Source organism: Cibotium barometz, chromosome 23 (assembly GCF_041138505.1).
Source record: "Cibotium barometz isolate CiBa-2024 chromosome 23, ASM4113850v1, whole genome shotgun sequence".
Classification (NCBI taxonomy): Eukaryota; Viridiplantae; Streptophyta; class Polypodiopsida; order Cyatheales; family Cibotiaceae; genus Cibotium; species Cibotium barometz.
The window spans coordinates 47,298,583-47,442,761 of record NC_141068.1 but is presented as its reverse complement, the minus strand read 5'-3'; the positions used below and the strand labels follow the sequence as shown (position 1 = coordinate 47,442,761).

The following is a 144,179-nucleotide window of genomic DNA, read 5'->3' as shown; positions in this document are numbered from 1 at the left end:
ATGTGCTCAGACGGTACATAAGAGAGGATGAGAATCTCATTCAGGAATAGCAGGCAGGCATTGTGCTGGAGAAATTACAGCTCGGAAAGTACTCCAAGCTGGACTCTGGTGGCCTACGTTATTCGACGAAGATGCGAGGAATGCCAACGTTTCACTGTTCCTCAACAAAAAGACAAAATGCCACTAACCCCCATCAACGTAAGGCAACCATTTGAAAAATGGGGGATAGATTTTGTGGGGCCGATTAGTCCAGCGGTGCATCCATCCCAAGCCCGCTACATAATCGTAGCCACAGACTATTTCACGAAGTGGGCGGAAGCCATAGCTTCAAAGAAAGCGGACGCACAAACAATTACAAAATTTGTATATGAGCAAATCATATCAAGATTCGGCTGCCCCTTAGAATTGGTGAGTGATCGCTCGGGGCTCACATTTCATCAATGAGGTGATTAATCATTTGCTTACAGGATTCCTGGTATTCCATCGAAAATCATCACGTTACTGCCCACAAGACAATGGTCAAGCAGAAAGTACCAATAAGATTTTGTGTACCATCCTGACAAAAACATTGGAAGCAAATCAAACACATTGGGAGCATAAGCTAACAGCAGCTCTTTGGGCCTACCGCACATCATATAAGGTAGCAATAGGATATACTCCTTTCATCTAGCTTATGGTGTTGAAGCGATTATGCCCATGGAATACCTAGTCTCAAGCTTAAGGATTGCTGTACAAGAGCATCTGACTGAAGAATGCATTAGCTGAAAGGCTAATAGACTTGGAAAAATTGGATGACCTGGTTGATAGCATCACATGGGCTCATGGTCATCGAAAAGTTACGCAGGAAACACTGGTTTGATAGAAACCTCAAGCAAAAAGAATTAAAAACGGGGGACCTTGTCCTAATGTATGGTGTGGGAAACGCCAGGAGAAAGAAACTTAAATACCGAGGTCTGGGACCATTCTGAGTATCGAAAATCACCCCTAAAGGGTCTGTCCGAATAGAGACAATTGATGGCATCCAAATGAAAGGCTATGTCAATGGAAGTAAACTCAAAAATTATTTTGGACCATTAACCTAGGAGATGCTCTTGCAAGAGCACCTCTTAAAAACAACAGAAACAATTAGCAAAAGAAAAGATCCAGCAAGCGCAAGACGAGGCTAAGGCTCGGCAAGCAAAAGCTAAAATGCAGAAAGGCCTGATTCATGTCAACATGGCGTCCGTAACCCTTAAGGACGAAGGGGACCTAAACATTGAGCTAGCACACGACTCAAGTTAGGACTCACAACAGCTAAGGCATTGCAACAAGTGTTGCCATTAATAGATACAGGATCCAGCCCACAACCTAATCTCATATAATACTTGGGTAGCTATAGGAAGACCACATATTGAACCCACGAATGCGCAAGTTTGTAGTGTGCACCTAACAACCACAAAGGCCGAAGGGTACTTAAATGTTAATATTTCCATCAATAATTATCCTTTGGTCGGAAAGGTGTTTGTGATGCCTGGTACAATGGAAGAGGAGATGATCTTAGGACGATCCTAGATCTGTGCCAACAAGTGCAATATTTAATGGGAAGAAAGAACAGCATCACTGGAGCATCGGTGAGAAGGTCATGTCCATACCATTATGGACCTCAGAAAATCAAGGAAAACAAATCATCACTACAGAAGCACCACCTCAGAAAACAGAATCTTCACTTACTGTGTTGAATGTGCCTACACAATACCCAACATACAAGGACACATATAAATGGGTGCCCAAGAATCAATTCAAGGATCAACCAAAGAGGAAGGAGACAATGAGTAATAAACGTATTCAGGGGGAAGGCCCAGTTCAAAAGTCGGACATTGCCAGCACCTACTAAGTGGCAGAACTTCATGCACTTACAGAGGCCTCATGATTGTCGTTAGCAATGGGTCCGAAAAGACCTATTGCGAGCACAAGGCTACTATCAAGGCAATACAGCAATATGGGTACCCAAACCAAAGTCCATGGTCAAAACAACAACAAGTTCGAATCAATATACAAAGGAGGGTAAGCGTTTGCAGCATTAACTCCCCAAAAGAGCAAACCCCACACCTGCACTTGTGTGGAAAATAAAGAAAATTCAGCAAACTGAGTTGAAAATGACCCAGGCAACAACAATACCTACACTGAATATGGAATGGAACAAGACATGTGAAGGTAAAGGTAAGGGTATCCCAAATATAAGCAATACACAACCAAACACTGCAACAAAAATATTTAGTTAGGTGGAAGAAACACTAAGAACCTCCCAAATAGAATTAAAATGATTACATCAAAAAATGCCAAAAAGTGCCAAGAAGAACCTTTGGTTTCCATGGTAAAATTAACGGGAAAAGAAAAACAATGCATCATCATGTGCATGTGTGAGTGTTTGAGCACAAAAGATAAAAATTCGATCTTATAGACTCCACGTGAAACTGCATAAAAATGGTTCACGTCGTGAACCACCCTACAGTCTTTCACGATATGAACCATTTTTTACTGTTTCACGCCGTGAAAGAGTGCGAAGAAGTTCACGCCGTGAAATGGTAAGAACTCAACAGCCAATTACAACATGACACGTGGCTTTTTCATTTAACGTAGCCGCCATGTCCGATGGCTATGCTATAAAATTGAATCTCTGTCTTGTCTCATCACTTTGCTTTCACAACAGTGATTTCGTGTTTTTTCTTCTTTGATTGCTTGCGCACCATCGCTTCCTTGCTCCCGACATCAACTATCCGAACTAATCAAGGTGGGAGCATTTCCTTTTGCTTTTTTCTTTTCTTTACTTTCCTTTTTTTGAATATCTTTAATTCATGATAGTATAAATTTGTGTCAAGACGAGAATCCCTTGTTCTATATTGAATGTTCATAGAAAGATCAATGCTTGCCATGCATTATCCATTGAATGTATATCGCATGTTTTCATTTTTACAAGAAAAAAGACTACATCCCTACATAGGCATGAAATGCATAAAAGACAAGACTGTAGATTCACGTCTGTAGTCTCACAACTATGGATTCACGTCTGCTACTTCACGTGAAGTCTTTCACATCCCTAACTTCACGCCTTCACTTCATGCCTTCACTTCACGTCAAGACTTTCACGTCTTGATGTGAAAGTCTTTCACGTCCCTAACTTCACGTCAAGACTTTCACGTCTTTCACATCCCTAACTTCACGCCTTCACTTCATGCCTTCACTTCACGTCAAGACTTTCACGTCTTCAACTTTCATGTGAAGACCTTCACATCCTGAACTTCACATCTGCTAACTCACGTGAAGTCTTTCACGTCCTAAATTTCACATCTTCACTTTCACGGCCCTAACTTCACGACTTCACTTCACGTCAAGACTTTCACGTCTTCGACTTTCATGTGAACCTTCACGTCAAGACTTTCATCACTTTGACTTTCATGTGAAGACCTTCACGTCATGAACTTCACGTCTTCTCTTTCACGTCATGAACTTCACGTCTGCTAACTCACGTGAAGTCTTTCATGTCCTGAATTTCACGCCTTCACTTTCATGTCCCTAACTTTATGCCTTTACTTTCACGGCCCTAACTTCATGTGAAGACTTTCACGTCCCTAACTTCACGCCTTCACTTTCATGGCCCTCACTTCACGTCTTCGACTTACGTGAAGACCTTCGTGCCATGAACTTCACGCCTTCTCTTTCACGTCATGAACTTAAGGTCTGCTAACTCACATGAAGTCTTTCACCTCTTGAACTTCACGCCTTCACTTTCACGGCCCTAACTTCACATCTTCGACTTTCACGTCCCTAACTTCACGTCTTCACTTTCACGGCCCTAACTTCACGTCTTCAAGTTTCACGTGAAGACCTTCGCGTCATGAACTTCATGCCTTCTCTTTCACGTCTGCTAACTCATGTGAAGTCTTTCACATCCCTAACTTCACGCCTTCACTTCACGTCAAGACTTTCACGTCTTCAACTTTCACGTGAAGACTTTCACATCCTGAACTTCACGTCTACTTCACGTCTACTAATTCATGCCTTCATCATTCATGATTACTCTTGCACGTCCTGTGTCACATACTAACACTAATTAACCCCCCAACAAAAAAAGACTTGAAGACTTTCACGTCCTGAACTTCACGTCTACTAATTCATGCCTTCATCATTCACGATTACTCTTGCAAGAAAAAGAAAAAGAAAAAGAAAAAGGTAGCTTCCACCAGTCATTCGACTGATCATATATGTTGCCACAGATGTCTGTTTTAGAATCCGAATAACGAGAGAAACCCTCTACAACACAAGCCAATAGTGCTACAGGGTCCCAAAGTGCCAGCAAACTTCTTGGGCCCCTACGCCTAGTCCTTCCAAGGCGCATTCATCAAGAAGGAGGTCACCACACCACATGGCAAGGTCACTCTTCAATGCCACAGCAAGGAGTGCCTCCACCTATTAGAGGATGCCGAAGTGAAAGCTAAGCTAGACAAAGTCGGGGCCTAGGAGGAAGAATGGCTGAAGTGCTACCCCAAGTAATCAACACCGATCTCTGTGTTGAATACCTCAGAACATACGACAAGTAGACAAAAAGAGGCAAGATTACAAAGGCGGATGGCGCCACCGAAGAGCTTCTTATTACAGAAGACCTCATTAAAGAAGCTTTATAGCTCCCCGCTCAGTGAAAGCTCACAGGCACACCCTAGATACAATGCCAAATAAGGAGATGCTAAAGGGAGATTCCTATAACTCCAATGGCATGGAATACAAAAACATCAGAGATGAAGCCACCGAAAAAGCCTGCAGAGCAATGTCATTAATGATGCAGATAAAGCGGGTGGATAGGTACAATAGGGTAGGCCTGAACAGGATAGCAAAAGCTTATGAAGAGAAGGAGGAGGGCTAGGCATTTAACATGCATAAGGAGATGGAGAATTACCTAAAGCCCATCAATCAAAGCTCAGCAACCCGTACCTCTTAACTCAAATACTTACCATGTGGCATAGAGGTCGTTAAAAAAGCCAGAACCAGAGGAAGGCCTGCAGCTAGCTACAACCTATAGAAGCTACTCGAAGGATGGAAGAGGGGCAAGCAGTGTTAATGGAAACAAAGGAGCTCATAAAGAAAATCAAGAAGGACCGAAAGAAGAAGACAAACAAGAGAATGAGAGGGCTACTAGTAGACGTCGCAAGAATCTCAACAATTGGAAGCAGTAGTGGCATCTGAGATTAAAACATACCAACAGGCCCTCAAGGAAAAACTATAAATCTCCACTGTGCAGGAACAACAACAACAGCTCTCCCCTCCAACGAGCCCTGCACAACTTATCTTCAAAGACCTCTCTCAACTCAAAGATTCACGAGACTAGCGCGGATACACCAATAGAGGGAGCTGAAGAACAAACACCAAAGGACCATGCCTTGGAAGAAGCACCAGTGGTGGCAACACCAGAATTGGAGGATCCAACAGAATCTAGTAAGTGCCCACACTCCCCAGATACTTCCAGTCCAAGCAAACAAAGAAGGTTGGATGATAATAAGCCACTGCCGCACAACTTGGATCTTTCAAGGATGTGGATTCTCAGCAATTCATCTAGGATACATTGGAAGGCTTGGACACACTACTCCATGATCCCCTTACAGAAATAAGAGCTGCCACTAGTACCACTGGGAATAGGAACAAAAGGTGTGGTGTTGCCATTCATTGACAACACACATGCTACATGACAGGAACGCCAACCAATGGAAGCAGCTGGAAGAGGCCAATGCACAAATATAAAGCGTAAAAGAAAACCTTTTACAAGGGAGAGGCTTCTATTTATAGGAAAAAATGAGCCTCTAACCAAGCAAACTAATTCTAGAATTTTTCAGATCAATTTGGTCAATTTTTGACCATTTTTGGGTCAGTTTCGCTTACTTTTTGGATCTAGTTGAAATAGGAGAGAGGAGAGATGAAAATATCTCATTATTTATGAGTTTAAAACTCCTCCACACATGTGAAATAGGCACCTCCTTCATGAGGGGAGATCCCCACACTGAGGTGTGTCAAAAATGCATCATTTCCTCTAAATATCTCTTCTTTTTTAACTAATAAACCTTGTCCTTAGTCAACTCTTCATCTTATGTGAGCATTTACTCATTTTTGGGGGATTTTCTTTTATTCTTCAATTTATCTCTTCCCTACATTTGGATTAATCTTATTGGTCCATAGGAACCTTAATTGGAGCATAATTCAAATTTTTTTGAAAATCTGGACCCTTAGGCTAAGGTCCTTTATACCTATTTTTAATTAATTCCAATTGCACATTGGAAAGTTCTTTTTGAATTTCTATTTCAAGGGAAACCATTTTAGACACTAGGAGGATTTTTATATCCAAAAATATCTCAATTTTGAATTACCTCCCTCTAGACATTTTCTCTCTCTAGGCCAGAACAGGGTAAAACAGGATCTTTCTTTTATTTCAGAGAGGGGAATAATTATAAGATCAAAAGGGGAGGTTCTTATGCCTGCACACCTCAAAAGCCAGAGGGAGGAATCTTACATGCACATCAATTCGAAAGGTCACCGGGGCATTTGTGAGAGCGAATGGCATGACCTTGTAATAAGCAAATGTCCCCCACATTGTGTTGAAGGTTGTCTTGTGTTAGTCTTCTAGTGCTATGGACACCTGATTGTACCCAGAAAACCTATCTAAGAAGCTGTACGCTTCCCTCCCCCAACCACTCTTTCCAAGACATGTTCGGTATACGATAAGGGTAATGGTCCTTCCAAGTGGCCGCATTTACTTTTTTAAGATCGACACATACTCTCAATTTTCCATTCTTTTTAGGTACTATCACAATAGGTGACAACCAATCCGTATGTTTGATCTCATAGATAAAGTCAGCAGCAGCAAATGAGCATATCAATTTCCTCCTTTACAATTGTTGCATACTTTGGATTCATCTGGTATGATTTCTGCCTGGCAAGCTGCTGTGAGCCTTCCATAATTGGAATCGTATGTTGTACCACCTCTGGCGGTACCCCTTTCATTTCCTTGTAATTCTAGGCAAAACAATCCTTGTATTCCTTGAGGAGAGCAATGAGCTCTTCTTCCTCTGCAGAAGTCAAATCTTTAGCAATGTATACGGGCCTTACTTCTTCCCCTGGTCCCGCAATATTAACCTCCTTGAATTTTGTCAGGCGATCGTATGATGTTGATAGCCCTTCCTCTTTTACCCTAGTGGCTGTTGACCAGGCCACTCTCTGAATTTTGTCAGGCGATCGTATGATGTTGATAGCCCTTCCTCTTTTACCCTAGTGGCTGTTAGCCAGGCCACTCTCTGATCATCTACTGTATAGTTCTTGAAATGGTCGGGCACTGAAAGCCCATATGTTTTATCCTCATTGTCCTTTTTGGTCTTTGCCATGATTTTCTTGGCCTCACGCTCTGCCTCTGCCACAAGGCTTTGTTGTGTTTTTGGCGTCCCGCTTTTGTAAGTTTGGGTGTATCAGTTTCTTGAAGGGTGATTTTCTCTTGGTGCCTCCCTTTCTATGATATTTTGCTCAACTCTTCGCCCCAATCCTTTGAGAATTCATTCCACTACTCGATGCGGCCCACCACAGCCATAGCATTGTAAAGGTCCTCTTCTCAGATTTGAGTTTATTTCCTTGCCCTTCCATTGTATCATGGTTTGAAACATAGGTACTGGCGTGTTGTTCTATAGGACATAGTAATCTGGTGTGACCTCACCCATGTCCTCATAGTATTCCCCACTGAATTCTAATTCCCATACCAGCTCAACATCTTATGTTGGCTCTTCAATCATTACTTAATTGATCTTAGCTTGTGGTGGTTGTGTGTGGTAGAACTGGTGGTGGTAAGGGCAAAGCGTCTTGTACCCGAAACATCCCCCTAGGTAAGTAAGAAGAGTTGGGTTGTCCAGCAACAGTGGTACTAGTGGTTTGCACAGGTGGTGCCGGCAAGGCCAATGGGGCTCTAGTTGTGCCACATTCTAAAACCTTAGAAATCTACACATCAACGTGTCATGATTACCCAATTTAAGATAATGCGCACAATATAGTAATGGTCTTGCCCTTAACTGTGGACATTCGATGGTGGTATGATTTAGTCTTGCCCTTAACTATGGACATTCGATGGTGGTATGATTTAGTCTACACATGGATCACCACACCAATTTCCTGCGGGGGTAAAGGTGACGTCTCCTTCCTTCCCTGACCTTTAATTTTTCCAATATGGCATTGTTGAGCTCATCCACAGTCATATGTCCGACTTGCTTGCTTTGAGTTCCAATTTCTTGGTGACTCAAGACACGCGAAGTCGTGGTTGCTGTGCAGACGTTCTAACATCCTCGGGTTGCGGCAATTCTAACATGTTGTCTTCATATTCGATTGCCAATTTGCAGCATGCATCAAGAGTAGTTGGCTGAACTAGTACCAGGTAATCATGCATTTTATGGTCTCTAACCCCTCTCCTGAAATAAGGTAACATTTGAACATTTGTCAATCTTTCTCGAAGTTTGCATCTTGAATTTCAGGCGAGAGACATAGTCTCTCATTGACTCATCTTCCTTTTGTTTGATGTTATGTAGTTGTGCCACAAGGCTCCATCTATCACCACTGCATGCAAAGCTAGACACAAAGACATTCTTTAACCTGGTGTAGTTAACCTTGTCCTCAGGCTTAAGTGTTCTAAACCATTGATGAGCTTTTCCCTCTAAGGTTAGCGAGAAAGCATGTATCATGGTCACATCTCACTGACCGGCCTGCATGTTTCACATGTAGATTAAAAAATCTCTACATTTTGGATAGGATCCCGATCCCCAGAAAATTTTTGGAAAAGTTTGAAAATGATATGGGGTTTCATCTGGGAAGGTCGGGGTTCTAGAGTAGAACCTAATTCCCTGACCATCCCCCTAGCCATCTCTGCTACCATATCTAACAAGTCTGCCCTTTGTGGCCACATTAAGATCCATGGCTGGATTGTTTCAGGGCCTTTGGGGAGCTGCTCTCCCCCCTTCCTAGACCTCGCCATTGGAGTTCAAGAGAACTTTCTTGATTTTTAAGAAATTATTCATCCTCTGGAAATTCAAATAAGAAAGCCTTCACTTAGATATAGGTAGAGGTAGAGAGAGATCATCATAAAGGTGGAGGCCATTTTAGAAATAGAAATCATAGGCACTAATAACAACAAGATTTAAATGTACACACATGTGGAAGAGACCACTCTAGATGTATGGGGAGCCAAAAGGGGCCGAGATGCTTGGGAAAGAAATCAAAGTGCAAATCGCATAGGGTGTTATTACTATGGCAAACTAGGGCACATGACAAAGGATTGCTATAAAAAAGCAAAATTATATCAAAAGTGGAAAGTTATAGCAAGGCAACTATGCATCATTAGGTAACAGGGTGGTGGTGTAACAGAAGTGAGCAGCATATGCTCAGCTTTGTTGGAGATGGCTATAAAGGGCTCCTTGGATATTGAGATCATTTGGAAGCAACAAGTAATGTTTTTAAATAAGAAAGAGGTTTGTTTAAGAAGGAGACCATTTATTTGAAGTAAACCATGAACAGTGTGTGGAGAAGTTATTTAGCAACAACAAGGAAACGATTTTAGGTCTTGGAAAACAAAGGGATGAATTAAGACTTTAGCAGACCTTATTAGGTCTCTGTATATAAGGAAAAAAAACTTAGGGATATTGAACAAATGAAGCTAGGAGGTGGTAGCATCAAAAAGAGAATACATGCAATCAAATATCTATTACTCAGTTGATTATTATTATTGCAATACTTAACATCATATTATGTTTTTCACCTATTGCGTATGTTCATATATATCAATTTGTGCAATTCAATTTGATATCAGATTATTATTGCACCCTGATAAAGAATCAAAATCAATGAGACAGAAGCTTCTAGCACACATTTCACCTATTGCATATGTTCATATATATCAATTTGTGCAATTCAATTTGATATCAGATTATTATTGCACCCTGATAAAGAATCAAAATCAATGAGACAGAAGCTTCTAGCACACATTTTAGTCTTCTTTTAAATCACTAATATGTAGAAGCAATGATGAAGGACAAGAAATATAAGGAGATTACAGAAAAGTAGATAGAGGAATTTATCAAAGAGAATCAACTCAGTCCACAAGACATCCAGGCAATACTTTGATAAGGTGAGTATATCACACAAAGGATACTCAACCACCATTTTATAAGACTTTGCAAGCAAAGATGAAGGGATCTATATAAATAAGTAAATGAAGAGGTACTGCAAGCATTGGTGGTAACCCCATTTCACATTGAAGACACATATGCTGCACCAATAGGATATGTAGTCTATAATAGATACAATAATATTTTTTACGACTTGGAGGCCTTGCAATCAGATGGCATTCGATTGATTAAAGTTGCTCCTAAAGAAAGTGATGGTGTCCTCAAATTTGTGCTAAAGCTTGATGAATGTCAAATTGTGAAGAAAAGAAAGTTAGAAAGGGTTACCACCATCACACTAATGAATAGGGCACTTGATCCATCTATAAAAAAAGCTGAATAGATGGTTTGGTGTTCAATCCGTAAACAATATATTCTCTGATCCTTTGTGAGGTTTTTTTTAATATTTGTTTGTGCAAAACTATTAGCTATAAGCAAGCAAATGAGTGATGGATTCTTATGTCCTTTATGTGTTGGAGGTTAACTTAGAGAATTTTAAAATTTTGCATTGGGTTTTTCATAGAACATCTATACCCAAGATCAACTTTAGCGCAGGGAGTAGAGAAATGGCAAAATCTTGGATGTGAAAGACATGGGGCAGTATAAGGTGGAGTGGCATATGGAAGGTGATCTTAAAACTCTAAAATGTATGTACAATGTTTCAAAGGGTGCCAATTCAAAAAGGCCTTTCTTATATTGCATGTACAGTGCAAAGGTGCTTGATAAGAGGTATTGGAAGAAGACACCGAATAGGCACATGAAAGACCCAAACTTCAAGCCAATTCTTGATATTTCATTGTCGAGATTCCACATTTGTACAATGCATGCTCTCTGCATAATAATTAAAAAACTTTTTTTCTTATACATATGTTTTGCATACTCTACGGCTTAATACAACAAAGATCAAATCCATCAAAGCACTAGAGAAAGTTCTATCAGAAGTTAGTTTGCATGGTGGACATATGAAGATTGAACAAGATGAAAAAAAGGTCAAAGATAGAAGGGATGTGGGGGTGTTAAAGCAAGACTGTTTCTATGTTCACCACCAACACCAAAGGATAACCCTCTTCATCAAAGAAGATGATTGCAATCGATGGAAGTGCGCTCATAACGTAGTTGTAGACCATGCTGGCAATGGTCAAGCAAGATCACGTAAGGCCAACGTGTGTGGAAATCTTTAGACATTATGTTTAAGTTATGTGATTTGAAAGTGTGGACTAAAAAGAACCATGAAATCTTTCAAACAATGCTAGATGAGTTCAAGAGATCAATGATTGCTCCATGGACAAATCAACACATCACCCACTATATGGTATTTGATTCATTATGCATTGAACTAGTTCTAAAACTGTATGTTGAGTAATTAAGTAATTAAAGTGTTGTTTTATTTTTTATACCATACTCCTTGGTTTGTAAAGGATTACGATAGCTTATCAATATGGTATGCCCAAAAGGCATGGAAAAAACACATTATCAAGCATGCTCCGTGTATTTCAATCACACGAGACATGGTGGAGGAGTAGAGAAAGCTAACAATTTAGAGGAATTGCATCAGTGGACATATAGGAAGCTTGTACACAAAGCCAAAAAGGAGGAGTAGTTCAAAGCATCCGAAATTAATCAAGCAGTGAAACTTTTAAGTATAGAAAAAAAGCAACATATATGGAGAATATATAATGTAAGTATTAAGCACACTGAATGGAGATAAAGCAAACAAAGACATGGAAAGATTTGGATACCCATAGATCCATGATTAATAGTTTTATTTCAGAAAGAAAATAGCTTGAAATGTCATTGTATTACATCAGAAAACTAATTTTTTACAAGAGATGGGAGTCTACTACTACTCGTGATCCTATTGACTAGCATTCTCTAATGCGTGAATCCTTGCTTTCTTTGAAGATTGTTAGCAATCCAAAAATGGGATTGATCATGGTGAAGGACATAAATTAAGAAACATAATTAAGGTGGATTAAACCACACTAAGAACTCCATAAGAGAGAGAGAGAGAGAAAGAGAGAGAGAGATTGCACACTCAACACCCAATTCTATTGCCTTATTGCATTCACAATGAACCATACAATGATATAGGCTTTCTAGCCTTATCCCACTTTACATGTCATCATCCATGTGGCACCTCCTTTTGGTCAACACTCCCACACCATTCAATATTAGATGTGGCATTCTTATCTTGCCACAATATCTTGTACCTCTAGGGTTCTTTCCCACATACACATAAACAACGCGATTATATCTCTCAACACCCCCTCTTAATCGAGGTGTTCCACAACTCACCCATCACCCATCTCACCCATATCAATGTAGCATTGCACAACCACAATCGCTACCTCTCAACACTCCCCCTCAATGATACATTGGAGTGTTCATCAACCAAACATGTGTGCGTGTGTTTACCATCTTAGACACCAAGTCCATTTTGAGCCGACTCGCTCACAACGGAACCACTGAGTCCGATTTGAACATGGAAGTTTGAGTAGGAACCAACCCATGCGCATGCACCTCACGCTCATGCACACATCATGAGACAACCATTTTGAGCTTTTTGGTGAGCTCGGGCAAGGCAACCCTCATACCAATGGGTGAATATAAAAAATTCTCGTTTTGAGCACGCAGACTCAAGTACGGTTACCCATTATCATACATGGGTGATAATCCAATTACATTTTGGCTGAAGCCAAGCATTGAAGCCATGTAAGAGATTCATCCACGACTTTATTTTTGTAAAGCCGATATTCCTTGATATTTCAAGTCAATTAAAATTTTTGTGCGTGTCCCATCTGTGTGAATTAAAGTGCATGTTCCATACGAACATGGTCTTGAGGTCCCAAAAAGAGTGTGTGTGTGAATCACCCTTATATGAAGTGATTGCCAAAGGTCTTTTAAAAAGTTTATGAAAATATTATTTATTTATTTACTTTTTAAAAAAAACTACGATGTAGTCTATGTGCTGATAGTGTGCCGACTCCAACAACGCGGCTACTCTCTGCACCACTGCTGGGGCCGCACCTATCTCAGAATCACTGGGGCCTATGAGCTGCTTGTCTTTTTACATTGGCCAGCCTTCACACACCCACCATAGCTAGCTTTTTTTCTTTTGGAAATGGTGATGGCGAATGGTGGCCACCTGCTGCTGCTACCTGAGTGGGTTGCTTCTCTTGTTGCAAATCCAGATGTTGCCATGCTACGCTACCGCTTGCTACTATTGCCTGTTGTTATACTGTTGTTGTTTGCTATTCGCTTTCTCTACAGTTCCCACCATTCTTACTGCCCTACTACTCTTTCTCTCTTCGTTGCTCATTGAATTTACTACCAGCACTTTCTTGCTAAGCACTACACCTTCTAATTCTCATCATTAACAAGTAAATCATTTGTTCATATGTTGATTGTTGAGTTGGTGTCCTATATGGATGAAGACTCCCCTTCCCTTCCCATTTACGAAATATCGAGTCTTTGCTGAATAGTTTAAAATTCCTCTTTAGTGGGAAGGTTGGCTTCATAATGAATTACATCCTTGTACATCATTCTAATATCTCAACATGAGTATAGAACTCACTGTCCTTGACATTTAAATCCAGTAAAAGATATTTATCCACATCTGAATCATGAGATGAAATCATCATCTTCTTCAAGAATCTGTGCAATGATGGCAAGATAGTAGTCCTCCCCCTAGTGTCAAATAAAGCTTGAATATTTGTTAATCGGACATTCTGATTATCACCTATTGGATACGCAGGGAGGATTAAGATCAAAATTGCTCTATTCCCTCTATCATAGGGGGGTCCTCATCAGTTGTAGCCACTTGGGTGTCGTCTCTTTTATGGGTGTCAATATCGAGCTGCTCATTGAGGACCCTCTCTATAGCCATGTTTATCTCGTCCGCAATCTTCTAAACCTCATCTTCTTCTCTTAAAGGTTCCTCTACTCTCTCCTCACCTCATTCTGTTGAAACTTACTCATCCTCAAGCAACACATTGCGAATAGAAAATAAAGCCATGGATGGTAGTTAACAAGATAGCATTTGTGCTTATGTATTGGGTACTTACTGTGTTTCTTCGTCTTATCCTCTGGCACATTTTACCTTGTGTCTTAAGGTTATCGAAGAAACAAGATCATCAACATGCACGTATTAAACGTTGTCTAGGATGACTTCATCGTTTGAAGTGATCTCCTGATATTGCTTCTCTTTCTCTTGGAGACACGATCATATCCTCAATGGAGACATTTCAAGCAAACATACGTGTTTTCTCGAAATGGCGATGGTGCTTGGCTGATTTTGTGAAGGACGTCGAACAATTTCTCCTCAGGAGTTTCTTGAATCCCAATATCAGATTCAACCTCCATTTCAATCGGATGCATCTACAAGAAGAAAAAGATGTCACAACAACAATTATTAACTACACAACAGGAATAAAAGAATAATGATGATTTGCAATTATAGTGCAAAATTCAGTATAATGTGTTTTACGATGACGATATGCTAGCAAGTGGAGCCTTATATCGCATTGTATTGAATTGCAATATACAAGGTCTATGTTGCACAAATATGTAACAACCACTAACAACTGGCTTTAAAAGGTCTATGTTGCACAAATATGCAACAACCAACTAACAACCAAGTTTAAAAGGTCTATGTTACACAAATATGCAACAACCAGTTTTAAAAGCTCATGATACTACAATTTTTCATTACAATATGCGATTATGGATTGGTGATCAGCCATAGGGTTTCATATTCATGCAATACTGATTTGCATAATTTAAAATTAAAGGGAAACAATATAATGCGATTCAAAGCCAAAGTCGAGATACTACATTTTATACAAGGTCTTGGGTGATTTGCTTAGGTGTAGGACTTACACTCACAAATCATTTTTCAAGTATGAAAAAGGACATTATATGATCATTAAGATTTGAAAACACACCTTAAAATTTACAAAAAGAGTAGGGACTATCACGAATAATTATCGGGAAGACTATCGATATCATTCTATCATATCACTAGTTGTAGGATAGAAAGCCAACATAGGTCATAGAAGAGCAAGAGTATAAGAAAATAGTTGTGCAAAAAAAAAAGCCAAGAAATTCTAGAAGTCACGCATATAAGCTATATTTAAGATTTTTGATTGGGTTGCAGTATAAAGTGCATAATGCAATGTGGTCAGAAGGTCAACATTTTTGCACTCAACGTGTGAACTCCAAGAGAATCACATTAAATATTGTGGAACAATTCAAGATATCTTGGAGATTGGATTTAGAGCTTTCAAAGTGTTCATCTTTGATGTTAAGTGGTTCAAAGTGGTATATAGAGGTACTTAAGCAACTGTTAAGAAGCATCCAAGCAGATTTTTTATAATTAACTCAACTAAATTATGGTAAGATTCAAGAGACATATATGTTCGACCACAACATTGTGAACATGTTTACACTTGATTTTCAATTTTGATGAATTTATAGATAAAAGGAAGACATTGTATATATTTTCTCGTATATTTCAAGATCAAAGATGTTGAAGAAGAAATGCATGGTGGACAATCAATGGAAGATGCAACTAACAATCAATATGACTACCATGAGGACCATGATGATAATACCTCTACATCTTCTTCAAGTAGTGGAATAGGACTTTGTATTGATATAGGAGCCATCGAAATGATGGATTTAGAGATAGACCAATTTGCATGCATGGATTTATTGCAAGATGGATTTGACGATGGTACTAATTAAAAAAATATATCATCATAACATGTGTACACATTGTTCAGTTTGTAACGATTTGGTGATTTTGTTGTTTATTTAGTTTAAGTTTTTATTTCCACTCCAATTGTACATTCTATTTTTTTTACAATGGTGCTAATAGTGGCATTTTTACAGCATTGTTCTTATAGCGATGTTTATCTAGCATGGCTTAGTGACGCTAATAACAACGCTTATAGTGGCATAATGTAAACATCGCAAATAAATGATGCTAATGATCCCTTCTCTTGTAGTGGTCTAGAACTACGTAAGGCCAATGTTGAAGCTTTGAGGTATTTGGGTCCCTCCTTTGTTGACGCTTCCAGTGCGAAACACTCCTCAATACTTCCCTTTCGACATGGAGGAGATGGGCATTCTATCCAGAGTACATAAGGAGATCAACGACAGAGTTATGCAGGTTGTTTTGAGGTTTGATATGTCCATGTGATTGACTTTAATTTAAAGTGTTATGTTTTCTCAAAGTAATATGATGTAAATTATCCGTGCAGCCTAGTTTTATCAAATCTCCCATGGGAAGCTCAGCACAAAGTATATGTTTTGGATTCCCTTATATATGCAATTCTGGTTTCGGAGGACACTTTTTACGTGGATGTATATCCATGGTTTAGCTATGTAATTATGGATTAAGCCTAGATCTTTGTAATGGCCTACCATGAAGCGTAAGTGTCATTTGACCTAAACTATACTTTTGGTATTCTAACATAAATACATCTTATACTTTTGACCTAAATTATACTTTTAGTATTCTAACGTAGATATTAGATGTTAGATCTTATAATATTTATTGACTTCTGTAGTGTACACTAGAGTTTGATTGCTATAGATACTGAGTTGAATGTTGGAAAGCATGGTGGTTGAGTGCAGAAATGGAAGAGAGAGAGAGAGAGAGAGAGAGAGAGAGAGAGAGAGAGAGAGAGATGGAGAAGTAGTGGAACTCAAGAGAGCAAGAGATTGTGCCACTCAAATGATACTTTCATGTTATGAGAAGAACCACCCAAGGACATGATTTTATAGGCACCTAAGCCTTGCCTTTGACCCTTAGATAGAGGTGGTTCACACCTAATATGTTTACACCAAAGACCTTTCACACCATTGAGACTTAGATAATTCCAACACTCCCAATCACAGCAAAGGTGGTGAGATCCGAACGTAAAAGAAACAACCAACCTCCACCTCCATCACATCACTACAAAGAGGTGACCTAACCATGTGCACATCTCGTGCCAAAACTATTCCCTTAATTAGCTTATGACCAAAGTTGATATTATTACTTAGTCACCCCTTCATTGAGATAAGAATACATCTTTGCCTTTTATAGCATCAAGGCTTTACAACAACTCCAACAACAAACATCCAAAATATTTAGATTTTGGGGATAACTTGGGCAAAGAACCCTTGACTCATACAAAAAAAAACTAGAAAAAGAAGAGCTTAGAAAGCCAAGCTATCATCAACCTCCTCTTGGAGAGTGAGGTCATTGACCTTAATTGTTATAGCATTAAGTGATTCTTCATCAGCATCTTTTTCTTTAGAAGAGCCTGGAACATCATCTTCAACAAGATTGGCATGGTGTTTTTCTTATTTTTGCTTTTTCTTTTTTAAGTTATATGCTTCTTTGTGTCCTAGCCACTTATAGAATCTGCATACAATGTTCTTTCTAGACTTCCATTTAAGTTGTATGCTTCTTTGTGTCCTAGCCGCTTATAGAATCTGCATACAATGTTCTTTCTAGACTTCCATTTGTTCCATGTGCTGATAAAGGCTTGATCAGGTTTGATGCTTGTTGGCTCAACTTTATTCCTCACATGTCTTTCTCGATCAAAAGACATATCAGATCATCATATGTTGTCGCGCACTACAAGACATAAAACCTCTAAAGCTTATTGAAATTCAATGATTCCCTACATGCTTTTAAAAGCACGGCTGTTGGAATTAGGGTTGCAGGAAAGCACACAAAGCTTGGAGAAGAAGAAGCAAGAATGCACACAACACACAGTGTATTAGATTGTGTCAATGTACAAAGATAAGTTAGTCCTAGAAGGATGGGCGTATATACAAGCCGGGGAAAAAAACCTCCTAAAGAGGGAAAAAGTGGCCCGACAGTCCTAAGTGTGTTCACACACATCACTGCCTATATATATGGCAACAAATCCCCCCTAGGAGTGATGGTGTGAACGAGAGCTAGCACTCATGTATAGGGAAGTGCCATGCCCAAAATAGATCAGTCCACAAAGGGGAGCAAGCCCAAAGCTTTGCGAAAAGCTTCGAACTTCTCATGAGAAAACGCCTTTGTGAAAAGATCGACGAGGTTGTCCTGTGTTGGCACATAGGCCAAACTGATCTCTCCTGCTGAGAGTCTCTCCCTGACATAGTGATAATGCACCTCAATGTGCTTTGTGCGAGCATGACAAAACTGGGTTTCTCGCAACTGCCAATGCGCTCAGTGAAGATAGAGGCGGCAGACTCCTGTCCAACACCCAAGTCAGCCACACCATAAGCCATCTGAGCCACACACACTCAACCGTAGCTGTGAAAGCTGCCCTGTACTCAACTGCCAATGCGCTCTGACTACCTGTCTGTGATTGAAGATAGAGGTGGTAGTCCTGTCCAACACCCAAACACCCAAGTCAGCCACCATAAGCCGTCTAAGCCACACACACTCAACCGTAGCTATGAAAGCTGCCCTCTTGTACTCAGCTTCACATCTAGAAGTGGCCATAGTAGGTTGCTTCTTGCTCAACCAAGATATGCATAAGCTACCGAGCATGAAACAAAAACCACTTGTGGACACTCTTGTGTCATAGCAACCAGCCCAATCTGAGTCCGAAAAAGTATGTAAATCTGGCGGCAACGATCCCTCCTTGGGATAAAACAACCCAAGATGTATGGTGCCACTCAAGTAGCGAAAGATGCATTTAACGGCCTTCCAATGCTGAGACCCTGGCCTATGCATAAACCTGCTCACCTGTGAGACTGCAAACTGAATGTCCGGCCTCGTAATGCATACATAAATGAGGCAACCAACATCTGTCTAATAGAGTGTGACATCAAAGTGATCTCCAGCATCATGAAGACTCAACTTCAAACCTGTCTCCATTGGAGTAGCAATAGGCTTGCAGTCTTCAAGGCCAAATCTCCGTAACAATGTCTCAATATACTTTGTCTGACACAAAGCAATACCTCCATCACACTGCTTAAATTGTATCCCCAAATAATGATGCAAATGCCCCAAATCTGACATCTGAAAAGAGGCATTCAAATCAGCCTTAAAATCAGCAATATGACTCTCATTTGGTCCTGTGAGCAGCATGTCATCGACATAGAGAGCAATGATTAGATGTACATCATCCACACGTTTAACATACAAAGTGCTTTCTATTGGACTATTCTGAAAACCATGTGCAGTCAAATATGCATGTATCTTTTCATACCAAGCTCGTGGAGCTTGCTTTAAACCATACAAAGCCTTTTTCAACCTGCACACTTTGTTTTCCTGCTCTCTTTGAACGAAACCACGAGGCTGCTATACATACACCTTGTCATGTAAATCTCCATTCAAGAACGCAGTCTTTATGTCCAATTGATGTACATTCCAACCATTATGAGCTGCCAATGCACAAATGCTACGAATGGTAGTCATACGACAAGTGGGAGCAAAGGTCTCATCAAAATCAATGTCCTTTTCTTGAGCATAACCCTTTGCAACAACAAGTCTAGCCTTATAGCGATCAACACTGCCATCTGGCTTTCATTTCAACTTAAAAACCCACTTACATCCAATGACCTTTTTAATAATAGGCAAATCACACAAAGACCATGTACCATTCTTCATTATAGCATCATATTCACTTTGCATTGCAGCCAACCAATTTTTTGATTTTTGTGCCTCATCAAATGAAAGAGGTTCTTCCTCTTCACACATACTAGACACAGCCAAAGCATAACAATCTGATGCATAAGAGGCATGCTGAAAACTTGAACGAGTACGACTAGACATAGGTGCATCAATTTTACTATCACGCCATCTGAAACTGCCTTTTCATCAAAAACTGTATTTGCTGAATCTTCCACAAACTTGTCATGAGAATTGAGCCTATACAACCCACGAAACAAGGTGCCAGATGCAATAATCATATCACCAGAAGTCAAATCATGAACAGTACATCTGTCATCCACAAATTTGACTACAAGTCCAAGTCTAGCAAGCGCAGAGACAGACAATAGATTCTTCTTTATCCCTGGCACATACAAAGCATCTAAAAGTGTGAAAGCGCTGCCATTTGTAGTAGTAAGCATAATTTTACCAATGCCCTTCATTGGGTAAGAAGCATTATTGGCACATGTGACAGTATTCCCATTAGAGACAGCCTCAAGACAAGTGAACATATCACGATGCAAGGTAATGTGCTTTGTAGCACCACCGTCAAAATACCACATCAGAATTAACAAAAACTGCCAAACATGCATCATGTACAAATGGGTCATACTAGCGATACACACTAAACGCCCATTTTGTATCCTGCACAACATTTGCAGAATCTGCATTTGTAGAAGCATCCGCTATTATGGCTGCATTTGACTCTTTCTTCTTTGCCTCTTTAGCCTTTAGCTTAGCGCAATTCTTAATGACATGATCAGTTGCCTTACAATAGTTGCACCTGATCTTTTTCTTGCCTTTATCAAGAGCCTTCTCAGACCTATTGTTGCTACCTGGGGAAGGAGAAGAAGTTGCAGACCTACTAATAGGAGAAGAAATAGTGGAAGGGGCTGCCTTACCGGGCTACAACAAATGCCTGATCAACTGCACACTGTCTAGCCCTGTTTTGCCTGGACTACGCTTCTTGCAAAAGCTTGTTGACTAAAGTATCATACTTGACAACATCAGGTCTGTCCTCAGTACGTGGAAGCAAAAGTCTGATATAACTCAGGTAAAGCATCAAGAACAATCTGCACAAGAGAATGATAAGGAATAATCTCACCTGCAGAAATCAACTATTCCTTGAGATCTTTAATCTCAACAAGAAAAATATTCATGTCATCATCTTCCTGCATAATCTTCGATTCTAGCTCTTTATGCAGGTAAGAGATTTTTGCCTCGTTACGACCTGCATACAAACCAGCTAGAATATCCCAAGCCTGTTTTGTTGTTTTAGCTAAACGAATATGTGGAGTGATGTTACGTTTGACAGAAAGTGCAATCAAGGCATGAGCATGCGCATCTTTACCATCCCAACGAGCTTGTTCAGCAGTGGGTAAAACAGCAGCAATAGTAGAGTTGCTAGAACCTGCAACATCCTCAATAGATCATACATCCACAGAACCTGAACGTACATCCATACCCTACACAATGTTCCACACTCCTTTTGCAACCAAAACATGCTGCATCATGTATGCCCAAAGTGGGTAGTTGCTGTCTCCATCCAGTTTGTCATCAGCAGCAGACAACATGCGAAATACATCATTGCTGTTATCAGCCATGGCTACTGACTAAAACTGATGCAAAAGCTATCTGTAATGAAGCAAAGACTGAACAGAAAACAACTCGTGCTATGTAGCATGGTCCATAATAGAATACGTATGCCTGTTTTGCAGAAAACTACACTGTCAAAATTTCTGCACAAAATGACAAAAACACCTGTGCAGAACTTGAAATGCAAAAACGGAGCCCGAAACGACCTCAGATGCAATTTCTGAGAATGCGAAAACCCTACGGGCTGATCTACAGAGTATAGAGACCTGCAAGCGCTCGTGAAAGCTCACCTCAATTGGAGAACGTGAGTCAGAGGGTGCTAGCGACGTAGGAGCCGATGCCTGCTCTGATACCAATTGTTGGAATTAGGGTTGCAGGAAAGCACACAAAGCTTGGAGAAGAAGAAGCAAGAATGCACACAACACACAGTGTATTAGATTGTGTCAATGCACAAAGATAAGTTAGCCCTAGAAGGATGGGCGTATATACAAGCCGGGGAAAAAAACCTCCCAAAGAGTAAAAAAGTGCCTTGGCGGTCCTAAGTGTATTCACACACATCACTGCCTATATATATGGCAACAACGACCATTTTATCCTCGTTGCTCACATTTCAAACCAGTGAGTTTTTGTATTAATAATCCTCCAAACTTGGCCAAATGATTACTTAGCTCTTCATTGTCATGCATCTTTAGATCATAGAATTTGAGCTTGAGGAAAACTCTTGATTTAGTGATACGGTTACTAAATATAGCTTCTAGCTTGTCCCAGATTTTCTTAGATGTTGATTGGAAGTCGATGTGGTATACAAGGGAATCTGCAAGGCTAAGTCCAACAAGAGCGATAGCCTTTTCATTTTGTTATATAACCCTTAGCTTTGCATGATTTAGATCTCCGATTTTCTGGATCTATATCATTATTGGACACTATTTCCCATACTCCTTCCCGCACATGAGAAGTAGTTGAACCTTGGTTTGCCGTGTTGGAAAATCAGTTCTGAAGAATTATCCTAGCTCTGATACCATGTTGGAAAGCATGGTGGATAAGTGCATATGAATGGAAGGGTCAAGGGGAGAGAGAGAGAGAGAGAGAGAGAGAGAGAGAGAGAGAGAGAGAGAGAGAGAGAGAGAGAGAGAGAGAGAGAGAGAGAGAGCTCTTAGTATTGACAAATAAAAAATGGTGTATAGATCTATTCAAAAGTTAATAGCTAGTATCAAAGTCCTCACCCCTAGGAGGAGATTTTAGAGGCAATCGAGATCTTTAGATATAGAGTCCCGCAACAAACAAGATGGCTATAGTTATGGTTGGAGAGTATGCTACAATACCATGTTCCTGCTTCATGAACTCAATGTTGAGATTGCCCTTAGAAAATGTAGGCATGCACTTCTTCTTTTAATGATATCTCAGTTTCCTTATAAGTCACACTACTAATAACACATGTAATTTTTTGTTCATGTAGAATCCTTGATTAGCGAAATATACAGTTTCAGATATACAACTATTAGGGCCACAACAGTTGAAAATCTAATGTGCCATATGCATTTATGTCCCCTCCGCAACAACAACCATGACCAAAGGCACCACCATGGTAGTATCTACAAATGCCAATCGACAACAAAAGGAGTGGATCCACGTTGGAGATTCACCATCCCTTGAGTAGGAGCAAGCATCATTTCTTGCTCACCATGAGAATAGCAAGAGCATGCTCGTGAACAACAAGAGGAACAACGAGCTTCCTCTCCCCAACAACAAGAGCAAGCTTCCCCTCCCCAAAAACATTATGCATCATCAGCATAGTTAACTAGAATTCACATGTTTAGAACAAATCTCTAATGAAATAAGTAAATTTAATATATTGGACAATGTAAGAAGACATTAATCTTTGTATTATAACTACTCTCGGCAGCATGTAAATTTTTTATCATGATTGATGTTAACAAGGCTTTATGTATCTCCATGTTGTAATGATGATCTTTATAATATAGTCAATAGCACCAAGAAAACTTGCTTCATAGTAATGTCTTTACATGAAATGGTCCTTTCATTTCTCCGTGATACCTCTACGTAGAATTCAAAGTAATGTATGTAAGTAATAGTGGTTATAGCTTAATGTTGAAATCTAGACATTTTCAAGGTTAGAGAGATTAGCATACCTTATTATCATTGCACTCAAACACACAATCATCAGGAACATGTAGGTCATCCTCGTTTGCTAGGTCTATTCTCTCACTTGACACAGGGAGATGTTTGACCTTATAGTGAGTACTGTCACTCAAGCTACAAGATTACCATTTACATAATGCAATCTCATATAATGAAATTAGGCTAAAAGGAAGTTCTGAGAGCCAATCATGTATTTACAAATAATAGACTTTTGTTAGATTTTGCAACAAGTAACTCCATTTAAGTCTTTTACATCCTAGTTTTGATCTAAGAGATCTAGAATTTTTTTTGATTTGTAGATAAACATTGCCAATGTTTTTCTGACCTTCTCATCATAAAACAAGTCAACAAAAGCATGCAATGGCATAAAGACAATGATTTTCACACCTAGCGACTTGCTACATTTGGTCTCATACATCTTTGTAAGTCTTAGTATATCTTTAATCTAAAGCAGTCACTTATTTCTACAATGGGCATTGGCCATTCTAGACTGTTAAATGAAGGTAATGGAAATGGCTTTAAAGATCCATAACCTGTAACACTAGGAGGTGCCGTGGAAAATTTGTCACAAAAGAAAACTCCTCTCTCAGCCAAATACCTGCTTGATCTTACTTTTTATAGGTGCTCACCCATAAAAGCATGAAATGCATCAGAGATTCCCACTATACTGTCAATAGAAAGCCAGTCTACCACGTTTGAAGGATATATATATGTACAGAGAAATATAAGACAAGTGTAAGTATAAAAATGAAGCACAATGCATATGTAAAACTCTTTTAAAACACATTGACATACAGTTTAGTCTATGGAGTGGAATGTCAATAGGCCAATGTTGCAAACGCATCTAAGTGCATATGTAAAACTCTTTTAAAACACATTGACATATAGTGGGATGTCAATAGGCCAATGTTGCAAACGCATCTAAGTGCATATAGGCATGTTGTATGAGGACTTTCTTAATGCTCGTTCTTGTGTGTCAGAGAGCCTGAAATCTTTAACTTTGCTTTTGTAAGCGTTAATGAATTCATTCATAGCCTTTTTTTAATCTTCCTTGTCTATAATATAATCCAACTACTAATATAGATGGTGGTAGTAATTCATCTACGATTATCCATATTAAAGTTGTTGTATACTGTAATAGCTCTAGTAGAGGCGCATGGATGCCTAGGAGGTGTGGTTACCATTGAAGTAATAGAAAGGAAAAGCAGATGCAAGAAGAGAGCTAACTCAAAATGCAAAAAGAAGAAAGAAGAAGAGATAACCTCCAAAATGTGTGAAAATTTCAGAGGAAAGACGATTCATTAAATGAGCTTGGAACCTTGAAGAGAGCATTTCAAAATTCTAGAGCGAAGAACTACATATATTAAACGAGCTAACAATGCTCTAGTTTTCATATTTATTAAAGAAAGTGTGCGCTAAGTATTTTGAAAATGCAATTCGCATTTCTTTTTTAATAATATATGAAAAACATTGGTGGTCGAGGGGGAGTGTTGAGATATCAAGCTCAACTAGTGCTATGAACATTGATGATCTGTATGGGTGATAGCTTCCACACTTATGCCACTGGCATGGTGATGAGATTATGGTTGATGTGTCGCCAGTGGGTGGACAACACGTTGTCTGACATCCACCTTGGAGTAGTAGAGTTATGGCATAGTTATAGTACCAGCTCATGTAGTTGGGTTCGCACTATGGATCGACGACCAATATATCTTATAGTAAGAGAGTACTTTTGTAAGATTTCTCCCCAGCCTCTCAAAATGTCCAGCATCTTCCCCTGTAATCAATCCCTCTTCAGAAATATAAAAGACTTGTTTCTAACTATTTTAACCTAGAGAGAGAAAATATTCTAGAGAGAGAATATTCAGATTTTTAATATTTTTGGATAGAAAATTATCTCATCTTATTAAAATAAGTTTCCCTGAAACAGAAATTCAAAAAGAACTTTCCAATGTGCAAATGGAATTAATTGGAAATGGGTATAAAGGACCTTAGCCTAATAAGTTGAAATGGGTATAAAGGACCTTAGCCTAATTAGTTGAAATATAATAACCTGAGCAAAACCACAATGCGGATGAATGGGACGAGTCCCTGTGATAATAAATGATGATAATGATTTCAGTAAATCACTATGAGATTAGTGGATTGTGCTGTCAAATTGCTACTGTTAATACTTGACACGGATGATCATATTAAGGGATGTCAAATTGAGAACTTACTTAACTGAAATTCCCGTGGAGGAATGTTCAGAAGAAAATTTTTCGATCTAATGGACCATTATCGTGTTAAAGATATGAATGATATGATCTGAATGAATTGTTATTGAGTTCTATATAAGGGATATTTATCCATGTATTCTGTTGGGTTGACCTGAATATACCTGAATATAAGGAACCCCAGAATAAATTGGATCTTAAGAAAAAGAGTTGTCCTCTACTTTGCGAGATAAGGACATCTCGCACTTTTTAAGTGGGGTAGAATGTAAGATTTCTCCCCCAGCCTTCGAGGTATATAGGAGTAAGAATCTTATAGTTATTCCCTCTCTAAATAAAAGAAAGATTCTGTTTAAAAAGGGAAGACACTTTACCAAAATACCTTCTCAGGAGCCCACCTGTTTTAAAGATTCAGAACGATGAATTCAGAAGTGAGAACTGGTGTTTTGGATGCCAAGGTTTTGACCATCAGTTAAAAGACTGCCCGACTCCTACCATGAAAAGGGCACAGGGAAGTCTAGAACCCAAATTCAGAGACCAATTCCTTCAATAATCAGGGTCCGTCTCGGACAAGATTGCTTAACTCCATTAACTAGGTCCGCCGACCCATTGATTAGGGTCGAGATGACCAGTCAAATGCTTGGCGACTTAAAGCAACAGATGCAGGCAATTTATAAAGATATAAACGCTGCCCAAGAATCGACAGAGACAATATACAGATAAGAAGAGGACAATCAGAGAATTCAAAGAAGCAGTTATAGTCTTCATTTAAATACGGACCAAAAGAATTTCTTTATCTCTAGGGAGTATAAGTAGTTATCTCCCAGATATTGTGGACCAAAGAAAGTAGGTGACTTAGCCTACGAACTTCTTTTATTTCTTCATCTCAAAGTTCTTAATGCCTTCTATAGAAAAATGTGCCAAACCCAAATCATGGAAAGACGGTAAAACTTCAGTGGCAAGATACCGTTGACTTCTAAGTTACGCTAGCTCTTTCCTTTATATAAGTCGTAACTTTTACTTGTCGCTCACAGTAATCTTACTTCCATCGATCTCCCTTCTTCTTAATCTCCTTCATGGCTTGGCAACAGGAATTAGTTTTATCCATGATGATTTCTCACCTTCAAGACGCAAGTGAGTCTGTGAAGAAAGATTTTATAGAACAGTATGAGCGCTCACTTTTTCCTCACTTGGGAACGTCTGTAGCTCAGACCAAATGGCGGACCTATCAAGACATGACTAGGGTAACACCCTGGGGTCAGCAGCACTTTCGTAACAATGTCCGCTTGGCCATGGTTATTGAAGCCTTGGGTTTGGGTCCCCGATACTACTGCGTCATGAGATCAAGACATCTTGGGTTTTCTGAGCGGGTCTTCTTATTACTAGCGTGTTTTCTTCCTCATCAGAAGATATGCCTTTACCCCGTTTTTGGCTTGCCTCTCAGAGGTCCTTTTGTTAGATCACCTCATACCACTGAGATAGGTGCGGCAATAACCAACAGAATTATTCCCATAGATGAGTTACTTATACGTGCGCAGCTTGTGAGTGCTGCTTTTGTGATCATATGATGGACGAGCTTATGGAAGTGTAAAGAGTTCTTCTATCTTTACTGTATATGTTCCATGAATGAATAAAGTTTAAATCTTGTTCTTATCTTGACCCTTACTCTCTTTGAGACTTTTTTAATTGGTGATTAATCTTAATTAAAAATTTTCTCTCAGTCTAATACTTGTGCATCTTGTGAAATTACCCCCAGTTTGCGAGATGAGGGCATCTCGAGTTTTTCAAGTGGGAGAGAATGTAAGATTCCTCCCCAGCCTCTCAAAATGTCCAGCATCTTCCCCTGTAATCAATCCCTCTTCAGAAATATAAAAGACTTGTTTCTAACTGTTTTAACCTAGAGAGAGAATATTCAGATTTTTAATATTTTTGGATAGAAAATTATCTCATCTTATTAAAAATAAGTTTCCCTGAAACAGAAATTCAAAAAGAACTTTCCAATGTGCAATTGGAATTAATTGGAAATGGGTATAAAGGACCTTAGCCTAAGGGTCTAGATTTTCAGAAATTTTTGGATTATGATCCAATTAAGGTTCCTATGGGCCAATAGTATCAATCCATGTGTAGGGAGGAGATAAATCCAATTTTGAAAAAGAAGATACCCAAAAATGAGTAAATGCTCACATAAGATGAAGAGTTGAAAATGTACAAGGTTTATTAGTAAAAAAACTATGAGAAATATTAAAAATATGAGATATTTTGGGTATCCAAAAATGAGTAAATACTCACATAAGATGAAGAGTTGAAAATGTACAAGGTTTATTAGTAAAAAACTATGAGCAATATTAAAAATATGAGATATTTTGGGTATAATGATTCCATTTTGACACATATGTAAGGAAGGGGAGTTCTTTAAAGGAGGTGCATATTTCACATAAGATGAAGAGTTGAAAATGTACAAGGTTTATTAGTAAAAGCCTATGAGCAATATTAAAAATATGAGATATTTTGGTATAATGATTCCATTTTGACACATATGTAAGGAAGGGGAGTTCTTTAAAGGAGGTGCATATTTCACATGCTTGAATGAGTTTTAAACTCATAAAAATTGAGATATTTCATCTCTCCTCTCTCCTCATTCAAGTCTAGTTCCAAAAAGTTAGCTTAACTGACCTAAAAATGGTCAAATATTGACCAAACTGATTTAGAAAATTCTAGAATCAGTTTGTTTGGTTAGGAGCTCAATTTTTCCTATAAATAGAAGCCTCCCCCTTGTTGAAAAATATATAGTGTTTATGCATCGTTACTCTACTCCACCTAAGCCAAGAACTGTGAATTCATTAATAATTCACTAGTTTTTGGAGCTTCCCTCTTTCTTCAATCCCCATTGGTGGCTCCATCAACATACTTAACCAATTGATTGGTGGGGACCTCTACCGTGAATAAAGAATCAAGAAATTTGTAAGGTAATTAGTGAATTTTGATCATTTTCTATAATTTCTCAATGTTTCTCTCTTCTCAACCCCTCTCAAGCTTGAGAAGCTTAATTGGAATGGTTTTTAAATACTATTGCAGTTAATTGATGAAGAGTTACATAATTTGATGAATGCTATTGAAGTTAATTGATTAATGATAGTTAAGAATTACATAGAAGCTTTTCATAAAGCTTTTTCTTAATCCAAGATTAATCTATGCTTGAGGTGCTTTTTTCTATGCTTTTAGTTTATGTATTTCATGAATATTGATGATTCAATCCATTATGGATTAATGATCCAATTAGGGATCATTCTATTTATTTTCTTAATGATAAGCTTTATCCCTTAGAAAATTTGAGATTTATCAGTCATAGTAGCGGAGCTATGGTAAAATTTTTATAAAAATTACGCATAAAATAATTTCATTCAAAGCATGAAAAGAGGACTTCCTACCATATTCTAGGAATTATCATCCTAGATTAATTGAAAGATATTCATTGTAATCATAGAGAAATTGATTTTTATATTATACATAATTGATTTTCATGCATAAAGGTATGCATAAAAGATTATTATTTTAACATAAAAGTGTTACTTTTATCATAATTAGATTTCATGCATAGAGGTATGCATAAAAGATTATTATTTTAATGTAAAAGTGTTACTTTTATCATATTGAATTTCATGCATAGAGGTATGCATAAAAGATTATTATTTTAATGTAAAAGTGTTACTTTTATCATATTTTAATTTCATGCATAGAGGTATGCATAAAAGATGATTATTTTATTACAAAAGTGTTACTTTTATCATATTTGGATTTCATGCATAGATGTATGCATAAAAGATGATTATTTTATTATAAAAGTGTTACTTTTATCATATTTGGATTTCATGCATAGAGGTATGCATAAAAGATGATTATTTTATTATAAAAGTGTTACTTTTATCATATTTGGATTTCATGCATAGAGGTATGCATAAAAGTTGATTATTTTATTATAAAAGTGTTACTTTTATCATATTTGAATTTCATGCATAGAGGTATGCATAAAAGATTATTATTTTAATGTAAAAGTGTTACTTTTATCATATTTCAATTTCATGCATAGAGGTATGCATAAAAGATGATTATTTTATTATAAAAGTGTTAGTTTTAGCATAATTGAATTTCATGCATAGAGGTATGCATAAAAGATGATTATTTTATTACAAAAGTGTTAGTTTTAGCATAATTGAATTTCATGCATAGAGGTATGCATAAAAGATGATTATTTTATTACAAAAGTGTTACTTTTAGCATAATTGAATTTCATGCATAGAGGTATGCATAAAAGATGATTATTTTATTACAAAAGTGTTACTTTTAGCATAATTGAATTTCATGCATAGAGGTATGCATAAAAGATGATTATTTTATTACAAAAGTGTTACTTTTAACATAATTGAATTTCATGCATAGATGTATGCATAAAAGATGATTATTTTATTATAAAAGTGTTACTTTTATCATATTTGGATTTCATGCATAGAGGTATGCATAAAAGTTGATTATTTTATTATAAAAGTGTTACTTTTATCATATTTGGATTTCATGCAGAGGTATGCATAAAAGTTGATTATTTTATTATAAAAGTGTTAATTTTATTATATTGGATTTCATGCATAAAGGTATGCATAAAAGATATTCTTTTTATACTAAAAGTGTGATTTTCATTATAAATGGATTTTATGCATAACTTAGATGCATAAGAGAAATTCTTTTATTCTAAAAGTGTAATTCCTACCAAATTGAATTTATGCATAAGAAGATGCATAAAAGATTGTATTTCGAAAGTGTTAGTCTCCTTAAATGGAATTTATGCATAAATAAATGTGTAGAGAAATCTTATATCAAATATAAGAATTCTCTTAAAAAAGATATGAAATGTGATAAGATGTGATAAGAGGTGTATGAGATGTGATAAGATTTGATAAGATGCGTATGGGAAGTGATAGGATGTGATAAGAGGTGTATGAGATGTGTATGAGATGTGATAGAATGTGTTAAGATGAGTTAGGATGTGTTAAGATGTATATGGGATGTGTTAGGACGAGAATGGATGTAATATGGCAGTATGAATGTGATGTGGGATGTATACATGTAGATGTATATGTATGAATGTGAATGTGGATGTGGATGTGGATGTATGGATGTAGATACGGATGTGGATGTATGTATGTAAATGTGGATGTATGAATATGGATGTAAATGTGGATGTATGAAGAGGTGGATGTGGATGTATGGATGTAGATACGGATGTGGATGTATGTATGTAAATATGGATGTATGAATGAGGATGTGAAAATGGATGTATGCATGTGAATGTGGATGTATGAATATGAATGTGGATGTGTGGATGTGGAAATGGAGGTATGGATGTATGGATGTGGATGTGGATGTATGCATGTAGATGCGTATGTATGAATGTGAAATTGGATGTATGATGTGGACGTATGAACATGGATATGTATGTAGAATAATGAATATGAAGGTGTATGTGAGATAATGTGTAGTCTATATGAGTGAATGGATGAGAACGAGTACACATTGAATGGAATGTGGAATAAGTAATGTGGTCCGAGAGTGGATAATATGGAAAGACAAGAGTTCGTTATAGAAACTGTATTTTGTGACTGTTTGTAAATGACTGTTTTATGTCAAGAATGCTGGAGAAGCATTTTGACCGTCTTGAGGATTAAGGTCATGAAGACCGAACTGATAAAGTTGCAACTGCTGACGGAGAGTCAATGGAGGACGTCTCGCGTAGCAAGGTCGATCGAGGTACTAGAGCCTGGAAGGCAAGGCGGCCACCAGTTCTATCCCAGTGGGGCCAAGTGCGAAAGAACATGCCAGGCACACCAGACTGTTTAGTAGCACACAAGGGCAGTCATTCTGGTGGCTTTGAGTAGTTTTTTCGATTCTCCATCGATGAGTTGGGGGAAGTACTGCAGACTCTACCTCAGGGGAAGTATCCAAGCGAGTACGACCTTCTAGCTTCCCTCTTACTGTGGCACTGGTATCTCATGAAGGCTAGCTTGCGAAGTGCCTTCAATCAGATCATGGCAGTTTGAGCCATGCCTGAGCGGCTTTCGGCAGAGGGGCTGATCCATCTCATCCCTTGAGAGTGTAAACCCGTGGACTACACCACCAAACACGTCAATCACGCCTTCTCCTGCAAATCAACACACACAGGATCCCCACACACAACCATAGCCAGATACATTACCAGTATCATCCATTTTTGAATTCCCAACCAACACTTCATACAAGCTTCTTCCGACACACAGAAGCTTTTCCTCACACAACCATCTTACATATACGACACCTTCACATCAACACACAAGATGTATACTCACAAGGCTGTCCCCCATTCATCTTGGCTAGTACCTCTCTCACCTCTTCTCAGAACATCATCACCTCACTCTTTGAGCTGCGTGAGACACCAGGAGGCAGTAACCCAACAAAACCACACGCACACACTCTCTCTCTCTCTCACCAGCAAACAGCAGTAGGTCCTTGATGCCGCATCACACTTGGCATCCACACTCCACTGAGAGCAGCGCCCTGCAGCACTTCTCCCTCTCTCCTTAGCCACCAGTCACACCGCCAAAGCGTCAAAGCAAACCCAAACAACACCTCTGAAAAACTCTCTTCATACCAGAGGCGGCAACCTCCACACAGTACTCTCTCTAACATCGTCACAGCCAACCTTCACTTCACATTCAACGCCTCTTTGCTTCCATGTGCATGCATGTCATCCAGATCCGAATTCAAATGATCTTCAATAGAGCATTCCAAATCACTGTCATGTACAGCCATGACGTCCCAATCCAAAGAAGAATCCATTGGCAACTCCTCATCTGCAAAAGTCTCAAGCTTTGACCCAGATTCCTCATCCTGCTTTTCATCCACCTTCACATGCTTTAAAGGCTTTGGAAAAAAATCAGAAGGCACATAGAACATCCCCCTTTGCACCTGCATAGGCCTTTGAGGCTCCTGTCTAATCAAACTTTGCATAGGACTCTTATCCACCTCAACCAAATTTACATGCATATCCCTTGCAAACACAACACCTTCATGCGGATGAATACCCATCTCCATCTGCTTCAAAATCTTGCCTTCCTTTTCCCTAGCAACCCTAACTGCATCATCAAATGACTTGGGATTCTTCAACTCAACCCTAACCTTCAAATGGGGTAACAAACCATCAATAAACAAGCTCTTCTTCAGAAACATAGGAGGAACTTCCTGCTTCAATGTCGTACACCACTTACTCCATAGACATGTAAATACCTTCACAAAATCATCCAGTGATTGCCCATGGACCTGCTTCAAGATGCTCAACTCTTGCCAAAGCACACTAGGCTCCTTCGCTTTGCTGAAAATGCTCCAAAAGGCCTTCTTTCAACCTGTCTAAGGTCAAAACACCATGTAGCTCATATGCCGCATCCTGTGCTTCAAAATCTTTAAGCCAGCTTCGGGCATCTTCCTTCAAGAAAATCTTTATTACTAGCCTCAAAACCTGCTCTTCATCTGTAACATGATTGCTAATGCATGCCAACCCCAATTGCTCCAAAAAGTCAAACACATCTTCACCCTTCCTGCCATGAAATTCTGGATAAGACCACATCATGAAAATCTGCAACAATCCCTGCCAAAAAAATGGTACGAGTCTCTCTCCTATGGGACATACACCCTTATAGGCAAAGAAAAATACTGAGCTCTCCTCAGTGGGGGCACCAAAAAGCTGTCGGAAATTCCAGACACGGAATCACCCGCCTCTATAGCTGTCCATCCAACAGCCTTGGAAATACCACGAGCCTGGGGCACCACCAACACACTAGCTGGAACACTTCTCACACGGCTCACCACACCACCCACACCAGAAGGACAGCACAAAACAGGGGCACCACATCACCCAGCAAACACATACACTTCCACTGTGTGCATGACGAGGTTAATCGAAGGCTGGCACAAGGTGCGCTGTAAACCCGTGGACTACACCACCAAACACGTCAATCACGCCTTCTCTTGCAAATCAACACACACAGGATTCCCACACACAACCATAGCCAGATACATTACCAGTATCATCCATTTTTGAATTCCCAACCAACACTTCATACAAGCTTCTTCCGACACAAAGAAGCTTTTCCTCACACAACCATCTTACATATACGACGACACCTTCACATCAACACACAAGATGTATACTCACAAGGTTGTCCCCCATTCATCTTGGCTAGTCCCTCTCTCACCTCTTCTCAGAACATCATCACCTCACTCTTTGAGCTGCGTGAGACACCAGGAGGTAGTAACCCAACAAAACCACACGGACACACTCTCTCTCTCTCTCACCAGTAGCAGCAGCAATAGGTCCTTGATGCCGCATCACACTTGGCATCCACACTCCACTGAGAGCAGCGCCCTACAGCACTTCTCCCTCTCTCCTTAGCCACCAGCCACACCGCTAGCGTCAAAGCAAACCCAAACAACACCTCTGAAAAACTCTCTGCATACCAGAGGCGGCAACCTCCACATAGCACTCTCTCTGACGTCATCACCAGCCGACCTTCACTTCACATTCGACGCCTTCTCTCTCCACTGCTTACAGTCGACGACGTCTTCTTCTCTGACGTCTTCTTCTCTGACGTCATTGTACTCTCCCTTGGCTTCATTGCAGTCGACACCAGCCTCCTTCTCTTCTACTGCCCACATTGCAATTGATGACCTCTTCTCCTCTACTATCCTCATGGCTGCAGTTGGTGCCCTTCTTTAGCTTTTTTCAGCTTCGCTGCAGACGACACCCGTTACCAGAGGTGGCCCACTCACCAGTCGGCACCACCAACTCCTTCTCTACAGACGACGAGCTCTTCTCTTCTATTGTCCATGCTCTGTTCATCACCTCACCCTCCCTTCTCACTTCTCTGCGGCCAACCCCACCATTACCCCAGGCGGCCCACTCAGCTACAAACTCCTTTCCTTCGTTGCCACCAGCCGACCTTCCTTGTCTTTGCAGCTTGAGCGGCGTTTTCTTTTCACCTCTCCTTCTACCTCCGTGCTACCAGCCGCCACCACTCCCTTTACTGCGGTGACCTCGTACTTCCGCTGCGATGGCCACCATCGCCTCCTTTTTGTAGAGCCGCCACACCCTCCTTCACGACGACTCTTTTTCTGTGTTCCCCAGCTCACAACATTTTTTCACTTTGGAGAGACAGGCGTCCTTCATTCCAGCCCACGGTCGCTCACCTTTCCTTCCTGGAGCGGCTCCTCTTCTGCAGATGACCCCGTTGTTCTGGAAAAATCCGCCACCCTGGCCCGAATTGGCATCTTCCTTCCGTTGAATACTCTTGCGCCACCTCCTTCACCGCCATGCACACACGTAGCCACCTTCCTTTAATGCTTCCCCTTCCAGAACCATCTCATGCACACACTAAATTGGCATCCCAACAATTAACTGCCCACATGTTCATACACACTTTCGAATACAACCTACAAGTGCCCACTTATTTTTTTGGGACACGCACACATACAGAGCGACCGAATGACTGATACCATCTCCAACCAACATATCTGCATCAAACACATCATCACATGCTAAAAAGGCTTCATTGCCACTTCAGTGGGTGGAGTATTGGGCATCCCAGTGCCACATAAACATGCATCTATATGTACATATGCCACGCACACATACAAAGCGACCGAATGACTAATACCATCTCCAACCAACATATCTGCATCAAACACATCATCACATGCTAAAAAGGCTTCATTGCCACTTCAGTGAGTGGAGTATTGGGCATCCTAGTGCCACATAAACATGCATCTATATGTACATATGCCAGAAACACTTTTGCAAAATTTTGCCTAACACTTGGCAATCAACCTAGTACTACTAAAACCAACTATACCTCCCATGCATGCAAACCCACTAAAAGTAGTATCTTGCTAGAACCACGATTCGATGAATATGAGTGATAAACACTATTAAAGACCTTGACTCACACTGCTATCATCCCGCAAACTACATTAGAAGAAGGTAATCATTCCAGTAACTCCTTGTTGAAAAATTACACAACATCTTCACTGGCCATATTTTGCCATCGTCATGCTGGGAATTGATGAAGTAGGATTGCCAAGTGTTCATGGCAAAAACTTCCATTAACGAACTAAGAGAAAAAGATTGATTGACATTGAAAACTTCATTCATTCATTGATTGTTTCACGATTACATGAGATGTCCATTACAAAGATGAAAGTGGTTGTTGCATGACGAATGAAGATCAATACAAGGATGCAACAAAAAAGACACTTAGGGCTCTTGAAAAGAGTTCCAAGTTGTAGATGAATGTGGGAGAGGGCTTGACAATAATCCCACATGGGAACTTTTGGGAGTTCTAGAGTTTTTGTATAAAAGGTGGCCCATTTGAGAGCTAGAGGGACTCTCTGAAAATATGGTTGAGAGGCTCATAGAGAGAGCTTGCTTCATAGCTCCTTCTCATGTGCTCTCCCAAGGCTCTCCATCTCCATTCATGCTTCAATCTTGTACTCTCTATTCTCTACATTTTCAATGATATGAGGTTATGGTCTACACACTTGCTAATCTAGATTTCTTAATGACGTTTTGATGCTAAAATCTGATTTGTAGAGTGCATGTGATGAAGCTTGTGCATGAAATGATGTGTAGTTGAGGCTTGTGTGATAGCTCTTTACATGTTAGGTTCTTTGCATAAGTTGCATTTTTGTGCTTAAGTGTAGCCTAATCTTGATGCTTTGATTATGTTGGATTGATTGCTTGAGTGTTGAAGAAGGATTGAGTAGGACTAGAAGTCATTAGTGTGTGGTTAACTAATCTTCTCCCATTCGGGATAGCCTCTATGCGCTAACCGGGTTGCATTCACGGAATGACAAAGTGTGTGGGTTGGAGTGTAGCCTCCGCTATGCTATGATGTCCCAAACAATGGCGCCGCTGCTGCTGCCGGGGAACGCACACCTAAGTTAGTGAAGGGTGTTAACTAAGTGCTCCATTGATTGCAAAATCGTAGATTAGGGTAGATTAGAGTAGAGTTTGCAAGGGCATTGAGTGTGTGATCTCAAGGGCGCCTTGTGTGTTTTCGGTTTTTTGATTAGAAGCAAAAAAAACAAAATTAATTAAAACCTCATTGCGGTAGAGAAATCCCGCCACTAATCAGATTTAAGTACTTTCTATTGTTGCATCTTTGACGGGGTTGGCGAGTGGTAGATAGGAAGTGTTGGAGGCGGTCTTTTTTTATTGTTTTGTTGTTTTGTTGCTTGGTGGGGAGGCGTCTGCAGCAAAGATAAATAGATATATATATATGTGTGTGTGTGTGTGTGTGTGTGTGCTGATTCCAACCGCTTCTTGCTGCTACTGAATAGATGGACGATGCAGATCTGTCGCATGAGCCTCCAAGAAAAGTTGGGTGAACGAGATGTTCGTGCAACTGCTAGTGAGCTAATATATATATGTGCAGCTGTGGGCGGCCCAGTAAGGCGGATTTTAAAGAAATATATATATATAAATATATATATTTCTTATATTGACGTGAGCAGCAAGCGTTGTCTGCACGGAGCGCTGCATCGACAGTGTGAAGGCGGCCAAACACCAGATATATATATAAACATTTATATATATATATATATACGATTGAAGCGCAACAAGCTTTGTCTGCACGAAGCGCTGCATCGAAGGGGGCTGAGCGCTGCAGGAGAAGCAGAAGTCGACGAGAGACCTGCGCGGCGGGCAGTAGCTGTAGAAGGCACAGTGGACGGCGTGGCTGGTTTGAGAAGCAAAGGCGTGTGGGCGGCCGGCTGAAAGCTAGGGTGCCTGAAAGCGAAGGAGTAGACGGCAGCACTGAGGCAATTGGAGTGGAAGTGAGAGGAAGCTGCGTGGAGGCGACCGGCACTGGTTGTAGCAAGAGAGAAGCGAACGTAGCAGGAGAAGGCGTTGGCTGCATCGAGCGGTGGAAGACTGGAAGCGAAGAAGAAGCATTGAACGCGAGCGCGTGGGGGCAGCGCAGAATCCGGAAGTCGGCGAGGCAGCGGATAAGGTAGATGCATTTTTAATTTTTTTAATTTTTATTAATTTTTCATGTTTTTTGTATTTTTAAATAAAAAATAATAATAATAAATATAAAAAATAACAAAAAATATATATTTTTTTTATAAAAAAAAGAGAAAAAGAGATAGAAAAAAAATAAAGAAAAAAGAAGAAGAAAAAAAAAGAAAAATAATTAAATTTATTTTTAAAAAAAGAGAAAAAGAGATAGAAAAAAAAAGAAAGAAAAAAGAAGAAGAAAAAAAAAAGAAAAACCATAAAACAGTAAATTTATTTATTTATTTATTTTTAAAAAGGAGAAAAAAAGAAAAAAACAATTTTTATTTTTGTATTTTGAATCCATTGTTCATTTTTTAAATTTTTGTAAAGTCTTGCATAATTAAAGTAGCTTGCATTTTATATTTGTATTTTTTTAGAATTTTATAATTGCGTGCATAATTAGTAGATTTATAATTTTTATAATTGGCATGAAATTTATTTGTTTAAAAAAAAACAAACAAACAAACAAACAAACAAACCAAAAAAAAACAACAAAAGGAGAAAAAAACAAAAGAAAACAAAAGAAAATAAAAAATAAAAAAAATCTATAAATTAAGTGTTTTTTAGGAGTCTACTTTTTTGCATATTTTGTAATTCTTCATTTTTTTAAATTTTTTGCGTAATTAGTGTAACTTGCATTTTTTTTAGTTTTTTGTAACTTTGTGCATAATTAGTATTTTTTTTTAGTGTGATTCATAATTTTTGTAATTTTAAAAAAAAGTAAAAACATAAAATCATAAAATCATAAAATCATTAAAAAAATCATTTGAAAAATAATGAAAAAAAATAGGATAGATAGTTACACCCCACATACTCATTTTAGTTGCATTTAGTGATTAGGTAGGTTAAAATATATATATATATATATATACATATATATATATATATATACATACATATATATATATATATATATATATATATATATATATATATATTTTTATTAAAAAAAACACAAACAAAAACAAAAACAAAAACAAAACAAAACAAAACAAAAACACACAAAAAACCAAAAAAATTTGACCTTATGCACTTGCGGTCGAGACGTCTTATAGATTCTGCCCATAGGGCCTAGGGCACCTTCTAGAGTACCTACGCAGGAAAGTGGGACCCAATCGGTAGGAAATTTGGCAGATATTGCTGAAACCCTTTCTGAATCCCAATCCGATACCCTTTCCTCCAGAACAACTAGTTCATTGTCCATGGACAATCTAGGGCCAACAAATAGTCATCCCGTAGCCCCAAATAGAACACCCACAAGATCCTTTAATCCATTTGAAGCCGACACCATGGGGTTAACACTCAATGTGAGACTCCAATATGTCTACACAAATGCTCAAGGAGCTGAGATCTTTAGGGATCCACAACAACGGTATCTTGTTAAGATCGCAGACATTTTCTCAGAACTTGATAGAGCACCTCTAGTCAATGACCAGGGTAACATGTACATGGGTGGAGATGGTGTTCGCTACGAAGTCACCTACCATCCAGAAAATGTAGACAAATTAGGGGAGCTCTCTAAAACCGAGTTCTTAAACTTATCAAAACTTTCCAGAGTAAGGGAGTCTAGAGATGACTGGCTCATTGAGCCGGACATGCTTGGACCCTCCAATGCGCAGTCCTCAAAGCCATCCATAGATGATTTACTTCTTGTAGATCTCAATTTGGAAAGGGATAGGAAAGGCAAGTGTAAAATGGATCAGGGGGCTGAGAACCAATGGGAGTTTGTACGACAAATTCCAGTGACAAAGGTCTTACAGGATGACCCACTTCAAGTGGTCTATAAGGACTCGTTAGAGGGATATTATGCCACAACTAAATTGCCGGAGCTAGATCTTCCTCTAGCACTGGTGGTGGTAGTTGAGAAGCTTGCAGGACACATGAACAGAATAATTGATAAATGGGCCAATGAATACCGAACCTTAGATTGGAAAGAGATTCGGGAACTCACGTGGAAAGGACAACCATTATTCATGGAAGTGTTCTCAACAAATACAGCCAAACCAGGAGAGACAGCCTTTCTTGGAGAAACTATTGCTCCTCCCCTACGAGAGTTCACTAGAGAGGGACCTTCAACATCTAATTGGACCACTACTAGTAGCCCAACTCTAGCACCAAGATATCGTCCTACACCAAATGTGCGACCACCGGTCACACCACAACAACATCTTTCTCACTATAACAATCGGAGGGTAGGGGAGCCAACTCGACCTCCCATTAATGCACCTCCTGAAATGCGGGTGATAAGATCTTTGGAGGGGTTTGGTGAGGTTGGTAATAGGGTACCCACACCAATTTTGGATACATGTGGACCATCTTTCCAAAGAGAGGAACAATTCCCACTGAGAGTGAGAGGCCGTAGGCCCTATGATGAGTATTCAAGACAAGTAAGGCCATCAACTCTTCAGAAACTGGTAAAGAAGTATGAAGGGTCGGGAGATCTCTACGACCATGTAGCAGCATTTAGGCAAGCAGTTCGAGCTGAGCAAGTGGCTGATAAGCATACTCAAATTGAAGGATTTGGACTAACTCTTGAGGGAAAAGCCCTAGCTTGGTTTCAGGCATTAGAGGCTTCAGACAAATCTTCTTTACGAGTTTTGGAAGAGAGATTCATTGCTGCTTTTTCCTTGATGGGAATTCAACATGACACGGTAGCACACATCTACTCTTTCAAGCAAGGCGAGAATGAGAGTGTTAGAGACTGTGTAAATAGAATAAAGCAGTACATTAATCGTTGCCCAGAAGATGAGAAGCCTGCCCAAAGTCGACTGCCCAAAGTCGATTAATTTCTCTCTTCTTAAAAGGACTCAAAAATTCAACACTGCATACACATCTCTATGCGAAGAAGCATACAAATTTCAATGAGTGTTGCCATGATGCTATGAATTTCACTGATAACTTCAAATTCCAAGATGGGTCTGGCCCAGAGGTGAAACCTAGAGATCAGTGGGGTGATGACCAAAGTTCAGGGTCTAGCGCGCTAGTAAATCCAAACCAGATAGCTAACCTAGTACTACGGAGATTGGGACAAACCTATCATCCACCCATGCAGCCACAACAACAGCAGCAGAGAATGAGGAGTGTACTTCCTACAGGTCCTCATCTTTGTGGAGCATGTGGCGGTAACCATAAAACAGAGGAATGTAATACCTTTTCTCCTCTAGTCACAAACCAACCCACAAAAAAGTGGTGCCAAGCCTGTGCTTGGAACTTTACCCACACCACACAGGAATGTACTCGCATTGCGAGAATGAGACAGGAACGTGAGCAGCCAAGGGGTGGAGTGGCTCCACAAATGTATCAACAGTATACTAATTTTGAACGTAAGCCACCGATGGCACAAGAGCAAGCACGACCTATTCTTGGTGCTCAACCTCCTGCTCCTGGGACTGCTCCTGTGAGGGTTGTGGACTACGACAATTCAAATATGTGTAGAGAATTGGTAAACCCAGGCTATGTGGAGGAGGAATATGTATCATATTCATCCAAAGAAAATATCTTTGAAAGCCCCGCATACCCAAACCCAGCACTGGAGAACCCAGGGGAACAAAACTCTTTAATGTTGCTAGGCGGCTACCAACCTAGGACTCCAGGCCCCTCAGGTCAATGGCAGCCAAGGAAAGTAGAGGCCAAACCAATGGGCCCCTGTTATGAGTGCGGAGAACCCCATTGGGCTCGTGATTGTCCACATCGCTCAAGGCAAGCATCTCAATCCAATACAACAGTACAACAGTTTCCACCAATTGAAAGATATTGTCTAGGGTGTTGTGTAGAACACTTCCCAAAAGATTGTATGCTGAAACCACATGAGGAAGGCACCTCTCAACCAAAGGTTTCACTCAACCTTGTAGGGGCAGTTCCATCACCACCTTCATCTGAGAATGAGGATGTCGTGCCACTTAGAGTCATGACTCGATCATAGACACGAAATGCCGAAATACAGACTGATGAGACACCTCGAACTAGGGATGCAAAGACAAATCTAGTGGACAAGACCCTACAATCCAATAGAAAAAAGACCACTAGGAGGAAGAAGAACCGAAACAAGCAAACTAAAAGTGTATCCACTAGTTCTCAAGAACCCTCTAAACAAAACATGAGGGATAAAACTTTTACATCCCAAGAAGTGCATGAGGAGCATCAACCTCAACCTGGGCCTAGTACTAAACAAAATGAGGCTAGTACGACTGAGGATAGTTCTGGGGGTTCTGTTTTTGTGGACAAAGTGAATGAGACTTTAGAGGCCCTTATTTGATGCTCATAGAAGTCGCATTGCAGCTTTATCTGAGCTACCCAAGAAGCTTCAAGAATACCCCAACCCTCGTGAGGAGAAGATCAATCTAGCTGTACATCAGCAACTCATTAGGAAAGCTCAGTCAATATTTGAGGGACCACCACCACCTATTCCTCGGGGCCCGACCTCTCTTAAGCCAACATTAGAAACCATACCAGAAGTGCCATCAAGTCGGGAAATGAAAAGTGAGCTCATTTCACAAGCTCATAGCGAAAGGTCTGCACCAATTGATACCCAATTGAAAGGGGGTAATCTGCCACCACCTAGCCTTGTCTTCCCATGCAATGATGAAGTTATTGATGCTAATGAGGACATGGCAAATGAGATGTGGGCCGCAGTTCATGAGAAAGTTAATGAGAACATGTCTTCTATTAGTTCGCCTCCATTCTCTGAGGTGGATTTTACCAGGGGCACGGAAAACAACTTTTGACGCCCAAGCATCCAGGAGGAAGTTCAAACAATTGTTTCTCCTAGAAGTAAGCATACAATGAAAACCTTGCCATCATATCTGGGAGAATATGAGAACTGTTCTCAAACCTTGAGGATACCCTCCATGCATAAAAGGTTGACAAAGGAGAAGGATATGAGTATGGTGTAAGCTATTTTGTCAGCACCAGTGGCTTGTACCTTACCTTTGCTTGATTTGATAAAAATTCGACCTGAGTTGTGGAATGATATTGCCACATGTTTGTCAGAGCAAGTATTGCTACAAAAGGGTCACCATGAGTGTACTATACACCCCGAGACAAAGCATGTTATGCCAGTCCCTATCAACAAAGTAGGAAAATTTTGTGAGGACGATCAGGGAAATGCTACCCTCCCATTAGAAGTGCGAAAAGTAGCTTCAACTGCAATACTTGATAGTGGTGCAGGAGTGGGCATTGTGACAAGGTCCATTTGGGAAAAATGGGGCAAATCAGCTATTAGGAGTACCAAGATGCGCTTGCACCTAGTAGATGGAAGTTTAGAACATCCCCTTGGGCTACTTGAGAACATATTGGTCACCACATGTGGGATTGAATATGAGCACACCTTTGCAGTAGTGGATTTTGGAAAACATCCAAACTATGAAGTGATATTGGGTAGACCATTCATGCGACAATTTCAAATGATTCAAGATTGGGGATACAATTATTTGTACCTCCGACATGATTCTGTCATCACAAGGGTCAACCTAAGGAATCACTCATATCGTGATGTAACAAGGTCTCCAATAGATGAGTTTGATTCTGCTTCATCTGAGGGCTCAAGAGTTACATTGTCAGACGGACGAGAAGATCTGTGGATGTGTGGAGCCTCATGTAGGGATTTCAACACTGAGAGACTTAAGGGTAATCGAAGTGTATCAGACGAGGCATACATTCCACAACCCTTCCCTGAGCATTTAATTGATCCATTAGAATGGAGTCCTGTCCTTGCAACATTATCGACATGTGCTTTACCAAAGCCAATTCAATTTTGTGACTCAGATGGATATGATATTATTCCTATATGAATGGTACAACCACGTGCCCTTCTAGATGATTTGTACTATAGAGATATATCCACAACAGCTATGCATGTCGAGGAAGTCTCAGTAGAGGACTTAACACTCGAATCTGCTAATGATGCTGATAAGGAAGATGGCTGGGACTCTGATTTTGATAATAATGTGATAATCCCTGAGGAAGAGTTAGGAAAGGCACGCCTACTCTCTTGAGAGGAAGGGAGGTTCAAGTAAAGATCCCTCGAAGCCGACCTAAACGTAAATGTTGTAAGAGCCATAAGAGAATCAGTAGACAAGATGAGCGGGAACAACGTGAGAGACTACAAAAAGAAAAGGAGGAGTCTAAGAGTGAAAACTCTCGACCACCACCTCACTTCTCAGGAAAGAATGGATATCTATACTATGTCCAAGCACAAGATAGTATCAAAGACCAAGTAAAACGATCAGATGGATTCCAAGCAGGGGAAAAGCTAACAACTGTTAGCAAAAATCGTAAAAAAACAAAGAGACAAAAACCAAAACTCAAGTCTAAAACCGATTCAAAAGAGAGTGTCGGAAGTGCAAAGACAACGGTTGAACAAAAAAATCCGATGCAAGATGGCAAAGGAGAGCTCAAAACCGCATGGTCTTCAATGAGTGAAGACTCAAGTGGACAAGAACAAGGTCTAAATGTTCCGCCCAATTTCACACAGTACACTCTTCAAGATCGGAAGATTGTTCTTCAACAGCCCATGCGACAAAAACCAAGCGTGCCAGGGGTTTCATACGATGGCCCAGAAGATGCAAAAAAGATTGATATTGCTAAGCCAGGAGAAGAGCCTCGCTATGTGTGGATTGCCACACAGACTTGTCCTTAGATGAGGAGAAGTTATTAATACAAACAATAAAGGAGTATCGCGATGTTTTTGCTTGGAGTTATAAAGACCTCAAAGGAGTTGATCCAAGCATATGTCAGCATACAATTCCATTGCGAGAGGATGCAAAACCCTCCAAGCAACGTCCTTATACTTACAATGAAAATTTTGCACGGAAGATAAAGGAAGAAATAGACAAGCTCTTAGAGGCAGAATTTATCTATGAGATTGAACACACTGAATGGGTCTCCCCTATTGTAGTGGTGCCCAAGAAAAATGGAAAACTTCGAGTATGTGTAAACCTCAAGAAGGTAAATGCAGCTACTGTGCGTGATCATTACCCACTTCCAATCACGGATCATGTTCTGGAACGAGTTTGCAGGGAAAAAGGCATATAGTTTCTTGGATGGATTCTCCGGGTACAATCAAGTGTCAATTGATCCAAAGGATCAACACAAGACAGCCTTTGCTACTGAAGATGGCATCTTTGCCTATCGTGTTATGCCATTTGGTCTAACAAATGCACCAGCAACCTTTCAGCGGTTAATGAGTCATGTATTCAAGGAGTACCTTAGGCAATTTCTTGAGATCTTCATGGATGATTTATGTGTTCACTCACAAGAGCGTGATGATCATATAGAACACTTGAGACTTGTGTTTCAAAAGTGTCAACTTTATCGTATATGCTTGAATCCTGACAAGTGCAAATTCATGGTAAGACAAGGGAAAATTTTGGGCCATATTGTTTCTCGCAATGGGATTTCAACAGATATGGATAAAATTGATGTCATTGTCTCATTACCTCGGCCTATCAACCCTAAAGGGGTACAAACATTCATGGGACATTGTGGCTATTACCGTAGATTCATCTACATGTACGCTGTCCTAGCCAGACCATTATATGCTCTTCTTGTAAAGTTTAATTGGACTAATGAGTGTGAGGAATCCTTTGAAAAGTTGAAGCAAGCATTAGTGACTGCACCCATCTTACGGGCACCAGATTGAAACCAAATCTTTCATGTCCATATTGATGCTTCAAACTTTGCAATTGGATGTATTTTGGCTCAATCGGGAGAACATAATAAGGATTTCCCAATCTCATATGCTAGTTGACAGTTGAACAATGCTGAGAAGAATTACACCACAACAGAAAGAGAAGGATTGTCCATGATATATGCAGTGAAAAAGTTTCGCCATTACCTTTTGGCAAACAAATTCATATTTTTTGTGGACCATCAAGCATTGCTATATTTGGTGAATAAACCTTATGCAACTGGAAGGATTGTGAGGTGGTTTATCATCCTTCTTGAGTTTGATTTTGAAGTGGCAGTTCGAAAAGGAACAACTCATCTAAGGGCAGATCATTTGTCTCGAATCACCTCTGGCGAAGCTCTTGTGGGTGTGGATGATGATATGTTAGATTCAACACTTTTCCTTGTAGAGACAGCTCCTAGATGGTCTGAATCCATTTTAGAAATTTTGACAAGTGGGCAGATACAACTAGCGGGTCCTACTGTGGACCTATGGCGACCATTCACGTTAATCTCAGGGAGATTATATCGTCAAGGTAATGATGGAGTGTTGCGGCTTATACCTAACCCCGACCAATATGAGGAGATCTTGAAATGGGCACATGCAGGTATCGATGGAATCCATGCATCAGCTACTACTTGTGTGCGACGTATATCTCAGGATGGACAATGGTGGCCTACCATGCATGCAGATGCTGAAACATTTGTTCGTAACTGTGCTTCATGTAAAATTCAGAATCCAATTCATAATGTCACATTATTCCAAATTTCAACTACACCAAGTTGGAGTAAGTATATTGTGGACTATCTTCAGCATGGTCATACGGATCAAAAAGTTCCTAAACATCGAAAGCATGCTATTAAAATTGAAGCGGCAAACTATATGCTGATAGAGGGCCAACTCTACAAGAGGGGCAAGGATGGCAACTTACGCATGTGTGTATGTGAAGCTGACTATCTGAAAATCTTAACTCATGCACATGCAGGTGTTGGGGGTGGACACTTTTCTGGCAATACCACAGCTAAGTTGATTAGGTGGTCTGGGCTTTGGTGGCCAACCTTACAAATGGATGCCGAAGAATATGTGAAACGTTGTGACGATTGTCAAAGGACCAAACCTCCCATCACAAAAGACAATATGCCATTGCGGCCTATGTTAAGCACACGTGCTTTTGCAAAATGGGGTATTGATTTTGTCGGTCCCATTAAACCTCCAGCTCGTCACACGCATGCAGAATTTATTATAGTCGCAACCGACTATTTGACCAAATGGGTAGAGGCAAAGGCAACAGTCAAAAATGATGCCAGAACAACAGCCAAGTTCTTGTATGAGTACGTGTTTACACGCTATGGCTTACCTATTGAGATCGTTAGTGATCAAGGTGTACACTTTGTAAATGAAGTCATAGAATTTTTGCTTCAAGAATTTATGGTAATTCACAAGCGTTCTGCACCCTATCATCCCCAGACCAATGGACAAGCCGAGAGTACTAACAAGATTCTCTGCACAGCACTCACAAAGATTGTTGAGGGACATAGGACTGATTGGGAGCAAAAGTTGCACTCAGTTCTTTGGGCATATAGGACAGCCTATAAAACATCTGTGGGCACAACCCCATTTGAGCTTGCTTTTGGGTTAGATGCAATTCTTCCCATTGAATTTCTTGTACCTACTCTACGAGTAGCTAAACAATTGGATTGGACTGGTCATGAGCTTTCACAACGCGTTGACGAATTGGAAAAGCTTGATGAGACCCGCTTATTGGCGGTAATGGGGATGTATGCCGAGAAGAGGAGACAGAAGCAATGGTATGATAGAAATGTAACAACTGGCCGATTTAAAAAAGGAGACCTTGTGCTCTTGTACACACTTAAGAAGCATAAGAGAAAGCTCAAGAAACGTGGCCTAGGACCGTTTGTGATTAATGAGCTTACTCCAAGTGGTGCAGTGCGTTTAGAGACACTAGAAGGTGAGCAAATGCCTAACTTCATTAATGGAAGTCGTCTCAAGAAATACAATGAACCATTAACTGAAGCCATGCTTCAACAAATGCATGCTGCACAAACACGGAAAGAAGCACTTGACCTACTTCAACGTCAGGCTCAAGAGGAGGCTAAAGCTAGAGTTGCAAAAGCCAAGGAGCGTCGCAAAGCTTCTATGTTGGCCATACAGTTGGCTACTGATGAACCATATGTCGATCCATTCAATATTCAAGTGTGCCTCCATCTTCATGAGACTACCTACTTTGTCTCTACCTTAATTGACTCTGGTGCAGATTATAATGTTCTCTCGTTTGACACCTGGATAGCCTTGGGTCAACCACCACTTGTGCAAATTCCTGTGGACCTACGAAGCTTCTCCGGAGAAGATAACCCTATAGAGGGAAAATGTGTCATTATGATGACCATTCAGGATCACCAGATGTCAGTGCCCTTTTATGTGGCACGTAAGTCCAAGGCAGTAGTAGAGGTTGTTCTCGGTAGATCGTGGTTAAGTGCTACCAATTGCTCATTAGATTGGAAAAATAGACAATACAAGTTGCAAATTGATTCTGATTGCATCTTGGGATCTGCTACTCCACGAGCTTTATCTTGTCAAAGGGGTAATGTTTCTACCTTACACAACCCACTCTCAAAATCTGCTCTTGAAGCTCCAAAACAAATGATGTGGATAGTACTCAAGTGAGGGCCATAGTGGCTGGCATGTTCCAACTACTCTAGTTGCCGCTCAAAGAAGGCCGGGCAAGAAGGAATTATCAATGTGGCTACCCAAAGATGCGTACAAACTTGTACCATCTAGTCCAGTTGCTAAGCCTCTTAAGAAGCACATCATTTCCAAGCCTAAACCTCGGATTGTTACTCGATGGGTCCCAAAACATGTTCTTAAAGCACAAGGCTATTATGAGGGTGCAACAGCAATTTGGCTTCCAAAATGCCATGCTTTGCTAGGGGTAAAAGAGTGTTTCAAAAAGATTCCAAAAGCCACCCTTGATTTTCCATATCAGTGGGTGCAACAGAAATCAACACAAACTCTTCAAGAAAGGAAAGGTGGCTGTGATAGCACCTACAAATCTACTTGTGTTGATCTTCCTAAAACATGTATTGAAACACCGGTTGTCCCGATTTCTCCTTGTTACACAATTCAACCATCAACTTGTGTACCTACGACAAGTCCAAATGAGTCTCATTTGAGCATAGATTCTAGCATTTCAATGCCTAAATCCTCTTATCTTGCTCAAATTCCAAGACAATTGCTAAAGTTTCCACCTCTTAAAAAGGATATACCAAAAACTAAAGATAAGGCATTAACACTACAATTAAAGCTCTTTGGTAAATCAATGTTTGAATAATGTAGTTCCTTATGCCTTCAGAAGATGTGTTCTTTTTGAGATAATCTTGTTTTTGATTGGAATTGTAATGATGGATATGAGTGTTCTAAATTTCATTGTTCTACGTCCAGATAACTCCTGATGGATATTTGGCGAGATACATGTCCACCATGCATTGACCCTGATAGTACTCGACAAGATCATCGCGGGGGTTATAGTGCTCCTCCGTTTCAAACTCATTCTAGGTACTTCTATGCTCCCTTAGGTGAAAATTGCTGTGGGCATCACTTTGTCACATTATTCTATCAACAGCATCACCCATTTCCACATTGTCAAGAGTGTGCACGGCTCGTATTAGGAGAAGCTTCACATATTTGTTGGATATGCCGCTCTTACTTTAGACGATATGGCACGGGCTTAATGAAGCAAATTGTGGGAATTACACCCCAACGCCATAATCTTCTTAATGTGAGAATACCAGAGAGAGGACCAAATCAACGTAGATTACCTGAGGAGGTTCAAGCACAACAATGGAGGGATACAAGCTTAAATGACTTGCAACCCCCAATCTTGCAAGCCCTCCTTCCCCAAGCCTCAACATGTCAATATTGGATAAATATAAGTACCTATATTGCGCAGTTCCAAAATCGAAACTGTCTGATTAACCTTCCCATAGAACCAATGCCATATTTTAGTGAGGAAGCACTCCTTCCTCTACCACCTTCTCCAGAGGCCGGTTTTTGTGAGGGGTTGTCCCTGCATCCTGAGGAAATTGATACCATCTTTCTAGCAGATGAGGACACGGATCCACCACCAGCGCAAAGGGTAAGCTCAGTGACTCCATAATAAGATCGACAAGCCAGGGCACTTTTCTCCCATTGGGTTTTTCCCCTCAGCTATATTCGGTGATTGGCACCAATAGCAAATTTTATTCTTTTCTTTTCTTTTCTTGTTTGTTAATAAAAAATTTACAGAGATCTCCGCTAAAAAAAAGAGCATCAAACACGTCCCAATAGTCCACCTACCGTGCACACAAATTAGGAAGGGGGGAGACATGCTACGCCTACAAAGATATGGTGAGTGAATTCTAGACTCTTAGAAGACTTAGTAAAAGATATTTCTATCTAAAGACAGTGTAGGATATATACCAATGGAATGTGCCAAGTTCTTATGCTTTCAAGGTATATTAGTTATCCTTAGTGGTAGCTACCTCTTAGATATGAGCTAGGTGCTAGGAGTAATAAAAATTTATAAAAATTATACCCAAAAAATATATATACAAAGTAAATTGAGCCATGACGTGTCTACAGCCATGTGGAATGCTTGGTAGGACGACCTGGGGTTGTCTTAGCACCTTGGGGCCGATGCCTTGGTTTCCATGGGCTGAACACTGGTGTCTAAAAGCTTCAGAAAAAGACCTTCAAGGAATCTATCGCCTTGATAGATGTTGGTAGGACTCTAGGGTACACTATGGGCCCTCGAGACCGATGCCCTCATCTTCATGGGGTACTCCTTAGGTCATAAAAGAAAGAAAAAGGGTCTGTCGCCCTTGAGATACTTAGCGGTCTTTAGATTCTCTTGGCGGAGGTCTCTTGGCCATTGCTTGGGTCTCTTTGGGATGGAACCTTAATCTTTATCACCTTCTACACACACATCAAAAAAAAAAAGAGAGAGAAAAAAAAGGAGAGAGTTCCAATCACCTTTTCTCATATTTAGGAGTAGGTTTACCACTTAGGAATAACTTAAATACTTGTAGGACATTGAGACTGAGGTCATAACCAGCGGTGTACAAAGCACACTTGCCTTTGCATAGCACTATCTACCACTTAAGTCTCACTTTGACTAGTCTTTACTCACCTATTTTAGTACTCATTAAAACTTTAATCAGCCTTGCACTTGTATGCTCACGTGTGAAATTATCATTGCTGGTTTTTCTTTTCTTTTCTTTTCTTTTCTTTTTTTCAATAAAAGACTGTACTTGTATCCATTGTTTTTTTGTTGCAGCTCTTGCTACTACCGCGCTCGAGGACGTGCGCAAAATAGGAAGGGGGGAGTGTTGCATGACGAATGAAGATCAATACAAGGATGCAACAAAAAAGACACTTAGGGCTCTTGAAAAGAGTTCCAAGTTGTAGATGAATGTGGGAGAGGGCTTGACAATAATCCCACATGGGAACTTTTGGGAGTTCTAGAGTTTTTGTATAAAAGGTGGCCCATTTGAGAGCTAGAGGGACTCTTTGGTCATTTGGTTGAGAGGCTCATAGAGAGAGCTTGCTCCATAGCTCCTTCTCATGTGCTCTCCCAAGGCTCTCCATCTCCATTCATGCTTCAATCTTGTACTCTCTATTCTCTACATTTTCAATGATATGAGGTTATGGTCTACACACTTGCTAATCTAGATTTCTTAATGACGTTTTGATGCTAAAATCTGATTTGTAGAGTGCATGTGATGAAGCTTGTGCATGAAATGATGTGTAGTTGAGGCTTGTGTGATAGCTCTTTGCATGTTAGGTTCTTTACATAAGTTGCATTTTTGTGCTTAAGTGTAGCCTAATCTTGATGCTTACTTTGATTATGTTAGATTGATTGCTTGAGTGTTGAAGAAGGATTGAGTAGGACTAGAAGTCATTAGTGTGTAGTTAACTAATCTTCTCCCATTCGGGATAGCCTCTATGCGCTAACCGGGTTGCATTCACGGATTGACAAAGTGTGTGGGTTGGAGTGTAGCCTCCGCTATGCTATGATGTCCCAAACAGTGGTTATAACTCCTCTATGCCCATGCATGCAACTATCTGCTCATTGCTTTGTATCCCTTGGCATCTAGCATTTGGCTCCTAAGGTTAATACAAATACTATAAGGAAATGCCCATCAACACAGAGCTATGGCATGCCCATTTTGGTCACTTAAATTTTAGCAATTTGTTGCACCTTAAAAGACAAGAGATAGTGTCAGAGTTGCCAAAGCTTGAGGCTCTTGTCACACATGTATGTGAGGGGTGCATTCTAGGTAAGATGCAATGGGCATCATTCTTGATAGATACATTAATAAGAGTATCCAAAAGTTATAGCTTATACATAGTGATGTATGTCATCCTATGAGGAGACCATCGATCAGGGGATATCGTTACTTTGTGACCTTTATTAATGACTCTCCAAACACAGGTGTGTATTTGTTGAAGGAAAAGTCATAGGTTTTTACATGCTTTGGATACTTTGTTTCTATGGCTAAAAGTGTGTTTGTATGTAAAGTTGGCATCTTTCATACAGATGAGGGGGGAGTGTATGTCAAAGGAGTTTTAGCTAAAAGAGGTATAAAAGATCAATGCACAATTCCTTATACACCTCAATAAAATGTTGTGGCTAAGAGGAAGAATAAATCTCTCATGGAGATGGCACTTCACATGGTTAAGGCTAGGATTTACCTCATGTTTTTTGGTTAGAGGAAGCTATGTGTGATGCTTATGTGCTAAACAAATGCCCCACTAAAGCCTTACATAAACAATCACCCCTTGTGGAGCTCGGAATGGTAGGAAGCTCTTTGTGGCTCATTTGTGTGTTTTTGCTTGTCTTACTTATGCTCTTGTACCTCAGCAACAACGCAATAAGCTAGATGACAAAGTGGTAAAATGTATTTTTATGGGATATAGCTCAGAAAGCAAAGGGTATAGACGTTACCATCCAACCACAAAGGGTATAGACTCTACCATCCGACCACAAAGCAGATCTTGGTGAGTAGAGATGGTCTTTGTTGAGAACTCAGCTTAGCTTTTATGCAAAAAAATAGCAAAATGTATTCTCGCAATACATCTTTGATACACTCCTACCTTTGTACAATTTCAGGAAGCCATATGTGGAGCAAATGAATGCTCAATAACGTGATGCAAATTAGCCCATACCGGTTGAAAATCAGCTTAAATTTTAGCCCACAGATCAACCTATTGTGATGAGGCAATTATGGATGATGCAGTGGGGATGAGAAAAGGGTAGCCATATAGGCATCCAAGAGTATGCCAAAATGACTAGTGAAAATATTATAGGACAGCAAATTAGCTACTCCTTTACCTAGCAGGACACATGTAGGTTCTCATCATGCATCTTATTCTTTTATGGATCATGCTCTCATTGCTAGCATATGCAAGAAGAGGAACATGTTTCCTTTGAGGAAGCACAGGAAAATGATCATTGGAGATGCAGATCTTATAGGATGAGTATGACTCAATCCTAAAAAATGACACTTGGTATTTAGCATATTTGCCTTATGGTAAAAGGCCATTGGTATGAAGTGGGTTTTTAGGCTTAAGCATAAAGCTAATGGTAGCGTATTACTAAAGGCAAGGCTTGTAACATAAATCCTTGCCTTGTAGCGATACGCTACCATCAACTTTATGCTTAAGCCTAAAAACCCACTTTATACCAATGGCCTTGCCTTGTAGCATATCACTACGAGGCAAAGCTTGTTGCAAAGGGTTATTCTCAAGAGAAGGACATCGATTATGATGAGACCTTTACACCCATGTCTCGTATGACTATTATCATGTGTATTATTGCATTGACACAATGCATCATGGGGTTAGAATATACATTAGTTGGATGCCTTCTTAAATGGTGATTTATAGGAGGAGGTATATGTATCTCAGCCTTGTGGTTTTGTTGAGAAGGGACATAGTCTAAAGTATGCACTTAAGAATACTCTCTATGTGAAGAGGAGTAAATATTATTTTTGGTCATCGTTTTTATACATTGATGACATGCTTCTCACATGCCCTAATGAGGAGAAGGTTTGAACGTTCAAGGCTGAATTACATGTGTCATTTGAGATGATAGATTTGGGCATATAGTTTATGGAACGTGATGATGGTGTTATGATGTTACAGTTAATGTATATAGAGGCTTCTTACATAGTTTGGTCTTGAAGACTGTAAGCTTGTTATACCAGTAGAGATAGGTGGTAGGCTTAGTCTCCAGGATGCAAGTGAACCATTTGATGCATCACTTTATCAGCTTTTGAGTGCCTCCTCTACTATGTAATACAAGGCTAGACATTTAAATTGGGGTCTCCTAGTTGTTGAGCAGGCTTATGCATAGTCCCGCAAGTAAGCATACTCGCTTTGGCAAGCAAGTATTTAGATACTTATAGGGCCCTCATTCCCTTGGCATATTCTATACCGAGGGGGCTAACATTCAACTTTTAGTGACTCCGATTGGGGTGGATGTTATGACATGCAAGTGTCCACTAGTGGCTTTTGCTTTCATCTTGGTGATTCATGTATATCATGGGTCAACAACAAGAAGCAGTGGGCATTGGCCACTTCCAGTTGTGAAGCCGAGTATAGGATAGCTTTTATAGTAATTGTGGAGTGTGTATGTCTCAGATACCTTTTGGTTGATCTTGGTGTTGGACAGTAGTCCCCCACCTCCATCTTTGCTAACAACCAGATTGTATTAGCCATTTACAAGGAACCCAGTGTTTCATGTTTGCACAAAGCACATTAAGGTATAATATTAATATTTTTTCATTGCACGAGAGATTAGCATGGCTTATATCTCTCTATACATAATAATGTGGCATATATATTCACGAAGGCTCTCTCATGTGAGAGAAGTTTGAAGCTTTTCATAAAGCTTTGGACTTATTTCCATTTGGGGATTGATCAACCACATGATTTTTGTACATGTTCACATCATCACTACAGGGGGGATTTAGCCATTTATACTGGTAGTAATGTGTGGATGTAGACTAATAACGGGCCGGGCCACTTTTTCCTCTTTAGGAGGTTTTTTCCCTAAGCATATGTATGCACTCTTATGAGTGTATATAAGTGACCTTATCGTGTCACTTCACTTGTCCTTTACTACTCATTCTACTTTGAGTGTTGTACTTCCATTTCTCTCTCCTTGCTTATTGCATCTATTTGTGTGTTACTACATTGATCTTCACTCCAACACAAACTCATACAACAAAAGGGAGGAAAAAGATACTAAAGTAGCCATTCCATGTATAGAATGCATGTTAAATCTAGCTAGTATTATGAACAATGGATATGACAATAATAGAAACGTGATATCAAGGTGAAGGAAACCAATTAAGATTATACCTTCCTAAAAAGATTATGAACAATGGATAGAGCAAGAAGAGAAAGGTGTTATGAAGATGAAGGAAACTAAGTAAAATTAGAGAGTGGCTGTTCATTATGCATTATTTGGAGCATGGCTTTGCTAAACAAGTTTACAAATTGGGTCCAAATTGTTATCCTATTAAAATGCTTGTTAATGGAAATCTCACCAAGTTTCTCCTTCCTTAATACAATAATCAAAATAAGTAATGCTAACATGGCAACGAGATTTCCACTAATCATTTTTACACTATAGCTTAAGAAGCTCACTAAGTTTATCATTCTCAAGACCTCAATCAAATAAGTAAAGCTAATATGGCAATGAGATTTACACCAATCATTTTTTACACTGTAGCTCAAGAGCATACTTACAAGTGTTGTGTAAGTGTGCGCGTGCGCACAAGCACTTATAGAACATGTATCATAGTAAGGATTGGACGTGTTTGTTCAAGTGCAAGGTACACAAATTTAGTGCATAGTGTTGGGATGAGATGAATTTGAGAATAACATTTCTTTTAGGTTAAGCTATATGTGGTTACTTAATTCACATACCATGTTTTATTCAACTAGTAAACATCCAAGGACACCATAGAGACATTGTTTCATAATTTTATGAGATTATTAGGATATCAAGTTATTAATTATAATGAGAAAATGCAATGACGTCTAGTAAATTTATTTAGTTGTTATATGTTAAATCCAATGGGCTACATGCAGAAATGAGTAAAATGGTACTTTGAAATGGCTCCCAAAGTGGTATAGGAAAATCAACTCTATCAAATTACTTATTTATGTGGCCATAAAATTTCAACAAGTATAATAGAGGATGTATGTAAAAAAACGTTATTGTATGATTGAGGAAGTATGCAAAAAACGTTATTGTATGATCGATGAAGTCAAATCGGAAGTATAATAGAGGAAGTATGCAAAAACATTTATTGTATCTATACAAATTTGTGCAATCACTATAGTTTTGTTTTAAAACTAAAATCTTTAACATGAAGGTCACTTAACAAAAAAGTACATCTTGTCATTTTGAAAGTAATAATATGGATTGAAAACTACTTGCAAATAAGAAAGCGTGGAAAGCTATAACTAAGCTAGCCTTTCAAATACATGAAAAATTGTATGATCATGACATAATGTCACAAAAGGAACAGATCATATAAAAGGAGAGAACCTTTCATACATCGTTGGTTGAGCATGGATTCTTGTCATCATGAATATAGTAAAAGATAGCAACAACATGATACAATGGAGACACATGATCCTGTGGGCTAAGATAATAACAACAATATATTACCGAGACATGATATAGTGTAGCTAGAATATTTAAAATAAGATGCACAAATCTTAAGGGAAAGTACAAGAAAATCTACCTACTCCAAAAAACTAAGTGTTACAACATAGGTCATCATATAATGTGTTTATTGAGAAGGTGCTACCAAAGCTTACATGATAAAATAAATAACATTCTAGGTAACACTAGCCAAGATCATGCTTAAATACACCATGCTTTTTCGAGGTTTATTTATGTGATGATTCTTAACTATGTATTAGAACTAAAGTTAAGGCTTTGTGAGATTTATTCTTCAATGGAGACTCTAATAATTACTAAAAACATTTGACTTACTTTTTGGGTATGTAGAACATGATTTATCTTCGAATCCATCAACTCTTGAAGCACAACCCTGATCTAAACTAGGTCTCCACCACATGGCCCACCACTACGTCTTGTGTATGCATGTAAAGTCTTTTTTTTAAATTTTTTTTGGATAATCTCTACTCTAGACTTTATGAAAGAGAGAAAAATACCTCCACATACATGGCCATTGAACCTTACATGAATCCTTTTGGCCATTGAATTATATTTTTATTCATACTTTCACCATGGTATAAACAATACTTGAAATTTTGGAGGGTTTTTTTAAAAATTCTCCCACCATTTTTTGAGACTAAATTTTTAAAATTTGAAATTGGCTCTAGGTTCAAGTGAGCCACTCTTCTATTTTCCCCGAGAAAGAGCTATTATTATTTTTCTTCCCCCCAAAATAACCTTTTACTATATATATTTACCTGAATCTTTTTCACTGGTTCAGGCCATCTTTTCATGGGCCACGTGAAGCTTTATCTTTTCCTTCTTCTTCTCGCTGCAATTTTTTCCCGGTGTGCCTGCCTGTTGGGCGCGGTGCAATGTAGCTGCATCAAAGCATGCCCAATTTGACCACAGCTGCTGCTTCTATGTTGCTCTTTGCGTTCTCACTTTCGAGCACCCAGTAGGGTTGCAGGGATTTGGCCCGGAGAATGGCCGCCCACTACTTCAACGAGCTTCGCACATGGTGGGATGGGGTGGACAATTCCATTGCCTGGCAGGATGGCGTCTATTATGGTCTGTGTGCTGCCTATGCTGTAGTGGGCACAGTTGCTCTGGTTAGTATAATCATGCTTTGATTAATGTGTATTGGGCTGCATAATGTATGCTACAATGCTCCAGACGATCAATTGTAAGGTAAAAATGTGTTGGGCTGCATAATCTCTGCTATGATGCTATCAACTCAGAGGCCCCAATTGACGAGGAGCCAAAGCAACCTATGCCGAGGCTTTGAAATAACATCCCCAATGATCACCCCAGACTAGCCATACCCAACAGTGCCCCAAATAATCAAATCAGAGGCCTCAAACTACCAGTTTTCATCAAGACCTATCATAACCTGTGCTTTAGGCATTTGAAACGATGTTCCAAATGATCAAATCAGTACACAATGTCATTTATGCTTTAAGCATGCTCCCGGTGATGAACCAAAGGCCCCAATTTAGCCGTTTTGATGATGACCTCCAATCTTCTATTTTATGGGCATTGGAAATAATACTCCAAGCTACCCAGATCAGCCTTTTTGATGAAGACCCAAAATAACCTGTGCTGTTAGGCTTTGTAAAACAATGCTCCAAATGACCAAATTAGAGGCCCTGAATCAGCCATCGCCATAAAGTTTAGCCAATGTATGACCAATCATGATAGTCCTGTAGTTGCTGGGGTCTAGCATGTCCCCCGCTTTGTGGAGAGGCACGATGGTGTGTATAGTCCATTCAGCTGGTAGGCCCTCCACTAGTGCTCTATTAAAGAGGTGAGCAACAAAGGGTGCCAGTGGCATAAATAAGATGCTCACTCTGTATACCTGGGTGATCAGCCGATCTCCCATGCTGTAACTGACGGATAGCTCTCTCTACCATCGGGGCGGTAAAGAAAGTAGAGGTGGTAGGGTGGGGCTCTTGTGGCTGTGGTATGGACGGTTGTTGAGGGATATGGTAGAGGCTCTTTGCATATGTGTGCCATGTGTGTGGATCCTCAATCGGGGTACGAGGACGAGGCTCTCTCATCCTGCGCCATGCAATGGTTGTATCTTTGCTCATGAGAAGGTGGTACATATCCCGATACTATGCCTCCTCATCTGCAAGCCTCTTACGGCGTGTGAGGGTCTGTATCTGTCGGCTCGCCTGTCTCTGTGTAATGGTCCCCAGTGCTCTCTAGGCACGAAGGTGTCTGTATAGCTCTTTGAACTCATCATCATACCACCAATTTTGGGACATGCTCCTAGATCTATCTGTGTGTGCGATGTGTGTATGGTGGGGGAAGTTGCGGGTGGCGGCTGTATGTAGTAGAGATGACATCTGAGTGGTGAGTGTGTCTAGGGGTGACAGGGGATCCATTTGGAGTAGTCCGTCAGTAGTCAATGTCTCCAAGAATCTTCTCAGGTTCGTGTGGAACAAATGTCATGTCTTCTATATCTATGATTTCTTGAGGAGTAACTAACTGGTCTGTTCCACCCAGTACTTCCTTAAGTCTACTGACATGAAATACAGGATGAACTTTTACATGAGAAGGCAAATCCAGTTCATATGCAACTGAAGCAATCCGTCGTGTAATACGAAATGGTCCACAGTATCTAGGGGATAATTTTGAAGATCGACCTGTTCGTAAAGTCTCGGAATCTTTCGGAACTCGCAAATACACCATCGTTCCTTCAGAGAACTCTCTGGGTGGTGAACGATGTCTATTAGAATAAAATCTGTCTCGGTCTTGAGCACTTCTAATAGATTCTTTCGCAACTTGTAACATTTCTTGCATATCTTGCAAAAAATTACGCGCTGTATCATGGTGAAGTCCTGAGAATCCTACTGTAACAGGTGATCTAGGTTGAAAACCATACATAAGCATGAAAGGACTAAAACCTGTACTTGTATGCTTAGTACTGTTATTTGCAAATTCTAACATAGGAAGATAATCCTCCCATGAATTTTGTCTTTTGGATACATATGCTCGAAGCGTATCTTCCAAAATTTGATTCACTCTTTCAATCTGGCCATCAGATTGAGGATGATCTGAGGAACTCAAATTCAAAGTTGTTTCCAACTTCTCAAAAACAAGTTTCCAAAAATCACTCGTAAACTTAGAGTCCCATCACTGACTATGTCGTGCAGTAATCCGTACAGTCTAAACAATAGCTGGATAAAGTGTTGTGCTAATTGCGTAGCTGTAATAGTCTTTCGGGTTGGTAAAAATCTAGCCATTTTTGTCAAGCGATCTACCACAACCCAAATAGAATCGTGGCGAGGTCATGGTCAAAGCTGTAAACCGGGCAACCACATCATAATCATCCTCTTTCTTGAGGAATTCTTTCTTGAAGACATCTTCGAATTGTGCCCAAGTCGTTGGCTTAGAGTTGAGTTCCTTCCACCAAAGCAAAGCTTTGCCTGAGAGGAAACTTGCTGCTAACTGGATCTTTTTTCCATCGTTATATGGATGGAACTGAAAATGGACTTGCCACTTACGTAGCCAAGTGTCCACTATCTCCTTGGTATGCTGCTTGTGCTCGCCCCCGAACTGTTCCGGAGTAATGTTGGGGCCTAAAGCAGAGGCCAATGAAACCGGCCTCTGATAGAAACCAGAGTGCGGTAGACTAGCAGTCACCCGTCCACTTGTAGTCTAGATGTGAAAACAAAACAGATTGGAGCTAGAGTGCCCAAATCTGAAATCAAAGCGACACCTGTTGGCCCCAAAGCTTGGCGCCCCTTGCGGTATTTCTTTATTCAATTCCAAAAAAAAATATGAATGGCTGAGTACAACAAAAATCAGCCAAGAGATTACACCTGTATGTCCAATCTGACGGCCCACAATACCTCTTAGCACAGAGGATCTATGCACACAGATCTGTGTTTCACAATAACACACTGTGCCTCCCTCTAATCAGCCAAGACCACTAAGCAAGGCAGCCATGAGCATACATCTGGCATAACTCAAGTACATGATCCAACATCTCAGCTCATACATACATATGCTGTCCAAACTCTGTCTCAACCCTTGTCAATCTGCCATACCCCTCCTCTCACAAGGGGCCAGATAACTCATATCTGCAACAGACATCAAGCAGTAGAAAGAGAGATAGATGAACAGAAGCGGAGCTTACCAAATTCAGCTCGTGAAACAGCACTGGAGGAAGCAACGGTACCAGTTTGTACTTGCAGGCACTTGTTTCCACAACCCTGCTTCACACGCATGCACGTACTTGTCTGTACCCTCCTCCTTGTGTTCACTTCTATGCTGTCTTTGAATGTACAGATCAGAAAAACAGCCCCGTACCCGTCTGTACTACCTCGGGATACGTGCCAAGAGTTGTCCTTGCACACGCCGCCTGCAGCCAGCACCTGGACTCGCCTGAACCTGCGTATTCAGTCTGTCCATAACCCGTCCTGCGCCGCCAGCAGCAGTACAATGTTGTACCTGGACTGTTCGTACACTGTACGGCAGTCGTACTGTACTGTACGACCTGCACCTGATCCAGTAGCCTGTCCGTATAGTCCCTGCTACAGCTGCCTGCAGCAGCAGATGTTCACGCAACCAACAGTGCGCAGCCAGTCCCAGAAAGAGAGAGAGTACTTGCAGCAGATCTGGCCGTACAGTGCTGTACGGTTGGTTTGCACTCAGAAAAACAGCAGCAGCAGCGCACACAAAATCTGCAGTCGACTCTTCTCTTCAGCTTCTCCACGCATGTACACAAGCGCATCAATCCTCCATGACTCCTTTTCCCAAAAGCTAGAGAGAGGGGGAGGAGAGAGAAGCACTCACTCCAAAAGCGGAGTGGCCTCCTCCCCATAAAAGTCCTAGGGCCCCAAACTTTAAAAGTTCCCTAGGGCCACTAAGGCCTAGGGGCAACTTTAATAAACATTAAAAGTTTAATGTTCTAGTTCCCCCCTTCACACCTAGGGACGTCCACACATCTTTAACTCTGTGCGGGCACCCCCCCCATGTGAATCATTCAATATTCTGACTCTGCAACCACCATGCCCACACTTATGTTGTTCCATTTTCACAAGGCCATGACATACCCCCCTCTTGAAAAATGGCAAGCATCCTCGATTGCATTCTGGTGATGCATCAAAATATCCAAAGTGAAATATACAATATGGCAAGATCAGCGTCCCAATCTCTCTAAGCCATGCACATGTATCAACATTCACTGCAAACCACTGGCATAGTAATAGTCCAAGTTGTATACCACTGTGAACCATACATATCCACAAAAATCTCATGTGACTAGTACACATATATCATAGAAGTCCCATAAACATATGTACTGTCAGCCTCTGTACCTTCGGGTGAGAGAAAATCTGCACCAAGCGACCTCTAGATGTCATCTGAGCCTGTCTGTATCAAGGGAGTGGAGGTGCTACCCCCCTCTTGAGCATCAGGTAATGCTCCAGATCCATGCTCTGCTGAACCTGAATGAGCCACAACAAGAGTCGGCTCTAACTCAAAGGCATCGAGATAAAGCTGCAAAACCTGAGGTGAATCTGTTAAGTCACCTTTCTCCATCCACTTCGCATCCATCGGTGAATAGTTCTTGAACTTCACAAGATAGCGACGGGAAACTTTACCTCGTACCTTCCTTTCTTTATGTGCTAGTATCTGCTCTGGAATCAGAACCTCATCAAGTTCCTCAACTTCCGGCTGAGCCTCATCTGATACATCCTCAGGCACATCCCCACGGAAAGGTCTAAGAAGACTCACGTGAAAAGCATTGTGAATCCTCCAGTGATCTGGTAACTTCAAACGATAGGTTATCTCACCAATCTTTTCCAAAACCTGAAAAGGCCCATAATATCGCATGCTCAACTTAGGGAATAAGCGCTCTTTACTCTTCATCTTCTTGAGTCTAGCCTTTTCAAAGCGCAAAAGAACCCAATCACCCAATGCAAACTGTAAATCACGTCTGTGACGGTCTGCGGCTTTCTTTTGCTTCTGCTGAGTTTTCTGGAGGGCCAACTTAACTCTCCGATAAGCTTCTTCCAAGCTCTCCACATACTGATCAACCTCAAAGATCTTATCCTTTGTATGCAAAATGGGTGGTACCTTCTTCCCTCCTTCTACAATCTCAAAAGGCGCCTTGCCTGTCGAGGTATGTACAGTGTGGTTATATGCAAACTCCACCAAAGGAAGATACTTTTCCCATTGTTGCTTGTGCTCTGACACATAACACTTGAGAAGATCCAATACTGTAGAGTTAGCCTCTTCTGACTGACCATCTGTTTGCGGATGAAATGACGATGAAAACTTGAGAGTTGTACCCATGTTGTCAAACAACCCTCTCCAGAACAAACTCGTCATCCGTGGATCACGGTCACTAATGATAGACGTAGGCAAGCCATGATACTTGAAGATGTTCGCCATGAACAACTTCACCATATGATCCACTTTGATCGTCTTACGCACGGGAATGAAATGAGCCTGCTTACTGAACCTGCATATGATAGTCCAGATGCCATCATTTCCCGTTTGTGTCCGTGGAAGATCAAATACAAAATCCATGGCAATGCTCTCCCAAGGTCTATCCGGAATAGGTAAAGGCTGTAATAACCCTGGTGTCTTCTGACGGTCAAACTTTACCTTCTGACATACGATGCATTGCCTCACAAAGGCATCAACATCTCTTCTCAAGGTTGGCCAATAAAAGAAAGTCTCCACTGCTTTGACCGTGGCGTCAATACCTCTATGACCTGCATACGGTGGAGCATGACTTTCAATCATAACCTTGAGTCGCAATGGCGTGGTAACACACAGTCTGCCATGCATCAATAAAAACCCATCTTTGAGAGTATAGTGCTCATGTCGCTGACCCTCAGACATCTGATCATACAACCTTTCAAAGTCCTCATCATGGGCATATTGCTCTTTCATTTCATCAAGCTCATGATGATAAGCAAGTGAAACTGCAGAGACCTATGGCTTGCGTGACAAAGCATCTGCCACTACATTCTTTTTGCCTTCCACATGCACAATCTGGAAGTGAAACATTGACAAAAAGTTTGCCCAACGCATATGCTTCTCTGAAAGCTTAGTCTGCGTGAGGAAATAACGCAAGGTCTGATGATCTGTCTGTACAGTGAAATCAGCCCTAAGCAAGTAGTGTTTCCATGTAGAAAGAGCGTGAATTATAGCCAACATCTCTTTGTCATAAACCTGTAAATGCTTCTCAGCATCTTGCAATATTCTACTCTCATAGGCTATCACATGTCCCTCTTGCATGAGAACCGTACCAATGCTACTTCCACATGCATCACACTGGACAACAAAAGCCTTTCGGAGGTCCGGTAACACCAATACTGGGTTCGAAGTAAGCTTTTCTTTGAGCTTTTTGAATGCTGTAATTTCCCGATCAGCCCATCTAAATGGAATTGCCTTCTTTGTCAAAGCATGAAGAGGTGAAGCAATTTCAGCAAAGTGCCATATGTATCGCCTGTAATAGGAACACAATTCTAGAAAACTGCGTACATCATGCACGGTCCTCAAAGCTGGCCAATTAAGTATTGCTTCCACCTTTGCTGGATCCATACGGACTCCATGCGCAGACACAATATGCCCCAAGAAATGTATCTCTTGCAAAAAGAACTCACTCTTCTTGCCATTAACAACCAACCTATGGTTTCTGAGTTCTGCAAACACAATGGCCAAATGCCTTCTATGCTCTTCCTCAGTTTGTGAATGCACAATCATATCATCAAAGAATGTGCCCACAAACTCTCTATGAGGTCTGAAAATCCTGTCCATCATTCTGTTAAATGTGGCAGGCGCATTTGTCAAACCAAAGGGCATAACCAAGAACTCATACAACCCAAGCGTGGTTCGGAATGCTGTCTTATGCACATCCTCGGGTCTAATGCGTATCTGATGATACCTGCTTTTCAAGTCAATGCGACTAAAAACTGTGGAGGTAAGCGGTCCAAGATGTCATCGATCCTCGGGATGGGGAATCGATTCTTGATGGTATTCTTGTTCAGCGCCCTGTAATCAATACACATGCGCCAAGAACCATCCTTCTTCTGCACCAAGAGTACAGGTGAGCAAAAGGGTGATGAGCTAGGCTGTATCAACCCTTTATTCAAAAGTTCCTGCACCTGACTCATAATCTCTTCCTGTTGGGCTGCACTAACACGGTACGGCGGTCTATTCGGTGGAGTACTACCAGGAATCAGATCTATGGCATGATCCTCTGGCCTCTTAGGAGGAAGTTCTCTGGCAAAGACTCGGAAAAGCAGTCTTGAAACCCACATAAGAAATCAGTCTTGTCCTTATCTAACATAGACAAATTAGACTTAGACTCATCATCCTGTGCATCCTTTACATAAATCAAGTACGCGGAAAGATGCTTTTTCATTACTGATGAAATCGCCGAAGCGGATACAATAGGAACAGATTCCCCTTTGAGTTTTACATCCAATACATGTTCTTTCTCTCTATGAGTCAGAGTGATTTTCCTATTGTAAGTATCCACCACCGCATGTACTCTGTGGCACCATGGCATCCCCAACAAAACATCACAGCCATCCAAAGGCATGATGAAGAACTCTTCGCTGTCCACATAACCCTGCAAATGAAGCCGAAGCTTCCCAATGATAGGAGTAACAGGTTCTGCATACCTTGGACAAGCCATATTAGCCTCATGTAACGGCCCCATCTCCTCTGCGCAAATCCCCAATCGGCCAGCCAAATCTGGTGAAATGAAGTTGGCTCTAGCACCTGTGTCAAAGAAGATCAAGGCATTCTGATCTCTCACTTTGCCCCATGCCTTGCACAACTCTGTAGCTTCACCACCTGGCTGTTCCCCCACAAGATCAGGAACTAAGCCTGCAGAAGGCTTTTGTTTCTTTGGCTTGGGCTCTCCTTTATTGTCAGAGTCCTTTTGGGACAATTGAATGACATATGCCTCTCTTCCGTACAATAAAAACACTTATGAGCATCTCTCAAAACCTGTCTTTCCTCAGAAGTCCTCTTGGGCATTGGCAACTTCTTATACTTCGTCTTTGAAGACCGTTTAGCATCACGAGAAGCATGCCCAAATTTTTCAGCTTTCTTGCTCAATTTCTCACTGCCTTTAAACCCAGATGAACCACTAGTGAGTAACGCATTAGCTGTCATAGCATTTTCAATCATCTGTGACATGTTCGTTACTCTTGTCTTTATACAATAATCTCGTACCTCCTTGGGCAGCCCACAACAATACTTCTCTACCTGCTCAGACAGTGGCACCGCACGATAAGAAGTCACTGGGAGTAGAGCTTCCCAAAACTTCTTGTTATAATCCTCCAAACTATCACACTTTGAAGCATCCAATTTGTGCCATGCGGTCATAACATCCACCTCGAATGTAGATGTGAGCCATACGGAAGAGAAAACCTGTTTGAATTGGACCCATGTAGTGGGTGCTATGCCCTGCAAAAGAAGAGTAGACCACCACTGCAAAGCATTGCCCTTTAGAAAAGTAGCAGCTTTCCTCACCTTAGAGGACTGTGTGTAATTCCCACCAGAAAAAGCAACATCAAACTGCTGTAAAAAGGTAAGTGCTTTAAGTTTATCCTTGGCCCCACTGAATGTGTCAAACTTCACTACAGCTCCCCCTTCCTTGTAATCCTTCGCCTTTCCCATAGGCGTTAGATTATCATATGGAAGTGGTTTCGCAAGATTGCTGCCCCCAACATTCATACCCATCATTGGGTCAACATTTCCCATTCCCACACCAGGCATACCATACATTCCAGCCACGTTTCCAAACATTCCATTATGCATACCTGGCTGCATGCCACCAAACATATTACCTTGCATCCCAAGTTGCATGTCTCCAAACATATTTCCAGCCATACCGGACTGCATACCACCATACATATTCCCTTGCATACCAGGCTGAAAATTGGCTCCAAAAGGCCCGTGCATACCCATGCCTCCCTGAGGATAACCCCCAGTCATGGATTGGAACACCGAGCCACCACCAAAATAACCTGGATGCATATTCTGCTGAGGAATAGGTGGCTGTCCATAGAAGGAACTCTGTGGATTAGCACCAAAAGCATGCTCCATGTTCGGAAACTGTCCAGGAGATGGATCCTGTGAAGTGGTCCCACTATGACCCCGAGGAAGATTCTTAGAACGAACCTTCTTCTTCTTTTTCTCGGGCTCTGTGCGGGGCTCTGTGCGTGATCTCATAAATTCAGCAAATCTCTCACTCTGTGTGAGCTGCATAAAAGTATCCATAACACTAGCCAAGCGATCTTTGAACCGAGCATCATCATCCTCTTTACCATGCACATCTTCTGGCTGTGTTACATCCTCATAAGGCTCAACATCTGCAGCCTGTTCTCCTGCAAAAATATCCTGAGATACATCTCTCTCAGGAGAAGTCTCTTGCTCTTCTTCTTCATGATAGAAGTACTCATCCTCTGTATCAGACATGTTTGCTGAATTTTCAGCGATGGCTTTCTTCAAAGCAACCACGAGCTCACCCCCTTCAGAAAGTTGATGATTTGTCCCGGCCAACGGAACCTTGAAACCGGCCTCTGATAGAAACCAGAGTGCGGTAGACTAGCAGTCACCCGTCCACTTGTAGTCTAGATGTGAAAACAAAACAGATTGGAGCTAGAGTGCCCAAATCTGAAATCAAAGCGACACCTGTTGGCCCCAAAGCTTGGCGCCCCTTGCGGTATTTCTTTATTCAATTCCCAAAAAAAATATGAATGGCTGAGTACAACAAAAATCAGCCAAGAGATTACACCTGTATGTCCAATCTGACGGCCCACAATACCTCTTAGCACAGAGGATCTATGCACACAGATCTGTGTTTCACAATAGCACACTGTGCCTCCCTCTGATCAGCCAAGACCACTAAGCAAGGCAGCCATGAGCATACATCTGGCATAACTCAAGTACATGATCCAACATCTCAGCTCATACATACATATGCTGTCCAAACTCTGTCTCAACCCTTGTCAATCTGCCATACCCCTCCTCTCACAAGGGGCCAGATAACTCATATCTGCAACAGACATCAAGCAGTAGAAAGAGAGATAGATGAACAGAAGCGGAGCTTACCAAATTCAGCTCGTGAAACAGCACTAGAGGAAGCAACGGTACCAGTCTGTACTTGCAGGCACTTGTTTCCACAACCCTGCTTCACACGCATGCACGTACTTGTCTGTACCCTCCTCCTTGTGTTCACTTCTATGCTGTCTTTGAATGTACAGATCAGAAAAACAGCCCCGTACCCGTCTGTACTACCTCGGGATACGTGCCAAGAGTTGTCCTTGCACACGCCGCCTGCAGCCAGCACCTGGACTCGCCTGAACCTGCGTATTCAGTCTGTCCATAACCCGTCCTGCGCCGCCAGCAGCAGTACAGTGTTGTACCTGGACTGTCCGTACACTGTACGGCAGTCGTACTGTACTGTACGACCTGCACCTGATCCAGTAGCCTGTCCGTACAGTCCCTGCTACAGCCGCCTGCAGTAGCAGATGTTCACGCAACCAACAGTGCGCAGCCAGTCCCAGAAAGAGAGAGAGAGTACTTGCAGCAGATCTGGCCGTACAGTCCTGTACGGCTGGTTTGCACTCAGAAAAACAGCAGCAGCAGCACACACAAAATCTGCAGTCGACTCTTCTCTTCAGCTTCTCCACGCATGTACACAAGCGCATCAATCCTCCACGACTCCTTTTCCCAAAAGCTAGAGAGAGAGGGAGGAGAGAGAAGCACTCACTCCAAAAGTGGAGTGGCCTCCTCCCCATAAAAGTCCTAGGGCCCCAAACTTTAAAAGTTCCCTAGGGCCACTAAGGCCTAGGGGCAACTTTAATAAACATTAAAAGTTTAATGTTCTAGTTCCCCCCTTTCACACCTAGGGATGTCCACACATCTTTAACTCTGTCCGGGCACCCCCCCCATGTGAATCATTCAATATTCTGACTCTGCAACCACCATGCCCACACTTATGCTGTTCCATTTTCACATGGCCATGACAGCCAAGGTATCCATACCCGAAAGAGTAGATAGGGTAGTGGTCAACAGAGAGATGGAGTTTTGAAAAGCTTGCATCTGCGCGGCGATTCGTGCCTAACGTTCCGAAGAAGAAGCTTCGAGAGCAACTTTGAACTCTTGGAAATCTGATTTTGACACATAATCGTCAAAAAGATCGGCATCGGTATCTTCCGTAGCCGGCAAGCCTTCGCGTTCGATAAGGGGCTCCAACTCGGATTCTTGGGTCGACATCTTGAAGAGGGCAAGGGGAGAGAAAATTCGATCTTGCACAAGAAAAGTGCTAGAGAACCTGAGAGCTTGAGAGCTTGAAAACTTGAGATGTGTGGCAAGAAGCCCACTTAAGGGGTTTATATAAGCTTCCCCAAAAGCACACTTAAGCTTTTGATATATATATATATATATATATATATATATATATATATATATATATATATATATATATATATATATATATTGTTTTCTTAAAAAAAAACACCTTTAAGCTTTAAAGTCTTAAAACCCCTCTTATAAGGTTTATCTAAAAAAAACCGAAAGAAAGGTAGCGTAGGTGGATCTTCGTTCAATGTAAAAAAAAAAAACAAAAGCTAACCACCCGGTGCTTGCTTTCGCTTTTTTCTGTAGCGCCTTCCTGCCGCCTTGCACTCATGTGCCAGCGCCGCCTACGATCGCCTGTGTACGGAGTCGACTGCGGATGTGCCGCCTACGCACCAGCGCTTGCTTGCGCCTGCACACGTACTTGGCCCATCTACCGGCCTGCTAGCCCATGACGACTGCACATGTGCGCTGGCGCCGCTTGGCTGGCGCTGTCACGTATACAGTGGTGATGCCCGCCTATACGCATGCGCCCACAACAGTCGGCAGCACCAAACTGCACCCGGCCAGCAGCACGTGACTAGCAGCACCCGGCTAGCATCCGACTGCGCATACAACAGCCAGCGAACTTCTCTCTCTTTCTCTCTCTCTCTCTCTTACCAACAAAAGCCGCCATGCTTTTTTGTTCTCTCTCTCAACTGTTCATGCGACTACAAAAACGCATCCAGCCTTCTTCTTGCTAAGCAAAACAACCTTGCTAGACCACCATCTCCATCATCACGGGTTTCTTCGATGAAAAAGCACATACTAATATGAAAAAACCACAGGATGCATAAACAAAACAGCAAGCTTCTTGAACACATACCTATCTTCGACCTCATCTTCTCTACCTACCGACTTGCTCGTTCACGAGGCATGCTCTGATACCACTGTCAAATCCCCAAAGGATCTCCTCGTAGAACGTTCCTGTTACGAGACTCGAAACCTGCAAACAAACCAAACAAACAAGAAGGGGGTGCAGGCCTGACTCACCTCCCAGCCACGACAGCCGTGGGCAAGCCGTCCCATACCACCACGAAGCCACCCTCGCGGGCCTCGAGACTGCTGCCGGCCTTGGCTGCATGAAGTAGGTGCATGTCTGCACTAGATCCAGGCTCCAGACCATAGAGCTCTCACAAATCACGCGAGACTCTATATGACTAATGACTAACCTTGGCCACCCTTTTATAGGCTCTTGGCCGGTCATCGGGCGTCCACACTTGGGCGCCCGCCCGTCCATACTTGGGTGCCCCCCCGTTAGTCTATCCCTAACTCAGCTCGCCAATCAGCGTGCTGCCTAGCTCCAAGCTTCCCCAAACCTCGAAGCTAGTTTTGTGTGCGTGTAGCACATGGTAGATACACACTGTGCACATGACACAGACACTCAGAGCCTGCAGGAGACAGAGGACACCTGGCTTTTGGACACCACGCCCCTTCCAGAGAGAGATGACAGAGATCAGAGCTCAGTTTCACAGAGAGTGCCAGCACCTCACCCTGTCATTCTTTGCATTCCGTCTCCCATGTACCCGGCCACCCTTTGCTTCTTTGCATTCTTTGTATTTCGGTGTGAAACCGCGCAAGGTCCCCCCCCCCCCCCCCCCCCCCCCCCCCCCCCCCCGGCGGCGCGCGCCCCCCTTTCTCTCCTTTCTCGCTCGCGTTGGTGGTCTCTCTCTCTCTCCCCTCCTTTTCCTACCCGCCCCCCTTACTGACCCTGTGGACCCCAACAACTATAGGACTATCATGATTGGTCACACCTTGGCCAAGATTTATGGTTCAATTTTGGAGCATGAGCTTAGTAGATGGTTTGAGGAGCAGAGACTTAGAGCACCGGGGCAGGCAAGCTTCAGGAGAGGGCACTCCACGGGGGATCATTGAGGAGGGGAGAGCTCACGGGCATTGGAAATACTGTTTGCTTTGTGGATTTCCTCAAAGCTTTTGATACTGTCCCACGGGCTAGACTGATGAGGAGACTGCAGGATATAGGAATGCTAGCAGAGATGCTTTGGGGGATCATTACACTCTATGAGTCAGTCATAGGCAGAGTACGGGCTCTAGGAGGTGACTCAGAGATCATACACAGCACTATCGGGGTGAAGCAGGGCTGCCCCTTGTCTCCTACTCTATTTGGTCTATACATTGACGAGATCTCGGATTACATAGACAGACAGGGAGAACCAGGAGCACATTTGGCAGGAGTCTTGATACCGATCCACTGTATGCAGATGATATTGTTCTTATTTCTGATTCACCACAGGGGTTGCAGAGGCATTTGGATGCATTATAGGGCCTTTTGCGAGGACCGGGACCTCACTATGAACCTTGGAAAGACCAAGGTCATGATCTTTAATACCTCCTTATAGTGGATAAGTAGATATGTAGTACAGTTTACATACAATGGAGAGCCTGTGGAGTATGTTACCTCATATGTATACCTTGGGATCACTTTTGTTGAACCTCAGTTCTCGATGCGGAAGGCGGTCGAAGCTAGATTGATGAGGGGATATGCAGCCGTTGGCTCGCTAAGAGAGGCAATGCTCACAGATACAGTTTCAAGAGCCGAGGATGAAGTTTTGGCTATTTGATACTCTAGTTACACTTGCACTATTGTATGGTGCCCCCATTTGGGGTCCTAGCTTATCCCACAGGAGGAGACAGAGGAGAGAGCCGACCGAGACAGATACAGAGGAGGTATATGATGGGTGGAGGCCGATGGAGAGGCCCCTAGTGGCAATGATCTCACACATGATTAGGAGTGAGTAAGCCATCAGTGCCACATGAGATTGTGCGGGCAGAGATGGGGGCTGCATCAGGCTCTATTCCAAACAGTGACATACTAGCACAGGCTATGGGAGCTTCCACTTGACAGATACCCCCGGCTAGCCCTGGAGTCCTCGAGACAGTTGACACTTGAGAGAGGTATAGAGTGCTGGTATGCACAGCATGACGAGTTTCCATGGACAGTTTTGTATCACCCCAGTGAGATAGCTATATTTATGTTTTCATTCTGTTTTATTTTCCATTTCATGATGAGATATGCCACGGATGCTTGGGACTTTTTCTTCTAGAGTTCCGTAGACACAGGGAGTCCTTAGTGAGATCGAGATCAATTTTACTTGCTCGAGGACCAGCACAGAGAGCTCTCATCGACTTCTTCCATACCAACACTTCGAGGGCCAATCCACCCATCATACCCAAACCACAGGCTAGTGCATGAGCTCGGCTGAGAGGTGTGACACTCGACAGAGCCACTGAGTTATGCAGAGCTCGACGCCCCAGACCCCATGGCCCTCGTCCACGGCCACGCCACCACAGGAGGATGTGGGCCATCATCTCCCATCATCGCAAGACCTCGCGCCAGCTCAGTTTTACCACCTTGAGCAACATGTCACAGCGGCCCATGAGGGATGTATTAGGGTGATACGAGAGCTCTCTGCTCATGTACCTAGATCAGATTTTATAGTTCTAGATTTTTGTTATCTTTCTTTATTACTATTTTGTACCCAGGATGATGTACCTCATGGATATGATGCAACCTTTTGGTCTCATAGGTCATTTTGGCCTTTTGAAGACGTTAATACGACTCTCTCTCTCTCTCTCTCTCTCTCTCTCTCTCTCTCTCTCTCTCTGTGCAACCCCCCCCTCCCAAAATCTTGCTCTTACCATAATCAGCAATTCACACCACTTCTCATGATCAAGAAGGCTTCCTCTACGCTGCATGTAACAGTGGTATTGCCTGTGCATGATTCGAGAAATCTCAATAACACAGGGAACCAACAATGTCAACCTCAATATTTGGACTAACGTGTACACTAGAGACAATAAATAGACTTCGGAGCAGTAACTGGTTCACCTCAGATGACTATCGCGTCTTTGTGATCCACAAGTAGTCATGGCGTTTGTACTGTCATAACCACTTTACACCCAAAATCATGTCTTCACCAACCAAGGGTGTGAATATGAAATCACGTGTAAATTCCACCTGTGGGAGTACCAATGTTGCACTCTAGGCAACATTCTTGACCTGTAGACTCATTCTGTCGCTAAATCCGGTGACTATCCTGTCTACTGGTGTCAAATCCAAGTGAGCTTGGTGGGCAAGCCACTCAGAAATGACGTCCTCGCTACGGCCATAGAGAAACAAGACCACCACTGGGTGGCCACTCAAAAGTGCCATGAAACTTCATGAGCTGTCCTTCCGTTCCTAGAATCCGCTCATTTGGATTGTCATGGTTCTTGGAGTTTTCCTTCTGCGGGGGTTCTACCACTTGTGGAGTTCCCATCTTCTGCCCTCCTACTGAGCTCCCAGCTCTTGTTCCCTCCTATGAGTCTGACTATCTTCCCCACCATAATGATACTAACCATTGGGTTGGTTGGGAGAGACTACTAGTTTGGGTTTGGGCTCTGCAACCACTACTTGGGTCGCAGTCGGGAGTTTCTTGGGGCAAGTCCATGAGGCATGCCCCACTGTGGCACCAAAAACGATGACCCTCGCGCTGATATTGGGCCTTAGTGTCGTCCAAGTATGCACCCGTTGTGCTTACTTGGGCTTTTTGGTCAGGGGTGAACTTAGAGCCCAAGGCTTCGAAAGCCTTGCCTACGGTTGCTATTGTGTGGGCGTGGTCTAGTTCTTGTTCCGGCTCTTTGCACTTGCATCTGACACCTTGGGTGCTTGGGGCTGAATGGTCTTGGGCTTTCCACATCTTAGCACTCTATGCAAGTGAGTGCAGACTCAAAGTGCACAGGCTTAAAAATCCGCACCTCCCTCTGGATGTTTATGTCTAGCCCAAAAAAGGAATTGCTCTTTCTTGTCCAAGTCAGATTTGCCTGGTTACGAGTGACTTTGTTGGGAAATTGGAAAATGGGTTGTGAATTATTTTGTGCAAATCCACGAACTCATCCTCTGCTGTTTCAGGTCGGTGATGAACTCTTCCCATTTGTAATCTGCAACACCAAGCCTGGTGTGGGACTTGGACCAATCATTCAACCAAACAATGGCGTCTCCTATCAAATGACAGTTAGCCAAAACTACCTTTATGTTACCCGTTCTTCTAATATAAAAAAATAAGCCTCAAATTGATATAATCAAGAACGCAAGGCAGAAGGATCGATTTTACCGTCATACTTACTAAAGGTCACCTCTTTCGCTCCATGAACGCGAAGAAGCTGGTGTCGTCGAGGGAAGCTGGTGTCGTCAAGGGTGAGATAAATGGTTGTGCTCCTCCTGTCATTGTGTATTGTCTTTAGCCGCTTGCTCTCTTGCAGATTTTTAGTTACCTTTTGTTGCCGCTCTTGGTCACGCCACTGACATCTTGTGAGCCTGCTCAAGCTTCTCCTTCTCAAGAGTCGAGAGCAAAAGCATGCCCTGGCGATAAAGTAGAGGGATTTGGGGAAGGGGGTTGGGGTGTGGGTGGTTGTGGACAGCCGACCCACGGGCTGCAAAAGCATTGTATCTCTACTTGGGAAGCTTCCCAGGAAATTAGGATCCAGACCAGACCATAACCAAGCTCTAGCCAAACACTCCAGTGGTATGGGATGTGGGTATTTGGGCGATGTGGGTGGTCAATGTACGTCTAGCCTTAGGATTGGGGGTGCTTCGGATGGAGCTATGGTTGGGTGGTGGGCTTGTGAGAAACCCCTTTGATTGGTCTTTTATGTGTATGTTCGTTCGAAGATGGTATTCAAGGGCTTTCTATGGACTTCGGCTGTGCTTTGGATGAAGTGCCTGTTTCAGACAGTCTGAACAGTGATCTGGTACATACAAGTTCTCCAAGCACACTCCTTAGTTTCAATAGTGTCTGATATACGAGTAGACCTGCTCCACATGATCTCATGGAAAAAACATTACAAAAGGTACACTTCCTGACTGCAGACAATCTGTTGTAGCTTCTAGCCTATGTGTAGAGAACAAACTACTTTACCTATGATTAATGTCATGATTAGTCACTAACATGCTGATTTTTCATTGCGTTGCACTTCAGATACAGCTCATTCGAATTGAGTTGCGAGTCCCAGAATATGGCTGGACAACCCAGAAAGTATTTCATCTGATGAACTTCATCATAAATGCAGGTAACAGAGTAAAGTCGTTTCTTTCCAGGTGGATTTTGATAAACTTGGTATCAGGAGCTGAGTGCATTACCTCGTTTGTTTGCGCCTTGCCAGCCCGAGCTGTAGTATTTGGCTTTCACTACACGGTTTTTACATTCAGGCCGAGGGTGAGTGCTGGTGTACATGAGGTTTTCACCATAAGCCTTAAATAGGAATTTATGATGTCTTTCAATTCAAGCTCAAGTTTTCACTTCAACTCTACCCTGTTTTGATTATGTTCTGCTGCTTTTTTCCTGGCAATCTGGTGATTTGTGGGCTTCTTTTAGGAACGTTTGAGCTGTATCACCTGCCTATCTGTTGTATTGTAAGGAACAGATTGTCCACCAACCACATAGGCAGGCTTCAGAGGCAGCGGGTGCCTGCTTATGCTTGGCTGTTGCTTGAAGCCGCTACAGTGACCACCAGGTAGGTGGTGTCTTTAGACGAGCCCACCAGGACCTGCCCTGTGGTGCCAGAAAGGTGGGTCTGAGCATAAGCCACTAAGCAAATGCGCAATGCAAAGCCTCTGTGCTATTGGCTGGGGATGCTGATTTTCAGGGTGGCCAAGGGGGATCTTCCGGAAGAAAACACTTTTGCATTGTCTATGAGTTGTCAGGCCACTAATGTAAAATGCAGAGAACAGTGTGAAGGCTATTCCCATACCAATTGCAGGAATTCTACTTCATGAGTGAAGTAATCATGTGGTGACAACAGTTTGAAAACACACCGACTTGGATGTTATTACAACCCATTTCTTCTAAACTTTACTGAGCTCGTAGATTATAGTTCCTAGACTTCAAGGATCTCCTAAAATTTAGGGATCATGTTAAGTTGGTAGTACACAAAAACTCTCCAAGGGATCTGGTTCATGTATCATGAGGATGCCTAGGTGTTCTCTAATAACGGCTCTCTGAAGTTCCTTGCACACATCTTCCGCCTAAACTGTGTGTGCAGAAATGAAATGTTATATTAACGTTGATGACACGGAAGCGGTATAGCTATATATGCCTTTATAGGGTGTCACACTTCCACACATTGATACAAACACACCCAGAACACCAGACCCAAGAGTATGTACAAAACATTATTTCAATTCAAGTCTTCGTCTTTACAGAGTTGTACATCCATTACATCCTCAGAACCATCATCATCTAACACCCATTCATAATCAGCCCACTCCCCCTCAGTGATATGAACTATGACTGACCAGTACCCTGCATCACTCTCAGAATAAACGACCTCAAACATAGAACCATCTTCAAAGTACAGTTCTCCGATATCCGGACCAAACTCCAGGACAAGATACATATCTGAAGTGGCTATCCTCAAAGCTTTTCTTTAAATTTACAAAACTGTATTTTCAGGACAGCAAACTATTACAACACAAACAGCCCCAAAAAAAACCCTTACAACACTGTGTCTCCTTTGCTACAACAGAGCTAGACAATTCAGCCTCAAAACAGTCCACTGTATTGCATGTGACTGCAAACAAACTTCACAAAACTCTTCCAGTTCAACTCCTTCTGTTGCTGTTTTGCTGCAGCCAACTATTCAGTTCAGAATTCACCTCTTTTCTTATTGCTTCGGGCTTGTAACACCTCGGAAACACTTCCACAAAATTACAGCAAACTGAAACACCCAAAACAGGTCTGAAAATCACAAATTCCAGTAAGCTTCTTGACAAAAACCTCCTCGTGTAGCTTCTCCTCTATATTTTTGGACAGCCCATACTGCTGCTTCTTGTTTCCTCTTCACATTAAACTCGACACACTAGCCACAGCATGCAGCAAGTCTGTCAGCCTTTCTCCAAGGGTTCTCTTCTTCTTTCAGTCACCAAGCAGCACCAACCCCACGGCTCCTGAGCAATTCGTCAGTAACCCATCCTCATGCGCATCTTCTCAGTAGCAACACATTATCAACGTCCATCGAGCAAGTCCTCAGCCTCCAAGGCTTCTCTCCTTTTCTGCTCTCGAAAACCTCCAGCGTGGCCCCCAAGCTGGTCGCCCTTCTTCTCCTGGTCTCTTGCTGGGATCTTCGAAAGTCACCTGTTCCTTGCGATGGAAATGCAATACCTGGCTCTCTCTTACTTCCCGCGGCCTCCTCTCAGCAAATTCAGGAACCTCTGCTCTCTCCGGGCATCCGTAGCAAGCTCCATAGTCGGTCTCCTCTGCATCCACAGCTTCACAGCTCCTCCAAACTCAAAAAAAACAGGCGCCTACTCCATCTCCACGCAAAAACTGCCCAATTGGCTCTCGCAGGCTCCCCCAATGGGCGAGTTCTCCAGGAGGCTTCTTGAGCCTTCCTATGTTGACACTTGGCATCGGCCTGCCTGCCTGCCACCTATTCCAAATCAAGCTTCTACTGACACACAGGTGTCCAGTCACAGCCCACCATCCATGTCACAGGGTACCTTAATTCCTCCTCAAAAACCTTGGAAATTGTGCCAAAACTTTTTTATTTTCTCTCTTTACTTTCTCTCTCCTGTACATTGAATTTTATCTCAACCAAAACTCAAAACTGACTCAAACTGATTACATATTTCTGAAGCTCTTAGTATTCTGCACAGTATATACACATCATCGGTCTCTGTTTTTGTCCACACATATTTAGCAACCCCCTATTTCCGCTGAGACATTCATGTCCAGCAGTTGTACAAACAGAGATGTGATATTCAGATCTTCCTCTGTACTCTTCACAGCCTCCTGACATGCCTCATAAGCTTCCCGATCTTTTTCCTTCAAGGCTAACATCAACCGAGCAAAATATTTCTTTAATTGCAGACCATTCACTCTTCTTTTATGCTTCTTTCCATTTAAATCAGTAAGTTGATAGCTTCCATTATCAAACTTTTTCTCAACTTGTATGGACCTTCCCACTTTGTCTGGAATGCAGTATGAAATGTACTATCCAGCTTGCTATTATACCTGAGAACCAGATCACCTTCTTCAATTTCTTTTTGCTTCACCTCCTCATTCTCTTTCTCTTGTCTTTTCAATTGCATAGTGGCATAATGGTCAAAAGCTAGTTCTCTGTCTAATTGGACTGTTTGCAAAGCCAACAATCTTTCTTTGTAACAATTGATAGGTTCATATCCTTCTTCAACCAGAAACTTCAAAGCTGGAATTTCTACATCAATAGGCATGAGTGCTTCTTTCCCATAAACTAAATGAAATGGTGAGAATTGTGTGCCAGATTTCACCGCAACTCTGTATGCCCATAATACACGATTCATCTCTACATCCCAATTTTTGACAAGACTTTTTGTCATTTTAGTCATCATCAACTTAAATTCACCATTGAATTTTTCATTCAAACCATTGCATTGAGGGTGATAAGGAGTGACATACTTGTGGTTGATGTTTAGTCTTTTGCATAAGTGGTCAACTACCTCTCCTCGAAATTCAGGACCGTTGTCTGACAATAACTCCAGAGGAATACCAAATCTGGAGCATATATGTCCATACACAAAATCAGCCACTTCCTTGCTATCTACTCTCGTCACCGCCTTTACTTCTTTCCATTTTGATAGGTAATCCACCGCAGTAAGCATATAACACTTCCCTCTGGCCGTCTTGGGAAATGGTCCAATTGCATCCACCCCCCACCTCTCAAAAATGTCATATACCAGCATGATATTTCTCGGTTCCATTTTTAAGATTCTTTTCCCCATTCTCTGGCACTCATGGCAAGACCTGCACCAGTGTTGAATATCCTTCTGAATGGAAGGCCATACATAACCCTCCAGTAATATCTTTTGCAAAGTGATCTTAAATGCATAATGACCTCCACAAGCTCCCTCATGATTTGAAGATAGAATATGATATATTTCTTCCCTCCAAGGAATTCTTCTCAATACTTGATCAGCTCCTTGCATGTATAATTCATCCCCAATCATGACATAATGCTTACTCTTCCTGATAAAATGATACTTTTGGCCTTTTTTGAGCTCCTCAGGCAAGCGACTTGAGAGTAAGTAATCCACCACTTTAGACAGGTATTCTCTTCCCCTGTATAATGGCTCTTCAATTTTTGCAATTACTGGGTCTTGATCAATTACCTCCTAGGCTAACTCATGTGCAGTATGATTGTCCTCCCGCCGCACATGTTGAATACTCCACGCTGTAAATTGACGGAGCAGCCTTCTAACATCGGCCAGACATCCTTTTAGTTTCGGATTCTTCGCCTGCCAACTACCCAAGACCTGCTTTACTACTAACAGGGAATCTCCTTTTATAATTAGCTTTTGAATTTTCTGTTTTAGAGTGTCAGAATACGCAGCGGAGATGATGACCAAATCTGGGAACACAAGAGCAAAAACGCAGGCAGAAAAACAGCACGAGAGAGAGAGAGATGTAGGCATGTAACTTTGCTCTATATACACAAGAAGATCCCGAGGAATGATACAAATAAGGCATGGGGGCTGAGGACCTATATATACCTCCCTGGAAGGGCAGTCGGCCAGCACTAAAAGTGTCCACGACTGAAGAAAGAGGTCCACGACTGCATAAATGCAGTCGGCCAGCTATCTGATGCCCACGACTGGTAAAAGGCAGTCGGCCAGCAGCCCTGAAGCCCACGACTGATGAAGATCCAGTCGGCCAGCACTGGGGTGCTCCCGGCATCATCTGGCAGCCCTCCCAAGCCTCAGAAAAATGGGAAAAAATAGGGGAAAAATACGGAGAGTGGGGAAAAAATGGGAAAACACCTCATAAGGGCGGGCACACCCACAACAAAGGCCCTGGTGTATAAAACTGGACAGGAGATGACTTCTAACACCCCCTCTCAGCTCCTGGCTGTGAAACCAACCACTGGGAGCTGGGGTGCCGCCTGAGCAAATCCTGAGAGCGACTTCGTGAAGAGGTCCACCGTACTGTCCTCCGTCGAACAGAACTCCAGCAAGATGTCATCAGCAACGATCTGTTCACGAACAAAGTGCCTCTGGATGACCATGGGTTCCTCCAGTGGAAGCCCAAACCTGCCATGCAACCTCCTCCTGCTCCGTAAAACTGCTCCTGGGCCATACGTAGATCCCCTCGTGTCTGAATCTCCTCCCCAAACTGAGTCACTCCATCCGCGGAGTCGGACTCCATCCAACAATCCCCCTCCTGTGTACAAGAGTCTATGATCCTTCGCATGCCGCAGAAACCACAGGAAACGCGATCCTGCCTCACAAAGAGACATCTGCAACCATGAGCTCAACCGCCTCATCAGGAAGCTCCCGTCCAATCCGGTGTCCATCAACCAGATCAATGAACCATACAGCTTCTGAGTCACAGAGACATCACACTGCTCACAAGGATCAACACCTGTTACGGTGCACAAGCAAGTCCTGGAAACCTGATGAAACCTGTCAACCACCCCCTCTGAATCCGAAACCACAAAGCCTGGAGAAACCACCTCCTTCTGCAAGTAAGCACTTGCCACCTGCCTGGCTTTCCGAAAGGTCCCCGTGGAAAGAACATCCTCAACTACTGGAAGTTCTATGTCCCGAATACTACGAGACATCAGAGCATAAGTGACCTGTTCAGCTTCCTCTGACTCACGAACACAAGAACTACCAACATCAGTACTGGAAAGTTCCTGCCAACTGCTGCCATCTACTGGCAAGCTATCCACCATCTGGTCCCGGAAAGCCCGCACCTGCAGCGTATCCACACCTGAGTAGCTATTACCACACTGCCACTCATCACAATCTTGAGGACCTGGGAGAGAGAGTGCTGAAAGCCTGTAGACTCCATTCTCCACTCCACCTTCCCAAACCACTTGGCCTGTTGCTTTGTCTCGGAGAGCAACAAAATGCTCATCAAACTCCACCCGTACGCCAGTCTTACAAACCTGATGCACTGACAACAGATGAAAACCAAGTGCCGGAACATACAACACCTGGGAGGAATGCTTCCCCCCTCTGCCATCGGGAACTATCTCCATCCTGCCCTCACTGTGAACTAGGATAGTGGACGTATCCCCAGTAAGAATATGACCAGAAAACCTGCAGAGATCCTGTAAACTGGAACGGGAAGGAGTCATGTGCCTGGAAGCACCACTATCGAGAATCCACTCCCGAGTATCCGTTGCGGAGAATCCTCCAATCTCCTCCCTGCCTGAAGAAAATGAAGCATCGGTGTCCATCACCTCCAGGTGCACAAAAGCCGGAGTCTTCATGATTGCTGAGGAGTCTTCACCCTTCTCGGTCTTCCGCTTGGGACACTGCCTCCAGTAGTGGCCTTTCTCGCCACAATCATTACAGGTCCTCTTTGCCTTCAGTTTCTCGCGGTCAGCGTCGGACATCTTCTCAGAAGACTTCTCCGATGAAGCCTTCCCTTTGCCCGAGTTACGGCCTTTCGACCGTTGGCCAGTAAAGGCCTCCGAACCTCCACCCTGAGGAGGGTTCGTGAATCGTTCCTCCTGGTCCAGGACCATGGGCACAAGCTCCTCCCACGTGATGGTGCTGAGCCTGCCACTGGTAATCAAAGAAGAGTAAAATGCTGAGTACGAAGAGGGCAAATGTGACAGCAACGTTATGGCCATGTCCTCTGACGATATCTCCTTCCCAGCCTGAAGAACTTCCTGCTGAAGAGCTTGCAGCTTGTTAATATGCTCCCGCATCGTCGACGACTTTGCAGGGCTCATAACCCGCATCTGTACTTCCAAGGAAATCCTCTTCATGGGTGATACCCTGTTGTAAAGTGAGGCCAAATGCTGCCATATACCTCTGGCCAGCGTCATGTGCTTTACATGATTGATTACCTGTGGTGTGCAGTTGAGGAAAATAAACGAACGGACCTTGGCGTTGACGCGATCCCACATCTGCGTCTGGGCCTCCCGGTCCTTTCGGGTTGACGGTAACTCCCCTTCCTCTACTTCCGGCCGTGGAACACCAACAACGACGAAATCGGCGAGATCATAGGACTCCAGAACGGATTCCATCATCACCTTCCGTATGCCGTAGTTGCTCCCGTCCAACTGCCGGTCCACCGGAAACGTGGGGAGTGTCGGGATCTTCACATGTCTCTCGGCCATCTCTAACAGATCTGCCATAGCGGGGATGTACTCTGAAAAGGGTGGGTGGGTGGGAACAAAGAAGAACTGATACCTGCAAGTGGCTGTCCAGCAAATCAGCCCGCCTTCCTCTTGCTTCTCCTCTTCCCGAACAGTCCAAAACAGTCCACCAATCAGCCACAAAACAGCCCCCTCTTGTTCACACAAATCCCAAGACCTATCTAGAGCCTAGGGCTCTGATACCATGTCAGAATATGCAGCGGAGATGATGACCAAATCTGGGAACACGAGCAAAAACGTAGGCAGAAAAACAGCACAAGAGAGAGAGAGATGTAGGCGTGTAACTCTGCTCTATATACACAAGAAGATCCCGAGGAATGATACAAATAAGGCATGGGGGCTGAGGACCTATATATACCTCCCTGGAAGGGCAGTCGGCCAGCACTAAAAGTGTCCACGACTGAAGAAAGAGGTCCACGACTGCATAAATGCAGTCGGCCAGCTATCTGATGCCCACGACTGGTAAAAGGCAGTCAGCCAGCAGCCCTGAAGCCCACGACTGATGAAGATCCAGTCGGCCAGCACTGGGGTGCTCCCGGCATCATCTGGCAGCCCTCCCAAGCCTCAGAAAAATGGGAAAAAATAGGGGAAAAATACGGAGAGTGGGGAAAAAATGGGAAAACACCTCATAAGGGCGGGCACACCCACAACAAAGGCCCTGGTGTATAAAAGTGGACAGGAGATGACTTCTAACATAGAGCAGCCTGCAGTCCCTTAAACAACGCTGCGTATTCAGCTTCATTATTACTTCCGGCTTTCAGACGTATTCCATCTTTTAGAATCAGCCCGCCTTTTGAATCTTGGATTATATGACCCTCGGTGGCCTGATGTATACTACTCTTATACGAACCATCAAAGATCAAGACATGAGCTTCGGGAATGATAATTTGTTCCTCTCTTTCTATCTTTGAATCCACTTCCTTCACCAGGATCGGGCCTTCCTTATACGTCAGAAGATCTGCCAGAGTTGCCTTGCAAGTATCTTCAATTAAAAATGAGAAATCATATTCTTGAAGCTCCACCAACCATCGCATCATACCTTTTGAGAGCGAAGTACCATTCACCAACCGAGGGAGAAGAGTATAGTTCGTCAGAACCACAAATGGTCTTGTCAGGAGATATGACCTGAACTTCCTGCAGGCATATACCAAACTTGACAAAACCAATTCAGCCTCCGTATATTTCCTTTCTGCTTCCGTCTTCACTCTACTTGCGTAATATACAGGTTTCATGTATCTGGACTCATCTCCTGTCTGCATTAAAATTGCTCCAACCACATCCAGACCAAAAGATGGATTCACATAAAAGACCTGGGAGAAATCTGGGGCTCTTACACTGGAAATACCTCCCAATACCTCCTTCACTTTCTCAAACACTTCCTCGCATTCTTCATTCCATTGCAACGGTTCTTTCTTCATGGCCTGTTGAAGAGGATAAAGCAATTGAGATACTAAATGAATAAATCTCGCCATATACTTTACCTTCTGGACAAAAGTCTGCAGCCTGGATGTTGATGGTGCAGATAATAAGATAAGAGCTTTTATTTTCTCTGGATCAGGTTCAATTCCATTTTGAGATATCATATGACCCAACAGATTCACTTTTGAACATCCTAAATGACACTTTTTGAGATATCATATGACCCAACAGCTTCACTTTTGAACATCCTAAATGACACTTTTTAGGATTCAACTGTCCACCTGCATCATCCATTTTAGAAAATACTTGCTCCAATTTATCGCCATGCTCCTTTTGAGAGCTATATATACATATATCATCCAAAAAAGCTCTCACAAAATCATCTGTAAGAGGTGCAAGTACTCTATCAGTATTCCTCTGATACCATGAGGGCACATTTTTCAAGCCAAATGGTACTACTCGATAACAATAGCAACCCCACGGTGTAATGATAGTGGTTTTAGCTTGGTCTTTCTCAGCAATTGAAATCTGAAAATACCTAGAGAAGCCATCGCATACACTATACCTCTCGCACCCAGCCACCCTGTCTAAAATATCATCAATGAATGGCAGAGGATAGTGATTGCTTTTTGTTGCAGCATTTAGAGGCTTGTAATCAATACAGACTCTCCATCCACCTGTATGCTTTGGAGTAATGACCACTGGATTTGCCCAATCTGAGTGATCTACTAGATAAATTAATCGTGCCTTTAATAATTTACTCAACTCTTCTCTCAACACGGGCAATAGCTCTCTATTTATTCTTCTCAACTTCTGAAATACTGGCTTCACACCCTCTTTCAATACTATAGGCATTGGTTCACATGTGGCCTATGAGACAAAAGTACCAATACATCCAAAACTCAAGGAAACTAAATGTCCCGAGTAGAAAATGAAAAGCATAAACTGAAAAATAACTAGCTATAACATGTGGCCAAAGAGGAACTAGTGGCCTGATACAACTGCCAGAAAAAGGTGTATTTGATAAAAGAGAAGAGAGAGAAAGAAAGAAAGAAAGATATATTAAGCGTCTGCTAAAGACCCAATGGGCCTACGAGACCAAAGCGATACAATAATGTCCATGGCATATCTCATCATGGAATGGAGAGAGAGAGAGAGAGAGAGAGAAAGAAAGAAAGAAAGAAAGATTTTATTAACGTCTTCCAAAAGACCGAACTCGGCCTATGAGACAAATCGGAGTACCTGGAATGGAGAGAGAGAGAGAGAGAGAGAGAGAGAGAGAGAGTCTACTAAAGACCATCCATGGCATATCTCATCATGGAATGGAAAATAAAATAGAATGAAATCATAAATATAGCTATCTCACTGGGGTGATACAAAACTGTCCATGGAAACTCGTCATGGACTACTAAGAACATAAAAACATGGGAGCAACATCAGCTCCGAGTAGATGGTATACCACTCTCCAAAATGTCAAGCATGGGGTTGATGAGCATGGCCGAGAGGTCTCCCTCAACTATGTCATGTGGAAGGGTAGCTCGATGGTAGTGGAGCATGTCCTGGATCTGGAGCTGATGAGGTGATCGTGGCCAACGGGGGGTCGAGGGCGTCGGGCACGTTGGAGTGTAGACGCTCGGTCCGAGGTAACTCCTCACGGGTGGGGTAGGTCCAGAGCAGCTCGTGGAGGGTCCACAAGATCCACTATGTCCAGTGTTGCCAGGCGTTTCTGAAATGGCAGGTATGAAACGGGTTTCATACGTTTTGAAACGTTTCATAAAAGGTAAGAAACGGGTTCAAAAAAGTTTCATACAAAATAGAAAAAGCATGTATACTTTTAACTTGAAATATACAAAAGAAAAAACTGTTGACATAACTTATAAGAGACCACATTGAATTCATTTCAATAAAAACAAAATACATGTAAGATATGATGATATCACAAATCACGTGGGTGATCACTGATGACTAAACAGAAATCAAAAGGATCACCACGTGGGTGATGAGTCATGACTCAAAATCCAAGATCAAAATAAATAACATGTCCAAAGTTCAAACTAAATAACATGTCCAAATAAAATGATACTGGCAGTTGCTAGCTACTATCTGCATCCTCATCCTCATGCTCATCCTCATCTGCATCTTCTGCCTCTGCAGCCTCACTCTCAAGGTTACTGCCGGTAGCGAGTCCTCAAATGCCTCATCCTCTAGAGGTGCAGGTGCACCACTAGTACTAGCCTCTCGAGAAGATCGTGTAGCCCAATGCCAAAACCCTTTGTTTGTGACAAATGTGCCTTCAGCCTAGTGACACTGCCATGGTGCTTATCAGCACAAAAGTTGCATTTCCACTTTCCGGAGCCCGAGCCACCATATCTAGACTCGAAGGTGACATTGTTCCAAAGAGAATCACCTGTTCGAGGCATCCTACAAGGTGGGGATAAATGCAGATTGTTGGCCCTGCAAGTGCGACACAGAACATAAACTAATCTCATTATATGATTCATGATTTTAACTGTCATCTTGGCCAACAATAGAGCAAGGGGAAGAGAAGGTAGATAGCCTTAGAAGTTAGGCCTCAATAGAGCAAGGGTGGACCGTGGAAGATATGCCATAAATATTGATGGAAGAGAAAAAAGTGTGCTGCTTTGTGAGTTGTGCAGAGAAAACCAACATAAAGCAAAACATGACATTACCCCTTTGGAAGACCTCCACAAGGCTTAAGGACACCAAGGAGCAGGCGGGCTGACACGAGCGATGGCAGGTTGGCACACAAATCGGCGAAGTCACAGGCGGCCGCCACTGGGAAACGTGAACGAAAGTGCGCCGTACGAAATGATTTGTTTTTTAGGTTTTTAAAATATGCATGATGAAAAAAACGCGTTTCGTACAGTACGAAACGTTTCGTACAGGACGAAACGTTTCGTACGTTTCGAACCTGTACGAAACGCATTTCTATGCAACTGTGACTATGTCGGTGTCCTCCACCTCCTGGGTCCGGAAGAAACTGGTGATGGTTGGTTGCCGAGGGAGGGGGCGGGGTGGCTGGGGCCTATGTCTCAAGAAGGTGTCCCTGTGTCTGCGGAGCTCAAGCAGGAAGAGGCCCAAGCAACGCTGGTCTCGGAAGTCAATGATCCTAGAGAGTGGACCGAATCCCTCACGAAATAGACAATGAAACCTCCTGCGGATCTCATAGTATACTAGGCAGCGGCATATGTAATGCTCCTCTGTCTCGACCTCTGTGTGGCATAGTCGGCAAATCCTCTCCTCTCTGGGTGTCCATACGAGCTTCCCGGCTTTGAAGATGCGCTGAGCTCTACGTGTCTCCACTCTAAGGCGGTGGGAAGAAACTCGTATCTGGCCAATCGCAATCTGCATGGCATGGGACATGTGAACACTCAAGTAGCCCGGCTGCTGGATGAATCCATCCTGAGTGAGTGAGGAAGTGGTCTCTGTAAAAGTGCATCTTCGTGGGGAGCTCTGGGGGTGTGATCCATGTGCAATGTGTGTAGAGGCTAAGAAGATCTGACCGGATAACCCGGTTGGTATCCTCATGAGACAACCGGAAAAAAGGGGAGTCCAAACTGTACTGAAGGGGGGGTAGGCGGTCCATGCAAAGCCCATATATTGAGAACCAAGTGGAAACTAGTGCATACCATACTCCAGAGTGCCCAAGTGCTAGCTGTCTGGAGGACTCCAAGGCAAGTCTCGGGTACTTGTGGGGATCCATGTGATTGATGCGATCACACCCGCGGAGCTCTGCACGAAGATGCACTTTTACAGAGACCGCTTCCTCACACTCACTGAGGATGGATTCATCCAGCAGCCGGGCTACTTGAGTGTTCACATGTCCCATGCCATGCGGATTGCGATTGGCCAGATATGGGTTTCTTCCCACCGCCTTAGAGTGGAGACAGGTAGAGTTGAGCTCATCTTCAGAGCCGGGAAGCTTGTACGGACACCCGGAGGAGAGGATCTGACGACTATGCCACACAAAGGTTGAGACGGAGGAGCATTACATATGCCGCTGCCCAGTATACTATGAGAGCCGCGGGAGGTTTCACTGTCTATTTCGTGAGGGATTCGGTCCACTCTCCAAGATCATTGACTTCCAGGACCAGCGTTTCTTGGGCCTCTTCCTGCTTGAGCTCCGCAGACACAGGGACACCTTCTTGAGACACAAGCCCCAGCCACCCCGCCCCCTCCCTCGGCAGCCAACCATCACCAGTTTCTTCCAGACTCGGAGGACATCGACATAGTGGATCTTGTGGACCCTCCACGAGCTGCTCTGGACCTACCCCGCCCGAGAGGAGTTACCTCGGACCGAGCCTCTGCACTCCAACGTGCCTGACGCCCTCGACCCCCCTGTCGGCCACGATCACCTCATCAGCTCCAGATCCAAGACATGCTCCACCACCATCGAGCTACCTTTCCACGTGACATAGTTGAGGGAGACCTCTCGGCCATACTCGTCAACCCCATGCTTGAAATTTTGGAGAGTGGTATACCATGTACTCGGAGCTATGTTGCTCCCATGTTTTTATGTTCTTAGTATTCCATGACGAGTTTCCATGGACAGTTTTGTATCACCCCAGTGAGATAGCTATATTTATGTTTTCATTCTATTTTATTTTCCATTCCATGATGAGATATGCCATGGACATTTTTGTACCACTTTGGTCTCATAGGCCCGTTGGGTCTTTATTAGACGCTTAATATATCTTTTACCGAGAGTGGCGGGATACAGATGGGAGACGACTTGTAGACAGGAGGCCTGTTCGAAGCATGGTGGTCGCGGATCCGGAGGAGTTGCAGTTCTTTTTAGAGAGGAGCTTCAGCCACTCATCCATGTTATGGGCCGTGATGAGAGCGCGAGGCACATGTGGGTCAGAGTGAGGGCAGAGGTAGACCCCTATACATTGCTATATGTTACTTTCCACCCAGCACATCTCATCATGCAGCGCCCAAGGGGCAATCTCCATATATGATTCTAGATGAGGACATATGGGAGTTCTCCAGGGAGGGAGATGTTATCATACTTGGGGACTTTAATGCTCGAACGGCTCAGTACCAGACCTCCCTCTTTGACACTTTGGAGGAGATGTTGAGAGAGAGATGTGTGGAGGAGATGTGTTTGACCCGGAGATCACAGGATGAGGTGGAGTGTACTGAGTATGGGAGATACCTCTTGGAGATGGGGACTGCACATGGGCTGGCCATTTTAAATGGCCTAGAGGGGTATCCACTTGCCAGTGGCTTTACTTGCTTTCCACACAGACATGGGGCCAGCACAGTGGATTATGTTTTAGCCTCGCCAACCTTCATCCCGAGTATCCAGGATTTTGCAATTGGCCCCAGGCCCATCGGAGTTGCGGTGGATCATGCACTTCTCTCCTTTACGGTGGATTTCCACTACAGTACACGCCAGGTTGGGCAGTCCTTCTATCACCCGAGATATACCTTCTGTAGAGAGACTGATGGAGTATACACCGCATAGATCTACCGCTTGTTGAGTGCAGAGGATCCACAGAGGCCATTAGCAGAGTTCACACAGATCCTGACAGAGGCTTTACATACAGCTGTAGTGACGGCCTTCCCACACACGCAGCGCACAGTACGACCACGTCTTGGGAGCATGCCCCAAAATAGTTGGTATGATGATGACTGTAGGGAGCTCAGAGCCCGGCTACAGCGAGAGGTGGCCACAGGAGTCACGCATCATCTTCCGATCCCTCATTCGGCGAAAGAAGAGAGCATTCTTAGTTCGGCTGGAGAGAGACATCTAGCAGTTGTTTTTGAGTCAGGATTCTCGGGAGGCCTTGAGATTGCTTAGAGTGCACCCCCCGCCTCCGGCCATTACCTCTCCAGATACATGGGGCGAGTATGCAGCCTCCCTCTACACAGTACCAGAGCAGCCACCACTACCGAACCCTCCAGAGCCTTGTCCACCCACTTCTACCTTCTTCACAGTAGAGATGGTGAGGAGGACCATCAACAGATTGCATACAGGGAGGGCACAGGATCATGAGGGCATTGTAGCTGAGCATTTCATACATGCTAGAGATATGATTGCAGACTTGCTAGCTCTCATGTTTAATAGAGCCATGTGTGAGGGGTTTCCTGGGACTTGGAGTACTTCCACGATTGTGCCGGTACTCAAGTCTGGATATCCGAGCCTGCCGACTAACTACCGCACCATTATGATTGGTCACTTGCTGGCCAAGCTATATGCCTCTACTCTTGAGCATGAGTTGAGCATATGGGCAGAGAGACAAAGGGTCCGAGCTCAGGGACAGGCCGGTTTCAGGAGGAGATTCTCTACTTTGGATCATATCTTTACCCTCAGGGCTATCATTGAGGAGGGCAGAGCACATGGGAGGAGGATCTACTATGGCTGTGGATTTCCGCAAGGCCTTTGACACAGTGCCCAGAGCTAGACTGATGCGCAGGCTGCAAGACTTGGGGGTTCCATGTGAGCTCATTCAGGGTATTATGGCACTTTATGAGACAGTAGTTGGGCAGCCAGTACACTCCACTATAGGGGTGAAACAGGGCTGCCCGCTCTCTCCGACTCTATTTGGACTATACATTGATGAGATCTCTGATTATATTGGGACACGAGGGGACAGAGGAGCTCAGTTGGCTGGCACTTGGATACCTCTGCTCTTATATGCTGATGATATTGTGCTTATAGCAGACTCACCAGAGGGTATGCAGAGGCACTTGGATACTTTACATGCTTATGCACAGGACAGTGGGCTCTCAGTTAACCTTGGTAAGACCAAGGTTGGTTTAACACTACAGCTCAGTGGGTCTTGAGATCAGTGCCTATTTTCACATATGGGCAGGAGACAGTGGAGTATGTTGACTCAAACACATATCTTGGAGTGGTGTTCACGGGGCCCACATTTTCCACGAGGGGGGCAGCAGAGGCCAGATTGACTAGAGGATATGAGGTCTAGAGAGGATGTGCTCACAGGTACAGTTTCAGGAGCCACGCACTAAACCGTGGCTTTTTGACACGCTGGTCACATCGGCTATGCTATATGGAGTACAGATCTGGGGGCCTAGCCTAGATCGTCACAGTCGATCAGGACGCACATACGATGGATGGAGAGACCACTTGTGTCCATGATCTCCAGGATGATTCGGGCTAAGGCCTCGGTACCCCATGAGATTATCCGAACCGAGATGGGAGCACCACCGATCGTAGTCGAGGTTCTTGCCAGATCAGTGTCCTTCATTCATAGCACCTGGGAGCTTCCCCGACACCGGTATGCACGACTTGCTTTAGAGTCCTCTCATCAGCTAGCCATGGAGGGAGAAACTTCATGTTGGTATGCGCAGATAGCATCCTGTTTTGAGCTCCACGGGTTCAGCTTAGACAGACTTCCACCCTTCCGGTACTCTCTAGAGGCACCCTCTCTCACCTTGACACATTCTGAGATTAGTAGAGTCATCAGACAGGACCTCATTCAGTTGGACACTAGGAGGACATGGCTAGAGCCCTCACAGGAGTTAGGGACGAAGATGGCTTTCTATAGAGAGTATCTTTTCCGCACCATTGAGGATGGCTTTATACTTAGACCGAGCTTGTCAAATCCCCTCGGATCTCCTCGTGATCGTTCTTGGTTCGCGACTCGAATCTTGCAAACAAACGAACAAACAAACAAGCAAGGGGGGTGCAGGCCTGACTCACCTCCCAACCATGACAGCCGTGGGCAAGCCCACAGTCTTGGCTGTCCCCACCGAGCCACGAGCTGAGCTAACTAGGTTGACATACCGACCAATCTCCTCCTCGTGACGTCCCATACCGCCACGAAGCTACCCTCGCGGGCCTCGAGATTGTTGCCGGCCTCGGTTGCATAAAGCAGGTGCACGTCTGCACTAGATCCAGCCTCCAAGACCATAGAGCTCTCACAAACTCGCGCGACTCTCTATATCCCAATAACTAACCTTGGCCACCCTTTTATAGGCTCTTGGCCGGTCATCGGGCGTCCACACTTGGGTGCCCGCCCGTCCATACTTGGGTGCCCGCCCGTTAGTATTTCCCTAACTCAGTGCCCGCCCGTCCATACTTGGGTGCCCGCCCGTTAGTATTTCCCTAACTCAGCTCGTCAATCAGCCTGCCTAGTTCCAAGCTTCCCCAAGCCTCGAAACTAGTCTTGCATGCGTGTAGCACACGGTAGAGACACACTGTGCACATGACATACTCCCCTTCCTCTAAGAGCTCACTCCTGACCTCACTAAAAAGCCAGGGTAATCTCTCTGAAGAGGAGTCAATGTCTCCCATGTAGCGTCCTCCTCAACACGATCCTTCCACTTGATCTTGTATTCCGTGATAAGCGTATTACGCAATCTTCTTTCACGAAATCCAAGAATCTTTTCAGGTTCGTGTGGAACAAATGTCATGTTCTCGACATCTATAATTTCTTGAGGAGTAACTAATTGATCTGCACCACCCAGTACTTCCTTAAGTCTACTGACATGAAATATAGGATGAACTTTCACATGAGAAGGCAAATCCAATTCATATGCAATTGAACCAATCCGTTGTGTAACACGAAATGGTCCGCAATATCTAGGGGATAATTTCGGAGATCGACCTTTATATAAAAACTCGGAATCTTTCGGAACTCGCAAATACACCATCATTCCGTCAGAGAATTCTCTGGGTGAACGATGTCTATTAGAATAAAACTTGTCTCGGTCTTGAGCACCTCTAATAGATTCCTTCGCAACTTGTAACATTTCCTGCATATCTTGCAAAAAATTACGTGTTGCATCATGTTGAAGCCGTGAGAATCCTACTGTAATTTAACAGGTGATCTAGGTTGAAAACCATACATAAGCATGAAAGGACTAAACCGTGTACTCGTCTGCTTAGTACTGTTAGATGCAAATTCTAACATAGGAAGATAATCCTCCCATGAACTATGTCTTTTGGATACATATGCTCGAAGCATATCCTCCAAAATCTGATTCACTCTTTCAGTCTGGCCATCAGATTGAGGATGATCTGAGGAACTCAAATTCAAAGTTGTTTCCAACTTCTCAAAAACAAGTTTCCAAAAATCATTCGTAAACTTAGAGTCCCTATCGCTGACTATGTCCTGCGGCGGTAAGCCGTACAGTCTAAACAATTGCTCGATAAACTGCCGTGCTAATTGCATAGCTGTAATAGTCTTCTGGGTCGGTAAAAATCTAGCCATTTTTGTTACCACAACCCAAATAGAATCGTGGCCTTGAGGCCAGTACTAACCAAGTTCTTTTTCAGCTTTGGCATATGCCTAACATCATGAAGCATAAAATGTGTGCTATCAGCAAATACAAGTTTCTTTCCAAGATGCACAACACCCTGTGAACCACCATTATATGAGCAAAACCACTCCCTGTGTGGTGTCACATGGAAAGAAGCACCCGAATCAATAATCCAAGTGGTCATATCACTATCATAATCAGTGATCAAAGCATGTGCATCAAGTGATGAAACAAAAAGAATGTCATCCTCACTCTCATGAGTGACTGCATTTATCTCTTCAATCTTCACACCACTGTTACTGCTCTCTGCACGTTGCTTGCCTTTGTTATTTTTGGCATCTTGATTGTTGTTGCTGCCCTTCTTTTGCTCCTTTTTCCACTTGAAGGAATCTTTCTTCATGTGCCCCTTCTTTCCACAATGAAAGCATTCAATGTCCTTCTTAGGACGTGACTTACTACGGGATTTGTTCCTTTGGCTGTCATTACCTCTATACTGAGGTCTTCCCCTTGTGTTAAGGGCAGTGGAAGACTTACTTGAAGCATTGTTCTTCCTATTCATCTCTTCCATGAGGAGCTGGCTCTCAACATCTGCATACACAAGAATAGGATTTGAATTGCTCAAAGTTGTCCTGAAAATATCCCAACTTTCAGGAAGAGTACAAAGCAAAAATGTTGCTTTAAACTCATCATCAATGTTGAATTTCTGATTTGCCAACTGCTTGATGATAGAGTTAAACTCATTTAGGTGCACACTCATAGTCATGCCCTCCTTCATCCTGAGATCCATGAGCTTCTTGAGCCAATAAACCTTGCTTGCTGCACTTTGTTGAGCATACAAATCTTCCAACCTTCTCCACATATCCCATGCAGTGTCCTCATTCTCAACATTGAACAAGAGCACATCTGAAATAGAAAGCATAATTGTGGAATGTGCCAATTCATCAACACTTTCCCAATCATCATCTGATATATTATCTGGCTTCACCCCCTTTTCCTTGATAGGACGGGTTTGGTGCTTTTGAAGAAGCACATTATAGCACTGCTTTTGCCAAATGGCAAAGTTGTGTGCTCCTTCCAACTTCTTGATGTTAAGAAGTGAACCACCTTCACTCCCACTTGAAGCCATGTCTGAGCAAATAAAAAACAGCAAAAGCCAAATAAAATAGCAACCAAAATCTGTCCTCTACAGGAGAGAACTTGCAACCAATATACCTTCCACCTTTGAATGCATAAACAGTCCCAAAACTGTAATAAATTTCCTGCACCACTATGACTCCAAAACTGAGCCAAATATGCCTGCAAAACTGAGTGCAACTCACTCAAAAATCTGTCCCAACTTGTGACAGAGATAGAGGCATCCAAAACTCAGAGAAACTGTCCCAAAATGACAGTAAAAACAGTCATAAATCTGCAGCAAACAATATTCTTGTTTTTCTCAACACAAAAGCATCCAAATTGGCATCCAAGACACTATTCCAGTGTCACAAAAAGTTGCTGAGCAGTTGTGCACCAAAAGCCCCAATTTCTGAGGTCAAAAGTCAAAACTTTGACTACCACAAATGTGCACAATCCAAGCATAAAGCAAATCAGCACCACTTTTGCAACAATGTCAATGCATCCAAGTGCACCAAGCGCTGCTTCACAAAGGCATAACCTCTGGCATCAAGCTCCTGGAATATTCTTGGAATATTATGAATTCTTTGAGATTCCCTCTTCCAATGTGTCCCAAACTGAAAATTTCTTGCTTCAATGTGCAAGAGCAAGCCTTCCAATGCATAAAATTGCAAAAGCCCCAAATTTCTTCAGCCTTATCCACTGCCACGTGTCACTTTTTGATAGGCTGAACCCTAAAAGTGATGATATTTCAGCACCACGAAGGCGAAAGTCAACCAAACTTGGCAGACAGTGTCCCTTCAAGTAGGCGACCACTTTTATGATGTCAAATCAGCAGTAGAATGTGTGAAATCCACAGATCTGCAACTTGCCCTGTGGCTGGAAACTGAAAAACAGCAAGAACTTCGCAACGGGCAGGCAAAATCCAACCAAACTTGGCACGATTCCTCTACAGGTGTAGGCGACCAGATTTAGTGCAAAAAACTAGAGGAAAACCCCCAAAATGACAGGCGAAATTCAGCTCCTGTGTGGCTGAAAAAATGTCGCCGAGCTTAAACTGCACCAAATCTGACGAAAAATGATGCAAATGCAGTCGCCCTGTTGTAGGAGGTGTAGCAATACCAAGAGCTCCAACTGGAAAGTGTCCTTGACCACTTTCTCGTTGTATTTCGTTGCTTGCTACAGCCCAAAAAACAGTCAAAAAATGTTGAAAAACAGCAAGTACACTCACCCAAAAGGTGTCTGCAGCTAGGAGCATGAGAGTAGAAGTGATTCCCGCGATGAAACTCCGCGAAACAGCTGGGGGCAGCGAGGGAGAGTGGCTGGACTGTGTGGGCAGCAAGAACAAGTGGCTTCCCGCGATGGAAAGGTCACACAGTGCGAGGGGAGGCTAGGGAACGAGGAGGAGCTGGTGGGTAGGGAGGCTCTGATACCAATTGATGGGATCAATGAGCGGAAGCAAGAGGGAGAGGGAGAAGGGTGAGAGAGCAAAAGAGAGAGCACGAGTTTTGTGGGAAGCAAAAGTCTCCGAGTGTGACTTCCCTTATTGCCTTTTATACAAAGAATAGATAAGGTGATGACATGGCATTATAAGTACCACTTATACAAGGGATAGCACATTGTGCCTTTATCCCCAGCATGGGATGCTTTGGATCTGTGGTTGCTAACCGTGCCTGGGACACAGTGGTACTTCAAGAGTTTTTTGGATTTGGATCAGAATCAAGTTGGGCTTATATGAGTCTGACGATATTTTTTTTCAGAGGGGGATGTGGAGTCCTTTCATCTTGCGATGCCCACCTCAGTGGTGTGTACTTATGTACAGCTTTGGGCAACTCATGTTATGGAGTTTGAGCAGATGGATCCCATCTTTTCTTCAGTCTTTACATCTTGCGATGCCGACCTTTTTAGAGGATGCTTTTGTACAGCATTTAGCTACTCTTTGTACAGAGTTGGAGCAGATTGACTCTATTTCTTTTGAGGGTTCCAATGAGGAGCAGTTTGCTTCTCCCAGGATTGATTATATACAGGATCTGATCTTGGTTGGTTTTGAGGTTTTTCATACCTTCTCCAGACTGGATACACGACATTCGACTTCGGGGAGTGTCCTTACACTTGGGTTTGGAACCATTATTTGGAGCAACACGTCGCAGCCTATATGGTTGTTTTCTTCCAGAGGAGCGGTGTACCTAGGAGCTTGTTCCGTTGCTTTTGTAGCTGAGTTACTGAGGAGATTGCTTGTGGAGCTTTCTTGGTACTTGTTTTTGCAGTCTTTCATCTTTGATGGAGGACGGCGTCTTTGGCTTCTTGGAGTTTGCTCAACATCCGGTGCTGAGAGGGGGTGTTAGACATCATCCCCTACTTGCTGGCTTCTTATTTGGTGTCCTATTTTAGCCTCTAGGACTGATCATGTTAGTCAGAGGGGCTGGTCACCCCACACATATATTTTACCCATATTTATTTCCCATTTATGGTTCTGGGTATTTTTCCCAATCATGGAGGTACTTTTTGCTCCAGGCGGCTGCCTACATATAGGTGTATATATAGCTGGCATGCCTCCCTCACATATTCATTGCTTGCCTAGTTGCAGTCCCTCACATACGAGGTTCTCTCCTCTTGCTCGGGACATGTATTCCTTTTGGTGATGATATTGAGAGTAGGTTCTCACATGTGTTTCCTTTCCATCTCTTTCTCACGCTACGCGGTGGTGGTCCATGGCATGATGTCGCGCAAGCCCCCCCTCCCTGCTCGCGCTACGCGCTGGTGGTCTCCCTCTGTTCGTACCCATAGGCTTGTGCCGCCGTGCTCGCGCTGCGTACCCTTGTTGTGCTGTGCCTGATGCTGCCTTGTCCACACTGTGCTGCGCCTATTCGTACCCACCCGCCCGAGCTGCCCTGCTCACGCTGCGCATGCTTGCTTTGTTGCGCCTGGCATTGCCCAGCTCGCACTGTGCTGGCCTACCCTCCATTGCTTGTGTAGCCCGTCTCTCTCTCTCTCCATCGCACCTGTTCACCTGCATTCGCCCCCTCTGTGTGTAGCCCCTCTCTCTCGTCAGGCATCTCTGTCACTGTTCGCTTGCATTTGCCCCCTCTGTGTGTAGCCCGTCTCTCTCGTCAGGCCTCTTTGTCACTGATTCGCTTCGCGCCCTTTCCCCCCACCCTTGCTCAGGCCCCCAAGGCAGCAACATAATGGGGACTTGAACCCCCCCACCCTATTTCATCCATTTCTTCTCTTTCTCTCCCACATATTTACCTGCTCCTTTCAAACATTTCCTCCCTCTACAATGGGAGGGTTTGTAGATGACAAAATCAGCCAGCTTGATTATATCCTTAGGGATCTTATCAAGGACCAGAAGAAGACATTGGACAGTACCATCACCGCCATCAAGAAGGACTTATTGACGCGCATGGGGAAGCTGGAGGCCGAAGCGGAAATATGGAAGGAAGAGAAGCTTACCATGCAAGAGGAGTGGGAGAAGGAAAAGCTCGCCATGCAGGAGGAAATCAACCTTTTGAAGGGTGAAGTGGCATCCTTACGCGATCGTCCACGGGAGGAAGGAGAGACTCTTGAGGTGGACAAAGAGGCAATCAAAGAAGAGATCACCAAAACCCTCACAAAATGGAGGCGGCCCGCGAAGGATGGGTAGAAATGATGAAGAAGAACATCAAAAAGGAGGTGCAAGAAGATGTACAAGTGATGAAGAAGAACATCAAGAAGGAGGTACAAGAAGATGTACACGTGATGCAGTCTACTCTTGATGAAGAGAAGATGCGACGGATCCGGCGCCTCAACATCCGAGTCACAGGGATACAAGAGAGCACTACCTCCACGCCCGAGATTGACGGGCGGAACCTATGTACCAAGCTAGGACTAAAGGAGGATGAACCGCTCCCATTCACTAGAGTATGGAGGACAATCCCAAAGGACTCCACCAAAGGCAAGGCCTTAGTGCTACAGTTCCCGGACGAGGAGAGTAGGATGAGCTTTATGAGAAGACGGGCTATCTTGAGAAGCTTGCCAGGGGACCCCATCTACTTCGATGATGACCTCACATGGATGCAACTGGAGCACAGAAGATTATGCATGCCGAAGATCAAGGCGGCACGCAAAGAAGGGAAGAAGGCACATTATAGGGATGGTCACATCTACATTGATGGGAAGAGGGTCGAATAGCGCCAACTGGCCTATGAGACACGGAGGAAACAACATGAAGACAAAGAGATACACATAGCAATCTTGAATTGTAATGGAGTCCTATGGACACATCCAGGGAGACTTGAGGAGGTGATGGTGGGCCGGGATATCATCTTGATGATAGAGACACATGAGAGCCCGGAGAGGGGCTTACCACGGGTTGAGGGTTATCAGTGGGAGTCAGCTCACCGACAGGGGATGAGACAGGCCACCTCCCGAGGTTCAGGAGGTATTGCAGTGCTTTTCAGACATGGGTTACATGAGCATGTTCGAGTCGTAGCACAAGACTCGGAGGCGAGATACATGTGGATTAGCTTACGCCTATCGGAGACCAGATGGATTTATATCGCCCTTTGCTACTTTCCTCCGAAGGGGTCGCGGTTTGCCACCACCGAGGAGCCGGGTGGAGGAGAGGCTAGTGAGTCTCCATACTCTGTCTTATCTGAGGAGATCTTACACTATTCGACACTGGGAGAAGTCTTCTTGATGGGGGACTTCAATGCACGGACTCAGAGCAGACAGTGCGAGATCTATGACTTTGAGGATCCCTTGAGACTAGAGCCGCTAGCTACAGAGGATACAGGGACCACTCAGATCTCCGCTGATGGAGGAGCTGACAGCACTGGATATGGGCAACATTTGCTGGAGCTTGGGGCCCGACACCATCTCGTTATTTATAACAGGATGACTCAGTGGCCAGATTCAGGTGGGTCGACTTGCTTTCCAGTGGGAGGCGGCAGTAGTACAGTGGATTATGTGATGGGATCCCGGGAGGCAGCAGATATGGTGTCTCACTTCACCGTACCACCATGCCCCATTGGGGCGGATCATACATACCTATCCCTCACTTTTAGGAGCTTACTGGAGACCCACCCACCCATCATACAACCACCACGCACTATTTTTCACTTCACTCAGGACCTAGCCGAGGTGTACGACTATCATGTTCATGATCAGCTATTTGCCTTAGATCCATCGGCACCCATGGCCATGCTCACCTCCCAGCTCTCACATGTACTGCACTCCGCAGCCGCGAGGAGTTTCCCATACCACATACAGATAGGACAGCCACCTACATCTGGGAGCATGCCCCAGAACCCATGGTATGATGATGAGTGCAGAAACCTTTACCGCAGTCTCCGAGTGCAGAGGGCTCGCGGGGAGATCACCCAGAGGCAGGCAGGCAGGAGGATGCACTCTCTCACCCGCCGTAAGCGGCGAGCTTATGAGGAGGCTCAGTACTGGGACACATATCACATGCTCATGAGCAGAGATGCTGCTGCTGCTTGGAGGAGACTCAGAGAGCCCCGTCCTCCCACACCTATTGCCGATCCTCAGACCTGGCAGACATATGCAGAGAGACTTTATGATGTGCCTCCACAGCCCCCTATACCACAATCCACAGAGCCATGTGTCAGGCTAAAATCTGAGAGGGTTTTTTGGTCAGTGTACATATGGTGCGTGTGGTGTGTGAATAAAATTTGCCCTGAATGCCTTGGCAAGTGTACAGGCCGAGTGGTTTGGTTGTAAGCTGGTTTATGCACGTGTTTTTTTTTGGGAGCAGACGCTGGAGATCTGGAGTTTTATTGCATCAGTATGGTGTGCAGATGGTTACTAAATGCAGAGCACCGACGACTGGAATGGTAGTGTTTGGAGATGATAATGATGCTGATGAAGACGGCGAGCAGCTCTGGTATTGGAAAGTCATTGGCGCGGCGTGATGATCCGAAGTGCTAGGAGAAGGAGTGTCTTTAAACATTAGTGGCCATTACCTTGTGGCTTTAAGGCTTTTTGGAAAAGAAATAAAAATATAATATAATATGGCCAATTAAAAAGCCACGTGAAGGCATGGGTGGTCGCCAGCTTAGAGCTCTAGAAGCTGGTGAAAGTGTCGAAGGCGTGAATGAAGGAGGTGGCCGTTTTCGTAAGAAAGAAGGGTCCAGTAGCGGGTAGCACGGGGGAGGCGCTGCAGAAAAGGGGTCGAGGCCTTGCAGGAAAGAGACGCCAGGAAGAGCGTGGGGTCGTCACCGAAAAGGAGAAGGAGTTGTCGCCTTTGCTGAGGGCTGTAAGCTGCGTGAGGAGCTGCAGGTAGTGACCGCCTGGCGACTGGGGAAGCCAGGGAGCTGAGTACAAGAAGAGGGAGAGAGAGTGGCCGCGTCAAGTGCTGGGCGGCTCTGATGCGTGAGGCGACAACTGGCTTACAGGTGCAGAGAGGGTGAACGTGGAAGGACGCTGCAGTGGGCTGGCGTATGTGAAGCAAACTGGCCACTTTGGTGCGAGGATAGCCTTGCTGGCGCTGAAACCAGAGGCAAAGAGGGAGAGAGAGCCTAGTGATTGGCGCAGCTAAGAGCTGGAGGCGCCTGGAACAGACGGGCTGGAAAGCAGCCGCCTAGTGATTTGAGTAAGAGGAAGGGCTAGTTGCTGGTGTGGGCGACTGGTTGTTAACGAAAGAGAATGTGCCCAGTTTAGACTGCGAAGAAAGGTGTGAAGGCCACTTGGTTGATGTGCAGCAGAAGTGAAGGCTGGTGTGGGCCTTGTGTGTTGGTTATAAAAGGGCTGGAGTACAGCCGGGTGAACAAGAGGAAGAGGCTGCAGGTCTCTTGGGTGATCGTGATAGTATGGGCTGGTGATTGGAGCAGCAGAGAGGGCTGCTGTTAGGAAGGGATGGAGTGATGTGGCTTGGGCTAGATATCTGAGGATGCTGCGGTGAGCAGTGGGTCGTGGTGTTGAGGATTGTGCGAGGCTCTGGGGTTGGTGAGACTGCTGGTCACGACATACAGAGAGTGGGAGCTGCTGAGTGAAGGTTAGCTGGTGTGGGCACCTTCTGGTGAGAGTAGCTGGTCTTGTGTGGGCGGTGATTGCAGGCAGTGTGTGGATGCTGACCGGAGAGGGAGCCTTGGGTTTTTGTGTGTGTTGGATGCAGAAGAGGTGCTGATGTGTGGGCTGGAGACAGTGGGGCTCGCCTACGACAATTGGCAGATAGCAGCAGACAGAGAGTAGCCAGGCTACAGAGGAAGTGAAGAAGGGTTGCTGGTGTGGGCGCCCTCTGGAGATTACAGGGACCGGGAAACAGAGGCTTGGTCGTCAGACGCAAGGGTGTATTCCCTTGGCAGTAAATCCTGGCCAGAGTCCTGGTCTTTGGTGTATTTTGCTGAGTTTGTACATGGTTTGATGCTGTATACGTTTTTTTGTTGAATGATCATCTGTCCTTCATGGTTCTGAGCTGTCTTATGGTGTGGGTGGGTGGCGAATGTTGAGAGAGTGTTCCAGCCGGTGGCTGGTGGTGCCCCGTTCGTGGTAGTTTTTCCAAGTTTGGGAGGTGGAAGAGCTATAGAGGCAGGTTCTTTCTTCTTTTTTTCACCTCACACCATGCTCCACAGTCTCCACCTTCTTCACCCCACCTATGGTTAGGAGGGCCATATGCCGACTCCAACATGGACGGGCGACAGATCATACAGGATTACAGGGAGAGCATCTCATCTATGCTATTGATACATTGGCACCATTTCTTGCTCATCTCTTCAACAGAGCTCTGTCAGAGGGGTTTCCGGCTGAGTGGACGATGCACACTATTGTGCCGATCCATAAAGCGGGAGATGTACTAGACCCCGGGAACTACAGGACCATCATGATTGGCCATATATTGGCCAAACTATACGGGTTAGTTTTGGAGGCAGAGCTGAGCACTCATGCAGAGATTGGGGGATTGAGAGCAGCAGGCCAGGTAGGCTTCCGTCGAGCCTTCTCGACCATCGACCACATTTTTACATTGAGTTGCCTGATTGATCAGGCCAAGGCATGGAGGCAACGGCTCTATTGTTGCTTTGTGGATTTCTGCAAGGCATTTGATACTGTGCGCCTCTTTCGGCGACTATAGGCACTAGGCATACCTTCAGACATGATGTGGGGCATATACAGGCTATATGAGCAGGTCTTTGGGAGAGTCCGATGCCCAGGAGACTTGTCCGACACAGTTGCTAGCACCATTGGTGTGAAGCAGGGGTGCCCGCTCTCCCCCACGCTCTTTGGGCTCTATATTGATGAGGTGGTCGATTACATCACACAGGGAGGAGGCTCTGGGGTTGAGCTATCAGGTATTACTGTCCATGTTATGCTTTATGCTGATGACATCGTCTTGGTATCCGACACGCAGGTTGGGCTTCAAAGACACCTTGTGGCTCTTGATGACTCTTGCGCACAGCAGGGGCTCACAGTGAACCTTGGGAAAACCAAGGTTATGATCTTCCACACCTCACCCGCAGTCAGGAGCCACACTACTCTCACATTAGCAGGAGGGCGGGTCGAGGTGGTGAGCTCTTATGTTTACCTTGGCATCACATTTACTAGCTCAGCTGGACGCTTCTCCATGGCTCAGGCAGTCCGAGACAGAGTGACCCGGGGGTATGCAGCTCTTGCTGGCCTTGAGCGTCAGTGTCATCAGGCACATTTTCAGGAACCCCGCATGAAGGGGTGGCTCTTTGATACATTAGTGACACTAGCCTTGATGTATGCAGCAGCGGTTTGGGCACCAGGGCTTGCAGCCTCCACATGGGTACAGCTGGAGAGACCACAGATCTTGATGCTCTTGAGGATGATACGCAGCAAACCATCCGTCCCGCACGACATTGTTCGAGCTGAGTTTGCTGCACCACCTATGGCAGTGGAGGCATTGTTCCAGACGATCTCCTTTATATACAGGATGAGGGAGATGCCCACGGAGAGATTATCCTGCCGAGCTTTTGAGGCATACAGACAGCTGGTGAAACCGGCCTCTGATAGAAACCAGAGTGCGGTAGACTAGCAGTCACCCGTCCACTTGTAGTCTAGATATGAAAACAAAACAGACTGGAGCTAGAGTGCCCAAATCTGAAAACAAAACGACACCTGTTGGCCCCAAAGCTTGGCGCCCCTTGCGGTATTTCTTTAGTAATTTCCAAAAAATATGAATGGCTAAGTACAACAAAAATCAGCCAAGAGATTACACCTGTATGTCCAATCTGACGGCCCACAATCCCTCTTAGCACAGAGGATCTATGCACACAGATCTGTGTTTCCAAATAACACACTGTGCCTCCCTCTGATCAGCCAAGACCACTAAGCAGGGCAGCCATGAGCATACATTTGGCATAACTCAAGTGCATGATACAACATCTCAGCTCATACATACATGTACTGTCCAAACTCTGTCTCAACCCTTGTCAATCTGCCATACCCCTCCTCTCACAAGGGGCCAGATAGCTCATATCTGCAACAGACATCAAGCAGTAGAAAGAGAGATAGATGAACAGAAGCGGAGTGTACTAAATTCAGCTCGTGAAACAGCACTGGAGGAAGCAACGGTACCAATCTGTACTTGCAGGCACTTGTTTCCACAATCCTGCTTCACACATGTGTTTGTACTTGTCTGTACCCTCCTCTTTGTGTTCACTTCTATGCTGTCTTTGAAAGTACAGATCTGAAAAACAGCCCCGTACCCGTCTGTACTATCTCGGGATACGTGCCAGGAGTTGTACTTGCACACGCAGCCTGCTGTCCACACTTGTACTCGCCTGAACCTGCGTAATCAGTTCTGTCCAGCACCTATCCTGCGCCGCCTGCAGCAGTACTTGCTGTACGTGACTGTTCGTGGCTGGACACACTGGATCTTGGTATGCACAGATGCTACAGTGGTTCTCACATCATGGGATAGACATTGAGCGGTTGCCACCTTTTCAGTATGATTAGTCTGCTCCACGGGGTTACCTCTCTCTCAATGAGAGGAACAGAGTGATGAGACAGGACATATGGCAGCACTACATACAGGAGACATGGACAGCACCAGAGAGCCCACTACCACCGAAGATGCTGTATTACAGAGACCACTTTATGAGCATCTTAGGGGATGGGTTTATACATCGACCGCGGTACATGGATGTATACATGCCACACAGCTCTCGCGTTGCTATTGGACAGCTACGAGTCTCATCACATCAGCTAGAGATAGAGGCTGGGAGAGTGGCATGGGTTCCCAGAGCTGAGCGGATATGCAGATTGTGCCACGAGGAGGTGGAGACTGAGGATCACTTTGTATGTAGATGTAGAGCCCACCAGGGGTCAGAGATAGATATGCAGGATTGTTTGAGGAGCACTCTTCACCACATCAGTTGGATGGAGGCCTCGGACCAGCGACAACTTGGCAGACTACTACTAGAGCTTCATAGTTCTCGAGAGAGACTCCTCCAGACACCCCTCCCACTAGGGGTGGGAGACAGTCCCAGCTCACAGATTTCTTCCAGAGAGCTATGCCAGTGCCAGTTGATGTACCACGTGGGGTGACCGCACAGAGAGCAGAGGAATTGAGAGCCAGGAGGAGACCTAGACAGACTAGACATAGAGCACCCCGACTCCGTCACCGAAAGATAGCAGCTATCCGAATGAGATACTAGATGGAGACACAGGAGAGGCTAGCTCGCTTTCATTCAGACTCAGGGTACATGTTCACGCCATTCACAGCCTCAGCATCAGGAATGTATGATATCTTATATCCCTCTTATGGCACTGGATGGAGTTAGCCATAGATCTGCATAGCATGCTTCAACTACCCCTTCAGCATATAGAGATGCATCTTGCCTTAGCACTCCATCCACATCCCCACCCCCCCTTATATTGTTTGTATATGGGCTCCACCGATCCATGATGATTCACAGTTGTATCCAGACACATGCACACTTTTTCTTTTCTTTCTTTTCTTCTGATGACCGGAAGAGCACAGTTGTATTATTTTTTGTCTCATAGGCCGACTTTGGCCTCTCGTAGACGTTAATATATCTTTCTTTCTCTCTCTCTCTCTCTCTCTCTCTCTGTCTCTCTCCTGTGTTTCCACTTTCCCTTCTTCCGCTGCACATTCTATCACAACTGAGATATGAAGGAACACAGAGAGCAGCACCTCCAAGTTGGAGGACACCACCTCCCCGTTATGATCTCTATGGCTTGAGCCTCCTAGTTCCATCCCAGTGAGGGGCTAGAGTTGGGTTAGCACATCGGTGATGCGCAAATCATGAAGATGGTGTGAGAGCTCTACTACTTGCTCCAGGATGGCGGTAGCCACGGCCTCCGAATCCCACTCTGTCCTCGAGGTTGCATTCAAGGGAAAGGAGAAGATCATCGCGGCACACTCTAGCTTAGATGGCCTGGAATGATGAAATACCACACAGATCCGAATGGGAGCCACTCTCCTCAAAAATATCAATTACTTCCACCGAAAGACAATTGAAGAAAATGTAATCCAGAGGTAGCCCCAAGGACCTAGTTTGCCACCACCACTCGGTTGGCTAGGGACAGCCTCACAGAACTCCAATACAAAAGCGTCTTCCGAATGCTTAGAAGAGGAGGGGCGAGTTGTTGCTTCGGGCAGATATCGATGCCCACCTGGCATCCAAGATAGCGGACGGGAGTGCCCCTCGGGATCCATTGAAAAGCCTCAACTGGAGGCAAGTAGGGGAGGGTGTGGAGCCTACCCAAAAACCACACGACTTGTGCCAGTTGATCTGCGCTCTTGATGCGTGACAAAAGATCTCAATAGCGTGGGAGGAGGCAGAGGGGGGAATGGGGAGGCGGAGAAGAGAGAGATAGGAGCGGCTGAGAGTGATCCATCGGAGAGGGAGGGTGTAGGGAAGGGCTCGCCGGGGGTTCAATGGGGCTAGTTGGCCTCGTTGGAATCTAAGAACCGGAGGAGTCGTCTCGGCGGGGTAAAGGCCGCCAAACCGAAGACCGGAGGTGGGACCCTCCTAGTGATTGAAGGGGGCCCATCGCCGAGATAGGTGGGTGTTGCAATAAATGCTCGAAACGGTTCTCTGACAGAACCGAATCCTCCTGAACTTTGCCAACTTGGCGCGTGGCCGTGGTGCTCAGCTTTAGTTGTCGGCTAGCGGCCTTGCCGTGGTCCAACGGTCTACCAATTTCTGACGGCAAAGTCAATTGTGGTCGGGTCCTGGTGCTCGGTTGCTTGAGAGCCTGCCTCTCTCTCTACCCCCTAGTGATGATCTTGTTGGGTATTTCGGAGCTTCTTGTGTGTGTCCACTTTGTGCGTGTATATCCGTGTTTGTGTATTCGTGTGTGTGTGTGTGTGTGAACAGCCTCTTAGGCTAGATATTATGTGTAGTAAGCAATGATGTCATGGGATATGCCATGTGTCATTAGCGTACTGTGTTTGAATGGGTCAAAAGATAAGGCTCCAAGCCTACAAAAGCATTGTACTTGTCGGTGAGGATTGAGTATCTAATCTAATCAATCATTGAGTCGTGCACTTTGTTTCTCTCTCTCTTGTGCTTTGCTCTCTACACCTCTCTCTCCCTTCTCTATGTACACACACAATCACTATGGACAGCTTCGATCCCCCATAGCCTTGGCTTGATACTTGCATATCTGTACCAATAAATGGTATCCCCTGACATCACTGCTTACTACATACACACATACTATCTAACCTAAGAGGTTGTTCACACACGGACACACACGAGTACACAAACACGGGTATACATGCACAAAGTGGACACACACAAGAAACTCCGAAATACCCAACAAACCCCCCCTCGGAACAAAGGTGGGAGTGTGATGAGGAACCTCTAATAGTCAGGAATACATGTTCTCCATCTTTGGTCCGAACTTGGCATGTTCATGGCTGTTGGCTCAGAGGATCATGTAACTTGGCTCAGAGGCTGTAAGCTTGGCTTAGAGGCTGGTGAGAATGTCCTCAACAGGCTTAGAGGCTCAACACTAGCATGGTATCGAACCATACCCTTGTTAGGAGTCTGCTCCAACACCATCACACCCCTTCGATATGGTCACGGTGTTGCTAATAGCGATGATAAGGGGCGCTGGTCTCTCGATTCAGTAGAAGTGTGACTGCATGCTCGCTGTCACAAGGAGTTCATCATGGAACTTCTCTTTATATCAAAAGAGAAGGTGCCACGTTTTGAAAGACCAGCTTCCACAGAGGCCATTTTTTTTCTGCTAGGCGAAAGTCTTGCAAGGCTTCTAGGATTCCATATGTGCATCAAGACTGGAAACCCTCGTCAAACATACGAGTGGTATAAGGAAAATGGTATTGAAGTCCTCTATCTCTGTTATGAGAATTGTGTAAATTCAAGGGCACTTTCAGCCTCTGGCACGTCGGTAGAGAATCTCATAACTGCCACCGGAGCCACTGCAGAAAGGCTGCCAAAATCAAGCGATGGAGAGCTGCAGGGTGTTCAGTACATCCGTTATGTTGCAGATGCGAATGCCCTGGTGGAGTCTTTTCAAATATGCGAGCAATTGGTGCTTATTGGAGGGGGGTACATTGGAATGGAGATTGCTGCTGCAGCGTGGAATCTTGACACCACGATGATTTTTCCCAAACCTCATATCATGCCACGACTCTTTACTCCCTCAATTGCAGAAAAATATGAGAATCTCTATGAAAATAATGGATGTTCAGTGCAGGGCGTTGCTCTGCAAACTTGTGGTCAGAGGTTTCCTACCATGCACTGAGCGATGAATGTCTGTGATCTTTGCAAGCACTCCAAGGAGGCTAGCTTGAAGAAGATCTCTAAGTTGTCCGCATGCAGGGCGGCTACCAACAATCTTGCATACCAGAGTGGAGGCCTCTAAAGATGCGACTGTTGTAGTGAGGAGATGGAGGTCCGCATCAAAGAAAGATAGGCAAGGAACGCTTGCAAAGGGCTCAAGCGAGGGGGCTACAGAGCAGAACCCCCCCCGGCCCGGAAGGGGGGGGGTGTGTTATTCGAGGGAGCAGGTTGCAGCTCTCGTATGATATCGTCCAATTAAATGGTTCATTCTTACCATCTTGATATATTAGGAACCACTGACAAGCAATTTAAATGTTATATTAGTGAGTTTAGATCACTAGTCTCCATTCGTACTTAAGTAGGGAAAAACATGCCAAAGATGAGAGTTTCTGGAATTTTATGGATGTAAAATTTTCTTACATTTTTTTATTGAGAGATTTTGGGACTTGAATCCGGGTCCCTGCCCTCTACCACCAGGCTACACGCTTGTGACCAGAAAAAAAGAGGCTTGCATACCTTTACTAAAGCTTTGTATAATATAATCTTGGTTGCATGCAGATTTTCAGATTGGTTTTTTTGGACCTACCTGGCTTAATCTTCTTTTCAACCTACACGCTTCTTGTTCTGTTTTGGGCAGAAATTTATCACCAGGTTAGTATGCAGCTATGCCTTGCATTTGACCACACCCACTGAGTGAATTGTTTCACTTTTGCTGCTTGCATTAACCTTATGACTTTTACCATTTGTTCTTACGGTACAGTATAATTTCAAAAAGAAAAGAAAAAAAAGAGGACTTACAATATGATGTCTTCTGTCTCCCAGGCAATAAATTTACCAACTGAGCGCCTTCGGCCGGCATTTCTGATCATAAATGGAGCCATTTATGTCCTACAGGTGATGTAAGGATTATAACAAATGGTGCACAAAAAATAGAAAGCATTCACAAATCATTATGCTTATGCCCTCATGAATTGTTTGTATACTCTTATAAAATAAGTAAAGCCATATTGTTTGCTGGAAGTTCAAGGATCGTGCTTTGCTATTTTCTGATAAGATAGGGCACTTTGCAAGAATCCAAGTTATTAGTAGGAAATTAGTTATAATTAGTAACAAGCTAAGCTAATTGGGTTATTTACCCTTAAAGATCCCTTTAAATGGTTGAGCAGGTCTGCATTTGGTTGTACGAATGGATCAGTCCAAATGAAATCATAGCCGTTGTAGCAAGGTTGTTCTTTGCTGGTGAGTCCTGGTGTGATGCAGTGTTAATGACTATTAATACAATCATTGGGTTTTTTTCCATTTTATTTCAATGCCACGAGAATTGCGGACGAACCCCTATCAGGATCCAGTTTGGTTTTTCTGTTGTTACAGTTGTATCTTTCACTGCAGCTTTGGGATTCCTTACATATGGAGGAAGGTAATCAGTGTTAAAATGCGGGGCAATCAATTCATGCCTTGATTTGGGTGTCTGTTTGTTACACATTAATAACGAACAATGTTACTGTTGCATTTGCAGGCTGTTTTTGGTGCTCCGGAGGTTTCCTATTGAATCTAAAGGTCGACAAAAGAAACTTCGAGAGGTACCTTAATATTTGAAGGTTTTACGTTGTGCAGTTTCTAAGTTGATTGTGAAGGCCACATTAATATTAATCAGAGCAGCAAGTTTATTTGAGTTGGATTTTATCAACACAGCTTAAACCGATCACAAAGATGTTATGTATGTATATGTATGTGTGTGTATGTATATATGCACCCGTGCGTGTGTATATATGTGCATGTGCACACTTTGTGTACGTGTGTTTACATACATGCATGTGGGTGTGCATGTGTGTACATACATACATACATACTGACAGGTATAGGTGTACATATTATCTTACCATGAAAGGCATTATAGGGCTGATACTCATGTCTTTAACAAGAAGAAACTTCAATCACGTAAATTGGGACACAGCGTATCTATGTTAACAACTAAGTCAGCAACTTCTGCCTAGAGCGTTCAATGTAAATTTTTGGTCGTGGACCCGTGGTCTAGAAGGTCAGGTTTGGATTAAGGACTAATTAATCATGGACTACTTGTGGCTCTTAGACTAGGAAAGGAGGTTGCTGGGCTGCAATTAAGGTATTGTCTGTAATGTTGCCATTCCTTCTTTTCTTCATGGATGCGGAGGCATACCTGGTACCGCCTAACAAGCTGGTAGCATTTGAAGATACCCCATCCAGGATTTATTCCCCTCGCAATTCATTCACATGAAGGGAACTTGAAGGTAAGAACAACCCAACTTTGAGTAAAGTAGGGCGAGCAGGAAATCCCCACTCTCCAGCTGCTGGCCCGTGTCACCTAGCCCTGTGCGTCCTCTCCCCTACCTGCCTGTCACTCCCTGTCTCATGCGTGTTGCCCCTGCCAGCCTCTCTCCCTCCCCCCTGCTGAACCGTCTTCTCCCTAGGTTGCCCCATCGCCCCGTCTCCTGGCCATGGATATTCACAAGCACCCCCATGTCGTTTTGTGGGTGGGTGCTTCTTAGCGAGGACCCCGCAGGCTCCAGTCACTACTTTATTGGGCCGCTGAATTTTTTGGCCCTCTCTCAGTTGTTTTAAAGCTTATAGCCATTGTAAAAAGCTTGTAGAGCGGTGTCTTGGCTGGTGCAACACGCTTTGAGTGTAGAGGTCTCGTGTTGTTTGAATCTCTTTGAGGATGCTAGGTCTACACATGCTTACACTTGAGTCAGCCTCAACACAACTGTTTTGAATGCTTTCAAGCCTTACAATTTCCAAGTGTAAGGGAGAAATATGCGTGTAAGCCTTCAAGTGTAAGGGAGGGTCCAACATGTGTGTAAGGCCGCAAGTGTAGGGGCATCTATCTGCAGCCCCGTCTTCTTTGCTTCTTGTTGTGTTGCGCTCTCCGCAAGTACTTTGTGAGCTTCTTCTGGTGATTGGGCCAATCGATCAGGTTTGAGAGTAGTGTGCTTGCGTACGGTGATAGAGGTGAGTGGTTTCAGATCTCTGGCTTAGTACGGCAGGAATGCCCTTTAGCCCCATTATTATATATCATAGTCTCAGAGGCCATGAGCATCTTCCTCTGCTGCACTGCCAGTATTTCTGGATTGAGGTTGCCTCTTCGTAGTTAGGAGGAGCTGGTTGACTCTGAGTTAGCTGATGACACAGCCATGTTTTTGGAGGCCTCACACATCTGTTTATGTTCCTTCCAGGTGGCACTGGAAGAGTTTTGTTTGGCAGCAGGGGCCCTCATTAATTGACACAAATTGATTTTTGGATTCGTGAGTCGCCAAGAGTTGCTTGGGGTGCAAAGCTTGGTTTTACTTGGATCAGCAGAGGATGCACTGCTAGATACTTGGGATGCCAGGTTGGGGTTGATGTTTCTCCTGCACATCAGTTTGGTCCAGTACTTATGAGTATTCGGAAGAAGCTTCTTCATTGGAGCTCCATGATATTGGATTTAGCCGCTAAAGCATTGGTGGCTAATCAGGAATTCCTTACCTTGGCTTGGTTTATTGCCTCTTGTTGTTGCTTCTCTCGTGTGTGCATTGGTTAGTTGTGGAGGTTGATCCACAATTTTCTTTGGTTGGGTTTGGATGGCACCACAGACACACTTGCCAGGGTAGCTTGGCTTGTAATTATTCAGCCCAAACGAGAGGGGGGGCTGAATATTATTGATTTAGATGTTTAGGGCAGGGCTTTGCTTTGCAAACTTGTGGCTAGAGGTTTCCTACGAGGTATTGAGCCTTTGAAGGATTTTTTCTTATCTCAAATTTTCGGATTCACACCAGAGATTGGTTGCCGAGCATACATTTTTTTTTTTCACGGAGGTAGATATCAAGGCACTATCTTCCCCTCTTATTGTAGCCATTGTCAGAGCATGGAGAAGCATGAGGACATAGGCTTCCTAGGTCTTTGGATGAGGTTGATCAACAACCTATTATGTCGAACAAGTTCATTAGGGATGGGGCCGGTCGGCCACTTTGTGCATCTTGTTACATGCAATGGTCAGGATGGGAGAGCTGTGCATATATAGTTCTTGCTTGGAAGACCTTCAAGAATCGTCCAGTGGATCGGAGAGTTGCATCCATTCAACATCTTAGGGGCTCTAGCATACGTATTAATCAAATTGATGCAGCTATACCGCATGAGTGGCTCTTTGGGATCTTTCATGGAGATTATCATCCGAGATGGTTGAAGTTTTTTCTAGGATAGGTGTACCTTTGGAAGTCATTGCTCTCCTGGCCCAGGAGGCTACAGATTTTCATCTATTCTATCATGCTTGGATGGAGATTGAGGAGATGTAACATGGAGAGAATCATCCTTGGACCCAGACACCACGCTTAGTCGAGTGAGGATTGTTGGTCGTTCGGGGAAGCATTGGTTCATCGATCCTTCTCCTCAGATAGTGACTCATGGCTCTTGGTATTTGTGGCTGTATGGTGGTTGTCCTATTAGATATCTTCAATGGGATCCAGGTGAGTGGGAGTGGATTGATGCCTTTGATCCATTGAAAAGCTATCCCTTTTTGAGTTTCATTGTCCGAAATGCCATGCGTCTCATTATTTGATAGATTCAGAGGATCCCTACTCGCAGGTCTCATTGGGAGAGTTATGACATCACTCCGGTGATACAACGCAAATATTGGCATAGGCTTTGGCATTCATACAAAAGGAGTTAGATCTCTCATTTCTTTTGGTTGTTTTTACATTATGGTCTCCCCACCAATCAGTGGATATTGATTTTCGGTGTAGCACCTACCTGCCTGAGACGTGCGGTAAATTTTGAGACTCTTTAACATTGTTTATGGGATGCAGCACTGCACATCGTACTTGGGATTCTATAGCCCAACTTGTAGGCATATACTCACAGTGCTACGTGAGAACAGGGCTTAACCAAGGGCACCTTTTTCCATGTGGTTTTTTCCCTTGGATATCAAGTGTGAAAGGACACTCTATCCATATAACTTTTGTACTTGTATATTATATGAATGTGACTCACATGCAAGGGTGGACTTGCATTAGTGATCACCACACACTTTGGGTCTTACACTTTAGCACGCTGCGGACCTCCGAGCCAGACGGAGACCGAGAGCATGAGGCTACTAGATTCCCAGACTACATCAGAGGGAGATCACAGAGATACGGGCTCAAAATCAGCACCATATCCAGGAGCGGCTCGCTCACTTACACTCACACTCGGAGATCATGCTTCGAGGGATTTTTGCATCGCCATCGCCTATGTATCACATATTACACCCCCATTATGGTACTGGTTGGAGCTAGACAGATCTGCATTGCATTCTTGTATACCCTACGCATATAGGTTGCATACTGAGCCTCTAGTAGTAGCGCTCCATCCATCACACCCCCCCACGAGCTCAGTACTTTTATAGTTTATTTCATGTTCATTTTGTCCTTTTTTCTGGACATCTAGAGGACATTGACAGTTGTACATTGATTTGTCTCATAGGTCGAGTTCGGCCTCTAGTAGACGTTAATACAGCTTTCTCTCTCTTTCCCTCTCTCTCTCTCTCTCTCTCTCTCTCTCTCTCTCTCTCTCTCTCTTTGTGTGAGCTTCTTGTTTCTGCAGCTAACCCTAATTTGCAGGAAACCCTAATTTGGTATTAGAGCTTTCTTGCTCTTGCACGCCACAGGGCTTCCATCGACTGTTCCAACTGTCGCTGTTTGGATCCGCAGCCTGGTCTTTCGTCGTTGTGTAGATCTGTCCGTCCGCCTCCTGGGCGTCACCCTGTCGGCCAGTCTCCGCCACTTTACACCACCACAAGCGGTGGCACTAGTGCAGAGTGCTCCGCTTCTGCTTGGCCAACCGGTGGTGTTGTCACCACAGTGAGTGACCCCCGGTGGAGCTCCCACCAGGTTATGTGGCATTTGACGGAAATTACTATTTTTTGGGTCTCTTCTTTCGACAGCTACTTGCTGCCATTGCCGTCGACCATCCGTGTTCCATTGACGCTATTGATCTTCGGTGTTCCGTTTGTGGCCCGTTGACATCGGCTCCGACCCAACTGTTGGTTGCCCTCGCTGTCTGCCACCCATTCACGTGGGCTCCGACCTCACCACACCAGCTCGTTGTTGCCACCTCTTGCCCGACTGGTCCTTGCCAGCGTTGTCGTCGCTAGCCTGCCTGTTGCTCTTCAGCGACCTTGTCTCCAGCATCAACTAACGACAGCCTGCTTGCAGCCAAAAGTTGACATAAGGGCACCTACCCATGGCGCCTGCTCTACATTGTCCCTCCACGGCTACAAGCCCATGCCCACGATGCCTCGTCAACAAGGTGCCTCCACGTGTACCTGCCCGCCTCCTATGTACCGGCTGTGAAGGTAAATAAATTTGCTTTTGCAAATATCATAACATTCAGACATTTGTAGGTACACAAATTTGGGGGTTTGGCAAATTCCCCTTTGCACGGAAAATTGAAGGCTATGTTAGGAACCACCTTTTGCAGATTTCTCAATTTGATCCCAAATAGGAAAAATTGAACATGCTGCTTTGCTTGGAATTCGGAGGTTTTCCAAATTGAGGTTAAAATCAGCAAATTGAGCCTCTTTTAGTAGCAAAAATTTGGGGCCTTTATGAAAATTGAAAAATTAACTGCACATTGAAGCAATTGTAGTGCATAAAATTGGGGTTTTTCAGTTTGGAGCATGTAACATGGGATTATAGCTGTGATTTGTCACATGTATACACAGTGAGGGTACTTGGACAATTTGGTGTAGGTTTATACTTGCTTGAGGTTGCAAGTAAAAGTTTGCACAGGACATTTGGTTGCCTGGCAATGCACATTAATGCTTGGTTTGCTTGCGGGTGTATTTTGTCTACATGGCTCAAAATGCAATAGATATATTTGGTGTGCTCACCTAGGAGGACAAGTTGGATGGATCAAACTACTCCCTATGGAATTTCATGATCCGTAATTTGCTAGTAGCCAAAGGGCTTTGGGGCATCATGTGTGGTGACGACACACGCCCACTTACGATACAGCTAGCAACGCCTCAAAGGGGAGGTGCTCAAAGAGCTCCTGACGTAGAACTTGCTCCCACACAAGAGCAGAAGAGATGGGACTCCAGGGAGGCACAGGCCATGTCCTTGATAGCCCTTTTAGTGAAAAGGTCTGTTATTCCACACATTCGGTCTTGCAAGACATCGAAGCTTGCATGGGACACATTGGAAGCAATGTATCAGGTACGCAACGAGGCAAGAGTTGCCTACTTAAAGAGGCAATTGGATCTTCTTTCTACGGATGAGGGTGACTCCATGTCAGATCATCTCACTAAAGTGAAAGATTTGCAGGAACAATTGCTCAACATTGATGAGGTTATCCTAGACAGATAGTTGGTCACCAACACTCTTAATTCTTTACCATCTTGGACTCCGTCATTCTGTTTGCTTCAAGTATTGAAGACGAGATTCTAGTCAATAGCGATAGGAATGGTCTTCCAAACGTTGCTTCATACGGAGTCTTGCCAATAGCTGAAGAAAATGAAACATTCAAAATTGCTTGAACTAAAGGCAAATACGGTTCCCACTTACCTTGTTGATCGTGGACATAACACTTCAGCATATCAAAGGCCAACTGGTTGTAGATTTTTGTCTGGCCACCAATCTGTGGGTGAAATGCACTGGAAAATTATCAAACAATGCACTCTAGAAATGACTGGTGAACTTGGCATCTCGATCTACCGTCTGATACTATGGTCCTAGGGATCGTGCCAATTGGTCACATTGGCCCTACATGGAATAAACATAACAAATTTGCTAAATCTATCAACAATAGTTAAGCATTGCATATTATGCTTACCTGAACTGGAGATAGATTTGTGAGATAATCCATTGATATATCCTGGAAAGGTCCTTTGGGAATTGGTCAAGGTTGTAGCAAGCCTATCTTCTTCCCATGAGGAGCTTTCACTTTTTGACAAATGTTACACTGTTGCACACGAGTGAACACATCGCGCCTCATTCTTGGTCAATAATATCACCTTTCTAGCTTCTCTAGAGTCGAATTCATGCCATGGTGACCACCAGTGATGGCGTCATGGAGAAGAGCTACCTTGAATGACTTCATGGCACAAAGTCTGCCTTTGTAGAAAAGTCAACCATCTCGTATCAAAAAGTGGCATGGTCTTGTGGCATCCAATGCTTGCTCCCATTGTGTACCGAATTTCTTGAAATCTGCGTACGTATGCTTCATGTCATCTAGTCTTGTACCAACAAAGTCGAGTCTAGTGGTGTGAATCATTGTCATTGTTCCCTTCCTGCTCAAAGTATCGGCCACTGGGTTGGTCTTTCCTAGAAGGTACTCGATCATACCACCAAATTGTTGGAAGATTTGGCTCCAACGGTGTTGACGGTCACTCCACTGTGCACTTGGCATTGTCTGAATCTAGTGTAATGTTTGATGGTCAGTGCGAAACTCAAAAATTCATGGCCATAAAGGAAATGCTTCCAATGTTTCAAGGCTTGAATAATTACTAGGAGTTTCCGATCGTAGACCGAGTAATTCTTTTCTGCGGGCAATAACTTACAAGACATGTACTCGCATTGGTGATCACTTGGAACGGCTCATCCCATGAGGCAAGTGCTAGACAAGGCGCTTTTGACAAGGCCACCTTGAGGTTATTGAATGCCTCCAATTCTCGTGGAGTCATTTGGATCCGTTGCCTTCTAGTCTTGACACTTTATAGCAGATCGGTGAGATCTACCGAGAGGTCAAAAAATCTGTCTATGTGGTGGAGTATGCCTGGCATATACCCACAAAGGATCTAATGTCATAAGTGTTATGTGGTATTTTCAAATTGACAATCTCGGCCACCTTGGCTGGATCAAGTCGGATGTCCTTAGCACTGATTATATATCCAAGGTAGTGAACCTTGAACAAATAAATTCCAACTTCTTCTCATTGACGTAGAGCTCGTTGCTTTTCAACAACTTCAAGACTTTCTCCACATCAATGTCATGTTACTCAACCGTAGCTGAAAATACCAGTATGTCATCCAAAAATGTGAACACACACTGTCCAATCAAGTCCTTGAAAACTTGCATCATCATGCGGTTGAATGTGGTTGGGACATTCGTCAAGCCAAAAGGCATGACCATAAATTCATAGTGAGTCCGTTCTGTACAGAAGGTTGTCTTGGGGATGTTCTCCTCAACAATCTTCACTTGGTGGTATGCACTTTTCAAGTCTAGCTTCGAGAACACCTTGGTCCCATTCAGTCTCTCGAGAATATAATCTATTTGAGGCATCAGGAACCTATTCTTAATAGTCAGCTTATTGAGCGCATGATAGTCGACACACAATCGAGAAGAATCATCTTTCTTCTTGACAAACAGGATTGGTGTTGCAAACGGCGACACGCTGGGGCGTATGAAGCTAGATTGCAACAAGCGCAAAGCTGGGACCCAAAACACTTGGATCCACACATTGGGCACATTTGGGCACGAGAAATTGCCCACATTTGGGCACGAGAAAAGAAACTGGGGGAAACCATATAAATGGCCAAATGATGACATTGTGAGAACTGTTTTGTAGTCCGCGTTCGCAAATGTTCTCTTTTATGACTAAGGCAAGTTTTTTTCTTGGGAAAAAAACTTGGGTGCCCATGACTGGCTATCCAGGTTGCCCAAATCGTAGCCCAATCACGTGTATATAGAGAAAGGTGCATCATGATCTGCCCCACTGAAGTCACAACTATCCTCAGCTTTCCTGTATCGAGAGAACTCAAATTCAATCTCCTCCAAGGTATGGATTGTCGTGAGGTTTGGGAAATCGCTTTCCAGATGCTCCTGAGGCTAACATTCCACCAATACGTCTCACCACTTAATCCAACACCTCGGAATAGAGTACCCTCTCATACAGGATTTAGCAAGATGGCCTTTTCTAGCGAATAGTCGTGAACCTAAGAGGCTCTATCCCAAGCAGCTGGTATCAGAGCCTAAGAAACTTGCAAAATTTTCTTTTCTGGGGCTACATGCAAGAGTTATCAGAGAGAAAAAGTGCACAAGAACGTAATCACACCAAATATATTGTATGTTTATGTACAAGAATGAATGAGAATTAAATGTTTCAAGACTAAAATGATACTCACACCAATTTCCTAATTTCAACCCTAAACACTATGGCTAGGAACAGTACACAGCCCAGTTTTGTTGTAGATCAGGATCGGCCCTCCAAAGCTCTGAGAATCGCTTTGTTTGATGGAAGGCTCCACGTGCATGGGAGGTTGGACTCCTAGCTGCTCCAAGTTCCACCAACCATGTGCGTTATCTGAAGGGAAGTGGGAGTACTCAGCAAGAATCCCATTGAGCCTATTTATAGGGAGCTGGGGAGCTGGCTTGCTTGTAGAGGGAGCTCTGCACAACCAGTATAAATCCCAGTGGCTGCCCTACTATGGTCGGGCGGCCAGCCCACATTTGGGCCGGGTTGCCCAAAACATGTCGTGTAGGTTTAGAGGGAGAGGTGTCGTTGCTGCTGATCTTATGGGGGGGCTGTCTTCTCCTTCTCACCGAAGTGTAGTGTCATGTGCATGCACAGGTATCAAGGGCAAGTTCTGGGGGGACGTGTTTGGGCAACCAGGTTTCCATGGACCAGCCATGTATGGGCTGCAGTTAGATGCCTTGTATGTAGTTGTGGGGCTGTCCAACTAGCTGACCAGCCCTGAAAACACCTATAAACATGCAGTTCGATGGTCATTGAGAGTGGTCATTGAGAGATAGGATTGCAGGTTAGAGTCTCAGGCAGCAGCAACAAAAGGTATCTCATCAGCACTTGCATAGACAATTCTCAGTTTATGACCTGGATTTCATTGTGGTCTGCCCTACTGTGTGCTTGCTAAGTTTGATTAGAGTCAATAAATTTAGCTTTTCTTCAACAAAATTAACTGCAGTCAAGAACTTTCATGACTGTATTTTCTATTAGAACTGTAGTTAAGAACCAAGCTGTAATCCCCAAAATTTGAATTTTGGTTTCGACAGGTGGGTTCTGTAACCACAATATGCTGTACATGCTTCCTCATCAGAACGATTGTGGTAAGCCTCTTCAATTGAAGAAGAAAAGATATATACATAGATGTATTATTTGAGAGCATGGTGACAGTGCTTGATTTGAATAATGCAGACAGCGTGGTCTGCATTCGACAATGCAGCGAATGTGGATGCTTTGAACCATCCAATTCTCAATCTCTTCTATTATGCGGTAAATTTTGTAACTGACTGTGGATGAAGAGAAGGGTGCACACCTCTATTGACACATGTAGGACTGTTTGTTCTCCTTGCAAAATAGTTGACAGGTTGCTGTTTTGGGCAGATTGTTGAGCTTATTCCATCAGCACTGGTTCTCTTCATTTTGAGAAAGCTGCCTCCAAAGCGTTTATCTGGCCACTATCAGGCCATCCGATAAGTATTCCCAATGACATGGTCTCCATCCATACATGATAGAATGTAGGTCACCATCTCTCTATAGTTGCCACATATCAATTTGTCCTAAGTCATTGACTACATAGGTTTTGCATAACGACATCGAGTTTTATAGTACCAAATTTTATTTTATTTTTGCATACCATCTTCACACATGCCATTATTTTCCCCATCATTGTTTCTCATGTACCCCTACATATGTAAGAAAGTTGAAAGTTTTTTGGCACTTGACATCTTCATTAATTAAAACAACACTCTTAGGTTACTTCTGTGTACAAGGAATATTTAGGTTTGTAAGGTTGCATCATGTATCTACCTAGCGAAGGGTGCTGTGATCGACCCTTGGCTTCCTTTGGGATCCTTTGTAACCTTATGCCTGGATTCACCAGACGGCAGGGGATGGATTTTATGGTATTGAATACCATTTTGTCCTGCGATAGTATGTCAAGGTTGTTAGGAAAATGGCCTTGCTATGTGGGACTAGAGTGTCCATTGTAATGTGTGCATGAGAAAAGCTCATTAGGGATACAGTTATGTAGGGAATGGCCATTGGGAGGGCAATTTTTCAGACAAGCCCCTTTTTTGGAAAATTGGCCAAAATGAGCATTCACTAGTATAGACATGCCGTTCGACCTGTTCAGAGACCACCAAAATTCATCTTGTAATGACTTATTTTATGGAATTTCTACCTGTTGTACCCTTTGGGAAGTTTTAGTCCTTTGAGAATGATCTAAGATTGTGATTTGATTGTGAGACATTGCAAGTGCTAATGTGATTCTCATAATGCACGTAATTCAAGTATGTCAAGTTTGGCCAAATCTTTGATCATGATACCTTGATTGGACATAACCTATTATCTTGTATTGAAAGAAAGATGCAATTTTTCCATTGTTTAACATGATAACCTTTTTTATAGGCACTAGCTTACCTTATAATTTCTTGTAGCTCAAATGTTGCTATCATGCACTATTTCAATGTATGCATCAAAACATCAACCATGAGTGATGTGCAAGTAGCTCAATTGTTGTAGCTATCATTACACAACATTTGTCTTTTTAAAGTCACTTTGTCTAATTTAGAGCTTAACAAAAAATTCCAAGGTTGCTGTTGAGGTATCAAGAAAAGTTAAATTGCATGCCACCACGCATTATAAATGTTTTTAAAAGCTATATGTGGTTTTCATGATTTATATAACGAATAAGTTATATGTCACCATCCTAATAAGCTTGAAGGCTAGTTATCTTCACTAGGGATTGAAAATCATTGAGTTGTGAAGATTGTAGCGTCATTTTGGAGAGGTTTGTGATTTGAAGGAAAATTCCATGCGATCGGTTGTACCATTGACCAGGCTTTCGTCCACCATGGCTACCCTATCCAGAGATGTACTTGGAAGTTGTCGATGGTGAGGCTTTGGTGCAAATGTTCTTCAATGCATGAGTATGAATATGTACTCATGGAGCAGTTGCTACATTAATGTAGCCAAAAGAATAGTAAGCAATAAGATTAACAAATATATAGTGGTTATTGTGTGATATGGCTTAATTCATGATGAGGTTTAAATCGTGAAAGTGCAGGTTCTTCAGCTGTGAGATGGAACTCCTTGATTTTGTAGATTTTAATCCTCTTTTCTTTTCTTTACTTTAAAAAAAATAATAATCTAGGTCATGATTTGCAAACAACAGCTTCTTGTGCACTCATTTCTCATTCCCAGAGGAGTGACAAGAGCATTGTTATTTTGTTCTTGATGTGCTTTTAAATCTTCGTATTTAATCTTGAATTTGTTGTTGAAATGATGTCGAGGCAGTAGGAAAAACTGTTGATTGTTTGCTTGAACAGACAAGCTCTTGTGTTGGTGCTGAATGCACGAGAGTGGTTGAGTGATTTGCTTGCTGTTGTTAGGGTCTTCATTTTTATCGAACTTTAGGTGAAGTTGTTGGGGTTGAAGTCGGTGGCGATTTTGGCAACCATATGATGGAATTACCATTATAGTATTTTTATTGTTGAAGTACATGCACAGGCGCCCATCATTGATGAACAATGTAATTTGATTGTCGATGTGCTTGGTGTTGAGGCTTTCTTCTTTGTCCAAGCTTAGGGGGCTTTATGATGCGCTTGGGGACCGACGCTTTGGTATTTCTTTGGTAACACCCTTGTGCTTGCAAGAGTGTTTTTGGTACCCACACTTGTTGCATTGGTGGAGTTTTTTGAGAAACTCGCATAGACTTTTGTGGACGGTGTTGTGGAGTACTCTTCTTCTTCCTTGGCTTTCGAGTGCTTCATTGAGGAAGAGTTTTTGATTGTCGAGGTATCCAAATTTGATTGGCACCTTCATAGTAGCCTTGAGCTACAAGTAGCTGCTTCTCTACCCACATTTTGATACTATTAAGATATCTTGATTATGGTTGTCGTGGGTGAAGTTTTCTTTTGGGGTGATGTGGAAGGTCTAGGGTCCTCCTTGACTTTGGTCGGCGTTGAGACTGCAGGTTTGAGACTCATTGGCATTGTTGATGATGATGAGGTTAGAGTCTCTTGTGGAGTGGCTGTCAACAATGACGAGGCTTTTGAGCATTTGGTTGTCTCCTTTGTTGAGGTTTGTCGATGAAAATGCATAGGCTCTGGGTCTTTCCTTTGAGGTCCATGTTAGAGAGAGATTGTTTGGCTGTAGGTCTTTAGGAATAGCTATTGATTGCGAGGTTTTGGCATCGAACTTCGTAGGTGAGGATGGGATTGAAGGAGTAGATGCTTTATCTGAGTCACTCGTTGGTGCATATGGTAGGTCATTGTGTAGAGGGGCTTTTGTGAAAGAGGCTTGTATCCTTTTTGCGTTCAGCATCGTAGATATCCATTAAAGTTAGATCCTCTTCCTGGTAGTATGGTATTGTCAACTTTTTGTCCTTGATCGATATGATGACTCTATCACTAGCAAAGCACAGTTGTGCTTGGGTAGCAACAGTCCATTTATGTCCTAAGATTAAATCTTCTTCCAACACGTACTCGATCACAAAAAACTTGCAAGTGAGGGGGTTAGTTTCAATATACATTCTATATTCAAAGTACCCCTGACATGGCATGTTCAAGTCTTGTCTAAAGGTAATCCTTTCAGGATGTGTCGTGAGTATTGGTTGACCTAACAAATCCCATAGTTCGAGAGTCATGAGATTGTGTCTCGTGTTGGACAAAGCTATGCTTGAGCTGTGGTGATTTTATTTTCAATCCAACCAAAATCTTAAGGATTTTTTCAGTAAGATATGTTGGAAGTTCCAGCTCCTGCAAGGTTTCTTCCTCTCGTAATAACAATTGTGTATTGCATGCAGGAGTGTTCAAGGTGATTGTTTGTATGGATTCATCTAGTGAATACAACGATTCACCTATCCAAGGTCTGCTACTAATGATGACATCTAGGGTGACATAAAATGTAAATTTCATATCGTCATTGATTGTTCGAGTAGTGTATCTAAAGTAACCTGGAACTTCAATGTTTTGTTCATTGGTTTCCTTTGCAAGACTATTGCTTGTCGGGGTGAGTTTAGATTGTCCTAATCACACCCGTGTGTATTGTTATGAAGTTATGACTTGCTTGAGGGCTAACCAATGCGCGTGCGTGCTAAACATCATTGTTTATAGGAAAATCCAATCATACCATGATAGAATCTTTCAAAGGAACCATGGGTGTTTCGGTTATTATTTCAGCTCCAGATCTTGTGTCTGTTTTATATTCCCATTCACTTTTATCCTCTGTTTGGGTCTCAGCTTTTTCAAGAGTACCCAATGCGTACAATGGCACACTTGGTCCTCTGATAATTTTTAATATGGGTTGTTTGGAAACTTGCGAATCCTAACAGTCCTGTTTTATGTAGTTCGTTATGTCCTTGTATAACTTAGGTTGGGCCATTAAAGGTGTAAGTGTTGATGTGATGTTGGCTTTATCATGAGAGAAGAGCATTTCTTCGAATGAGGTTTTGAGAAATTGTTTTACTCTTGTAAGGGAATTATCGAATTCCTCACGTGTTTTCTCAAGCCTATAATTCGTATAATCTGTCTTAAATGACTCTTCTGTAGAGAGTATGTCTTCCTCTTGAAAGAGAAAGCAGTACTCATCTAGGCTTTGTATTTTGGTTACTATTTTAGGATTGGCATTATGAGGCTTAATCACAACCGGTGACCCTGTGTAAGACATTTAACCAAGCTAAGTATGCTCTCCTGAGCTTGCTTTTTGCGTTCTACATATGTCATGTAATCATTATTATCCATTTGGGGTGGTTGGGTGGGTTCTAGTTTCTTGATTGGTCTATGTAGTGCATTGAGCGAAGTGTAAGAACTTATTTCATCCTCACTTAGTGATGTACTAGAACTTGTTTCATTTTTTGACTTTCTTTGGTTTGTCAGTTTTTCATTATATTTATCCATGCGACGAGATCGAATTTTCTTTTGGGTTTTTGTATCTTGTGTCGCACAGATGGGTGTTGTGGTTTGTGTGGCGGTCTTTGAGGTGGATGCTTCTACATCATGTATAACTTTTGGCTCTTTTGTGTTTATGTCCCCTTTTGGATTTATGTCTCACAGACTCCTTTTTCCTGTCTTTTAACTCGATCTTGGTTTTTCGATAGTTTTTTGTCCATTGTTTTTCTTGGTTTTAGTAGAAGGTTTTGATTTCTCTTTTGGGTTCTGTTCCATATTGAGGTATTGTCTTTTACGTTCTTTTTGACTGTTTGTCGTGCCTTGGCTTGTAAGCGGCACATTCAAGGATACCGTGGACAATTGTTTGTTTTGTACACCTAAGATGTTAAGAGTTGTATTTTTTGAGACAAATTGCATTGAAGCAACTCCTCTTGGGTAATCTTGGAACATGTAATCAATGTCAAATCGTTCACACATTGGGCGCAAGGTGTCAGTGACTATGGGCATGGAAGTATTTCAAACTATGCAGTTTGCCACCTTGTGAGGTCCACAACAATAGAAACACTGAAGTGTCTAATTAACTGCTTCTTGAGTAGTTTCTACCCTTTGGACTGTTTTTGTTTGGTGCACGGGAGGTGGAGGTTTTGAGTCCATTGAGGATGAAGCGAGGCACTTTTTAGTATCATGGTTAAAGGTTTTACAATATACGCAATATAGAAGGACAGATGCTTTGTATGCACAATGAGGATTGGGATGGTGGTAGTGATTGCATTCAACACAAGGCATTTCGCTCGTCACTTTTATAAGCATTAAGGATGTTCGGTTTTGAAGGTTTACATCCTCTCTTACAGATGTTGGCTGTAAGATTTTAAACAAGGTTGCATAAAATTCTGGAATGTCGATTTCGAGATCGATCTTTCTTTTTTCTTTTGCCATTGCTTCACTTGGTTTACATCCTCTCTTACAGATGTTGGCTGTAAGATTTTAAACAAGGTTGCATTAAATTCTGGGATGTCAATTTCGAGATCGATCTTTTTTTTGCCATTGCTTCACTTGGTTTAGATGAGGAACATCTCGTAGCATAATCATCTTTTAGCATGTTATCATCTAATCGTATTCCTTCTTTGTAACATTGATCGAATCTTTTCGGATTGGAGATAATGATCAAGTTGTGTAAGCTGTTATTCTTCAAGTCCATCATGAAACATCTCCTCAATTGAACATCTTTTAATTTTTTCCATGACTCACAACGTGAGTCCAAGAGTTTTATCCGAAGGATAAAATCTTTAATAGATTTATTTGGTTGACGCTCAATTGAATAGAGTTCTGTTATTGCACTCCATCAATCACCCTATCTGAAAAAGCCATGTATAAAGGCTGATTTCAAGGTTTTGAAGTTGGTCTTGATTGTCGACATCAATGTGATAAACCATCAACTAGCTTTTCTTAAGTTCAACGCATGTACCTTAGTGGGGCAGTCGAAATTTGCAAAGGCTTCACATCTCTGTTCAAACATTTGAATGAATTGAACAGGGTATGTTGTTCCATCATATTTGTCCATAATTTTGAAAATTTGTATGGCCGTATTTCTGTTGGAAGAGACTCAGTGAGTCCTTGGGCCACCCCCCTTCCTAGACTAGTCAGTATGTCCAAGGTGTGGGCATCCAGAAAAGAGTTGGTACTTATAGGATTTGCGAGAATGTTAGGCAAGGAGCCAAAGCCCGGTGGGATCGAAGTCACAAGGGATGTAAAATCCGATGACACGCTTGTTATAGGATTTGCGAGAATGTTAGCAAGGAGCCAAAGCCCGGTGGGATCGAAGTCACAAGGGGTGTAAAACCCGATGACACGCTTGTTATAAGCATGGCCAATGGCATTGGGAGGTGAATTTGCGGCATAGATCTCAATGGCTTGAAGATGTCAGTCATTGGGTTCAGTCCTTGTGTGACCCCTGGCAATCCCTTCATCGTGGCCATATCGGAGTGTCTAAATGCTCCTTAATGAGCAATTACACTTTTTTTTTCTTGGCAATCCCTCCATCGTGGCCATGTCAGAGTGTCTAAATGCTCCTTAATGAGCAATTACCGTTTTTTTTAATATTTTTTCTTAGCCCATACAGCCTCAAGAGGCTTGGCATACTCTTCGTTGGATCGAATGGGTGTCCGTTTGTCCTAATTACCTTAGGCGCTATACGCACGGGAACACTTGAGATATTTTTTCGAAAAAAGCGTATGTTAGAAACTTCCCAGATGGAAGAGGAGGTCCTAAAACTTATTCTCCATCATTGTCTCAAGACGAAAAAAATTTTAAGAATTTTTTTCTGTTTCGTAATACGTTTTTGAGGGTGTTCCAAAAGGAATTTTGAAAAACTCTGTATGAGGAAGTAATATTTTTGGAGTACTACAACTTTGTTTCCTTGAGTCATCCGTGATCTTGTCGTTTAGATCCTCAAAAAGTAGCCCGAATATGACTCATCGTTTTCACGTTGTTTTTTGTGATTTTTCATGATTTTTGGTTTGTTTTTTGTCTCGATTTTCGGATCGAATTTTGAGGTTGCTGGTCGGAGGCCAAAATGATCGATTTTAACTTCGAGCGATCGAGTCCAAAGTCAAAGAGCTTGATGTCAGCTTTCCAATGAGCCCTAGAGCGTCTTCATCAGATATACGGTTTAGGAGGTACGAGCCTCCAAACAGGGGTGTTTTCTAGTGAACGTGTTTCACATCATGAAACGGTTTTCATGCATGAATCGGACTTCACACAGAAATTAAATTTTGATTTTGATTTTTTTTTGTCGCGTGAACTAGTTTTTCACATCGTAAAACGGTTTTCATATGTGAACCGGACTTCACGCGAAAATTAAATTTTAAATTTCTTTTTAATCTAGTGGGAAATACGAATTTCCCTTGGGTGGTGAAATAATTTTTGAACTTAAAATGAAAGGGATATGGGCATTTTCTCAAAAAAGGTAAGTAGAATGAAAAAAGTTCTTTTAATGACATCCCTTACATCCTTCATAATGATCCCCAAAATGGACAAGTTGAACACATGAGCATCTTCTCATTGATTGCTCATTAGCCTTAGCGAGTTATGTAAAAAAGTGAAAATGTAACTAAATGTATACAATCTATAAAAAATATAACTAAATGTGTACAATCTATAAAAAATGGAGGATGCACACAAAATAGAGGATTAATTTGCTAATCAGTGAGATTAATCAGTGTTAATCACTGTATTTTGGTACAATTGAGGGTTCAAATTAACCATTAGGTATCTGATACAGATCCTTATAACTTCAGATTGCAATTCGGAGTTGGTTTGATACTCCAACCATTCCGTACAAATTGGTTACTCTTGATTTAATGTAATTTTTGGTAAAATTATGCTGATAAAATTATGATAATCATCATTTTACATTTAACCCTTGGTTAATGCCTATAAATCTCACTCAAATTCAAGATTATTCACAGCCAGAGTTACATTTGGGAATGTGCATAAGAATGAATGCTATACGCATTATGTATTGGGCACATTACATCAGTGTAAAAATGGGATCAGACACTACCCTTGTCCAGAATAAGGCAAGAGGTAAGACATCCCGCATAAATTTGGGTTTGCATTGCATAATGACACAAGATAAACATCAAAAGCCCAAAAGAACCGTCAAACAAACATTTAAACATGTTGCTCACATGGAGCAAGAAGACTTGACAGACAAGCTCATGGCCCCAGCCATGAAAGAAGAAGAACATCTCCTTCCAAGAGGAAGATCCACACCAAGAAGATCTAGATGAAGCATTGAAGGAAGACATGGACATGAGAAGAGGAGCTGCCACAAGAAGAGAAGCTGCCACAAGAAGATCTAGATGAAGCATTGAAGGAAGACATGGACATGAGAAGAGGAGCTGCCACAAGAAGAGAAGCTGCCACAAGAAGACTGAAAGAAGAGACAGACGCGTGGAGAGAAGCTTCCCCTATAAGAAGACCGAAGACAAGAGAAGATGTGAGGCTCCAAAGAGTGAGGAGCCATGTGAAAATTTGAGAGAGAGAGAGAGAGAGAGAGAGAGAGAGAGAGAGAGAAACCCCACAACCCAATGTAACCTGTCCCAACAAAGTAAAACCACCTCTGAGCCACCGATGATGTAGGCCACGTGGTAGATGTATGTGTGAGCACTTTAGTCAAGGTCGCGGGCACTTATAGTACGCCTTGGACACATTGAGAGAGAGAGTGTCAAGGACTATGAGTTTAGGGACTTGAGGCACTGGTCGCGGGCTATCAAGTAAGAGAGAAACTTGGTACAGGGTCCAGGTATGCTAAGTTAACTTGAGGGGAGGTGTGCTAGACACTGGTCGCGGACTATCAAGTAAGAGGGAAACTTGGTATAGGGTCCAGGTGTGCTGGAGAGTATTCACTTGAGGGGAGGTGTTGAAAATACAAGTGAATAGGGTGTATGCGGGAACAAGCCCTTGGTTAGAGGCAGTAAAAGAGAATCCGTAAATGTGAGAGAACCTGTGAAAAGGTGAGAAGAATCTACTGGAAGAGAATAAAGGGTAGCATGAGAAGATTTAGGAAGTGTGGAGATATTCTGGGAAAAGTGAAGAGGTGGAGAGAATCAAGCAAAAGAGGTGGAGTGAATCAAGGAGAAATCAGTGGGATTAGATGCTTTGATGTAAACTCTATAAATTGAGGCATTGGTCTAATGAGAAATTGCTGGTTTTTAATTATCCATGCCTACATTAAGCTATTTGTTAATTACTCATCACTAATCACATCTTAATTATTTGCTAATCACTTTATTAATGATGTTGATTCTAGTATTTGATCCACCATAGCTCATCACATTGCCCTAATTTCAACACAAGACACAAGAGAGATAGATTGCTGAATTTTCTTCTATCTTCTCTTCTCTACAACCATTAGCATAAAGAGATAAGAGTACATACTATAAGGAAAAGTACTCTCTTACTATAACTTACAAATGACCAGTCCATAGTGTGAACCTAGTTATATATGATTTGGTGCCATAACTATGCCATAACTCTAGTACTCCAAAGTGTGTATGCTACTCATGTTGTCACAATAAATGACAATTGTCCTATCCACGGGCTCACTCATATTACCAGTAGCTTCTGAAACCAAGCTACCTCATAAGTTGCCGTTGCAGCACTCTTGTATTGTGTCTCTGTACACATAACAAGGCAATTGTTGATCTCCAACTTATAGTATCAAAAGAAAACATAAAGTCACTGGTAGATCTCTTATCTGTGACACTACTAGCCCAATCAACACCTATGTACCCATGTAGTTGTAACTCTTTGCCAACCTCATAGAAAAGTCCATAATCAACTGTGGACTTATCTTTTTGAGAATCCGTCTAGCCACCACAGCTAAGTATGACTTCCTTGGGGTGTGTATAATGTGACTCACAAGTCCAATAGCATAGCTCAAGTCTGGCCTAGTAATGGTCATGTAGATCAAACTATTCACTATGCGCATATTGGTTCTCTTTGGGTTTTGGCACCGTGGGTGGCTCTTCTTCGATGAGAAGAAAAAGGATGGGTAATAGGGCCACTGCACATGGGCAAGGTGTTGCCTCTTGTTTCTCGGAGTCCACAGACTCTTTCAACTTTTCTAAAGGTGATGTTAGCATACGAGTCAATGTGGAAGCCATTGCTCTCCACTCTTGCTTAAGCTTGGGGTTGATATTAGAAGCATGGATTTAGATCTCTACACACCTAGATGTGGGGGTTCTCGTTGTAGAATCCTTGTGCCTCTAGCAATGTTTTCTAGATCCAATGAAGTGTCGAGTTTTGAGGTGGTATTAGATAGTGAGGCTATTGCTTGGATTTTTTGGCTTGCAAGGTTGTGCGAACAACAAGGAATTTGGGACCCATGTGGACAAGTTCCCTTCATAGAAACCCTAGGCTTCAGCTTGACAAGGATCCAATGGGGCTTAGGGTTTGGGTAAAAATCTATTGCTTGGGGTTCCCATTTGGTAAATCTCTACTCATGGGTAGGCTTCTAGCTAAATGGTGGCTACGAGGTCTTTTCTTGGGCATCGTACTTTCCTTCTCTAGCTAGGACCCACTCTTTCTTAGTGACCTCTCATAGAGAATGTTGAGGTTGACATTTTAGGGATGGTCTTCTCTTCACCATCTTAAGGTTTAGCTGACATGGTGAGGTCAATGTAAGGTGTAGCATTAGAGGTTACCTGAGGTGGTGGTTCGTAAGTAGAGCATGAGACTTAGGATGTTGAAAGGTTTTGGGTGCACGCATCTACCAAGGGGTACGATAATCATTCCGATGGTGGAGCTTGAGCATTGCAGTCCTTCACCAAATTGATGATGTAATCCATTGTCCACGATCCATCCCCTCCCCACGATGATGCTCTCTTTTAATGTACTTTGCCGGGGGGAGAGTCACATAAAACTTACATGACACACGTTTAGATCCAATTAGAAACTCTGCTTCAAAATAATTGAAGGTCATTAATGTGATTGGTTTTTCGATTGTGAACCAACCTTGTGTGTCTCATGTAAGGCCTTCTAAGGATCATGGTGTATAACCTTATTTGAAAACCCATCACCACAAATGTGTGGCGGAATCTTTGCTTGAAGGTATTAATCTTTTCATCCATGGAGATGTGAATGGATGAATGTAAAAGGTGGTCAATGGTAAAAAAATAGGCACATGGAAGGTGCATGGGTACACAAAACATGTGAGCATTTATGAACACATGGATAGCATAAGTGTGCATAGAGAATGTGGATGAGAGCTCTATGAGAGCTACATATGGATGTAACAAGCTTATTCTCATAATGAAAAATGTGAGCCCTTGATTAGTGTTGATTTTATTCTTAATATTTGTGACTAGGTTAACACTATTCCCTAAACTATGCATTATCTCACATTCCATCCACCATAGCTCTCTTGTGCAACCTTCTCATAGCTCCTATCACTCTTTTTTTCATGGATGTCATCATGGTATCAGAGTGAATGCACCTCATTTTCACTCCCAACACTAAGCATTAGTAAGTATTAACATTATCATTAGTGCTAATCATAGATATTAGCAATCTTATCTCTTTTTTTCACTTTGTTGAAAATAGATAGCTTGTTGAAGGCTTGGCATTGTCAACACACCACACCATTGCTCATGAGCTTCTACGGGGACCTTCAACATTCTAGGCACAACCACGACTCGGAGGAATTGCTGAGATTTCCCTAGAGTTGCACAAAATCACCGATTGAAGGCGGCATTCAAAAGTTGGAAAAAATAAGAAATTAATGCTCTTCGAGTCAAACAAAACCAGCTCAAAAAGACTCATACTAGGGGGTTTTTGCATGTTGCAAATCCGTTGGAAGCATTAGAAACAGCATTGGAAGACTAATTCTTGATTAAAAGGTTGTTAATCCCAAGTATAATAGCTTAACTTTATCTTCATTCATTGGTATTCCACTCTCTCAAAGCATTTATAGCTCAAATGTGAGTACAACTATCTGAATTGATCACTCAAAGTTACCTACATTAAGAGAATTATGATGCAATTTGCAGGTATCAAGGCACCCGTGAGATGAGAATGATGCAATTGCGGTCTTAAGCAAAAGCATATCTTAACAGTCTTCGGTGGTAGCAACTCTTACTAGTCTTCCAAATCTTACACTTGAAGGTGTTGAATCCTCTTTGTTTGAAGATGAGAAACTAAAAGGTACACAACAAAGCCCAACAAACAGTAGGAAAACTGCATTCTTTAACAAATCCAATGTCGGTTGTAACCATTGTGGAAGGATGGGTCATGTAATGGCCCAATGTCGTAATCAAAACAAGACCAAGCTTATATGTGATGCTTGTAGCAAGGTAGGTGACCTTGAGAAGAATTTTTTGTCAAAGGAGAAGTAATAAAGCAACTTGATGGTGGAAGCAACTCATGAGGATACTCCACAAGAACAACTTTTCTAAGTGTAATGATGTATAAAACGATGTTTTATGACATGTCTTATGTTGATGTCTATGTCAACCTTGGGATTGGTCAAGATATGCCTATATGTGTGTGGATGTAATGTTTCCTATGTCCATGTTCATGATGTTATGTCATGTTAATGTAATTATCTCTAGCCCACCGATGATGTAGGTTAAGTGATGTATGTGTGTGTCTCCATTAAGAGGGGAAAATGTCATGTCTATGTATGTCACATTACCTTCTTGGGATGAGATCCAATTGGGTACCAAGGGGGGGTGTTGAAATATGGTGCCCCTCATGTCATAGATGGGGCACATGTATGTGGGAATAAGGTAGAAGAAGATTAGCATGTTATGTCATGTCTATGTATGTCACATTACCTTCTTGGGATGAGATCCAATTGGGTTGAAATATGGTGCCCCTCATGTCATATATGGGGCACATGTATGTGGGAATAAGGTGGAAGAAGATTAGCATGTTATGAAATTAGAATGGATGCAAGCTAAGGTTATTTTGGGGATGTGAATGGATGAATGTAAAAGGTGGTCCATGGTTAAAAAGTAGGCACATGGAAGGTACAAGGGTGGCGCAAGGCACGTGAGAATTTATGAGCACATGGATAGCACGTGTGCATAGAGCATGTGGATGAGAGCTTATATGGATGTAACAAGCTTATTCTCATAAAATGAAAAAAGTGAGTCCTTGATTACTGTTAATTTCATTCTTAATATTTGTGACTAGGTTAACACTATGCCTTAAACTATGCATTATCTCACATTCCATCCACCATAGCTCTCTTGTGTAACCTTCTCATAGCTCATATCACTCTTTTTTTCATATCACTCTCTTGTGTAACCTTCTCATAGCTCATATCACTCTTTTTTTCATGGATTTCATCAATTAGTTCTATGATTGTCTCTAGGATGCGATCAAGGATCGGCTCAAGTGAGGTCATGGTTTGTACTCGACCAAGTACTAGCTCTAGTTTAACTTACACCTTGCACCTTCCTTTTATAAGCTCTTGGGCTTCTTTCATTTTCTCTTTCTCTAACAAGGGGTTGGGGTACTCTTTGGGTTTCTTTGGAAGGTTTGTGTAGTAAATCAGTTTATTTTCTTTGGGACAATCTATAGTTTGAATGGGAGATTTCTCATTATATTTGAAGGTAACTTGGGACCTATTGTTCGAACCACTTTTAATGGTCACGATGTTGTTTCCCTTGATAAGTGATCATGCATTGCATTTCCACACGTGGTCCTCAAGATTGTCTACATTGGGACCTCTGGTTCTAGTTCATTAGCCTTTTTAGGGGTTGCTACAACCTTTGGGGATTGCACCTCTGGCTCTTGGACTACTCGCTTTGAGATCAAAGCTTGAGATTTCTACTTCTTCATTAGCTTGGATGCTTCCTTAACAATTTCCCTCAACTTGAGCTTTGTCATGGCATTAAGGAGAACCATATGAATAAGTCCTCCTTATACACTTAACAAGCTAAGGCTCATCGAAATTATATGATCTTCTACCATTGGGGTGATTGTCAATCTGATGGGATAATCCTTAAAAGAGTGTTCAAATCCACACTTATAACATGTACCTCTGTATGGAATAACATTGGGATTTGGGAGTAGATTCAAGGATGGAGTTGGGATACTAGATGCGATGGTGGTTGTATGAGGACACTCGACAATGTGGTGTGGCCCCTTTTTCATGGAAACATCAAAGAGGTGGCTTGCATGATGCCATATTGTTGAGTTCTCTTACTCTTTATTACACCATAGCTTCATATAGGGTGGTATAGTCTATGGCTGGAGGTTTCTCTAGATATCCATCTAAATCATATTGCTCATATGACTGATAGCTCTATTGTTCTAGACTCTCTGACTCCACTAGGAATGTCATTGAGTACTATTGTATTGGTGTAATGTCCACATCTATTAAAGGTGTAGAATCATATTTGGTGGGTGGATGATTTTTATGTTTCTTCTAGGACATTGTAGATGCTCATTTAGACTCCAACTTGCAATAGATTTCATCTACATTTATCTCCTTTCTAGGTTGTGCACACCAGTAAAGCTGAATATGGTGGCTTCTAAGCTTTCATGTCATGGATGGGAAAAAGAGATTCACTACCCTCACCTATTGTGCTGCCATTGTTGAGCACGTGTATGGTAAGCCTTGAACCCTAAGCTTGTGTTGTATATATGTAACATAGCCCCATCACTCAACTATTTAGTGATAACACCTTCATCTCGAGAATGATAAAAAAACATAACAAGAAACATTAAAAAACAACTAAAAACACATACATCCACCCGCATTTATACCTACATGTGCACCACACCCCCAAAATGCACCCCCCAACATGTACATATAGCTCACATAGCCCACACATTTTCACACCATGTATGCACATGCACCGCTTATGCGCATGCTGCACTACATGTGCACTTTAAACATACATGTATACACATTTACACAAGTATGTGTGCATGCACCTTTGCACCTCGCGCACACACCATGCACATCAACCATTTTCACGTACACACACACATTGTACATGCACATGTGTGTGCACTTGCTTTTTTACCCTCATGTGCATCCCACACATTCATGTACCCGCTTTTTCACCCTCATGTGCATCCCACACATTCATGTACCCGCTTTTTCACCCTCATGTACATCCTGTACATGTGCACCTAGCACACTCGTGCACCCACACACACATTCACCTGCACGTGCATACACTCATTTTCTATACCCTACCCGTAGTACTTCAAGCACAAAGCTTCCCCCTCTACCCCCCCTCCTTTTTAATTTTCTCCCACTCCCCGTTTTATTTATTTGATTTGATTTGATTTTTATTTTTCTTGTCCCCCATCCCCTCCTTTTTTATCAAGTTATATATATATATATATATATATATATATATAAAAGCATCCCCTTGTTTTTCTATTTATGGTTCTTTTTCTAATTTACTAAAAAAAGAAAGGCATTATGATGGAGAAGGAGCAGAAAAATTCATATTAGAGATAAAGAATCTATAAGATCGGATGGTGGTAGGGTGAGGATCACTAAGACCAGTGAAGAATTGGCATGAAGGTGAATCATTTCCCCCTGCCCCTCGCCCCCCCCCCAAGTATAATAGTTTGGTGACCTCATCAAATATACAGGTGTGCAATCTACCTATTACTTTTGAGGTGTTCTCGGCACAATGTTGGTGGAGGAGAAAGTGAATTTCAAAGTTTCCAAAGATAGTAATGAAACTACATTCTCTGTAAATGCAAAGAAAGGCAAAGGGAAGGGCTCCAATAACCGTAATGCTTCTGAAAAGAAGAAAAATCAACGGCAAAGTGTTTCTACAACGACAGTCTTAGTCATGTGGTCAAATCATGTAGACCAAAGGAATCAGATAAGAAGAATGGGACTTTGACACCTTGGAAGGAGTCTAGGAACAACGTTGAAGAAAAATTGGAGTTGTTTGTGGTAATAGAAGAAATTTATGTAAAAGGTAGAACATTCATCAACATTTGATTGTTCATGGATCATCGACAATGGAGCATCCCAACATATGACCGGTCATCAAAAGGGCTAGTATTCCTCCCTCAAGCTTGTGGGGGAGTCCTTCTTGGTAGTGGTCGGGAATGATGCCAAATGCCCAGCCAGCCAGTCAAAACAAGGGCTAGTATGCCTCCCTCAAACTTGTGAGGGAGTCTATCTTGGTAGCGATCGGGAACGATCAAGTACCATTTCTTTTGTTTCTAGCAATGGTGATACTAAGAAGTCGTTTGATGTCCTTTATGTTCCAGAAATAAAGAGGAATTTGTGCTATCTATTGAGAGGCCATAGTTGACTGTGACTTGAAGGTTCCATTCGATAAGGCTAGTGCAATAATAGACCAACCTATGGTACAACCAACCCTAGGTATTACATATATATAGATTTAGTAGTCTTCTTACTCTTATTTTTAAGATCACTATGGTTAGATCTATCCTCACTACATTGTGCACCCTTGCCTATGTATGATATCCTTCTCTGTCTAGATTCTACCTATCATGTACACATGCATCCTAGCCTTAGAAAAGTTAACCATGGAGAAAAATAGAGACTCCTAAACTTTGCTATGTGTGCACCTCTTTGCACTAGTCTACTTGAGCCTTTTTATTGCACCTCTCTGTCCTTCTAGCTACTTGCACCTCACTACCTTTCCCATAAACTCCATGAATTATATGTAGAGTGCTCAAATACAAAAGTAATTGGCATGCCTCCACTGACACGCACTAGTCTACCTTGCCCACATCAACTCTCCATGAATTCCATGTAGAGTGCTCAAATATGAAAAGCTGATTTTCATGATAAGTATAGGGTCATGATAAATGGGGGGGTGACAGATGCTATCAACTTGTTGAGCTCTTTATGACAGGGACGCCCTCTTAGTCCGTTGTTGGTGTTTATAATAGTCATGCATCCTATTTTTTCATTGCTAGATAAGCTAGCTATATGGAGAAGTAGTTGGGCTAAGTCTCCCTAATGATAGGCAGCTTGTGGGGGTCAGCAGGCCCTAGCGGATGATTCTTTTATGTTTCTTAGGGAAGATAAATTAAATGTGGCATGTCCTATGGCTATGTGATCTTGATATGGAAGGGCATCCAGATTGCATATTAACACTTGTAAATCAACCCTTTTAAGATGTACAGAAGCTGATCTTCAGTGCCTTAGTTGGGAAGGGATGGTAATTTCTAGAGGCAATATTACTAGACATTTGGGATATCCCATTGGTGTAGATGTGAATCATGTGGAGTGGATTTCAGGGAGGATTCGTGATAAATTTATCTATTGGAAATGTCAAGCATGGTTGATTCATGTTCACGTCCTCAAATTAGCACAAGTGATAATGATTAGGATGGTCTCTTTTTCCCTGCCACTTTTACCTTGGTCAAAGAAGGCTTTGGAACATCTTATACAACCTTTGTGTTTCATGCTATGCGAAAAAAAGGCAATGTGTGAGGTCAAGCCTGGGTGTCTTGGGGCCATGTGAGTACACCCAAAAGAATGGGTGGAGAACCTGTATTGGACATCCGCTTACATCTTATTGCCAAGCATTGGTCTTTATTCCAAGACATGTGTCTACAACCGGATCAGCCGTGGGTTGTTATGGCTAGAGACCTCATTGTCCAGGTGGGGATTTGACAAGGGAATACTCCCATTAAGGGATCTTGGTGGGATATTTTGAATGCTTCTCAACCTTGCTTGGTTTTTTCGTCCCTGCCTCTTTCACACCTATCTGCATTTTGGTAGGAAGTCTTGAAGCATACTCGTTGGAGTCCACTCAATGACCGGGTCTTGGTTAATTCCTTGCCTGTTGAAATATTGGTTACTTCAAGAGTAGTGAGTTGGGATGGTAAACAAGATGATAGGAGGTGATTGAATCAGATGGCCAGGTTGGGACTTGTTAGGGTGGAGGATGTCATGTTACCATATTATAGTAGTGATGTGTGTGAACACACTTAGGACCGCCGGGGCACTTTTTCCCTCACTAGGAGGTTTTTTCCCCCGTGCATTGTATATACGCCCATTATCTTTTAGGGTTGGTTATCTTTTATTTTTTGCACTCATAATACACTACAGTGTTGTGCTCAAGCTTCCTCATCTTCTTGAAGTTGTGTGTGCATTCCTGCAACCCTAATTCCAACAATTGGTATCAGAGCAGGCTTCCTCCTCCCGGGCAGCATCACCGGCACCTGCCGCTTCATCTCCTCCGATTGCAACGAGGTTTCACGAGCGTTTGCAGGTTAGTATATGCCGTGGGAAAGCCCATAGGGCTCGTTCATTTCAGAATTTTGATCTGAAGTCATTTCGCCCTCCGTTTTTGCATTCCAAGTACTGCGCAGGCAAAATCGTCCTACTGTGCAGATTTTCTGTCAAGATTAAAATCTGCAGGACAGGTGCCCATTCGTCTGTTTTGGGCTGTGCTACATAGCACAGGTCGATTTTATACAGGTTTACCTCTTACAGACAGCATTTACATCTAGTAGTACAGTCATTGGCCATGGCTGACAACAATGATGTATTCCGCATGTTGGCTGCTGAGGATAAGTTGGATGGCACCAACTATCCATTGTGGGCATATATGATGTGACATGTATTGGTAGCAAAGGGGTTATGGAACATTGTGCAAGGTATTGATGCACGTCCTATTGTGGCTGGGAATGCTGCAAACACATCAGAAACAGGTACTGTTGATGATGGTGCAGGCACAAGTGCTGTAGCAGCTGTTCGAGAACCACCACTTTCAGCAGAGCAGATTCGTTGGGATGGTAGAGATGCGCAGGCTCATGCCTTGATTGTGCTGTCTGTCAAACGTACCATTATCCCACATATTCGCTCCTGCAGGACTTCTAAGGATGCTTGGGATGTACTTGCCACATTGTATCAGGCAAGAAATGAGGCTCGTGTTGCTTATCTCCGAAAACAGTTGGAGAGTGAGCATATGAACGAAGGTGATTCTATGGATAGCTTTTTGACAAAGATCAAGGATTTCAAAGAGCAGCTCATTTCTGCAGATGAAATCCTGTCAGACAGTTCACTTGTGTAGACTGTTTTGAATGGTCTACCAGATTCTTATCAGGGTTTTGCTTCCACTCTTCGCTTGATGATGAAAGGCAATCCCAATGCCTTATCATTTGAGGAGTTAGTTTCTGTTTTGCTGCAAGAAGACCAGTCAAGGCAAAACAGGAATATTATGCGTGTCGCAGATCAAGCTTTCGTTGCTAGTCAGAGAAGCGGGAAAGGTAAAGCTGGCTTTTCTTCTAGTAAGCAGAAATCTGCAAATGCTGCGCAACCAAAGAAGGAAGACAAAGATGAGAAGAAGGGTGACAAACAGAAGACATTTTGCAAGTACTGTAAGGGAAATGATCATGTCATCAAAGCGTGTCCTAAGCTGGCTGCGAAAGAGGCTAAGAAGAAAGAGGCTGGTATGGCTGTTGCAGATGCCTCTCCTTCTAACAATGAATCTGCTAATGTTGTGCTAGATACAGAATGGGCATTCAATGCGCAGTGCAGTTATGACCCATCTTTGCATGACACATGTATGTCTGCAGTAGATTCAGATATATGGTACTTTGACAGTGGTGCCACTAAGCATATCACCTCGCAGCGCAGTTTATTCACTTTCCTTGAGTCTGCTCCCACAGGGAATACTGTCACTTGTGCCAATAACTCCTCTTATCCTGTTGAAGGAGTTGGACAGATTGTGCTGAATGTTGCAAATGGCAACACCTTTACACTTTTTGATGCATTGTATGTGCCAGGGATCAAAAAGAATCTGCTGTCAGTCTCCGCATTTGCCAAAACAGGTTTGGTTGTAAAATTTGTGGATGACAGATGTACTGTTCATGATCTCTCTTGTGGTGACATCATTGTAGCATCTGGTTCACTATGTCGAGGGCTGTATAAGCTCAATATGGATGGCAAATGTGTAGAGGATTCAGCATGTGCTATTATGGATACGCAGGCTATTTCAGATGCAAAACTGTGGCATGCACGTTTTGGTCATCTGAATTTTGCAAGTTTGCTGCGCCTGCAGAAATCTGAAATGGTGTCTTCTTTGCCTAAGCTTGAGGCACCTGTCAAGCATGTTTGTGAGGGCTGCATATTGGGTAAAATGCAGCGTGCTTCCTTTCCCAAAGATGGATCAGTGAGAGCTGAACGCAGATTGCAGCTTGTTCACAGTGATGTTTGTGGTCCCATGCAAACTCCATCATTTGGAAACTACCTTTACTTCGTGACTTTCATTGATGATTTTACCAGGCATGCATGGGTATATCCTTTGAAGGCAAAGTCCGAAGTGTTTTTGTGCTTCAAACAGTTTTTGGTTATGGCTGAAAATGTGTCAGAAAGTAAGATGGGCACCCTCCGTTCAGATCGAGGGGGGGAGTATATGTCTTCAGAATTTAATGCATTTCTGGCTGAGCGTGGGATAAAACACCAATGTACAGTTCCGTATACACCACAGCAAAATGGTGTGGCTGAGAGAAAAAACAGGTCTCTCATGGAAATGGCAAGATGTATGGTTAAGAGTCAAAGTCTACCACATGGTTTTTGGCTTGAGGCTGTCATGTGTGCCACTTATGTACTAAACAGGTGTCCCACCAAAGCATTACAGGTTGTCACTCCATATGAGGCTTGGCATAGCCGCAAGCCATCTGTTGGCCATTTACGTGTTTTTGGTTGCCTGGCATATGCATTAGTGCCTGTGCAACATCGCAGAAAATTGGATGACAAAGCTGTCAAATGTATTTTTGTTGGATATAGTGCTGAGAGCAAAGGCTATCGTTTGTATCATCCACAGACAAAGCGCATTTTGGTTAGCCGTGATGTTGTATTTGTGGAAGATGCAGTTCAGCCCTTGGTTTCATGTACTAAGGAGACAGATATCAGCTCACGTGATGTCTATGATACATTGTTGCCTCTTTTCAGTGGTGCACAGTCAAGTGCAATACCTCATGAGGCAGTTTTTCAGCCTATGCAGGTTTTAAATGATGGCACAGATCAGCCTATATCTGATGCAGATGTGCATGATGCACTTGAGGATGAGAGACAAGAGATTGAGGGCTCTAGGAATATGCCTAGATGGCTGGTGCAGACTTTGCGTGACAGCAAGTTGGATGCCCCTTTGTCTAGTCGCACTCGTTCTGGCTCTCATGGTGCCTCTTATGCGTCAGATTGTTATGCATTGGCTGTTTCTAGTATGTGCGATGAAAGTGAGCCTGTTTCATTTGATGAGGCACAAAGTTCAGAAAATTGGATGGCTGCTATGCAAGCAGAATACGATGCTATTATGAAGAATGGTACATGGTCTTTATGTGACTTGCCCCCTGGCAAGAAGGCCATTGGCACTAAGTGGGTATACAAATTGAAGCGTAAGCCTGATGGCACAGTGGATCGCCATAAGGCTAGGCTTGTTGCAAAAGGTTATGCTCAAGAGAAGGGCATTGATTTTGATGAGACTTTTGCTCCCACATGTCGTATGACCACTGTTCGTAGCATCTGTGCATTAGCAGCTCATAATGGTTGGAATGTACATCAGCTGGACATAAAGACTGCGTTCTTAAATGGAGATTTGCATGAGGAGGTGTATGTATCGCAGCCTCGTGGTTTTGTTCAAAGAGGGCAGGAAAACAAAGTGTGCAGGTTAAAAAAGGCTTTATATGGTTTAAAGCAAGCTCCACGAGCTTGGTATGAAAAAATACATGCATATTTGACTGCACATGGGTTTCAGAATAGTCCAACAGAAAGCACTTTGTATGTTAAACGTGTGGATGGTGTACATCTAATCATTGCTCTCTATGTCGATGACATGCTGCTCACAGGACCAAATGAGAGTCATATTGCTGATTTTAAGGCTGATTTGAATGCCTCTTTTGAGATGTCAGATTTGGGGCATTTGCATCATTATTTGGGGATACAATTTAAGCAGTGTGATGGAGGTATTGCTTTGTGTCAGACAAAGTATATTGAAACATTGTTGCGGAGATTTGGCCTTGAAGACTGCAAGCCTATTGCTACTCCAATGGAGACAGGTTTGAAGTTGAGTCTTCATGATGCTGGAGATCACTTTGATGTCACACTCTATCAGACAGCTGTTGGTTGCCTCATTTATGTATGCATTATGAGGCCAGACATTCAGTTTGCAGTCTCACAGGTGAGCAGATTTATGCATAGCCCAGGCATTAAGCATTGGCAGGCAGTGAAGCGTATCTTTCGCTATTTGAGTGGTACTCGGCATCTTGGGTTGTTTTATCCCAAGGGGGGATCATTGCCGCCAGATTTACATGTTTTTTCAGATTCTGACTGGGCTGGTTGTTATGACACACGCGTGTCCACGAGTGGTTTTTGCTTCATGCTTGGAAGCTCATGCATATCATGGTTGAGCAAGAAGTAGCCTACTGTGGCCACTTCTAGTTGTGAAGCTGAGTACAGGGCAGCTTTCACAGCTACGGTTGAGTGTGTGTGGCTCAGACGCCTTATGGCTGATTTGGGTGTTGGGCAGCCATCTGCCACCACCATCTTCACTGACAGTCAGAGCGCATTGGCAGTTGCGCGGAACCCAGTGTTCCATGCTCGTACGAAGCACATTGAGGTGCACTACCATTATGTCAGGGAGAGACTCTCTGCAGGAGAGATCAGTTTGGCTTATGTGCCAACACAGGATAACCTTGCAGACCTTTTCACAAAGGCTCTGCCTCGTGAAAAGTTCAAAGCTTTTCGCAAAGCTTTGGGCTTACTCCCTTTTGTGGATTCGTCCACATAGCTAGACACTTCCCTATACATGAGTGCTAGCTCTTGTTCACCGCATCACTCCAGGGGGGATTTGTTACCATATTATAGTAGTGATGTGTGTGAACACACTTAGGACCGCTGGGGCACTTTTTCCCTCACTAGGAGGTTTTTTCCCCCGTGCATTGTATATACGCCCATTATCTTTTAGGGTTGGTTATCTTTTATTTTTGGCACTCATAATACACTACAGTGTTGTGCTCAAGCTTCCTCATCTTCTTGAAGTTGTGTGTGCATTCCTGCAACCCTAATTCCAACATGTCATTCTTCTTTCTGCATAATGCTTGTATTCTTTCCATCATATACGTCACTTTTTTGGTGTGTCGAGGGACTATCAAGGCTTATGGTCTATTATTCACGAAGTAGTGGGTGGCTTGGGTGATTTTGCGTAGTTGAATAGTTGCCAACCATGGAGAGATTGGATGTTACATAAGCAGGATGGTCTTATGCTTGTGTCTGCAAATGTGTTGTATCACCTTATTGTGGAGGATAAAAGATGGGGGTACCGTTACACATAAGGCTAATAAAGAATGGAATAAGAGATAAAATTGCTTATGGTGGAGAGTTACTTTGGATAGAGGATGGCACTCCAAAATTCCATATCAAGGTAAGGTCTTCCTCTAGTAGATGGTTGTGGATGGCCTTCCTGGTTGAGCACATTTGTGGAGGCAAAATATTTCTTCAAGCAATTGCTTATTTTGTACTGCCGTGCATGGAAACCAGCCGCCAGCATTTATTTATTCAATGTCATGTCACCCCAGGAAGGTTTGATATTTGGCTTACCAGGAATGCATTCATTTTTTACTCTGCTTCCAGTGTAGTGGGGTATATTTGATGCATTGGAGGACTGTTGCTATGGTGGATTTCTTTGATGGTTTGAGGATACATGGTGGAGCAAGAGATGGCAGATATTTGGCTTCTTTACAGTTTAGGATACTTGTTTCGAGATTATCCTTAGTGATCTTGGCTACCTAATTGGTTTGTTAGTTTCAGTCCTTGGGTGTTGTTAGAGTTTCAATCCTTGGGTTTTGTTAGAGTCATACATGTTAGCCATGTGGCTAGTGTAGTTGTTGTACATTAATACAAGTATAAATCACCTTCATGAAGAGAGAGAGAGAGAGAGAGAGAGAGAGAGAGAGAGAGAGGGGAGATGTGTGGATGTGTGCGTGAGAGACACAAGAAGTGTTAAAAGAGAAAGCAAGAAAGAGGGAGACAAACAAAGGGAGAGAGAGTTTTGTGTATGTCAAATAAAAAATACCACGTAGGACTACCACATTGGCCATCCTCCTAGCTCGATTTTTTTGGGTGTTTGTGTGCATGTGTGTGTGGCCATCCTACATGGATTTGTGTGTGTGTGTGTGTGTGTGTGTGTGTGTGTGTGTGTGAGAGAGAGAGAGAGAGAGAGAGAGAGAGAGAGAGAGAGAGAGAGAGAGAGAGAGAGAGGCGGGTGTGAGTGTGTAAGAGAAAGAGGCATGTGTGTGCGCGTGTGTGTTAGAGAAAGAGAAAAAAGCTTGCTTGTAAGACTTGTAGCAAAAGCTCAGTCATTTTTCCATATGTCTATTATATTGCAAACACCTCAAAGGAACATTGGCCTTGAGCTTTTGGGATGCCTAGTAAGTCTATTATATTGCAAACACCTCAAAGGAACATTGGCCTTAAACTTTTGGGATGCCTAGCAAGTATTTCTCTTGAGGTTCTACACCTATGCATATTTTCTTACTGTGCTCCAGGCCTCAAAAAATTAGGAAAACAAAATTAGCCTTTCTTGCATGATGGAGGAATACATATAAAGGTAAGGGGTACCCTAGAATTTAGGATGAGAAGAGAGATGAAGAAGATTATGACACAAGGGGGAGAACAAAATGGTTTGCATTCTAGGGTGCCATTTATATAAGGGCCATTTACTTAATCAAGAAGCAACAAAATTTGTTATAGGGTATAAAGCATTATAATCTAACAAAAGCATTCAGAGCATTCGAAATGAGCTACATTTAATGAGCATAATAACCATTTAATAAGCATAATGAGAATTAGAAGAGAGAGAGAGAGAGAGAGAGAGAGAGAGAGAGAAATTGCATGGAGAGTTTTTTTAAACCCGTTCCCCATGAGGCAGCATGATTCCATGGGCAAAGCTACCCTCCCTACCCTTGCCCCTGCCCCAACTCGTTCCCCCTCCTTTGCTTTAATTAAATCTACATGCATATTTAAAAAAATTATATCTTAAAAAAATACATCAAAACTTTATATTAAAAAACATCTCAAAAAAACTAATCCCCCTTCCCCCATTTTATTCAAATCAAGCTTTCCCTAAGTTTGTTAATGTTTAATTAGCATTACGTTAATCTTTATGCTTATTTGTAATGGATTGTGTGTGTGTGTGTGTGTGTGTGTGTGTGTGAGAGAGAGAGAGAGAGAGAGAGAGAGAGAGAGAGAGAGAGAGAGAGAGAGAGAGAGAGAAGATGCACTCAAATGCCATGTCCTCTAACATGCAAGGTTAATAATGGCATTTATCTCAAATAAATGGAACATTCATTGTTGCAATGACTTTGATGAGCACATTCTAAGGAATAAAGCAACGATGCTAGTGAAGCTAATGATGAGTGAAAGGGAG

At 42.9% G+C, this 144,179-nt stretch overlaps 1 protein-coding gene across 3 annotated transcripts; it reads left to right on the top strand.

Moving 5' to 3' along the window:
• Positions 1 to 57,201: 57,201 nt before the first annotated feature.
• Positions 57,202 to 120,314, top strand: LOC147626018 (tobamovirus multiplication protein 1-like). 3 transcript variants are annotated; one of them, XM_086817587.1, is made up of 12 exons: positions 57,202 to 57,499; positions 73,684 to 74,621; positions 74,750 to 74,840; positions 74,934 to 74,986; positions 108,002 to 108,094; positions 108,266 to 108,337; positions 108,610 to 108,682; positions 108,815 to 108,860; positions 108,960 to 109,023; positions 118,438 to 118,491; positions 118,580 to 118,657; positions 118,769 to 119,104. In XM_086817587.1, exons 2-12 carry the CDS (start codon positions 74,601 to 74,603, stop codon positions 118,859 to 118,861), a joined length of 738 nt encoding a protein of 245 aa, XP_086673713.1. In that variant the 5' UTR covers positions 57,202 to 57,499; positions 73,684 to 74,600; the 3' UTR covers positions 118,862 to 119,104. The 3 variants fall into 3 exon arrangements, with proteins under 3 accessions (XP_086673713.1, XP_086673712.1, XP_086673711.1); XM_086817586.1 differs by lacking the exon at positions 73,684 to 74,621 and adding an exon at positions 120,177 to 120,314 and having other exon boundaries at positions 57,207 to 57,499; positions 118,769 to 118,902; XM_086817585.1 differs by lacking the exon at positions 73,684 to 74,621 and having other exon boundaries at positions 57,207 to 57,499.
• The last annotated feature ends 23,865 nt before the right edge of the window (positions 120,315 to 144,179 follow it).

What these genes read in the sequence shown, in the direction of transcription:
- LOC147626018 (XM_086817586.1), top strand. Translation starts at nt 57,374, where the DNA reads ATGGCCGCCCACTACTTCAACGAGCTTCGCACATGGTGGGATGGGGTG. An exon ending in GAGCCATTTATGTCCTACAG is followed by an intron (nt 108,338 to 108,609) that starts GTGATGTAAGGA and finishes ATGGTTGAGCAG; the next exon opens with GTCTGCATTTGGTTGTACGA. An exon ending in AGCAAGGTTGTTCTTTGCTG is followed by an intron (nt 108,683 to 108,814) that starts GTGAGTCCTGGT and finishes CTGTTGTTACAG; the next exon opens with TTGTATCTTTCACTGCAGCT.